Genomic DNA, 144,179 nt, shown 5'->3' on the forward strand with positions numbered 1-144,179 from the left:
TGAGGAGGATTACACTTTACCGTTTCAGGCTTGAGCTCCCCCCGTCTTATCCACCTACCTTGCTTGAGGTCCAGTTTCTGCCTCCTGTAACTTACAAGCAAGTAAGACATCATGGTAATGGTTGAGTAGAGTGTCCCTGTGCCGAAGAATGCACATATATTTTTAAATGCCAAAGTCAGGAGGTTTGCAAATGAGCTGATTTCCCAGTGCAGTAAGTTTCTCAACAGTTTATGATGTGTCTATCCAGTGCCTAGTATGGTGTTCAGTGATCATTCAGTGCTTAATGTGCTTGCAAGAGCTCTGCTTTATTCTGTGTCTGGTTCCAGCTTGCTGTGCATGACCACAAGAGCTTCATAGCACCTGGCCCAAACACTTTGTCTGGGAAGCTCATCCCTTAATGATGCTGTTTCTGGTACCATACTTAGTACAATTGGGCCCTGATCCTGACTGGGGCCTGGACACATTCCTGCAAATAGCATAATAAAACTGCAGGCATCCAACGAGTGGGTTTTAGCCCATGAAAGCTTATGCTCAAATAAAGGTGTTAGATGCCACAAGTATTCCTGTTCTTTTACAAATAACTCATTGAGGAGTTGTTGTACATGGAATTTGACCTCTACTTTGCATTACACTTGATCTTCCTGCAGAAATCTCACTGGGAATTTAGCAAACGAAGTGAGGGCGGCACGTGGCATTTAGCTTCCATGCATGTCAGATGAACTGACCTAATAGATCAGGAACCAATCTAGCCTGTTGAGTTAATTATTTCTCTGCTAAGAATGCTCACGACATGCAGCAGTTGCTCCCAAGGCATTTGGGCCCAGATTCTCAAGGATATTTAGGCACCTAACTGATTGATTTCAATGGGAGTTAGGCACCTAAATATGTTTGTACATCTGGGCCTTGGTAATTAAGAAATAATGGCAAAACTCTTATTGGAAGCCTTGCTGATCATCATGGCTGAAATTTATCCATAGCATGATGGCTCCTGCAGAAAAACCTCAGCACCATCTTTGCAGCGCACTAGGGCTGCAAGTGGACTGGCCACACACGAGGGCCTCTATATAGAGAGTTGATGGGGGAGCCGCGGCTGTCAATCCTCCACCGTGAGGCCAGGAGGTAAATCGAAATAAGATTCATCGGCTTCAGCTACGCTATTCCCGTAGCTGAAGTTGTGTATCTTACATCGACACCCGCTCCCCCAGTGTAGACCAGGCCTAGGTACCATTACAATGGTGGCTATGTGACCTTCCCACTACCATGCAGGAGATCCACGTGTGACTGCTGGCTCCTGGAACTTGCTTACCAGGAGCTGTTAAGAAGCACTCTGGGGAAGAAGGCATGGAGTGATTTAATCTGCAGTAACTTCCCCAGCTGTTTGAGGAGTGGCACAAGTGAAGTTCTGTCTAGTTCCCATTGGTGAAGAGAATCATGGCCACAAAGCAAGATTTTTAGATTGGAGGATGGCTGTGAAGCAAAAGAAAAGAAGGGATCCTCAAGGTCCTGACAAGGATAAAGAGGACTGGGGAATTTAAAATAATTCTAACATCTGGCAACCAAACTCAAGTTCAGCAGTTAAGATTCACATCCCTGACAAACCCTTCTATCTAAGAGGCTCAGCCCTTTTGTTAACAAAATATTTATTGTTCCAGAGCATTTTATTTCATTTTTTCATTTATTTCACGGGAGTTAAAAGATGTGTCTTTATTGTTTCTCTCCCCCCCACCTGGCATAGCTCTCCAATGTTGCCAGGTTTGAGATTTGGATGTTAGAAAACTGTATAAAAATAGTTCTTGTCCAGAAATCAAAAGTGAGTATCAACCCTTGGGTCAGAGGTAAATGAAAATGGGATGAAAAAAATAGGCAAGCATTTTAGAATCCCCTCCCCCAAAACACCATCAAAATATGGATTGTCAGATTTGCTTGTGAACAAAGGGTTTAAAAGGCCAACACAATTGCTAAGGGAAGTGATGAAAGACCAGTGCCTTGAGTCATTAACACTAGTCTAGATAAGGAATCAAGAACTACATTTAGGGTTTCTAATTTGGTGTTGGTTTTTTTCTCCTGATTTTTTTGTTATTTATGGCTAGTTTCTAATTATGTGCAAAGTAATGTTTCCCTTGTACTAAATCAGGGGTTCTCAAATTGGGGGTCAGGACCCCTCAGGGGGTTCTGAGGTTATTACATGGGGGGTTGAGAGCTGTCAGCCTCCAGCCCAAACCCCACTTTTCCTCCAGCATTTATAATGGTGTTAAATATATACAAATATGTTTTTAATTTATGAGGGGAGGTCACACTCAGAGGCTTGCTGTGTGAAAGGGGTCACCAATACAAAAGTTTGAGAACAACTGTACTAAATGTTTAATGTCTCAGTTCCCCTATGGATAAGCTTGCAGGGAGTATGAGAGGGTTTTGGGGGGGAGGGAGGGGAGTGTTTCTAGTGCCTTTTGTGAACAAATTTCAAGGCTGCCAAAAATGATGTGGGTGCTTTCAGTGTATACAGTATTTTTTTTTTAAGGACTGATTTTCACTATAACTCCCAATACACCAAAGGGAAGGACTAGCCCTGCACTTGCCCCTGGGGAGGGGAACCTATGATTTGACTTTCCAGCTGTTCCTCAGCTTTGAAATGAGAAGTGGGGGAGTGGGAAGGGAGGAGCCAGGATCCATGCCGCCCCTCCGGGCTTAGCAAAGTTTCGGGGGAAGTTAGAGAAACCCCTGCCCGTCCCCTGCGCTGAACCGGCTGCTCCTGCAAGCAGCATCTTTTGTTTGCGGCTGGATGCACACCCCCGTGACGTCAGCCAAGAGCCTGGACCAATCAGAGCAGCAAAGGGGTGTCCCGGTGGGGATCCTCCCCCCCCCCGTAGTTAGCCCTGCTGGGGGGTCCCCGGAGCAGGGGCCTATATAAACCCCCTGGAGCCAGCCATCTGCTGCTCCCTCGCAGGCTGCAGGCGGAGGAAGAGCCAGGCAGGAGCGCAACGGGATCAGCCCCACCGGGAGCAGCCAGGTCCTCGTCCCCGAGCGGCGCCCCATGAAAGTTCTTCGCCTTGGGCTTGCAGCGTGAGGAGCCACAAGCCCGCGCCTCTCCCTAGTGCCATTTTTTTCTCTCGCCAGCCTTTGACCATGCCCAGCAGCCTGGGGTGGCTGCAGCTGCTGCTGCTGGTTGCCTTGTGCCTGGGGACAGGGGTGCAAAGCTCGCAACCCAAGACGGGCAAAACCAAGAGGCAAAGTCAACAGATAGTCCAGCCGCAGGTTCCAGGCAGCCCGAACAAACGTGAGTATCTGGGGGCACAGATCCACCGCAAAGGTGGGGGGGCAGGGACACTGTCACAGACGTTGGGGAGGCTGGGAGCGGGTCCAGGAGTGGACTTCAGAAACCCAGCCAAAATCTCCCTCCGCAGGCTGCAGCCCTGGGTGTGTAGGTGCTTTTTGTGCATAGCGAATTCTGTGATAAATGGGGGTCCAAAGTGATCCCAGTTGTTCCAGCAGCTGGGTCAGATTTTAGCTCCACGCTGCAACAAACACCGCCTAGAGAAAGCGAGGGGCTTGCGGGCGATACACTGAGTGGTTTGGGGAAAGTTTTCTGTTTGCCTTTGAATGTTTGTGAGTTACACTATACACCACGGTTCCAGCCCAAGCGGGGTAAATTCTGCCACCCTTCCTTATGCAGTTGATTCTGAGTAGCCCCAGTGGTGCTACTCGAGTAAGAATAGCATAATCTGTCCCTGTGTTTTTTGTCATTAAGGCAGAAGTATAGTGTCATGGGATCTGGTTTAGTTGATGAAGTGTAGATGCCAAACTTTTATTTGAACTAAACAGCTGCTATTTTCATGTTTCAGTTCTGGGTAGGTGGTTTTCATTAGAGCCCTTAGTTAAGAAAACAATAATTTTATTATTACATGTAATTAAAAATAACCTTAAACACAAAAACACTCTTTCTGCAAACACAATTTGGGAGACGTTTGCTGGAACAATTGCAGTTGTCACCCTTGAAAGCGTCTGGGGAACATGAGGCTGCATCAGGGAAAAATTTCCTGGCACTGAGATCTATCAGGCTGTGAAATGATCTCTCAAGGGATGTGGTGGAAGCCCTGCTGCTTGGCACACTTAGAACTGACCTGGACAAAATACTTGTAAATGTAAACTTGGGAAACAATCCTACAGTGGCTGGAACCTATCCAAAGCCCACTGAAGTCAGTAGCAGTCTTTCCATTGAATTGAATGGAGCTTTGGATCAGGCCCTAGATGAGATTCTGAGTCTGTTAACTCTTTGTTTCAAAGTCTCTCTAAACTCCTGTGCATGTACTGCAGTATTTAATGTGGTGTAGACTGACATTCAGGTGCCTGATCTCACTTTCTCTGTGTGTCCCAAAATCCCATTGTGTCAGTGGGAGTTTTGCATGTGCAAAGAATGCAGGATCAGGACCTAATGGATAGTCCACATGATTTAACTCTCCTTTTTGACTTTTGTTGGGAGCTCTGTGGTTGAAGGAGGCTAATGTAACCCGAAACTTCTGTTTCTTTTTCAGAGGGCTGTTATGATAATGGGAGATATTATCAAATAAACCAACAATGGGAACGCATATATCTGGGGAACATGCTCATCTGTACCTGCTATGGGGGAAGCAGAGGCTTTAATTGTGAAAGCAAGCCTGAAGGTAAGTTGGTGGGAGTCATGATGAATGAAAAATGGGTTGTGAGGCCAATTAAAATAAGCATTAAAAAAATTGTAGACCACAGATCAGATTCTCAGTTCATGTTAATAGGCGTGAAAGTCAATAATGGATTTATGCTCATTTACACTGAGGATCTGGCCTGAGATTTTAAGAGGTAGTCTTCATTAGACATGGGCCTGCAATCGGAACCCTGGGCCAGATAACACTCAATCTGAACTTTGGATCTGGATCTGAATCTGAACTTTGCAGTCAGCCTCAACTCTATAATGATCTGACCTGGCCCTAGATTTGAAATCCCTAACGATTGCAGAGTACACAACAGATCTGGAGCCAGACTTTTCAGCTCTGACTTCTCTAAACTTTTTATTTGATTATATGGTCTGTAACTGTTAATATGCATTTCATAGCCTCATGTTGTTAAACCATTTTTAAAAACATTTTAAAAGTTGACTTTCATTTGCAACTTGTTTCATAGTCCTTCTAACTTGCATATGAACGTCCCATAGTTGGGTGTAAGGTTGGAGTAATTATTCTTATACCAATTTATGATTATTTTGATCTCAACTATCTAAGTGTCATAGGGAGACATGGAATAAATTTGGATAAAATTGAGGTTTTGGACAATGGGGATTTTTAAATGTAACAGATATTGAGGGATGTGACCCTGTTTGGGGTAACAGGGACATTTGGATAATCAAACTGCACTTTATTTACTGGGCTGTATTCACTGGCTTGCTCTGGCTGTGTTGGACTGCTCTGGTGATGCAAAGCAGCCATAAACCTATCTTAACTGATGAGATGGTTTATGGCTGTCTTTTGTTGCTGGTGCAGCACAAATCAGCTGATTTGCAGCTAGGTAGGGGGCCTTGTGTGAGCCCTCAGTGCTTACATGAATTCCACTCTGCCGACTTGCATGCTTCCACACTAATATGTGGCTATTCTCTTCAGAGAAAACTAAACACATCTGAATTTTTCTGCACAAGGAAAAACAGTGGTGAAGGAGGGAGGGGAATAGGAATGTATGTGGTTTGTGTTTTTGCAGTTTGAATTCTACAGCCTGCACCTTAATTCATCCTCACATGGACTTTATTTTCCCCTCAGCTGAAGAAACTTGCTTTGACAAATACACTGGATCTACCTATCGGGTAGGGGAGACTTATGAGCGCCCCAAAGACTCCATGATCTGGGATTGTACCTGCATCGGGGCTGGACGTGGGCGAATTAGCTGCACCATTGCAAGTATGTAACAAAGATATTGAGTGAGCCATTGCTCTTCAGTGTTGCGCATTTTCCAGAGAGGTTGACCTGACAACCCCAAGTGCAGTGCGGATTTGCTTATTACTTAGGAGTATGCGGTCTGATGCAAAGCCCACTGAAGTCAATTGAAGGCTTTCCATTGAAAAAGCTCATCCTCTTCCCATGAGTGGTCCCATGGAAGTCAATGGAATTATTTGTGTGAGCAAGGCTGGCAGGATTGGGCCTTTATGAGCAAATGTTCCGATCTAAGACATGTTAAAAATAGTGTAATAAGTGTGTTAGTGCTCTCTTAATAGGACCAGTATAAAATATTTCAACTGCTGCATGCTTGTTACAGCTATAAGAGATGCATTGGATCTTGATGGCAACTCTAGTGGAACGGTGTTTACTCACTGCAGAGAACGAAGGCCAAGTCCTCAACTGGTGAAAACCAGTGTAGCTTCAGTGACATCAATAGATTTGTGCTGATTTACACCAGCTGAGGATCTGTCCCTTAACGTGGCCTCTGTAGTGACACCCACTCTGAGGGTACATCCACACTACCCGCCAGATTGGGGATCAATTTATCGTGCCTCGTCTAGACACGATAAATCGATCCCTGAACGCGCTCCCCATCGACTCTGGAACTCCACCAGGGCAAGAGACGGAAGTGGAGTCCATGGGGGAGCTGTGGCCTTTGATCCCACGCCCTGAGGATGGGAGGTAAGTCGATCTAAGATACCTCAACTTCAGCTACGCTATTCTCGTAGCTGACGTTGTATATCTTAGATCGATTTCCCCGCTCCCCCCAGTGTAGACCAGGCCTTAGAGTCTATGTGCTGGAGATTTGGCGGGCCAGGTTGTGATCTCTCAGACCATTCCCAACATGCTTCTTATCCATTCTGCTTCTCCTATCTTGGCTTCCTCACCATCCCGTCCCCTCTGTTCTCTTCTCACCCTTTTCATTTTGTTGCCTCTATCAGGAGCGCCTTTCCTTTGCGTTGTTGGGTCACTCTTTAAGTCACCTGCTAACCACTTCTCTTTAGCTCCTGATTTAGACTCTGTCTACAAAACAGTTTCCGCTACTGCAGATGAAGAGCACTCGGTACATTTGGGCTTAGATTTCCCAGTCCCTATGCTGTCTTTGAGAAGCACAGCTTTATTGGATCTTTAACACAACAGCTGGTTTGGTTTGATTTGCAATTTATTTGCAACATGCAGCGCTACATATTTCCCACAGGACACCAGACATGAGCTCTCAGTATTCGATGGAAGGAAATCCTGCAAAGGCCGAGGGGCTAGTTCTGCCCTGCATTCAGTGGAGTTGCATTGGGCATGGCTGAGTTTGGCCCAGAATCAGAAATGGGAGATTTCTGGTTCAAGATGTTAAATTATTGTTAAGCTCTGGCTTCCCTTTCCTCATCATGGATTTGATCCAAAGCCCACTGAAGGCAGTGGAAAGAGTCCCCTGATTGCAGTTGGCTTTGAATCAGTTGTCATATCACTGCTACTGCTCAGATTGTTTGGTCATTTTAGGAATTAGACCAAGGTCATGCTCCTCAATCTTGATCAGTGCTATGATCCTTATCCATTCAGACTCAGCCCTTGCAATACTCCACTTGCTGTTCTTTCGGCAAATGGAACTGTGCTAACTGGTGGATCCAAAATGTATTTATTACAAATCCATCTGATCAAAACACTGCCATGCAGGTCTTTGAATCGGCCTATAGTATGTCAGCGCATTGAATTTTAGATTTAGTTGGATTAATATCATAATATCAACTATAAGGTCCGTCCTCTTCAGATCTCTTTGTTCTGTAAATTCTGGCTAGTGCTCTTGGGTCTCCTGGTTCTAGGCAATTCAACAGGCCTAAGTCGAGCTAGTTGAAAAACCAGTTTCTTTAAAAGTTGTGAACAACAATTTTATTTGAAAATTTTAAACTTTTGTGGGAATATCTAAATGAAATAAAAGTTTGTTTTGATTTGGCTCCAAAGTTTTCATTTCAATTAAACTCGAAGAGAAAGTTTTGGTTTGGTTTTTAAAAACTGAAATAGAACAAAAAATTGTAAACTTAAACAAAATGAAAAATGCAATTGAAATTGAAAAAAAATTGAATTTCTTTTCTGTAGCAGTTTCCCACCACAAAGCCTAATGAATTCATTAAAAAAAGATGTTTTTCTGAAGGGAAAAAAAAAAATCTGATGAAACACCAAAGTCTCACCTGAGTGCTGTGGGTGACTGAGGAACTTCAGAAAGTGTTAATAACTCTTCTGTTTGGAACTCTTTCTTTGACATTCAAGGAAGCGCCTCCCTTTGACAATAATTGTCAGCCAGCTGGAATGAGGGTGGTCTAGCTTAGTGGGTAGAGCAGAGATCGGACCCCAAGGACTGGGATTGGAGCTAGAGTCAGCAGCTAGAGCCAAGGGTCAAACTGGAGGGCGGGAACCAGATACCAGAGCTGAGTGTCAAGTGAGAGTCAGTAGTCAAGAGCCAAGGGCCAGGTCAAACCAGACAGCAGGAATTGGAGCAAGTAGGGTAGAAGGCAAGGAGGGGTTCAAGGCAGATAAGGCAGGTGTAGGGACAGTGGTGGGCATGCACATCAAACAGCCAGTAAATTGCTGCTGCTGGTTTAAGAGCTGGCCTGCTGGTGCCTGCAGCCAATCAGGAGGCATGGCCAATCAGGCAGCCTGCTGCAGGCCAGCTGTACTGATGAGGCTGCCTGGAGATTAGCTCTGCTGCAGGCCCTGATTTCCTGACAATAACTCTTTTCCTCTTAGCATTTATCTTTGCTAAAAGTTCATCTCACATTGACGTGGGATGCCTGAAGAGGATGCTGTTTAAACGACAAGGGATTGGATTGTTCGCTATTCTACAGTGAATATACACAGGCCTAATTCTCAACTAGGTGATGTCTAAACCATTTTCTGTTTGCCACAGATCGGTGCCATGAAGGGGGTCAGTCCTATAAGATTGGCGATACCTGGCGCAGACCACACGAGACGGGTGGCTACATGTTAGAATGTGTGTGTCTGGGCAACGGGAAGGGGGAATGGACCTGCAAGCCTCTAGGTATGTAGTGGTTTTGGCACATTTCTTTGAGAGATCGGGCCTCAGAACTATTTAACAGATGTCATTAAAGAATCCTATATTAAAACAAAGGATGCTAATTTGAACTGATTCAGGCCTTTAGCCTGCTCTAACTTAGCCTGGTGCAGTGGCAGTGTCTACAACTTTTTTTCCTGGCAGCCTCTTCCCATCTACCAATATGGGAAGGCAAAGGTGGTCATGACCCCCTGACACCTGTTTGTGACTCCCAGGGGGTTGCCATCCCCAGGATGAGAGCCCCTGACTTTTAGAAATATTTAAAACAAATGAGAACCTATCTTTCTCCATTCCCACAGCTGAGAGATGCTACGATAACACTGCCGGGACATCCTATGTTGTCGGCGAGACCTGGGAGAAGCCCTACCAAGGCTGGATGATGGTGGACTGCACTTGCTTAGGCGAAGGCAATGGACATATCACCTGTACCTCCAGGAGTACGTATCGATTTCTCTTGCCAACATACTAACGCTATGCAGAGTGTCAGGTGCACTTCATTCTGCTGAAGCTCAGGTTCTAAAATGATGCCTTTTCTTATCCTTTCTTTGGGCCCAGAATGCACAAGCTAAGGCACTTAAAGTAAGACAGAGAAAAAGGAAGACAACTTCAAGTGTGTGGTGTGCTTGATATTACATAGAGAAGTAGGTGGCGTATTAGATTTCATCAAAACAAATTGTATCTGGTGACCAGATCAAACTGTAACGTAAGAATGGGTCACAAGCAAAAATTTGCAAATGGCATTTGCCATATCCTGTTCTGGAATCCCATACCCCCTTGTGGATACATTGTGGAGTTAGCTTTCTGTGCAGGTGATAAGTTGTTATGATGTTGGGTCCATGCTGTGCTTTATACAGCCGTTTTTTAGGAAATATTCCTGTAGGCTAAATGGCTCTAGCGGGTCAAATTATGCACTCATTTACACTCCACATATCCTGCAGGAAATCCATGGAATTGTGCAGAGTTACAGACCTTACACAGTTTGGCCCAGAATTGCCCCCATGGAGAGAGAAGGTGCTTTTAAAGGGAAATTGTCCCCTGGTTTATCTTTCTTGACATTCTGGTATTATTAACAAACCCAGAAATTCCTGCAGAGCTCTAAAAATGCACTTTTCCATTCCAACTTTGTACCAGTGCAACTACGTTGTTGCAAAATATCCCAATGGATTGGTCTATAAAATGTAGATGGGGCCTTTACAAGTGACTTCTGCTTATTACCTTCTCTTCTAGTATGACTGTACTATAAAACAAGCTCCATTGTACAGCTATGACAATTTGTACTAGCTGTACATCTGCCCCAAGGTAATTTGACCTGGTCTCTTGTACCTTTGTTATGCGGGTTTTGAGATCTTTCTCTGTAGCCTTTAAATGGTCTCATGCCCAGTTGCCTTGAGATATAAAGCTAATAACTTTTTGCTAATATAAACAATAGAAATGTAAAGAACTAAAACTCAGAGGTTTGGGATTAAATTCGAAGTTCTGGAGAGAGGTAGTCAAGAAATAAGCTATGAAGCAAAACCAGCCGTGACCATTTGAACTCTGTTTGAAAACACGGGGAGGGGGAATAATTAACTGTCAAATGGGAAAGAACAAAGCAGAAAGAGAACATGTTATGTGCAAGCTTTAAAGTTACTATAGTCAATACAAACAATTAGGCAGTGTCTTTCATCTCACCGTTCTGGAGTCTACTGGTGGACCTTATAGGAAATTGCAGCCTATTCATTTTTTTTCCAATATTGGGTTTTGCTTCCAGAATGTAATCACATAGATAAATACATTGTCTAAGTATAAAATGATAGTTGTGGCCCACATAGTAGTGTAAGTACTGATGTGTGGATAAAATATAAGTATTATGGCCAAGATTTTCCAAAGTAACTAGTGATTTGGGTGCCTACATTCTTGGGTGCCCATCCTGAGACACCTGATCTTCTGAGGGCAAGTGTCCACATTTTCATATACATATAAGTACATTATCAGCCCTGTAGCCACTTACCACTTTCCTGGTATAGAACACAGCCCTGAGTCATTTTATCTACTGTGGTTTGTTAATGTGTTTGCCACATGTTAGTTTTTGATGCAAGGTACCCTAGCTCAATGGCAATCTGAAGTGATGCGTACCTTATTCCACAGTTGTTCATAGAGTAGATGAAAGCGTTTTTGACCCATGATTAAATGTGAGTCATTGTATCAAGTTGCTGTTGCATGTGAGGGTAAAATGCTGTAATGGAAGAAGAATGAGTTAATCCATGTGGCTCTGTGTGCAGATAGAAGTAGTTTATTATGCTATCATTTGAATTTATTTGCTCAGTTCATCATGGGTGGTAGATTATTTAAAGACAGTATTCCCAGACACACATGTGAAACTTCCATTAACTATAATGGCAGTTGCTTGCATATTTCTGAGTGAAGAATTTGACCCAAAGCTATTGCCTATCAAACAGGATTTAGTTCCTTCCGTGTGAAATAGGCCCATGAGGTCCAACTGGGTCCTGTCTACGGCATGCAATGACCATGCTAAGAAACTGTTTCGAATTAAACAACATTAAAACTGGTTTCAGCTTAGCAGGGTTTTCCGCGCAATATGGACAAGGAACAAGGTGCTTAAAATGGTTTTGAAAACTATTAGCAAGAGTGGGCAGTAATCCAGGAGTTGGTTTCACATTCTGCCTTGTCCACACTGGGAGCAAAAAGGTGCTATCTGAAAGAATGTTTAAAATCACTGGGTGAAATCCTTTACCGCTGAAATCAATGGGATTTTACCATTGACTTCCCTGGGACCAGGATTTCATCCAATGCTTTAGAATGGCTTCCCAGCATGTGCCTTTCTGCAATAGAGTCAGGGCTTGAAAGCGTGTGGATACCCTGGTAGGGGTGATGGAGCTTTATAGTGGAAGATGAACTGTACTGTAGAAGTTTAGTCATGGAATATCAACAAAGGACCCAGTATCTTTGCTTTTGTGATGGGCATGCTGCTAAATATAGGAAAAACTAAGCCTTGCTTCCTTTGTTATAAATGTTTCCTTTCCTCTGCAGATAGGTGCAATGATCAGGACACCAAGACTTCGTACAGAATTGGAGATACCTGGAGCAAGAAGGATAACCGAGGAAACCTGCTTCAGTGCATCTGCACTGGTAACGGCAGAGGCGAGTGGAAATGTGAAAGGCATTCAGCTGTGCAAACTCCTGGCATTGGTAAGTGGTAAATCTTATTGGTAAGTGGAGGCATACAAGTCATACACAAAAGATTTTGTGCTGAATCACACGACACTGATTTAGGGAAAAATCTTGTCAAAGTTAACAGGAGTTTTGTGAGAGGAAGATCTGCAATATTTAAGGTCAAAAATTGACGGGAGACTAAACATTGTCATCTTTTGTGCATGGGCAAATGACTGAATTAATTTACACACAGTTTGCATGCACAAAAGAGGTTTGCACATGTAGATTAGAACATGTGCATGTTCAAAGGTGCCAAAAATAGCATGCACAGATTTATGGACCTATATATATATATAGGTTATCTCTTGAAAATGTGGCACTTCGGGTTGATATTTTTTAAATAGAATATCAGGGTTGGAAGGAACCTCGGAAGGTCATCTAGTCTAACCCCCTGCTAAAGCAGGGCCAATCCCCAACTAAATCCCAAATGGCCCCCTCAAGGATTGAGCTCATAACCCTGGGTTTAGCAGGCCAATGTTCAAAGCACTGAGCTATAGACTTACTACAGGGTGACTTATTTTAAATGTCCTGAATTTAAACTTGAATGTCTTGTAGCTGTCAGAAGTTGAACTATTCTTCTGGCAAGATAAACACATCCACTTATGCTCAAGCTTTAATATGTAGAAATGTCAAAAAGGCACTTGTGTATTAAATAAATTGTTTTTTGTATATCAGATCCTTTGTGATTTTTGGTATGTGTTTATTTAGTTTCATGGTATTCAGTGTCCTCTGTCCTAGGTTTATAGCAAAATATTCAGCTTCTAAAGCCTTTCTTAATATAGGTTCTTTGTCCTTTTAATGACCTAGTTCTGTTTTTAATGTGTAAATCTAGCTTTTCCCCTGGGGTGGGTATACTAGGTTTTGTGTTAATAATTTCCTACTCTTGTTATCACCAGTTCCACTCCGTGGTGGGAATGATAGTATAGACAGACCCCAGGAAACCTCTAGCACTTAAAGAGCAGAGCTCTGAGCAGGTCTAAACCACACTGTGCTTTTAAAACTCCAGTGAATGTCAAAGCCTTGCCTATACTTTTGCTCCCATATTGGCTGTTGCAGGCAGAGCTAAACTGGTGGTAGGATAAGTGGGAAATTTTAGCCAAAGTTTCCAAGTGCAGAAGAGGCCTCTGAGTCTCTTCCCATCTTACTCTTAACTAAAGCTGGTTGAAAATTTTCCTTTGAGAATATTTTTTGTTGGAAAATGGCGTTTTCCCAAAATAGACGTTTCATGAAAAAACTGGTTCCTTTTGAGATTTTTCAGTTTTTTGATGGAAAAACTGGGGAAGAGAAACCAATCCACCCAGTTTTTCAGTTTGGGTTTTTTTCCTCCTTCTTTCCTTTCTTCATTGGTTTCAGTTTTTGATTTCAGTTTGTCATTCAGAACAGCAAAACATTTTCATAGGAAACTTTAATTTTTTTTTTTTTACAATTTTGTGGGTTTTTTCCTCCCAGAATTTCCTGTGGAAAAACAACTTGCATTTTTTGATCTGCTCTAGTCACAGTTGTTGGCTGTGCAGTTGCTCTTGTTGAGGAGGATCATTAGTGTGGCAAGAGATTTTTTTTTTAATGTTGAAATTTACTAATTGAAGTGCAAACAAATGTTATGAAAATGGAAAGTGATTAATAAAAATATCTGCAGATAATTATGCCTAAGAAAGTTAAATGTTAACATCATAGCACTTAACCTAGATTTTCTGTTCCTTATTTTTGGATTTAAAGCCTTCTGTTTATTCCCTCCTTTCTAACATTTTCTGCCTTAGGATCTGGATCCTCAGCCTTCACAGATGTACGAACTGCACTTTACCAGCCCCAACCTCAGCCTCAGCCGCAGCCATATGGTCACTGTGTTACTGACAGTGGGGTGGTGTACTCTCTTGGGATGCAGTGGCTCAAGACACAGGGCAGCCAACAGATGCTTTGTACTTGCCTGGGCAATGGTGTCAGCTGCCAGGAGACAAGTATGAGCTTTTCTTTTAATGCTCACACCTAGACAAATCAAGGCCCCAGTGCAGCAAAGTGCTGAGCCAGAGCGTAGCTTTAACTGTGTGAGTAGTCCCAGGAAGTCAGTGTTTCAGTGCTTTGCGGGATTGGGACCAACATGCAAAAGGATCTTAACTACATAATTGATCCTGATACAAAGCCCACTGAAGTAATTGGAAAGAGTCACATTGACTTCAAGTATCAGAGGGGTAGCCGTGTTAGTCTGGATCTGTAAAAGCAGCAAAGAATTCTGTGGCACCTTATAGACTAACAGACGTTTTGGAGCATGAGCTTTCGTGGGTGAATACCCACTTCGTCAGATGCAATCTGACGAAGAGGGTATTCACCCACGAAAGCTCATACTCCAAAACATCTGTTAGTCTATAAGGTGACACTGTCTTCAGTGCATCAGGCACTAAGAGAATTTCAGCTGCTGTTTTCACTTGTAGTGAAGCCCAGTTTCTAAAGATATAAGGATGCACTCTCCTAGGTCAACACTCATAATGAGTCTGAATGTTCATGGCTCCTATGGGCATTGAGGGGAGAGAACCCTGTGGGAGTTTTTGTCCCTCACTAGAAAGTAGGATCCTGGGGAATGTATAAGAAGGGTGCTCTGAAGAGCAGGCAAAATGAGGAACAGCACGGGGCTTGGAGAAGGCAAAGGAAAGAATCAGAATTTCTTCCTGGTTTTGGTTATTTGGGGCCTGGTTCTTTAGGGCAGAAGTAACACCCATTTTGTTACATACATACGGCAGTGGGAGAATAAAGCCATGGGATGCAGAATTAGCAACTTTATTCAAACTAAGTTGCAGCAGTGTGTTTTTGGGGAAGGATGTAGCTTGAATGAGGATGTTACAGGGCTAGATCCTCAGCTGGTATAAAATCGTGGCCTGGGACAATTGAAGTCAGCTGAGGATCTGGTCCAGAGAAGCTAGAGTTACTTTAGGGCACAAAGAACTGGAGTGGGGACATTGAGACATAATGTAATGTTGTGCTTTGCTTGGTTTAAAGCTGTGACCCAAACCTATGGTGGCAATTCTAATGGGGAACCTTGTGTTCTGCCATTCACCTATGGTGGGAGGACTTTCTATTCTTGCACCACAGAAGGTCGTTCGGATGGTCACTTCTGGTGCAGCACAACCTCCAACTTCGAACAGGACAACAGATACTCCTTTTGTACTGGACAAAATGGTAAGCTTGTCTAGAGAAATATATTGGGGAAAATTAGGTTGAATTTCCAGTATCTGGGTATGGTGAATATAAATACTGTCTGGGCCAGATTTAGCTGGTCTAAATGGGCACAGCTCCACTGAAGCTGCTGATTTGCACCATCTGAAGATAAGATGAAAATGACAGCTCCGCAGATTACAGTTAGAGCGTGAATAGTTGTTGTGAACATGTTCCCCATTTTCTCTGCATCTTACAAACATTAAACTCCCAACCCTGGGATGTGGAGAAGGTGTTAATTACCCTGGTGAAGTAAGAGTAGCCAGGGAAAAGGAAGAGATGATGGGAGGACATGTCTATCCTTTTGCCCTTGAGGGTTTTCTTTAACTAGCTAGCGAAGGCCTCCTCCTGTAGTGTTGTATGGGAAAGGGCCCAGATCAGCATTTTTATTTAAGAAACTCTGTGTTCTATTGCTCTCCCTACTTGACCTTAAAAATGAAGCTGTTAACCAGAGTATAGCTCACTATCTTTGATCCAAGGGACCTTTAGAACTCTCTTGGCTGGTTCAATTTCAACCAGTCAGACAAGAATCCTGGCCCGTATTAGGCCATGAGGGTAGGACACTGCTCAGAGTCTCATCTGTGCAATCCTCTGATGTCACTCCCTCAATCCTGACTCCCCAGTCAGATTGCCTTATATAGCAGCTATCCTAATCTGCCACTGGGAAGGGGTGCTGTGTATTGGTAGATTTAGTAAAGTGGTAAAATACTACTTCTCAGATCTGTCATTTTTGAGCAGCATTTCACTCACATGGGTTTGTTTGTGTTTTAAATATCTTCTGGTTCCTTCAAGATGAAACTCTAGATCCCTTTCTATCATGTCACATTTGTTCTATTTTAAGAGAATTCATGGAATTCAGCTGCTCTGAATTGCACTGGTGAGAGGTGTGTAAGAGATCCTTATTGCTCCACTATGGGCTGGGGAAATCTCAATACAGGAAGATGCAAGCAAAGACTTCATTCTTCCTGGCTATTTGTACATCATGGAGTTACAACTGTTTCCTAAGGGCTGAGGTTTTATTTAAAGTCCTTGGTCACAGCCCAGCTCTCAGTTAAATCCATCCAGCCCCATTTACTTCTGTGGGGTTGTACAGATATCATAGAACAGAGAGAATATTTGACTCACTGGACCAGCAACCTCATCCTACTCCTGTTTGTTCCTGACAACTCTGTTGGTTGCAAAGAAACTCTAAAGCAGACCTCAGATGATCCTCTCTGCCAGGGGAATCTGTGGGCATTCTGGAGCTGCTGTTACGATTCCAATGCTGATGCCTTCCCTGGTACTGTAGGCCTATGTCGGATTTCCATACTCCTCTATGTTTCCCATGGCCAGGGCCACTCTTTCCACATCTGTGCATGGGGGATGGTGGGTGCTTTCTGATTTTGCAAGTTCCTTGAATGTGGACCAACTTTTCACAAGGTTTACATTTACATGATTAAATTAGTCTCTGTCAGAAAAGAGGGTTAAGAGTACTCTGGTGAGGGGGCACATGTGAACTGAGGGTCCGTGCTACGTTCTGAAACACCTCCTGGATTCTCTGAGGAGAATGCAGGCTCAGATACATCTTTCTTTTATTCCTTCTGCTTTCTGTAGTTCTGGTCCAAACCCGGGGTGGCAACTCCAATGGTGCCTTGTGCCACTTCCCCTTCCTGTACAACAATCGCAATTACACTGATTGTACTTCTGAGGGACGGAAAGACAACATGAAGTGGTGCGGAACCACCCAGAACTACGATGCCGACCAGAAGTTTGGCTTCTGCCCTATGGCTGGTGAGTTATGGATGGTGGTGCTGGATGGGAAGATCTCTGGCTGGGCTCTGTTCAAGACCAGTCATTGAGGTTTCTGTTTAAGACCAGTGGGTCTCAGACTGTGGCCCATGAAATGCAATAGGGATGTGGAGCCCTTCCAGGTGTCCACTGAGCTGCGTCCGTCACTGTGGTGAACTTTCAGTCATTAGTGGCTTCCAGGTAGCTGTAGTCGAATTCAGGTTTCTCCTAGGGCTTCTAAGGGTGTTTTTTGACCAGTGACTTTAGTATTGCAAATAGAAAGTAATTTACTCCGCCCATTTGCCGCAGAGAATTTTGGGCCAGATCTTCAGCCAGTATAAATTGGCATAGCTTCATCAACGTCAGTGGCACTATAGAGGTTTACCGTTATGGATGACCCCATGCTCCTAACATCAGTCTGTTACCGTGGCAATTATGCAGGTCTCAGTTTATGCCAGTCTCAGTGATGTCAAAAGGAGTTGTGTGTGTTTAGATCTAAGGCAATGGAGAACACTAGCACTTCCTGCAAGATCAGACTACAAGGCAGCTATGATAACCCATTTTAAACAGCAAACCTTTTATAACTCAATAGCTCCCATGCTACGTTTGCCCATGTACCTAACAATTCAGTATTGAGCAAATAGAACTAGGAATACTTTACACTTAGAGCAGTACCTTTTATGTGAGAATCTCAATATCTTAACAAACATTAACTGAACACCACCGCACCCCTGTGACAGAGGTAGCAGATACAAGGATCCTTCCACTCGCCACTGAAATGCAGCCACTTCTGGGATGGAACCCAGCACTTGTTAAACAGCACAGGAATGGGATGTGACACTTTAAGACATGAAGTGGCAAAAAAGAATACCACATCTAATTGAAAATGTGAAGGCAGTTTTATTTCAGCAATTTTATGTCCAACCTGTATTGGAATTCAGCCAGGACATAAAATCCTTTAGAAAAGGTAATTTAGGTGAAAGTACAGGACTAGGTCCTCGGCTGATGGATGTTACTATACCTCCAAAGACTTCAGCAGAGCTACAGCAGCTGAGGGTCTGGCCCATAATTTTCCTTTGGACGGTGATGAACGTATATTTTGGTAGGAAGCTTGCAACAAAAGATATTTTCCTCCACTCCTGTCTACCAAAAAGTAAAGTGACAATTAAATGATAGTTTCCTCTTTCTTGTGGTCCTTTAAAGGCAACATGGCTGTGTCTTCACTCCCTTTGTGCCTTGTACAGATATTTACATCTATGTAAAATGAGTAGCCAGCAGTGGTGGGTTTTACACCCACTTTGCGCAGCCATCCATAACTACACAGTCTGCAAAGCAGTGGGTCATTACACCCAGTCTCTGTAGTTAGTCTAACAGGTTTGGAGATAGAAAGACCTGATTTAGAGTGAATAAACTAATGTCAAGGACTTGCATTTAGAGAACATCAACACCTAGTGAAGGTGGGATATGGAAACTTAGTGAGGTCATAAACCCCCCACATCAGTGTATGGAGCCCGGAGCACTGTGGGAATGTGTATAGCGGATTATATGAATGCTTGTGCTCATTGTAACTCTAACTAAAACCCCTCACACTTCTTGGACAGCCCATGAGGAAATCTGCACAACCAATGAAGGTGTCATGTACCGTGTTGGAGACCAGTGGGACAAACAGCACGACATGGGCCATATGATGAGATGCACTTGCGTCGGAAATGGCCGTGGTGAATGGACCTGCATTGCATACTCCCAGCTTAGAGGTATGTATCTTAATTTATGCAGCAAGGTCCTGATCCAACTCTCATTGAAGTCAAAGAGATCCTTTCCACGGACTTCATTGGGAATTAGAGCAGCCCCCCAAATCGATTCTACATCAACAAGTCTCACCTGTGGAGGCCAGGAGGGATATTTGTGCAAAGGTCCAGATGTTTATATTCAGGAATAGCACCAATTCAGCACTCACTAAACCTTGATTAGCTTGATCAACGCACAGCCCTGCGTTCTCTTGCTTACATTTAAGGGTCCGAACCATTGCAGCTACTCTGGTTGCTGAATTGAAGCTATTCTGTGCAAAGCCCCAGGCCAGTCTGGAGCTTGAAGGCAGGGTTAAAGGGCAGTGCAGTCTTGTTTTGCTATTTTGCAGTGAGGTTTTTAATTCCCCTGTGTAGGATGAATTACCTTTGCAGGCTAATCTGTATGAAAAGTTGGCAGGACAGTACTGAGATTTCTTCTAAGCAGCCCAAGTGGAGAAGTGCTTAGACAGCACCAAAAAAGAGGACTTCAAAGGAGAGAGCACAGACATTTGATCATCCTAAAGCTACTTACAGAGTTGGATTCATGTCTGGAAAAAGCAGAGTGGGTGCTGTCAGGGATATAATTTATACGGAAAGACTCTCTCAAGGGCTTTGAGGTTTTCCATGTGTCTTATGCAGAACGGTGAGAGATGCACAGCTGAAGGACCTGCTGTTCAGTAAAGCTGCCTTCTAACTCTGCCTAACTGGCCAGTGCTTGGCATTCTGATCTCTGAAGGATGGGTCTTGTGGGGAAATGGGAGGAGAGTGAAAGGAAACTGTCAGGTTAAAGCAACTTCTGCTGAAAAGAGCAAAGTAACCTAGTCAGGGAAATAATTTCCTTTTTTTTTTTTTTAAAAGGATGTGGGTTCTCTCAACCCCCTGACAGATCACAACTGTCAGGAAACCTCTGTGGGCCTTCTTGTACTATCTCAGCATTTACAAAGCACCAGGGGATTTAGTCTCATTACACACCCGTGAGGCAGGGAAATGCTAGTATCATTTTTCAGATGGGTAACAGGGGCAGCACAGATTAAATGACTTGCCCAAGGGCAGGAAGGCTGTGGCTGACCAGGAATTGAACACAGGTCTTTGGAGGCTGATTCCATGCCCTGTCCACTAGCAGTGCAGCTAAATCCTGCCACAGATAAAAAGCCATATTTATGATGGTTGATTGCTTCACAAAGCAACTCGCTTCTACAGGGGTTTCAGGTTTGCTTGTTTTCTTAAACTAACTGTTATTGACCAGATTGCTTTAAGGATAAAGGGTTAGGGCCAAGTCCTCAAATGATTTAGTTGGGGATTGGTCCTGCTTTGAGCAGGAGGTTGGACTAGATGACCTCCTGAGGTCACTTCCCACCCTGATATTCTATGAAATGGTATAAATTGCCATAGCTGTGTTGATTGGGGGATCTAGCCCTATATCGTGCTTCAGTGGGTACGGGGAATAACTATAATGCATCAGTTCTTCTCTTGGGGTTACAACAAAGTGTCATCAAGGTACCAAGCAAAATAAAGTGTGGCGAACATTTGGGGCTGGATTGTGATACCTTTGCTCGCACTGAGTAGTATTTTACTTTCACCGAAGTCAGTAAGGAGTAAAGTGCTGCTCAGCACATGTAAGAATATCACAATCCAGCCCTTTAAACGCAAACCCAGTGATTTTTTTTAATATGTCATTTTAATTGCTGTTTCACATGCTATGACAAACATACCATGGGAACCTGATTTAAATAAGGCTAAATACTTTGGGCTGGATCCTGCAAACCTCCTTCCTACAAGCATCCCTTATTCACACAAATAGTCCCATTGACATCAGTGCTGACAAGTGGACACAGGGGATCATAGTGTGTAATCCTCTCCTGGGAAGATCACACTGCAATCCTGTCTCTCTTTTCTATAGCTTTTCATGGCAATAACTCTCATTGCACTGATGGGGAGGGGGAAGAATATGATCAGCAGAAGAAGTATTCCGTACCTTTTTTTGTTTAAAGCAATCATTGAGGGACGTATCATGTTCTCTCTCAATCAGACCAGTGTATTGTTGATGGCATCACCTATGATGTTAACCAGACATTCCACAAGCGTCATGAAGAAGGACACATGTTGAACTGCACATGCTTTGGCCAGGGTCGTGGGAGATGGAAATGTGATCCTGTCGGTAGGTTAATTCCCAGCTGCTTCCGCTTGTTGTAGCAACGCAATAATGCAATAACAAGGAAATGTGTGACAGGGCGGATGGGTGAATTTGGGCCAGGTCTTTGGACAGAATCTGCCCTCGATCACATTAGGAGAAAACTGGTGTGACTGTGACTTCAGAGGAGTTGCAGCACAGTGAGTGAGAGCAGAGTTTGACTTAACTCAGGCTATCTGACATGTCATGGGAGAAGCTGATAATATCTGCAATAACCCTAGGTACTGGCAACTTTACTCCTTCCTGATTCCTCCCTTGGAGTATTTCTACACTGTAACACACTCTAGCTTCAGTAGCTGCCAATGTTACGGGCTAACTGGTCATTTTAGCTACTCATTGGACGGAACATTGACAAATAAGGCGTTCAGCAGGAACCTCAGATTTCATGCCATCAGCTGTTGTGTGGAGCAAGCCAGTAATGCTAGACTCTACCTTGTAAATTGTTCTTTTTCCTCCGCTTTGTGGAAATCTGGTCTCTTGACTGAACTGAAAAGCATGGAAGATTGCACCAGCAAATACTATCTTACCATGGACTAAACTTATTTTATTTGGCTGCTTATTATACTGGGCAGCCAAACAAAAAGAGAGCAGGCCAATGCAAAGAGTGCATGTGTAAATAGCATGCCAGAGTTTAGCTAAAGCCATTATAGTGCTGTGCTTTTCTGACCAAAAAAACGAACTCTGATCTGATGATAAGACTTAGTTATTTGATCTGTGATTACCAATCCCAAGAGAACTTTAATATGTTTTCTTTGGCAACAGTTCAGAAAGCACTAGTGGTTAAATTCTGCTTTATTTACCGTATGTCTGCCCAGATTTACTGGAGATCAGATCATAAAGTTCTTGAAAATTGCTCCTTTTGAAAGAAGGAAAGAAATTTGTTTTAAAATGAGTTGGAAAATATCATTAAAGGTGCTGTCTGTTGAATTTTGTCATTCATTTCTCCAAACCTAGTCCCTATTCTTTCAAAGGGAGTATACAGTTGATGCTCATTGCAGTCCATCAGTAAGACTTCTATGGAGCTGGTTTCAGATGTGAGTTACGCTCCTCTATGTCTGGAATCAGTGTGTGGAAGCGAATGGTGTTACTCCAGAGTTTACACCTGAGTTTTGCTGTTGACTTCATGGGAACAAGACTGAGCTTTAAATGAGAGAAGAACAGGTGCAGTAGCTGAAGCAGTACCAAGCTCCAAAATAGTATCTGTTGGCCAGCTCCTTGTGGATGAGAAACTCACATTGACTTTAGAGGGAGAAAGAACTGCAGGATCAGAAGCTGTCCTTGGACTGTTGTCATTGCCCAAAACATACCACAGCTGAATTAACACCCAAACATCTGACTTGCCATTGCAGTAGTAAATCTAGGGTCTGAATGAGTTTCCATGTACCCTAGTTTTGAAGTTAGATTTCTAGTGCCCCTTTGAGTAATGCTTGCAGTAACACTATTTGCAGTGTGTTTTCCCTCTTCATCATTCTCCTGTGTGTTGACCCAAGCTTTTGGTTTTGGTTTTTTGGTCGTTTAAGTCAACATTTGACACTTGTACTTGTTTCATGCCTTCAGACCAGTGCCAGGATTCGGAATCCCGGACCTTTTATCAAATTGGGGATTCGTGGGAGAAGTATGTTCATGGTGTTAGATACCAGTGCTATTGCTACGGCCGGGGTATTGGAGAGTGGCATTGTCAACCTCTGCAGACCTATCCAGGTAAGAATCCTAACGATTAAACACATTCTCCTGACTAGCTCTGGTTTAGTGTGATAGGATGGGGTTGGCTGCATGAGCGGAGCACACGGTGAACACCCAGTCTGCTTCCTCTGCTGATCTTAGCAATCTGCATGTCCTTTCATATCCTTGTCAACGTCAAATAAGGTTAGGTGGTTTTCCCTATATACAACGAGCAAGTAAGAGTTTGAATTCTCTCGATTCCTTTGCCTGTGAATGGTTAGCAATTGTTCAGCTCCCAGCATGGTAGGAAATTCCTGTTGGTTTTCTTTTAGAGCAGAACCGTTTCCACCTGAAGGTGGACACAAGAAAGTTTCAAACTTACAAGTAGAGGGCCAGAGACTGATCACAATGACAATCTGGAGTTAATTCATTTGGCTTCACCGGGGTTACCCTAGATTCACACTAGAATCTGACCCATTGTGGTTTTATTTCCACTTTGGTGTTTCACTGACATTATAGCTCTGCAATCTATCTACTATCTATATATTGCTTGAGGCTGTTATACCATGTATGGCCAGACCTTTCTTACCCAACCCACCTGCTGAAGCAAAATGCACCATGGCAGGAAATGCCTTCCATGGTCAGTGCCCTGAGCAAAACGTTTGAACTCTCTTTTGCCCAACCAATTCTAGGAAATATTCAGAGGCAGGTCAATGTCTTTGTTTGCTGGTTTGTTCTTTTGTAGTTCCATGAACATAACGTGATAAGAGCAGCAGTTGCACCAACTTTTCTGTTTAAAGGTTGCTTCTCTCACAGGGCCTTAGTTTAAATATTAAAACTTTGCAGTCAAACACTCTGACTAAAGGAATTATAGAAAACCAGTTCCACTCTCAATGTATTGTTTGGTTCACTGGCCCAGACCTTGCTTCCATGTTGGCTTAAATATCGAGTAGCTCCATTAAAAGTGACAGAGTAATTTTAGTGCATAACTTCTTCTACATCAACAAGATGCTTCCCATTTTGATTATTGGCAGAAAAATTGCTAATAAAGCAAGACTCATAAAAAGGTAAGTACTCGGTTAATAATTATTGGACCACTTTGGTATTTTACGGACCTGTGTACTTACTATCTTATCACGCAAACTTCTCTGAGGCAAAACAGCATGCTCTAATAACAAAAGTATCTTGCAGTGAAGATGTAACTGTGCAAGAGTGGTGTTTTTAGTTTATATAAATGGAAACCTTGTGAAAACACAGATAAAGCAAAACAATAGGTTTGTGATTTACATACATACATTGTCTTGAGGAGAATAAAATGATCTGTGAGTAGTTGGCGAGTTAGTACTCATAAGTAGAGCTGGTCAGGAGGTTGTTTTTTTTTTTTTCATGAAATGTTTTTCCAGCAGAAAATGCTGATTCATCCAAACTGAAATTTTTCAAGAGAACTGTTAGCTTCTGACAAATTTTTCACTTCAAAAATGTGGGGGGCGGGAAATAAACCACTTAAAATTGTTGGCATTTGATATTTTGGGAATGGAAAAAATCCAGGTTTCTAGTCTGAAATCAGGTTTTGGTTTGAAATGTAAACTAATTAGAGTAAACAAAACCAAGACATTTTTAGAATTATGTATAGAAATGATCAAAACACCATGATTTGACTGAAGAAACAGAAATATTTTGTAGCTCATGAACATATCTGAGATTTTTTAATTTTCATCCCAACTGAGAAGTTGCCCTGTGGGGGTGTAGGGAAGAGGTCATCACCTGCCTTTCTGCCCACTTATTCCAGCCCCCTGGTGAATCAGTGGTTCTGCATGGCCTGCTCATTCTCCACCCAGTTACATGAAAAGGGCGTGACAACCCAGCAGCAGCTTTGGCCCCACCCCTCTAGGCTCTGGCCATGCTGGTGGCCAAAGTGGGTTCTTTAGATCCGCTTGCATGTTGTTTGGCCCCCATTACCCTAGAACGTGAGCATCTCACAATCTTTAATGATTTATTCTCATGGCAGCCCTGTGAGGTAGGAAAGGATGTGAGGATCATCCTCAAGAGACTAAGAGAGTGTCTACAATACAACCTCCCAACCCCCACAGCAGTGAGTCTCAGAGCTTGAGTCAGCGAGCCCCACGAGCCCATCTAGGGGTCTGAGAAACGCACCCCATGCCTGGTTTCAGAACGCAGGCTCCACCTCAAACTTGAATGTCTACGTGTCTATTTTCAACCCCATAACGGGAGACCCTTCTGCCTGAATCAGTTGACCCAGGCTCCGAGACCCTGCGCTGCGTGATGGTGGTGGTCTTTTTTTTTTTGCAGAGTAGATTTACCTGAAGTGATTTGCCAGACAGGAAATCTGTGGCATAGCAGGGGACTGAACCAATGTCTCTCCCAAATCCCAAACTAGTGCCCTAATCTATGTGACCTTCTCCAAATTACATAGTCTCTTTGGGTCAGATCAACAAAGGTATTTAAGTTCCTAACGTCTGTTGATTTCAGTGGAAGATAGGAATCTAAATTCCTTTGTGGATCAGGGCCTTTGTACCTCAGGCCCTACCTATCCTTCCTCTCTCTCTCTGGACACAGAACCAAGCTCACAACTGAACTCTGAGAGACAAAACAGGAATTGGAGGGTAGAACTAAGGACTGCCAATGAAGGGAAGACTGGGACACAGCACTCTGGATTTCTTTGCTGAGTTTCTTACTGAGCCTTATTGACTTGTCAGACTTCTAAAACAAATATCTCGCTGAGTTATGTGAAATATGCACTCCGTTAGAATAGAAACCAAGGCTTTGGGCTTTCTTTAGACATGAGAGTGCCTGGAAATGTGCACATAAATCAGATATGAAGTTCCTGAGTGTAGATTTGGGATTAGACAAGCATTGAAATATTCTCTGTGTGAGTATGGATTTGTTTGGCTGGAAGTCTTTTTAAGTATATGCAGGTATGTATGTTACACTGTTATCCAAACAAACTATAAAAGGAAACCTTTAAATCCTCCCTCCACCCCCCCACTTTTTTTTAATGGCTAAAATAACAGATCATCCTGCAGAGTCAGACAGCTCAATGCTGGAGTTCCCTGGGAACTTACACCCACTAGTGTAGTACCAGATGAGGGTTCAATAGTCAGACTTTTTCCACATTTATTTGAAAGCTTTTCACAGTGTAGTTCAGGGGAAGAGTCGGAGAAAGGAGCATAAACAAGGCCAAAAGGTGCTGTGAATTATGAGCTTGATCCAATACCCAGTGGAATTGTGGGTGCCTTTCCAGTGGGCATGGAGCAAGCCATTAGCATCTTTGGTCCTGATTCAACTAAGTAAGGCAGTGGGACCTACGCATGTGTTTCAGCGCATTGCTGAATAGGGGTGCACTTAAAATGCATGCTTTAGTGCTTTTCTGAATCTGGGTTTACAAAAGAGCTTTGTTGCAAGCCTACAACTAAACCTCCAGGCTCTTGGTTGGCTTGTGGGCGTGTGTGTGCAAGTCATGCTTTTCCTCCACTCAGGTGCTTACGGCAGTCATTTCAAACCCAGGTTTTAAAATGAGTTGATTCAGAGAGGTTGTAAAATGCATAGTGTCTTTTAACTGATGATCTTCAATCATTAGCAGAAAAACTGCCTCTTCCTACAAGATGGAAGAATGTATAATTTGAATAAATTTAATGGAGATTGTTAGAGATCCCCCTCCCTTTTTTGTTTTTGTTTTTTTTTGTTTTTGAAGCCTAAGGCTGGGGTCCTTATCCACATGATAGTATGATGATATGGGGCTAGTCCCGCTGAGAGATGGAGGTACTGCTTCCTGAATGAGAGGTTTACAACCTATCCGTAAACATCTCCTCAAAAATGTGGCTCTTTTATATGGAAATTTTACTCTGCCCCTACTTCTGCTTTTGTTCCAGTACACGTAAGAGACTTCTGAACCTTTTGCTGGCAGTGGCCTTATTGTTGGCCTTCTCTCCAGATGGTCAGCATCTAAGATTCTCCAGCATTCTGTAGCACCCTGATTTTACTGTGTTGCCTTGTGCAGCTCTCAGGACATTGATCCTGACTTGGGATAGACTCTGATTAGCTGTGGAGCTCAGTTTTAATTCTGGGAAAGCATTCCATGGACCCAGTCTAGCAAGGTGCCGGACATACCCAACTCCTATTAGCTTAAGCGTTGAGGATCCTCAGCACCTTTCCAAAGGTTCTTACCATGACACAGGATGAGGCTTTAAGTTAGCAGAGTTTTTTTTGCTTTTAAAAATTAACCCAAATTGTAGTGAATAGTAACTGATAAAACTTCATTTATAATAAGCACATGTTGAAAAAGTTCTCTTGTTCCCCATGCTCTGCCAAACTGTCTGACTCTGTTTCGCAAGTCTCTTTCCATACCATTTATGACACAAGTCTTCCATCACAGACATAATTCTTCCATCGTAAGTTTATCCAGACAGCAAATGCTGATGCTTCTAGAGCAAGAAGAGAGAGATGTACCAGAGCATTTGCTATATAATGAGTGTTGGAGCTTGGGGGATAGAGTGAAAAACTATTTCTTTCAAACCTTCATAATAATATTCACAAGCAAATGCATTTTGGTTAATAAATCTTGGATGCACTGAATAGCAAACTAGAGGGGAAAACTCCTTAATTAAGTTAAAATGGGGAACTTCCCTTTCAGGTGCCACTGGTCCTGTGCAAGTGATTATCACTGAGAGTGCAAGTCATCCCAACTCCCATCCTATCCAGTGGAATGCACCCGAATCCTCTCACATTTCCAAGTATATTCTCCGATGGAAACCGGTAAGTGTGTCCTTCAGTCATTATATAAATCATCCGTGTTTGTAGCTCCTGACAACCATGCAAGGCTCTCAAAAGCCAAAAATCAAAACATTTTTGGTTTTGGAATTTTAATTTTTTCCCCAATGAAAACCTGAAAAATGCTAACGAAAACAGAAATTTCCTGATAAAAATTCACGTTCTGTTAAAATTTAAAAAAAAAAAAAGGAGGGAGGCTTTTTTTTTTTTTTTTTTTTGAGAGGGTGGGGGGATATGATGTTTTCATCCAGCTCTATTTGCTAATTCAGTGATCTTGCCCTACTGTAGAGGACATTTGCACTGAGGATTAAAAGTGACAGACATTATCTAAGCATATACAGTGATCATGGATATTTATGAATGAGCATTACTGATCAATGTGCTTATGAATTTATGATTTCATTTGGAGTTAGGTGCCTAAATATCTTTGAGGATCTGGGCCTACAGAGTTAGGAAATATTCTAGGAGATTGTGTGGGATGAATAGTGTAAATCCTTGTGAAAGTTTCCTTATTTGGAGGCAACATGGGCTTTGTACCATGGACATATTACTGGAACAGCTGGGATAGATTGTATCACCTTAACGAGGAGGTAAAAATGAGCAGGATACAAAGATGTAAACAGCCGGCAGCAGATTAAATAAACTTGTCATTGCCTTTCTTCTGTAAAGTCTGAGCCAAACCTGGTTAGCCACAGCTTGCTGGCTTATTCATATTTAAGAGTGATTCATTTTAACCAATACAAATAAGTCGTCTGACAGTGCCTCAGACAACACTCTTTACAGATGTCTACTCATCCATTAAGCATGTTGGTGCATACCCACCGCCTGGCATTACAGGAACAATCAGGGCCTGGTCCAAAGTCCCTTGAAGTCAGTTGGAATCTTTCCACTGATTTCTATGGACTTTGGATCAGGTCCTTAATGAAATGGGCTTTAAACACCAGAGGGCCTGACCTTAGAAAGGTAGGGATTCAGTTTAGCGTTTCCCATAGAAATCAAATGTGGGTCAGAGGGGGAGAATCTTGCTGAGCATTATTTTCAGAGGGTAGCTCAAGTGTGTTACTGGATGATCTCCAAATATTGCATCTGCTGTAGAATTTCTGGCTGACTTTTCTAGCTTGTTGAATGATCGCTGGATAGATATTGCTGCTTAAACCTTTTCAAAGGAGAACTATTAAAACCTCAGGGGCCACACCTAATTTTAACAGGATTGTTACCCAGTATTCTATTATAAATTAACTGCAGGGAAATGCCTCTTGAGGGCCACCCTGCCTGTCCCTCCTCCTTCCAAGGACTTTTGTTCATCTGGATATGAGTTCTGCCCCAGATATAGGCGTCCAGATGCCACAGTGATGGGCTGCCATATAAAAGCGTAATTCGAGATTTCTGCTCTTGGGCTTTGGGGGTCTCTTTCATAGTATTGGATGTCTTTGTTCTTTTAGAAAAACCAGAGAGTGCCATGGAAAGAAGCCACCATCCCAGGTCACTTGAACTCCCACACTATCTCCGGCCTGAAACCTGGGGTGTTGTATGAAGGGCAGCTCATCAGCGTGCAGCAATATGGACATAGAGAGGTCACCCGCTTTGATTTTACCACCACTAGTACTACACCTATTTCTAGTAAGTAACAGTATGAAACTGTATTTCCATACAGCCACCTTCCTACACTTTACTTCCTTGTAGGATCATTCCCTAAGTTATTTGTTTCCTGTTAAAAATTCAGCTGCATCCTCTGTGGATATTATATTAGACTGTTTTTTTTGTTGTTGTTGCTTATTTGCCACACTGTGTACTTACCTTTTTAGAAAGGTAATAGGTACGCCTAGATCCTAGCTGACGTAAATCAGCAGAGCTCCACTGAAGACAATGGAGCCATGTCAGTTAACACCAGCTGAGGATCTGTCCCTTCATTTCTTTTGTGTTGGCATTTATTAATTCAAATAAAACCTTCTGACCTCTCCCTATCTTTTTTTCCTCTGCAGGCAACACCCTTTCAGGAGAGACAACTCCCCTTTCTCCTGTGGTTGCTACCTCTGAATCGGTCACAGAAATTACAGCAAGTAGTTTTGTAGTCTCCTGGGTTTCCGCCTCTGACACTGTCTCGGGATTCCGTGTTGAGTACGAACTTAGCGAGGAGGGGGATGAGCCACAGTATCTTGGTAAGGCAGATGTTTGAACCTGTTTGGCCGGGGTAGATTCGTGTAGCTCTGTGACGGGGAGTTGGTTCTCCTACTTGTATATCTGGGTGTATTCTTAGAACCATCCTTTTTTTCAAGAGCTGACTAACTCTTTAATATTTTTTTCCATTTATCAGCATATTAGACTGGCTGGGAAGGATGGTTTGGTGGTTAACGCCTGGGGCTGGGATTCAGGAGATCTGGGTTTCATATCTCTCTCTACCGTAGAGACTCTGTGTGACTGTGGTCAGGTCAACTTTAGTCTCTCCATTTCTCAGTTCTCTCTCTGTAAAATGGGGGTGGTAATATTTCACAGGGGGCATTATGAGGATAATGCTTAAACACTCCCAGAAGTTGTGCTCTGGAAAAGAATAAGGGGAAGAACAACATTCTTTGATTTCCATTCAGCTGCTGCCCCCTCTGAATTATGCATGGACCACCCAGATAATTCTTCAAAACCTCCCTGACAGAACTAGAAAATCAGGGTGTGATTTGGTGAGAAATCAGTGCTGGCAGAGAGCAGTTGGTTGCTAGGCAAATCTGCCACTGCACCTTATGGCTGACCTGCTCTTCCCTGGCTAGTCCGTGCTCCGACCCTTTTCTAAGTAGCCTGCCAGTGGTAGAGAACTGTCTTAGGCTTTGTGGGGCTTTCTGATGAGACTAGAGAGCAGGCTCAGACCAAACAAATGTTATCTCAAGAAAATTGTGACTCGACAGAACCCGCCCAGAATTTTTGGTTGGTTTGTTTGGTGAGAAAAAAAGAACCGTCGCTAAGTCTTTTCTATTTTCTTTTTTGCAAAGATCTCCCGAGCACAGCCACCTCTGTTAACATCCCAGACTTGCTACCTGGACGCAAGTACATCGTCAACGTCTATCAGATCTCAGAAGAAGGAGAACAGAATCTGATCCTGTCTACTTCCCAGACAACAGGTACGTGTTGAGATTTGCTGCTTGGCTTTGGAAGTCTCTATTCTGTAGATTGTTCTCAGATGTTCTAACATGTCTTGGCCTCACTTGCTTTTCTTATCTGTTATTCCCTTCATCTCTTTTAAACAGCACCTGATGCACCTCCCAAACATAACGTGGATAAAGTTGATGACACTTCAATTGTCGTTAGCTGGAGCAGACCACGAGCTCCCATCACAGGTCTGCCTCATTTACATGCAACTATTTTAAACTGTTGAGGGAATGTTTGCAAAACCTGACATTCAGAAGAGAGGAACATACAAAGCATAACAGAGCAGATGAGCAATTCTGTCCACCCTGGACGCCACATGGAAAGTGTCTTTCAGACAAATGGGGAGTGCAAGATGGACCTTGCAGGCTGCAAGGTGCCTGTTTGATTCCTGGCGGGTTTTACAGTGGGTTGGGCGCAAACTGATTCTGCGGGTTCACTTGCAGATCCAGGTTTGACTAATCACAACCCCACTATCCTCTGTATCCACAGCCTCTGTCTGCCCCCACGTCATCCCCATAACAAATCTGGGAAGCATGTTCTTAAAAGTTATGGGGTGTTTTTTGGATCCGTGGGGGGAAATATGTTCATTTCTTATTTTTACAGTTCCTTGTGCTGGTGGTAGCAATTGCGTCTAGTGATCATGTCTTTTTTGTCACATTAGGTTACCGAATTGTCTATACTCCATCAGAGGAAGGTGGCAGCACAGAGCTCAACTTGCCTGACACAGCTACCTCTGTGACTCTCAGTGACTTAATGCCTGGGGTTCAGTATAACATCACCATCTATGCAGTGGAAGAAAATCAAGAGAGTGCTCCCGTCTTTATCCAGCAGGAAACCACAGGCATCCCAACCAAAGGTAACAGACAGCATGCTTCCTGGGACATTGTTCATTCCAAAGCAATTTGTCAGATGCAGCAGGGTCAAATGAAAAGAAAAATGCAGCCTCTAGAGTCCAGTTTTAGCTGTAAGTGGACCACCAGCAAAGGCTCTGAATGGACCTACAATCAAGAGCAGCCTTTACCGAAAAGCTCACCAGTGTTTAGCTCATATACAAGCTTTGTTGTAAGACCATGTCTAGGCAAAGGGAAAGTCTCAACAGATTTTTCTAAGTTATCATGAAGATTCTCTTGTGAGATTCTGTTACCAGCACTGAAAGGGTACCTGGTTGCCATGATACTTCAGATTTCAGGTGTCTAGGGTTTGGTACCCTGATCCATATTTAAACACCTGAATAATTAAGCAGATTTTTTTTTCAGGTACTGAGCCCCTGCTGAAGTCATTAGGAGTACTCAGTACTTATGGATTTGGGAGCTTAACTGTAGGCACCCAAGTTTTTTAAAAAGTGCCCTTAATTTTAAAAAAGGAATCAATTCGGCTGTATAACTGAACCAAAAAGAAATGTTCTGAAAGAATTAGGGACGGTGTGGTGGTAGTGGAATCAGATGTTCTTGCGATGAGAACAATGCCAGAAATGAACGAGGCTCAATGATTTTATGATTTGTCATCCATATAGTCTGAGAATTACCGATGTTTATATTGGTTAACCATAAGGCATCATGTGGAACTCATCTGCACAAGTAATCCGAAACCTCTGCTGAATATAAGACTCTGTAGTGGCTCTAATACTGCACCATTGAAGCCAATGGGAGTTTTGCCTCTGACTTCAGTGAGGCTGGGGTCACACCCTGTAGTTGTTTAATTATAAAGGGATTGGGTTTAAAATTAATGTATAGATTCTCCAGTTATTCTGCTGGTTTTAAAAGCCTTTTCTTCTTAATTAGCAAAATAGCTTCTTTTTCCAGTCATTGGATAATTTGGGGGGAGTTTCGTTTTGTTTTGTTTTTTCAAACTTGTGGCTCTGTACGAAGTTGACATTCTGCTGCTTCATGCATTTGATTTTTTTAATTTTTCTTTTGTGCCAACAAAATAATCCATATGCAAATCTTAGACTAATCTCAGCCACCCAGTGTAATTTCAGATGTACAGTAGACTCAGGTATTTTCTTAAAATCATTTGTTAAGATAGGGCTTTTTTGACATTTTTTGTTGTGTAAATGGTCTCAGTCAAACGTGTCATAGTTTAGTTAGAACTCACTTCTTCCTTGTTCCACACCTTATTCCTGGACTCACCATTACCATTCTGTAAGGAATCCCTCTGTCTTACTGGAGGTTTCTCTTCTGTCAGATGATGTTCCTTCACCCAAGGAGCTACAGTTTGTGGAAGTCACTGATGTCAAAATCACCATCATATGGACCCCCCCATCGAGCACGGTATCTGGCTATCGGGTGGAAGTCATCCCGGTTAACCGCCCTGGTGTACATGGACAGAAACTGCCTACTACCAGGAATTACTTTGCTGAGGTCACTGACCTTTTACCTGGAACGACCTATCTCTTCAAGGTCTTTGCAGTGCTCCAGGGCCGGGAGAGCAAGCCATTGACTGGAGAGCAAACGACTAGTAAGTGTCTTTCCTTGACGCTTTTTTCATGGACTTGAGTGACTCTTTTCCCCTCCTTTAGAGTAACATGTAAATACATCACTAAAGTGGAATAGTTCGTTCCAACCATGTGGCACCCAATAAGCAAAATGATGGGGCTGAGAATTCAGCTGATCATGCAATCATCTCCTTAGCAGAGGTATTCTCTTCCAGTGCTTTCCGATAGGTGTTTAACTCTCATGGTGTTTGGAAACAATTTAATGTGGCTGGAGTTCTCTCTCTCTCTTCTTTTTTAATTGATTGAGAAGGTGTGTGCCCTTCTGGCTCATTGCTAGCAAAGGTCTGAGGCAGTGACTTTGCAAAGGCACCTAAGGGTGAATTTCAATCGGATTTGGGAGCCTAACTTGCTTAGACTGCCTTTGTACATCCCAATCTAAATGCTGATTGCTGACATGCACGCTTGGCTTTCATTGACCGCCATAGGAGCTCTGTGTGTGCCTCTAAGAACAGGAATTGGTGCATAGTTAAAGTGACAATACATCCCAATGTTACCATGTCAGTCCTGGTTCGTCATATGATATCTTGCTATTCCTTTCAGGAGGAGTCAATTGCTGTCTCAATCAAAACATTGGGGATACAAAATGTTTGTTCAGGACCTCTGGCTACCCTGCTATAAGGTGTTTTTACAGCCCTGTTTCACTATTGTCACACATAGCTTTGTTCAAAGTCCACTGAAGTCTATGGAAGTTTTTTGCATTGAGACTTTGGATCAGGCTCGTAGGAAGTGCCTGTTTCCCACTAATCACTGTTCAAGGGCAAAACCTCTCACAGTTTTGTTAATGGTGACAGTACAGTATCAGTGGCCCAGTCAGTTCCTTGCAAAACCCCTCCTCTGGCTCCTTGGTGTGAGGAGAAAGGGATTTCCTGTCAGTCCCTCCGTCCCTTGCTTCCCACAACCATAGAGAGGCTGGAAGCAAGGGATGAGGGATGCAAAGGACAGAGGTGAAGCTCAGCATCTCTTTGATTTCCCCAGCTGTAAAATGGATATAATGACCTTTTGTAAAGTGCTTTGAGATCTACTGGTGACAAGCGCTGTGTAACAGCTGGGTATGGCTATGATTTGATCCGTCCTTGAAGTGTTTTCCCGACCCAAGAGAAGCAGATCAAATAAAGTCAGAATTTGGCTCTTGTGAGTGTTTCACAACCCTGAAAGAGTGGCCACAAAAGTGTCCCAGTTTTTTATTCTGAAGTTACACACAGGGCCAGGCTTTCAAAAGTGCCCAACTCTCATTGATCGCATATTCTGAACAATTGTTCTCACTGCTGAAAGTCTGGCCCAGAGTGTCTAAAAGAGAGAGAAGCAGAAGACATTTTGATCGTATTTCATTTCCTCAGAAGTTTAGGTACCTGGACATTTTCAAAAGTCCCATTGAAAACACTTTTTGAAAATCTCACCCTGAATTTCCTTCACTGTTTACAAAAAACAAATAAACAAAAAAAAACCCACCTCAATTGGCCGGATTATTCCCAAGAGCTCAGCTCCCATTGAGACCTAAAAGTTATGGTGTTTGTTCTCGTTGGGGTTTGCCAGGTGCAGAGCACTTCTGAAAATCTGTCCACTTCATTTAGGTGCCTAAACGGGAGTGGAGCTCTTTTGCAAAACTGGCCCTAAATGTTCATTTGGAATATGAAGCTGAGCATAGTCATAGAATATCAAGGTTGGAAGGGACCACAGGAGGTCATCTAGTCCAACCACCTGCTCAAAGCAAGACCTATCCCCAGACAGATTTTTGCCCCAGATCCCTAAGTGGCTCCCTCAAGGATGGAGCTCACAACCCTGGGTTTAGCAGACCAATGCTCAAACCACTGAGCTATCCCTCCCCCAATAACACATGTTTGGAATGGTTTTCCATAGGCTGTGATTGTCCACTTAACTGCTTTGTCTGAACCACATTGCTAAAAGTATTCTGATACATTGTGTCCTGTGATTGACAGTCCTGAGGAAAAGAAATCAGTCAGGTTTTCCAAGAAAAACTTTCCAGCAAAAGTCTTCTGATGGTGCAAACTTGCTTCTCTTTTTGTCCTTCCGTTAAACAGTGGCTTACAAATAAGCTATGATTACGTGTGCTTTTGTATCTGTTTTTCATGGATTGAGGAAGTGATAAAAAACTAATACTGCTAGCTGGTCAAATTCTGTACCAGTATAACAGAGAGCCAGACATAGGTCTACATATAAGAGAGAGATACAACGCTATCATTTTCTGTGTGGAACAAGCCCGAGTGTCAGTAGAGTTTCATATCCTATAAACCACTGGTTCTCAACATGGGGATCATTAAGAGGCTTGAGGAGGGTCTCCCTTTCTTTATGACCATCCTCCTTTTCTTTCTACATGGGGGCGGGGAAGGGAGTTCTTTTTCCCCTCCCCCCAAAATGTTGATAAAAATTAAAACACTGAGAACCCCAAAACTGACTCTTTTTCCATTAACAGTTTTTTTTTCATAAATTTCCATTTAGTCAAAAAACTATTTTCTATTTTAAAAAAATGTTTAGCTGAAACATTTTTTTTGACTGATGCTAGTTGCAACATGGGATTGTGGCATGGAAAAGTAGAAAACTACTGCACTAAGCAACATAGGGCCAGATTTTTAAGGTATTCAGATGCCTAGCTCCCATTGGGCGTTCTTTTTCCCAGGACCTTTTCTGGACTTTAATTCCTACAAGTAAGCATTTTGTCAGGGGGTAACATCTCTGCTGCATTTGTTTTGGTCTGGATCCAGCACACCACTTATGTGCTTAAAGTTACGTATATGCTTACTTAGGTGCTTTGCTGTGTCAGGGCTTTTAAGGATAAAAATGCCAGTATGGAGACATATGAAAGACCTTGTATAATTCATATAGGAGAGACAAGCATGCATAGGGTTATTTTACAGCATAGTCCTCCACTTGACTATTTTAGGTTAATGTGTTCCTCCCCAGAAATATGGTCATGTTTTTTAATTAAAATTGGTGCATATGTTTTGGTATTTTTTAAAAATGACTACCAAGATTTTTCAAAAGAAAGCCATGCTAAACCCATGGAAGGACTGTTAATACACACTTTGCTTGTCCTTCTAGAACTCGATGCTCCCACCAACCTAAGGTTTGATAATGTTACTGAGTCTGCAGTGTTAGTGGCCTGGACTCCACCGCGCGCTCCGATCACAGGATACCAACTGACTGCAGGTCCCACAAGAGGAGGCCAACAAAAGGAGTACAAGGTGGGGCCATCTGCCACCAAATACACCGTGAGGAATCTGCAACCTGGGTCCGAGTACACTGTCTACCTTGTGGCGGTGAAAGGCAACCAGCAAAGCAGCAGAGAAACTGCAGTCTTCACTACTTGTAAGCATGATGGGTGCTTATTCATTTACCAGTGACACTGTCATCTTCAAGAGCATAGGCTGCGTTTGAAACTGGCCATTCTAACTCGTCTTTCAAAATATTCCTTTAAAATAATATTTGAATGAAGCTACTCGGGAAATGGCTTTCCCACCATACTTCATAAGAAGTAGATAAAAAACAAAAATATTACAATTCCATTAGAAATTGCTGATGAAATGTGTCAGCTTTTTGTTGAAAAACAAATCTAAAACTGAAAATTTCCAAAAATGTCTGTTATTGACAACCCAAACACCAACACATTTCAGGCAAGCATATGTTTTCAGTTTCACCCAACGTATTTTGATTGTTAGGTGGGTTTTCCAATTTTGCAGCAAAAACCCAGGGCAGAAAAATGATTAAAAGTTGACATTTCCCATGGAAATGTGCATTGTGATGAAAAGACCATTTTCCCTCAAAAAAACATTTTCGGACAGTTCTACATTTGAGCCTTTCTGGTGTGCTAGCTAGTTTAAGAGAATGAGTAGTGGCTAAAAGGGCCATGTCTTCCCAAAGATTATAGTGTTATGATGAGTTCGTTAAGAACCACTGCATACTTGTAGAAAGAATAGATCGATTTTGCTATTCAAATAATGATGAAGCTGTGATGTAAACCAACAAAAGTCAAAACGTCTCATCAATAAGGCTGATAACAACATCCTTTGTTCAGTGGAATGTGTGGATTTTATATCAGTGTGAAGTTAAAACCAAGCATCCACATTTATCCCTGGTGTAATATTATTGGCTTCAGTAAAGTTACACCAGAGATGCACTTGGCCCACAGTGTCTGCCTTAGATGTGGTCATTTCTGGCGAGGACACTGCGTGGCTGAGATAAAGAAAGCTATTGCCTTTCACAACTACTTGATTTGGCCTGAGTCCATTCCAGGTTAGGAATAGGTTGTGTAATTGTATAACTTTTTAAGTGATAGTATTTTAAAGAATAAAATGCAAAATCTCAGCCAAGGCTTTTTCCATTTTAAATCTGCAAATATATCCCAGGATCAGCCAAATTATGAACCAAAAAAAAAAATGCTGTAAATGGTAACAAACATTGACACCTCTCCCTTCTTCCCTCCCCCACCCCTAAACAGATTTCTGTAACTCTCTGGGTAGCGCTGAGTCTGAACTCCGTTTATCTGTTCCTTTCACAGTGCAACCCATGGGCTCCATCCCTCCCTATAACACAGAAGTGACAGAAACTTCTATTGTTGTTACCTGGACACCTGCGCCAAGGATTGGTTTCAAGGTATTTTCCCACTGAAGCCTTTGGATCTGTTTTGCTCTCTATTGCTTAATTCCGTTAGCTGTCACCCAGCTAGGGCCAGTTAAGAACGAATGGCCATAGACGATGGTTTGGGGAAAGAAGAGTCACAAATATGGAAGCACTGAGTAGGGCGGGGCAGTGTCTTGTGTTCTTAAGCTGAAGTGACTATTCAGAGGTTAAAATATTTATGCAAAGGAGGTGATGTGCTCACACGCCTGATCCAAGGCCCACTGAAGTCAGTGGGAGTCTTTCGCCTGACTTCTGTAGACTTTGGATCAGGCCCATATTTGGGGCATCGAGTTGATAATTCGTCACACAGCACCATGAGGTTGCAGTGTCTCGTTCTGCCTCATGATGCTGTGTTCCCTGAGGTTTACCCAGCTGCAGGGCTATCCATGCCCTCGGTGCTCCAGCATAGGCTAACTTCCCCACAACAAGTCAGCTAATCACTTTAGAGGATGTGTCCAGTATGTTTATAGGCATCTAGATGGTTCATATGTAAGGCTGAAATGCAACCTTCCCCCTTTCTTCGGTGCAGCTGGGTGTGCGACCAAGTCAAGGTGGAGAAGCCCCACGGGAGGTGATTTCTGAATCTGGTAGCATTGTTATCTCTGGCCTGACTCCTGGAGTGGAGTATGTCTACAGCATTTCAGTCCTGATGGATGGTCAGGACAGAGACACACCGATCATCAAAAGAGTAACAACACGTACGACACATCTGAATATCCATTACTAATCTGTAATGCTCTGACTCTACTTTGCTAGGTCGTTGCGTGGCTGAGTGGGTAGGGTACTAGTGGAGGACTCAGGAGAGCTGGATTCTATTTGCAGCTCTGCCACTGCAGGATAGCCTTGGGCAAGTCTCTTTGCCTCAGTTCTTCCCTATATTTAATGAGAATAATGCTAATGATTTTCCTTTATAAAGCACCTTAAGATCTCAGCCTGAATTCAACTGAGCACTAAAAGAATTATTATTAGTCATAGTAGTATTGCTAAACCCCTAAAACAGTGCATTTGTGTGCCATTTTCTCTCTTCTCAGTCTCAAAGGAGTCTGCTCTCCCTTTGATTCTCAGATGATATTAACATTACTGCATGTGCATCAGAGTACTGCTCTGAAAGAAGCTATTTTAGTTGTTGGTTAATTTTAAGGGTCTGGGTTGTTTTGTTTTTCAAATGATTCTTGGGATTGTCAGCTGATCGTGCATTTGGTTTCTTGTAGCATTATCCCCACCAACTAACCTGCATCTGGAGCCTAACTCTGACACTGGAATCTTGACGGTCTCCTGGGATAGAAGCACAAGTCCAGGTATTTACATAGCATCAGAAACGGCTCCGCGTTACAAAAGTGTAGATCAAGAATAACTCCTGTGATTTACTCCAGAATTACACTAGTGCAACTGACGGCACAGCAAGTGTTGTTAACCGGGCACCGATTAAATGTTTAGCTTCCATGTCATCTTTTGGCATATGTTATTTTCAGTTATATTCACATAGCATCTGCTAGAATACAAATGTTCTGCATTCTTGTATGAAAACGGTCTGCAACAGGACCCTTAAAGCCGTACCTTCCATGTCAAACAGTGATATTCCAAAGGATGATCGAGATTGCCTTTCAAGTCAGATAGGATTGGGGGAGGGAGGAGACTGCTCCAGTACCCTCGACAGCTAACACAGAGTCTGAAATAAAGAAAGCAAGAATGACCAAGAGGGTTTCTGGCCGGAAGGGAAAATGTGGGGTTAGTTCAAGTGAGTGTAGCGTTTTCCAAAACACCCAACCTTGGCCTGACTCTTCTCCCACTGATGTGGATGGGAGCATTTCCCGTGACTTCAGTGGGAACTGGTAGGCCAAGGCCAATGCTGAGTGCTTTTGAAAACCCCCACCCTGAGCTGAGATGCAATGTTTCCTGTTTCCGGTCATTAGAATTTTGGCTTTGGACAACTCCTAAGAGTGCATTTTCAAAGCGCTGCAGAGACTAGCCATGTCTCCCATTAACGCTCATGGGAGCTGCGCGTCTAAGCCCCCACTGGGCACTTCTTTGGAAATGTATCTCAGTGTGTCTATGCGAAATGGACCGATCCTACGTCGAGCAAGCACTTGCATGCCCAGCTGAGGTTGATAGGGAGCATCTGTTTAATATCATCTGTGCTTTCTCTGAGCGATTGTATCCAAGCCTGGTTTAAATAAATCCACCACATTGATTCCTGTGATCTGTGTATTTCAGGCATCACTGGGTACAGAGTTACCACCGTTCCTACCAGTGGGCAGCAGGGTTACACCCTGGAGGAAGTGGTCAGTGCGGAGCAGAATTCCTGCATCTTTGAAAATCTGAGTCCTGGCCTAGAGTACAACGTCAGTGTTTATTCTGTCAAGGACAATAAGGAAAGCGTCCCCATCTCCAAAACCATCGCGCAAGGTAATGGAAAAATGAGCAGCCGCCTCAGTCATTGTAACAGACCAACCTTGTAAGCAGTTTGCACATGGACCTCCCACTGACTCTGATGATGGAGGATTTGCAGGCTTAGACCCTAGCAGCAAGGTAGTCACTTGCCCTATGTGCCAGTGCAGGGAGTAAGGGGGCCCTTACACCCCCTTACGCATTGGCAGCCCATCCACAGGGGAAGAGCTGTCTCTGTGAAACCGGTACACTGCCTCACTTGCACAGGTGGGCTGGGGAACGGGCAGCGCCTTGACTCCATCCCGTGGTGCCCCAGCCAGCAGATCTGAGCCGTCGAAGAAGGGGAAGCCAGGACGTAATGTAGTACTGGTAGGAGCTAGCAGCAGATTACTTTGTGGGTATTTCCCTATGTACTGGGATGTCTCCATGTAGTCCCAGGACCACAGCAGTATGATAAAACATCTGAATCCCTGAATGATTGGGTGTTAATTTTGCTTTGTGAAGGTTTTGTTTGGCTTTGTTTCCATTAAGCCATGAAACAATGCCAGCTCGTGTGTTTAGCAAATGCTTGCTGTTAACCCTGCTTTTAAAATGTCTGTGCTTCACTGAGTTGCTGTGCGCTCCTGTGGGTATCTAATGCAGCAGCAACAATGGCTTTAACCCTGTACCATGCTCTAATGGGGGGAAAAGCACTAAGATGGCATCCTTTGTGTCTTTTGATACTCTTGAAAGGTGATATGGTAAATGTATCCCATGAGGATCAATAGTTATTTTACAGAAAATGGCCTTTTTGCTACACTTATTCTGTAAAATACTTGTTTTTCGTGACGGAACAAGAAATATTTGCTCAGTTATTAAGCAAACCAGCCTATTGCGCCATTTCTATCTGATATTTCCCTTTTCCAGCTAATTCCTAATGATCCTATCACAAGTGTAATAAGCCATAGGCCCTTTCTTACTGAGGGGAGTGGCATCCCCAGCTCCCATTGACTTCAGGATTCGGTCCTTAAAGTTACAGGGCCAGATTCTGAGCTGGTGCAGTTCTGCTGGCTTCAAAGGAACTGTGTCAGTTTGTGCCAGCTGAAGAGTTGGTGCCTATAAGTTAAAGGCAAAGCAGAATCCCTGATTTCTGTTGGGTCTAACATTTGGGAAAGAACAGCTCTGCTAAAGTAGTGTCCATCGGAAAAATCCCATAACCTTGTTGACTATTCAGACATTTAGGATGCATGTAGAAGGTTATTCAAATAAATCCTAATTCAATGGCTTGGTTTGAAGATTGTAAAGTTTGGTTAAGAAACCAAGTCAGTTTCTCTCAGCCACACACTGCTCCTAGCATAACATTAAGAGCTGGGTGATGCTGTGAGTTTCATATGGAAAACCCATATCCTAGAATAGCTCATTTTTTAACGACTTAGTTTTTCTAAGCAAGCTTTATATTGCTCCCAAGTTTGGGGTTTTTGTTTTAGCACCTGTGCTGCAGCTTTAGCAGTAAGACTTGAAGAATACCGGGCCAGAACCTCAGCTGGTGAAAATCATCATCATTTCTTTTAGCTCAATAAAGATACACTGATTTGTACTAGTTGCCTTCATTGGCTTAAATAGAACTACAGCAGTTTTCACCATCTCAGGATTTGGCCCACTCCAGTTATTTCAGCATTCCCAATGTGTTGATAATTTTATGATTGGAACAGTTGAAGCTGGGCATAGTATTCTGACTATTTTTTTAAAAAAATCTCGAGGGTCACTTATCACTAATCCATTTTTTCCTTGCTTAAAGATTAACAAACAAAAGAATTTTAAAAAAATGCTAAAATTGGGTCTGTGTCTTTCAGAGAATCATTTAAAAAACCACCTCAGGGCCAACTGTCTCATCCTTGCAGTAAGCTCAATGGGAGTTAGGTGCCTAAACTACTTAGGCTGTTGTACATCCCACCAGGCAGAGTCCAGATCTTCAAAGGTATTTAGGCACCTAACTCCCACTGAAATCCAGTGTTCCTGCCTGCTTCTTTCCCTGTGTAAATATGGCCCTCCGTGTGTTGCAAGGTGCTATTTCATGTGAGGAAGAGTGGCACAATTGGGCCCTCAGTGGGAAAATGTTGCATATCACCGTCATCGCTTGACCATTTCCTTACTGTTAAGACGTGTAACCTGATACACACTGCCTTATTTTTCCCCCTCCTCTTTTCTTTTGCCTCTGTGTGTCTTTGCTGTTCCCCCTGGCACTCAGTAGAGGTGCCCCAGCTCACTGACCTAAGCTTTGTTGACATAACTGATACAAGCATCGGCCTGAGGTGGACCCCGCTAAATGCCTCCACCATTATTGGTTACCGCATCACGGTAGTTGCGGCAGGAGAAAGTGTCCCTATTTTTGAAGATTTTGTGGACTCCTCAGTAGGATACTACACAGTCACAGGCCTGGAGCCGGGCATTGATTACGACATCAGCGTAATCACACTCATTAATGGCGGAGAGAGCGCCCCTACCACTCTGACGCAGCAAACGGGTGAATTTTGAAAACTTCTGTGTTTGTGACCCGGATGGTGTTTCATGCTGTCACTAGCTGCTGGGGTAACGGGCTTTCTCTGAGAAGAATCGAGCCACTCACTATGATGGGTGAAAGGAGGGACAAGGACCGGCTTCTCTTTTAAATGTAGGATGGGAAGGGCTATGCCGTTTGCATTTTTTTAGCCCTGTGCATTAACTGCATTTTTATATTGCGGATAACTGCAAAGGCAGGATCTCACTCATGTTGGCTTTTAAGCTTTTCAGGTTTCATTGTTAAACTTGAGTTATGTGATCCCCAAAGTATAAGATCCTGAATCACAGTCCCCAAAGGGAGATGGGATCCCCCAAAGGGTGGATACAATTCTAGAGACACTCTTCGGTTTAGCCCCCAACGCTGTCATTGGTCAAGTCATTTGAGCGCTTCGTATTTTTTTGGTGGTGGCCCAGCTCTTCAAATCTTGCCTTAAAAGATGGACAAGAAACATCACTCCCTGAGCACACGCTAGTGACAAGCATGTCACACTGTCAAGGTTCTCTGTAGTGCATGGGTAGAAGATGAACTGAGAACTACTTTGTGCATGAAACCCTGCGTCGTGTGAATAAACTGCTGAGATTCTAAACCCTTAAACCCACAAGTAGACATAGAGGCGAAGGGACTTAATGGATCTACCCTCTCCTCCCCTATGTATGCATGTATCAGTTCTGAAGAAAGGAGCTTTTCATGTGTAAACTGCTGTATGGCAACTTAAGCCTCTCTTGGCCACATCCCTGTAACCCAAGATGCAGCAGCAGGGCCAATATTACAGAAACCTGCCATCTTGTTTTCAAATTATCTAAACAGAATACATTTAAGTATCAGCAATTGCCAAGAGGTTAAAGGAACCTGACAGTAGTGTGAGTGTTTTTAACTGTAGTGGAACCAAATGTATCTTAGGAGTATGTTTGCATGGATCTGACACCGTAGCCTCTTTTTGCATGAGATACACTGTAGATTCCCTGAACATCCACCTTGGTAAACTCTCACCTTCCAGAAAATGTTTAAAAAAAACCCTCAATATTCTTTGCATGTAGCTGTTCCTGCTCCAACTGATCTGCGCTTCACCAACGTGGGGCCAGATGCTATGCGTGTGACCTGGACTCCTCCAGTATCCATTGAACTGACCAGTTTCCTGGTGCGTTATTCACCTGTGAAGAAAGAGGAGGATGTTGCTGAGCTGACCATTTCACCCTCCGACAACATGGTGTTTTTAACAAGTAAGAGGTTACCTGCATAGGTCAGCGGAACGTAAGGGACTTCTCAAGCTGAAGTCCACTGATGGTTGGTGGGTCTGCAGAACACTTGCTGGTCTGTAGGTGGTCAGATGGTATTAGCTCCCTTCCCAGGGTTTACAACAGCTAAATTAAATTAAAATAGATACAAATACGTAAAGTACTTTCTTAATATTACTCTCCTATGTATTAATGGGTATAGCTGCCACATGGACATTGAGCAGTCATGAATTGGAGAGATATGGTTTTCCTAATTGTGAATTGGAGGTGAGTTGGTCATGAGATTATTTCCCAAAAGATGTGGTCCATCCTCTGAACACATTAAGAACCCCAGCTCTCCAGTGAATTTCTTGTTGGAGATCCAGCATAAGGGAAGGAAAAGCAAGAAATTGATTGGAATAAGTATAATGGATCAGATTCCCTGCTGGTGTAAATTGGCATAGCTTCATTGACTTCCATAGAGCTATGCTAATTTACACCAGCAAAGGACTTGGTTCATTGTTTTAACGAAGTTAAAGTTAAACCGTGTAAACCTTTTTCCGCTAAGACAAGGACGATGATTCATCATACTGGGGGGCAGTTGAACCTGGTTAGGTATTAAGAGTAGGTACACATTGCCTATCTTGTTTGACAAAAAGTCAATGACTTGCAGTGCAGCGGGCTAGATGAAGACACAAAGGATCAAAATCAGCAAAAGGTCCTCTTTTGAGTCTTTAGATTTTGGAAAGGAAAATAAATGCTCTGTCTGAAATTTCAGCAGTACAGTGCAACTGATCTCTTGCATTTCTCACAAGTATATAATTAATTTGCTCATCTTGATACAAAGGGTGTGTTCTGTTGGGAGGATTTTCCCTAGAAACTGGACGAGTTGGTTGAGTAAGAGACAGTACCTGCTTTAAATATAAAAGACCACGTTCTTAGCTGGCGTAAAATAGAATCACTTCACTGAAAGTCAGTGGTGCTACATCAGTTTACATCAGTTGAAGATCTGGCCCTGTTTATCAGTAAATGCTCTGAGCTGGGAGGCCTGTACGGAAAACTAATCCCTGCTGACAAACCCATCTAAATAATTTCCTTGCCAAATAGCAATAAAAAAAGAAACCACCAACACTTGTTGCAGGCTAAAACTTCCGTGAAACCAAAGGCCATTCCCATGCTTAAAACCAAGCTTCAGCTGGACTCAAATGTCTTGACTATCCATTAGGCTCAGGTTTTGCACAGGCTAAGCAAAAATCAGTCGCTCCACATCATGAGCTGTGTCAATTAGATTTACTGAGGTTTTTCAGTTGCTCCAAGAGCCTGAAAATTGTGAGGGTCTAAAGCGGTGTGGTTTAATCCTTCAGGTCTCCTGCCTGGCACTGAATATCTGGTGAGCGTCTACAGCGTCTATGAGCAGCATGAGAGCACCCCTCTGACTGGCGTGCAGAAAACAGGTATGTGGAAACTTGCTTGGCAAACTTCCGTTTGCCTCTATCTCTTCCGTTAACCGCTCATCGATAGGACAACTCTAATCACTGGGGGGACTTAGGACATAAAAGCCTTTAAGGTTTTGCTGTCCTTGACATGTATTGTGGAAGACTTGCACAAAAGATTTTAAGGGAGTGCTGCAGAGAGACAGCTTGGGAAGTGCTGAGCAAAATGGTCAAGGGGCCAGATCTTCAGTTGGTTTTAATTAAAAGGTGTATAATTGACTTCAATGGGGCGATGCTAACTTACATCCACTGAGGATTTGGCCCAATAAAAGACCAGTGTCCAGTCCCCCCAAGAGGCGTCCAGACACGTCAGGATCAGGTCCCTCCACTGTATCCCTATGTCATTGTACAGCCAAGTCTCAGAGATATTCTGATGTTTTTGTGCTTTGGCTTTTTCTGTTCTCTGAAACCAGGGCTGGGTGTTTTTGTTTGGGCAAACATTTAAAATTGTCAAATACCTCAAGTTCAGAGGACTCCAGATGTGGACTGAACTTGCGAGGAGATTCCATTTTTGAAAATAAGTTCCTCTGGTTTTTTAACACCACTGTATGATCTGGATCATTACATATTTATAGGTTCAGTGCTGAACAGGGTTTGGCAGGAGTGCAAGCAGGATTCTGAAATCCTATCCTGGGGTGGGGCTGGGGAAATCCCTCATCATTTCAAAATAAATGTATCTGTTGTTCAAATAAGCTGAATGTCTCTTTTCTTGGGTATCCTCCTGCCCTGACCAGGTCTTGATTCTCCAACTGGCATTGACTTTTCGGATATAACTGCCAACTCTTTCACTGTGCACTGGATTGCTCCTCGTGCCACTATCACTGGCTACAAAATTCGCCACCATCTGGAACACAGTGGCACCAGGCCCAGGGAAGACCGTGTCCCACCTTCTCGGAATTCCATCACCCTCACTAACCTGGCCCCAGGCTCAGAGTATGTGGTCAGCATTATTGCTGTCAACGGCAGAGAGGAGAGCTTGCCCTTGGTTGGCCAGCAAACTACAGGTTAGTTTGGAAACAAGCCAGAAAAAATGTACATTGAAAGTCTTCTGCCCCATCTTGACAAGTTGTTAAACTGAATCCTTCCGGTTGGCTGGCAAGTAACTGAACTACTGACAGCAGAGCAGAAAGTTGGCTAGAGGAGAAAGGGCCTGATTCAAAGGCCTCTGAGTTCAGTGGACAGACTCCCACTGATTCCCATGAGCTTAGGATCAGGCACAAAGCACATCTATCTGCTAAGGGACAAGGCATTTTATTATACAAAGGAGTTCTGAAGAGGCAAAGTGTTAATTCAGATAGCTCTGGCCAATGTCCATTGTGCACTTTCTTTTGTTTTAAATGACCTTGTGGTGAGCCTGCCTCAGGGCACTGTGCTACCAAAGGAAAGGAAAAACCCAGGGAGCGCAGGTTGGCTCCTGGGCTGGTAGATCCATAGGATTGAGGCCTTTCTTCTTGCCCTCCAATGGGAGGCATCAAAGCCCTCCCACCGAGGGGAGTAGCCTTCAGAAACGAATTCTCTGGGCAATTTCCTGCTCCCTTAGGTTTTTCTGCAGGAGGGACACATTTAGGGCTCAATCTAGTGGCCACAGAAATCAATAGCAATCTTTCCATAGCCGCTGGATTCAGGCTCCTAGCCAGATGTGTCACCTAGAGACCTGACGGCAAACTGTGGGCTACTGGAAAGATTTGTTAGTAGCAACAGCCTCTAGTGTAAGTAGAGTAACAGGAGCCTGGGGAGTGTCAAATGTTTTTTAATTTTCTTTTTAAACCCTAACTTCTTTTCTAGTTTCTGACGTTCCAAGGGACCTGGAAGTTACTGCCACTAGCCCCACCAGCCTGGTGATTTCCTGGGATGCTCCTGCAGTTACAGTTAGATACTATAGGATAACCTATGGTGAAACAGGTCAGTGTGATCTAATATTACCACTTCTACAGGAGCTCCCCGTTGACACCAAGTGTGAAGCTTTAAGCTTGGGCCATTTAAACACTGCAGCAAATAGTGAGGGCAAATCTGATCGATGATTGTAGCATTCAGCATGCTCTGAGAACTCAGACGGAGGCAGTGTGCTGATGGATATGCACTGAGAGAAGCAAATATCATGACTGAACTTTAAAGGTGGGGCAAATCATCTTTGCTACCACATCCATAATATCCATTAATTGCACTGGAAGGTCCATGGGCCTCTCATTTGCCTCTTGGTTTGGGGTGAAAAAGGTCTTTCCAACTTATTATGGGTTGACCCAAATCTCATTAAAATCAATGAGAGTCTTCAGCTCATCCCTTGCTTTTTGTTTAAAACGTGAGTAATGATCAGCATTTTCTTTCTTACCTGCCGTCCCAGGTGGCAGTAGCCCTGTCCAGGAGTTTACCGTGCCTGGCACCATGTCCACTGCCACCATCAACGACCTTAAGCCCGCAGCAGATTATACCATCACGGTGTACGCAGTGACGGGCCGTGGAGACAGCCCCGCCAGCAGCAAGCCAGTCACGGTCACGTACAAAACAGGTGAGACACATGGACAACACTACTAGCTTCTGGTTTATCTCATAATTGTCCTCCGTTTCAGCTGGGAGTGATGGGCCTGTTGGCTTTGGTGGAGTTACACTCCAGATGGATTTGGCCCATCATGTTCATAATGTTACAAAATGGGATGGTGGCTTTTGGAGAGGGGAGTTTAGACGAAGACTAAACAAACTTACCGGAGTTGTGGACTTGTTGTTTGCGGGGAACCACTTAACATCCATCTTGGTTGGAGTGAGCGTACCAAGCGAAGGCTGGCTCTCGCACATGGGGTGTCAAACCACTTGGCTGTTTGATGTAGGATGACTATTCTGTCTGCATTTTACCTCTGGCATTTTTAATGCACTGTAGCACATGGGGACTCTCTGACCCAAATAGGAACTACCCTTAATGAGCTCTCTGGGGATGAGATGGTCTTTTGATAGCTGTTGGCATAAGGTTTGATCCAACTCCCATTGAAACTGATAGATAATCTCTTTAATGGGCCTTTTAAAAGACTTCCACTGCTCTTAATGGGTATTGGATGTAGTGAGCGAAGTACTGTGGGCCTGATACGTGATTATTGATTGGGACCCCTAGTCAGATTGTAAAGTGCTTGGAACAGGGATTGTCGACTGCTCTGTCTGTACGATGGGGTTCCATTCACAGGCACCACTGTAATAAACGTGATCAATAATAATACGTGCTATTATGGTACAAATAAGAAGTCAGAGCAGTATGAGTTTCCCATTAAAAAACCAGTAACAGTCTAAAAGAAGAAAAACAGAAGAAGTTGTTGCAGGTGGGAGGTCACAGTTGGCCCTACGGACATGGGATACCGTGAGGAAAGGAGACTTCCTGCATTGCAGTTGCTCACAGGGCTTATTTTTTGATGTGCAGAGATTGACACGCCATCCCAGATGCAAGTGACCGATGTTCAGGATAGCAGCATCAGTGTCAGATGGCTGCCTTCAACTTCTCCGGTCACGGGTTACAGAGTGACAAGCGTCCCCAAGGATGGCCATGGGCCCATGAAAACGAAAACTGTCCCTGCAGGTGAGTATGTCTTTGCATCCCTAGGGATCTCGCTCCAATTGCCTGGAGTCCATCGGCACCACTTCTTAAACCCCCGAGGGGAGTCACTTGAGAGTGCCTGGGGAAGATTTCCTTCTCTGGGCCTGAACATGTTGGCTTAAGGGCTCTTCTGGCGACTTTGCATTTTGCCCTCGGGGACATTTCAGTGTGTTTTACCAGCTGTGCTGAGATTAGCTCTCAAGGCTGTTTGCTGCTCTGGCCAGGTTAATGTTCAATCCCATTCCAAAAAGTGGTGAAGATCTGGCTGCATTTGTTTTGTTTCTCTAATGGAGAGACTGATCACAGGGCTCCAGCAGCCTCAAGGGGCCTTCGAGTGGATATGAATGACAGTAACACTCACCTGAAGGGCTCTGGAGCAGGCTGAAGGAGCCTTGGTATACATGAGTCAGGCCAGGTTTGGCCAATCTAGTCTCACTCTGCTGACGTTTGGCATCGCAGCGGGTCTTAGGCCACAATTCAGTACCTTTGCTCAGTACCGCAGCAAGGCAAATTCACCGAAGTTTGGTCCAGCTTTAAAAATAAGGCCCACGACTCGAAGCATGCAGTCAGAATTCCCCATGGGAATGAATGTGTAACTGCTTGGCTGTGTTACCCCCCTGCTTCCTCCCACAGCTCTGCTGTGAGCTGTGCCCATTCCATGGAAGGGACTAGGCCAGGAAGCTGGGAAAAGCTGAAAAGGTTGGTGAGCCATAGAAAACCCTGTCCCAGCTCTGCGGGTTCTCAGCAGCCACCCAGCAAAGGCAATAGGTCTGCCATGTGACCACTGATGACTGAATCTCTCTGCCTTCTCCAGTAGAATTCCCAGACAGAACCACGCTGACCAGTCCCTGGTTTTTACGTAGCGAGTAGCGTGAGGCATGTGAGTCCTTCAGTGAAATTGCTTTGGTTCCTTTTCCTGGCCCCTCTGCTTTCCCCAAGCAACCCACACAGACTTTCTGCGGGGATGGGCAGGAGACAATCTGCATAGCCACTTTTACTTCCACCAGCCACCACGCACAGCTTTGACTATGACTTTGCTCCCCTCTCTGCCACGTGGCACCAAGGGGACTGATTTCAATGGGAGTTTGGCACCTAAATACCTTTGAAGATCTAGGCTTAAGACACAAAATCATCTCTCTATTCCAAATTATCCTGGTGTTGTCTTTTCCTTGCAGATCAAACCCAAACTACCATTGAGGGCCTGCAGCCCACAGTCGAATATGTGGTTAGTGTCTATGCTCAGAGTCAAAATGGAGAGAGCCTCCCTCTGGTTGAGACCGCCGTTACCAGTATGTATTTAATCTCACAGAAGAAACAAAACCACCACCAAACCCACCTCTAGTATCTTCTGCTGTGTGCACCTTTTACTGTGGGAATTCTGGGGACATCTAGATTTCAGAAAAGGACGAGCGCCCCTCTCATTAAGAAATAGCTAGCTGGATCAGCTGCCAAAATACGCAGTTCCCCAAAATGCTGCCAAAATATGCAATCCCCCACAATGCCATGCTTTCGTTTTCTTTCACTAAAAATGGCCTAAGCAAAATCATTTTTTTTCTTTGTTTGTTTGTTTACCTTTAGCAAATCTTTGAAAAATGTTTTGCATAGACCTCATTTCTAGAGCTGGAGGGCAAAGGTGGTTTTAGAGGGCTAGATTTTAACTTAGAGCATTTGCCTGAGTGAGGGAGTAAGAACCCACTTTACACCCTTTTGTAGGCCACTAGACCTTGGGACCAGGTATGCAAAAGTAAGCATGGCTTACACAGCCAATTGCTCACTCCTGAGAGCAGCTGGGTAGGCAATGGGCGGAGTCTTGGTCCATCCTTGTGTGTGCTGGCCTACTGGTATAGGACAGTGACAGAGTCCTATTTGGGGAGCAAGGAGAAAGCAGGAAAGAACCTGTCACTTAGAGGGGTATTTCTAATGCACAGTGTCTCCCAGGGCTACTTCTGGTGCATCATGGTTTAGGAACCTGTCCTTGGTCAGGCCCGCCTGTAAAGCCACAATCTAACCCAAATAACTATAAAACTATGGTAAGCAGAACAGGAATTTTCTTGAAGTGTTGCATAGGCGTATTGCACAAGCTGCATCAGTCTTAAGCGAAAAGTTTCCTATAAAATCACCTTTGCTAACCTTCAAGCATAGGAAATGCAGGTCTACAGGGCTAACATCACATTGCAAAACAGTGACTCTGTGAATTGTTATGCAGATTAATTCATATCTGATGATTACGGGCCCAGTCCTCAGCAGGCGTAAATGTGGATAGCTCCACAAAAGTCCTCACCGGAGCTGTGCGTATTTACCCTGGCTTACGATTTTACGCTCCAGTGTAATCTAATGAGATGACAATAATGAGTGGCTCTAATTTGTGGGTATATCTGTGAGATAATTGTGGGTATATGGGCATCCCATGCACGCTTGTTACAAGCCACAGGTTTTTATTGATTTATAATATAATCTACATAGTCATTTGCTATCATTACAAATGATTTAATTGGATGTTAATTTATGAAAGAAAATTGTGGGACTGATGCTCCTCAGCCTCGTACAGTTACTTACGCTAGTGAAGAGTGAGTGCAATGGGGGTGTGAAAGGCTACGAAATCAGAATGGTGGGACCTGATTTCAATGCACACCAAGGCTCCTTACCTCACTGGGCCAGTGTAAAGGAGACTCATGGTGTGTATAAATTACATTTCTGACGCTTTAAGGCCTTTCTATCTGAGCCGAGTGGCTTAAAGGGGCCTTAGTGTAAACGAGAATCAGACACATGGTGGGGTGAAATCTTGGCCTCATTCAAGTCAACAGCAAAACTCCTGTGGACCTCAGTGGGGCTGGGATTTCACCCATTGCGTATTAAACTCACTAAGCAGAGGTGTAAAGACCTGTGCAAGGCAGGGGGGAATTGGGCACCTGCAAACCTGAAGACTGCTTTGCATGTAATCAGAATGCTTCTTTTCCCCCTTCCCACAACCTGCTTTTATCACATAACCTCTTACCGTTAATTTGCCTAACAGACATTGACCGCCCTAAAGGACTGACATTCACTGAGGTGGATGTCGATTCCATCAAAATTGCTTGGGAAAGCCCCCAGGGGCAAGTCACCAGCTATAGGGTGACCTACTCAAGCCCTGAGGATGGAATCCATGAGCTAGTGCCCGCCCCTGATGGTGAAGACGACACTGCCGAGCTGCATGGCCTCAGGCCCGGTTCTGAGTACACTGTCAGCATCGTTGCCTTGCACAATGACCTGGAGAGCCAGCCCCTGATCGGGACCCAGTCCACAGGTACACCTCTGTCTACACCGCCCAGCGGGCCATAGCAGCCATGGCTTAAGGTCCCATGTCCTTCTGTGTTCAGTCGGTGCCCGGCTGCGGGAGAACCTCCATAGGAGCCTGGGGGATATTTGCTATTGAGAGAGGCTTAGTTTGGTTGGAAAGGTGGATGATGCTTAAAGATTACTAAGTATTTATTAAGTAAACCTCTGGAAGGCGAGTTACAATAATGGTTGGCTGCTGAGGATAGCAGGGTTAGGGCCACATCACAGATACCTCAGAGCAGGCGTCTTCCATCACCTTTTAGCCCCTGTCCCTACCGATCCTAGTTTAATTCAGGAGGTGATCTGGTCCCCAGCACGTTAGAGCAGCCTGGCCTGAGCAGACAGTAACAGTCCTCAAGGAGCCATCCTAGGAGCATATCACACACTAGCCACACGCCCTCCTCTCTTTGGATGCCCACGGTGGCAGTGGCAGGACCAGGTATAGATGATCTCAAGGGAAAAGGGTGGTTTCCTGTCCCTTTTGTGCTGCCAGGGCAGCGCAGAAGGAATGGATCGGAGGCCAGGACCCATATATATTTAAACCTATATATTCTTTCAGGACAGTCCCTGCTACACATATAGGCCACTTAGCCCTTTTGTACCCCAAGTGCTTCCCAATCCCTCTGTTGGCATTGCTCTGAATGACAGAGCTCAGCCCTCTGTATGCTCACAGCCTGCTGCCAGCTGGTCATTTACACCTTTCCCACAACAGGGTAAAGGTAGGCTCCCTTCAGAAGAGTGCCTCCAGTACGTAACCATCAGGTCCTCATTTCAAGGGTACAACAGGAGAGATACGATTGTTCAAGCATCCGATGCCTGGCATAGAGTCCATGAAAAGTTCCATGGCGAGAGGCCTAGATACGTTCTGGCTCTGGATATTGCAAGTTATCTTGTTTGCTGTCTCACAGCTACAACTGTGCTTCATGGCCAACACGCATGTTGGTGTGATACGCTCTTTCACAGGAGCATGGCCATCCTGCTAGAGACCACATCAGAGCCAGATCCTGCTAGTTCCATTGATTAAACTTTTTATTGACCAATCTCCTCTATGAAATAAGAGAAACACGTGCGCACACAGAAAATAATTACCGTTTTTCCTCCTATATTGATTTAGAATTTTCCTCTTGTGAAATAATTCCCAATTCACACCAGTGGTTGTATAAATTTCAACTGGGTCTTTGCTCAAGAACTGGGGACCAGAACTATTATGGGAGCTCTGTCTGCTGCTAGCAATCTGAAATCTACTGCAGCGTTTCCCGCGTTACCAGCCAAGTCCTGATAGCACTTTACAAGCGACACCTCCATTAATTTGCAGATGAAAAGCTGACATTAAAATTCCAAGAGTGCAGAGAAGATTATGGATCTTAATTTACAGATTAATATAAAAAATAAATTTAAACTATCCTAAGTGCTAGAATAATTAAAACTGGACAGGCTGTTTAAACCTCTCATAAATGCAAACAATGGTTCTTAAACCACTGTCTGAGTTTCCCCTTAGGGACCCTTTTAGAAAGCTGTTGGAGTTCTGTTGATTTTCATGGGCTTTGAATGAGGTCCCATTTCAGTAAGCAAGGGAGAATTGCATTGTATCTCCATGCTGTAAAATCAAAGTGCTTTGCTGCACGCTGGTAATCGTGGGCATGATGGTGGTAAGCTGTATATTTGTTCTGTTATAGACCAAGAATGACAACTAATAAGACAATCAATATGTCCCATGGTGCTTCTGTTTCTTTAGTTTATAGGAACCAAGTGATTTCTTCTAAAAAGTTCTTTATTCAAGCATTGAATATATTAGCTCGGGAAGATATCATATGTAAACAGTATTATGGCTTTCACAGCCCTGGTTCTCCACTGCCTTATGTAGTCATCTACACCTGTGTAGGTGGCTGTTAAATGCTCCCATTTGGGCTTGGCAGTATTTTTACATCCCGTCTGTACTCACTGGGCCTTCTTCTCCACTCTCGTGCCCTTGTACATCCGGAGTAACTCTGTAGAGGTCAGTGGAGTTAGACAAGCTGCAAGGCTGTGGTGAAACTGATCTAAAATATTTGGAGGGCATGAAGAGCAGAGAAAGGTAGAAGAAGAACGGACATAGAGACTCACATACTGAATGTAAGCATCACCAAAGGCAGCTTTTCTGGAGAGAAGTAGCATCACAGATTTGGGCATCCAAGTCTGATCCTTGAACACCCTAGCTCCTACGTATTACGGTGACAGGATCCAATAGCTACCCAAGATAGATGATTACCCTAGGCCTTCGCTTGTGTATTTCACACCTAGGACTATTTCATGCTCACGATTGATATCGTGAGCTATCTTGACTGGTGGCATGTTCTTCCAAACTAACGGTTGTCTAATTACAATTTTCACAGCGATTCCTCCTCCAACAAACCTGCAGTTTGTTCAGGTAACTCCAACCAGCCTGAAAGTCAACTGGAACGCGCCCAGTGTTCGTCTCACTGGCTACAGAGTGCGAGTGAATCCCAAGGAAAAGACGGGGCCGATGAAAGAAATCAACCTCTCCCCAGACAGCACATTTGCTGTTGTGTCGGGATTAATGGTGACTTTTTGATCTTTCATTTTAATGGGTGTGGCGTGGGAATGGGGGATGTTGGATTTCTTAAGTAATTTAAAAATGCTTTGGGCCAGAACTGCAGTGGGGGTAAATCAGCGTAGCTCCTGCCAGTCTGGCCTTTGTTTTAAGTCTGGTTAGCTGTGGAGCACAGATCCCTTGGATCCCAATAATTAAAAGACAGTGGATCTGTCTGCGTAAACTGCAGTCTCCCTGTCCCCTCTTCACTCCGCCCCTACCAGTACAGCCTGAGGACTTCTCAGGCAAATATGCGTCTGTCATACACAAGCTACTGGGCTTGTTACCAGAGGAATGGTGAAATTCTCTGGCTGGTGTTATACAGGAGATCAGACTAGAGGATCTAATGGTCCCTTCAGGCCTTAGACTCAGTGAATCTATCGATCATTTTTTTGGAAGCTTCTGAATAATTTGCAAAAATTAAAATTTTTCATTAAATTCATTTTCAAACCTGAATTGGGCCAGCTCCAGCTGCTCTAAACTGAATTAGTTCCAGTGGAATCAAGAGCTGCTGATCTGACCCCAATTAAACGACGACCTGGAACTTCCATTGAAATTTTTCTCAAAGCAGAGCACCCTTTGGTAGTACAATGTTTCTGTTAGCGTTAGGTAGCTCAGTGCATATATTACCTTCTTCTCAGGAATCCTAAGCTTCTGCCCGCAAAACCTCAAAGCCATCCAGGTTTCCACTGTAATTTCTTCTGCTTCCCTGTGTGTAGGGGAGGGATAGCTCAGTGGTTTGAGCCTGCTAAACTCAGGGTTGCGAGTTCAGTCTTGAGGAGAGATTTAGTTAGGAACTGGTCCTGCTTGAGGTCCCCTATGATTCTACTACTGTTATATATTCAGAAATGCTGCAAGCAGATAATCACACAAATATTATGGTTGTACTCCAATATATACTTAGCACTGCCGGCCAACATTCATGAAGGATCTTGGGTTCCTAGTACTGGCTGCCCTTGCTCTGCCAGGCTACCCACTTCAATTTTTGTCATGTATTTATTTCAAATACGTTTTCAAAGTTAAGTTTTCAAGCAGTTGCTAATAACAGTTTCAGCCTAAATGTAGTTTGCTTGAGGGTGTGTGTGGGGGGAAACAGGGGCCTGATTCAGTTTTGACTTGTTTGTTTTATACCAGAGTAACACCACTGACTTGAACTGAGTTATGCCAGTTTAACTGAGATGAAAATCAGATCTCACTTTTATTTTTGCATTTAACTGGAAGTAAATCTAACCCTCCTGGTGATCTTGAGCTCACTTGATTTCTGTTTTTTTAAGAGTTTCATGCTTAAATAAGACATTCATGGTGACTAACCAATGTGAATCTACTAACTTCTGGATTAGCTCATGCTTGTTTCCTTGTGTCCCAGCTTTACCTGCTTTTCTGAAGATCAGACATTCCATGTAGCTCCCTGATCATTGTATAACTTTATTATTTCTAGGTGGCAACCAAGTATGAAGTCAGTGTGTATGCTTTGAAGGACTCTCTGACTAGCCGGCCAGCCCATGGTGTGGTCACCACCCTCGAGAGTAAGCAATCCTACTTTACATATAGCAGCAGGTGCTATGCATCGAGTCAATGGGCTAAGTTCTGTGTAAGGACCTACCAGAAGCAACTGAGTGAAGACATCAGCATGTTGCCCTTTAAAAGTAGTTGATGAATTTCAAAGATTCTGTTAGGGGATTTTTTCTTGAAGACCTCCCCTACCCCCTGCCAAATCATTGCTTCTGCCCGTTATACTGATCTCAGATCCTTCTGTGCAGATATCAGCCCTCCCCGCAGGGCCCGTGTGACAGATGTTACTGAGACAACCGTCACAATCACCTGGCGCACCAAGACAGAAACTATCACCGGTTTCCAGGTTGAAGCCATCCCAGCAGATAGCCAGAGCCCCATTCAACGGACCATTAGCCCTGATGTTAGATCATACACCATCACCGGTAAATGAGATTCTTCATCAGACCATCTCTTCTGCATTGTAATATCTTTCAGTGACCAAGCTCATTGGAGTTACATCTGGTTGCTAATCTGTACTGGGGATACCTTGGTGGGAGCTCAGGTGGAATTTAGGTGCCCCTTCATGCTGAGCTTCTAACACACATACACATTAACCTTGAGAAACCTTATTAAAGCCTTTGATCCTACCAAGCCCTCTGAGAGCAGATTGAAAATAACGTTCTTTGCATGGAGGGGTTTTAGAATCTGGCCCTGATTTGATGGGAGTGCAGGAAAATAGTCATGTGTGTGTTCACATTTTGTCTGAGGATGGAAGTGTTTTCCAGAGCAGCTGCTAAGGAAGTGCACTTTTTCAGACCACTAATACTCTTGAGTACTGGATTTCTCACTTGCAGTTTGCAGACCTTGTTTCACATCATGATCAGAGCCTTGTTAGTCAGTCCAGAGGTCCAGCTGCCTGATTTCATGCAGGACTAATATTTTTAGACCATTTTCATTAGGAACCTTCTAAGATCTGAATAGATCTCCAGTGACTATCATTCCATGACCCTCTTGGTTCCATTCCCTAGATCATCTTTGCATTCACGTTTTCTGCTGGTTCCTCTGGTACATTGTTTTGCTTTTCCATTCATTATTCCTACCTTGATCATTGAGAACTAATGAGAGCAATGTCCCCGTCTCCTTGTAGCAACCCTTTATGCACTGATTGGTCATAGTTTTGTGCCCTGTATCTGAAGCTAAGTGAGAGCAGTGATGGTAGGAGGCTGAATACCCTGTTAGAAGATGTGTATTTCTTGGATAAATGTAATCACCATCTCGGATTTATGAATGGGATTTTCAAAAGCACTCGGCATGGACCTAACTCTGCTCCCATTGACTTCAGCAGGAGCAAAGCTAAGCCAACGGGATGCTTTTGAAAAACCTCACCCCTAATTCCTTTCAGGTTTGCAGCCAACACACCCAGTCTGGGCATTAAGAGCTAGTTAGATTCTATCTGTAGCAGTGATTGCAGCAGCTTTCTGGATCACTTTTTAACCAGGCAACGCTGAAACTGTAATATTTCTACTCTAATTCCAGGCTTGCAACCAGGCACAGACTATAAGATCTACCTTTACACAGTGAACGAGAATGCCCGCAGTTCCCCTGTAGTGATTGATGCTTCCACCGGTAATGGCTCTTCTTGTTTCTTTTACATCTGAACAGAAATTATACTTGTGCTTTCCTTGACTTTGCTCATATATGTTGTTTACTGCATTTTACAGCCTTATGTTTCCCTCTTTGAGCATGAAGTGGATTATCGTCAGAGTGTGACTGCAGCCTATGGAAACCCGTTATTTGTCTTCAGCCCTCAGGGCAGGGGAGATGAAGTCATGTTTGCCTTTACCACATTCATTAACTGATTTTGTTTGCTCTTAGCCATCGATGCTCCTTCCAATCTGCGCTTCCTCACAACCACAAGCAACTCCCTGCTGATTGCTTGGCAGCCACCCCGGGCCCGGATCACAAGCTACATCCTCAAATATGAGAGACCCGGCGCACAGCCCAAGGAGCTGATCCCTCGCCCCCATGCCGGCACCACGGAGGCCACTCTTACTGGTATGTCTGATGGTGGCATTCCCCATGTGATTCAGCAGGAGGTCCAGGAGGTGTACACTTGCCAGCACCACGGGTCTTGGCCCAGGTGGGTATCAGACACTGTGGAGCTGTGCATGTGGGCAGAGCCTGGGATCCACTCCATCCCCCCCACGTGCCAGCCAGTGCCACTGAGCAGGCACAGAAGGACAAATAATCTGTACAAGGTAAAGGGCTGGTGCAGATTACACCCTGCTAGAGCAAGGAGAAGCCAAAGACGACGATGTGGTCTCAAGTTGCAGTTGGGGAGGTTTAGGTTGGATATTAGGAAAAACTTTTTCACTAGGAGGCTGGTGAAGCACTGGAATGGGTTACCTAGGGAAGTGGTGGAATCTCCTTCCTTAGAGGTTTTTAAGGTCAGGCTTGACAAAGCCCTGGCTGAGATGATTTAGTTGGGGATTGGTCCTGCTTTGAGCAGGGGGTTGGACTAGGTGACCTCCTGAGGTCTCTTCCAACCCAATTCCAATTCCAATCCAATTCTATGATTCTCTGATAATGCAAGGAAACCTAAATGGATTATTTTGCTTAGTACAACTCTGATTGGAAAGTGCATTGTATTTGTGCAGAAAGCTCTAGTATTAGAAACCATGGAAGGGAGCGAAACCTTGAGGAGTCTCTGTTTAGCTATCCCGGACTCATTTTGTAATTAGGGATTTCCTCAAGCATGAGGTCATTCTGTTCCTCCCCAGGTCTGGAGCCAGGAATCGAATACACCATCTACATCATTGCTGTGAAAAACAATCAGAGGAGCGAGCCATTGGTTGGCAGGAAAAAGACAGGTAAAATAATGTTCCGGTCCACCCCGAGGGGAGAAGTTGACCTCTCCTCATTGGGGAGCCCCAGTGCTGGGGGTAATGTCTTCTCCAGAGGGCTAATTTTATAACATTGCTTAAAATATCCTTTTCACTGGTATATGCTGTTAATCAAATACAAGGTTTCCCTAAGTGACAGGCTGCTTGTAGAAAGTAGCATTTTTCCTTCATTTTCTTTCTTCCCTTAAAAAGAGGGATACATTTTTTGTAAGCAGGGGTTCTGCAACGGACGAGGTGATCTGCTGAACAGTGCAAAGCACAGTTCAGTGGGCTCAGACACTGAGGACCTGAGATTGCATTCAGTTTGTTTCTTCATTTCATTATGTTGAAAGGAAGAAACAAAATGAATGCAATCTCAGGTCCTCAGTGTCTAACACTCACTCTCCTTCTAGCCTGTGATGGGCTCAGTGGGAGAAGCCCACATGGACTGAAGCTTTTGATATATTTGAATTTGTCTGACTTTGTGTCCCGTCTGTGAGGTGCTGCAAGGAGAACCTAGCCAGTAAAATCTCTGTCATCTATCTGGAGACCTCAGTAGCATAAGAGGAAATTCCTTAGCACATGCCCAAGGTTTTCTTTAATTGATGGACTGCGAGTGTCTATTGCAATCGCCTCTTCTTTTCTTAATTTGCGCATTGGTGGCTTCTCTGGGTGCAGTAACCATAGCTTTGCCTCAGTAGTATGAAAATTAATAACAGACTTTTTCTCTCACCCTCCCCACACTTCAAAAAATAGCCTCTGTAGAGTAATCCCAGAGAGGTTTAAAAAAAGTGTGCTGTATTCGTGGGAGAGTTGCTAGCATTTAATTGCTTTGAGCGCTTTACAGCATTCACTGTAGTTGCCTAGTTGATCATAACTAATGCTGGGGCTTAAGGTGCTTTGCTTTATGGCTTCTAACCTTTCTTTGGCTAGACAAGCTCCCGCAGCTGGTAACCCTGCCGCACCCCAACCAAGACGGACCGGAGATTCTGGACGTACCTTCCACGGTGGAGAGGATTCCTGACACAAACAGGTTTGACAATGGAAATGGTATCCAACTTCCAGGCACCAGTGGCCAGCAAACACTAGTGAACCAGGGACAGCAAGTCTTCTTCGAGGAACATGGTTTTAGAAGGACCACCGCTCCCACCACAGCAACTCCCATTAGGCACCGGCCAAGACTGCAGGCACCAAATGTGGATGAAGAAATCAACCATGGTAACAGGTACCCAGGCCCAAGAGTGGACTTTCCACATAATGACACCACGGGCCAGGAAGCTCTTTCTCAGACAACCATCTCTTGGAGGCCCCTGCTGGAGAGCTCTGAATATGTCATCTCATGCCAACCAGTCGGCACCGACGAACAGCCTTTACAGGTAATTGATTGTTGTTTCTCAGCTGCACTGTGAATGCTGCCACCCTATTGGACTTGACTATGGCAGTCCTCAGACATTTAAGGAGACAGGACCTTGGGATTCTAGCTTCCTGTGGTTGCATTGTAGAGTTGATATAAGCAAGTTCTGGCTCTAAGATTCCATCTGCATCCATCCTAGGTAACTTCTCCTTGCCACTTCACTGTGTAGTATTAGCAGCCCTGTCAGGTTAATGCTATTTTAGCCTCTGGCTGAGGGCAGGGCCCTGAGGGTGGCGCTATGCCTGGGGAAGAACAAAGGGTATATTGGCTAAAACAGAAAGACCCTGGGGCTCTGTTTGCACTTCTCTGTAAGAAAGTGCTAATACAGCGAAGGAGATGCTTGGGGATTTCATCCTATAAACGTGCTTAAGAAGAGACCTATATAAGGTTGTGGAATCTCTCTCACCCAAGAGCTTTAAGAACAGGTTAGACAAACAGCTGTCAGGGATGGGCTAGATAATACATAAACCTGCCTCAGTGTAGGGGGCTGAACTAACTTACTGAGGTCCCTTCCAGTCCTACACTTCTATGATACTATGAAATTCAGTAGTGGAATGAGGCAGCCAAGTTAATATTGCTGATCGAAAGATGGTCTTGTGGTTAAAGTAAAACACTGGGAATTCTGGGAATTTGGGTTCTGTTCCTGTTCTACTAAAGACTTCCTGGGTGATATGGGGCAAGTCACTTCCCCTTTGTCTAAAACTGAGATTGTAGTAGATCCCTACTTCACCATGGGACACGGAGGCTGAAGTAACTGATATTTGTTAGGCACTCTGGGATCCACAGGACTGGGCCCCATTTTGCTAGACATGGTACAATCATGTATGAAGACACCAGCCTTACCCTCAGCAGCCTAAGAAGCATACTCTTGCTAAAGCCAATCTTGTCGTGATGTACTTGCAGTTCAGAGTTCCTGGAACTTCCTCTTCTGCTACCCTGACCGGCCTTACTAGAGGTGCCACCTACAACATCATCGTGGAGGCACTGAAAGATCGTAGGAGACACAAAGTTATGGAAGAGGTTGTCACAGTGGGCAATGCTGGTAGGTTAAAGCTAAACAGTCTGGGCAAAACTCTGCCTTGCACCTCTTACCCACAGGCCGGATCTCACCAGGCACTCGCTAGGCTGCAGTGCAATAGGTTAGGAGCACCCTGTTTCCTCGTTTCATATCTCATTTACAACACACACTAAAGAAACAGTTCTTTCTGGTTCTGTGGTACAGATGACTATGCAGTATAGACTGACTCGATGGTAAGAGTTGAGGCTAGTCTACTGCCTGAATGTGCATTGAGAGTGAGGTGGGTGCCAACTAACTTTTGTTGGTTCTGTTCTTTTATTGGACCAACTTCTGGTGATGAGAGAGACTGTCCTATCGGAAGTTAGAGATGCTAGGCCTGTGATAATGCCAGTGTCATGGCCAACATTCCCCACCCAACATCGAATTACTGGAACCAAAATAATGTACCTACCATGACAAAGGGGTTACTTTGAGTCCTCCTCCTCCTCCCTGTCTCTCCAGTGACCAACGGATGGCAATTGGCCAGATGAATTGCTGTGTCATCTCCCTGGTTAATAGATTTCAGAGTAGCAGCCGTGTTAGTCTGTATCTGCAAAAAGAACAGGAGTACTTGTGGCACCTTAGAGACTAACAAATTTTATTTCAGCATAAGCTTTTGTGGGCTACAGTTCACTTCTTCGGATGCATCTGAAGAAGTGAACGGTAGCCCACGAAAGCTTATTCTGGTTAATAGAGTTGCCTGCTGGGAGGCTGTCTTTGGGCCATAGGGTCCAGCTCTCCCTGCCTGACAGCTGTGGTGTAACCAACACCTCTGCTGGCTATAAATCGCCTGGCAAGTTCACTGTATTCGGGCAAACTGACTGGGTGGAGTCCAACTCCACGCATGGGCAGACTGTGGGACCGCACAGGAGCAAGATGCCTCCCTGAGGTATTCCTTCTCCTCTGTCACTTGAGGTTTCGTTCTGTGCCAGAGTTCAGCTCGGGCCCCAGTAGACCCAGCACGCCTGAAATGTATCACTCCCCCATTGTGCATCACAGAATCCAAACGCCTGTTGCTCCGTGCGAGTCCAGCACGTTTCTCTGTAAAGGTGGGTTAGTTAGATCACTGCTTTCCAGTAGCGAATGCAAAATGTGTGCGCGCTTGAAACCTGGCAGGTTAAAATGAAAATAACTTTCACCTATGAGATTTTTATCATCACTCTACTGCTCTGCCAAACACACCTGTAAAATAAATTCTAGGGAGGCTGTTATGCTGACAGCGCAGCCAAGCGAATGCACCATCACTTCTGGGAATGTGCTTTCGGTTATGACCATTCTTCTCTTTCTAGGTTTGTATCCCTGTGTATAACGCCTCTTTGTTCTCTTCTTTCCAGTGTCTGAAGGAGTGAATCAGCCAACCGACGACACGTGTTACGATACTTCCACTGGCTCCTTCTACTCCATTGGAGAGGAATGGGAGCGATTGTCTGAAACGGGCTTTAAACTCTGGTGCCAGTGCTTGGGCTTTGGCAGTGGTCATTTCCGATGCGATTCATCTAGTGAGTAGCTTGCTTTTGTCCATCCCCGCAGACCACTAAACTCCATACCTAATTAGCACAAACGGCATGTTTGGCAGATGCAACCTGACCCAAACATGAAGCAAATAAATGCACACTCTAGTACGTGTTGCATCATCAAATGATGGAAAACTAGTTAGCTGTGGTTGAACTTTGCAGCTTATCCAATACTGCTGTTCACTGCATAAGCAATGAGTATATTTGTATTTATCGGTAAAGCTTCTGTGAGGAAATTAACATTTTCCCTTTCATTGCTAGGGGATTCCAGTTAATGTTTGAAAATGAGAGACTGCGTGTCTAAAGTAGATCATAACAGTCATTTAAGAAAACAACCCTGCATAATTAAATATATTGGATTTCTAAGTCCTAACTTTATCCATCAGCACAATGGATTTGATACAACTCTCATTAAGTTGAATTGGGAGCAAAGTTTGGTGTGGTTTGAACGTACCGCCCTAACACCTTGAGGCTGGCAGTGAGGGTTGCCAAACGAACAGCGCCATTGCAGTCGCATCCAGTTTGAGTCTTCGCAGGACTTGGGCTTAAGTAGACAATATTCAGCTGAAGGGTCGGGGATGAAACAAAGTAAACGTGATTAAGTAGTTCTATAGGGCGTGTGTCTTACTGATTTAAATTGTGCTTTATATTACAAAGTAAGCAAAGCAAAAAGGGAATTTCTATGTCATATGTAGCTTTGAGAGGAATTGCTACAAGGCAGACCTTTTTTCACAGGTCTAATCATTCTGTTACATCATTTGGTACACAAGGTTTCACTGTTTTCCCGTTATCGGTGTGAAATGATTATACTGTCTATTTACTTCTTTAAAAAACAAGTACATTTCCTCCCCTGCCCCTCTCCAGTTCCTGTTTAATTAAGCTTCCTTTTTATGTAGTTTCAGGGATTTCCTATGAATGACATTTTTAAATTCTTTCCCACCTCTTCCTTCCTGGAGAGGCTCCTCCACCTTTACCCAATCTAAAATGGCCCTTCTCCCGCTTAAAGTCCTAATCTCAGATCAACAGCTGGGAAAAGGAAAGACAACTCTGCTAACATCCAGAGAGTTGTGCCCATTTACACCAGCCTTGGATTTCTCCTTGGACCTTGGATTTCTCCCTCCTCCCCTTTGGTTGGCCCATGAGGCTTCACAGATCAATTCTGTGCCCCTTAAGCAACAGGCCTGTGTAGAGTAACCACCTGACAGTTGTTCCTCTGGTTCATTCAGAATGGTGCCATGACAATGGGGTGAACTACAAGATCGGGGAGAAGTGGGACCGCCAGGGTGAGGGCGGCCAGATGATGAGCTGCACGTGTCTCGGCAACGGAAAGGGAGAATTCAAGTGTGACCCGCGTACGTCCCTTCATATTGACGTTAACTCTGTTTCAGGCTTTCATCTTATCTGTGCTCTTAGAATTTTGCCATTGTGGCACAGAGTGGGTGGAACCTAAGTACGGTTAAAATGGGCCTGTTTTACTCTGTGTAACACGGCACTCCATGATGGGTGAACGGTACAGAGGACTGAAGCTAGGATCTCTGGATTTTAGAGCATGAACTAAAAGACCCTTCTCTGTTAGACAAGGCTGTAGCAGGCTTATCAGCCTCCAGGCCTGCTGACAGAGGTAGGCAAAGGGGACAATTTCCCAGGGGCTTGGGGGATTTAAAAGGGCCCAGGGGCCCCTGGCCACTGCTGCAGTAGCAGCAACGGCAGCCAGGAGCCCCGGGCCCTTTTAAATCGCCTGGGTGGGCCGCAGGGCTCCTACGGATGTGCATGACACTCTGGGCCCTGTACTTTGGGTGGCCCCACTGACAGGTGCAGTCGGTCCCGGAAGTGACGGCATATAATCACTTCCACTCCAGGCCCTGCCTCCACGCCCCAGGGACACCCTGGCCCTGGGGCCCGGAATTGCTCTTGGCTGGCCAGGACAGAGCACTGCATTGCCTTACAGATGATGAGTAAACTGAGTGTTTTAAATCAATTGACCCCCCCAAAGCCAATCAGTGAGTCATTGGCAGAACTGGAGACGGGAGCTTTGCCTTCTGGGTTCTTGCTCTAGCCACCCCATCGCCCTACCCCCAAAGTCTTAATCCTTAAAAGCAAATATAGACCATGTGACGGAATCTTGCTTCTTCCTATGATTCTCCACAGACGAGGCAACATGCTATGACGATGGTAAGATGTACCACGTAGGAGAACAGTGGCAGAAAGAGTACCTTGGTGCCATCTGCTCCTGCACTTGTTACGGAGGACAGCAGGTAGGCAGAACTAGTCTGGCATGTTAATCCTGATGTGATAATGCATATTACTGGGCAACCAGTGGGGGAAATGTGATGTTTTAGTAATAGCTTGCTAAAACCTTTGAAGTTTAGGTTTGAGTCAGCAATTACATGACCAGGGAATGCTGTCACCTCTCAAACACTTGGAAAGGCCCTTCCCCTGCAAAATCAGAGATGAATGTCAAGAAAGGTCAAAGCTGGTTCCCTTTGTGCCTCTCCCAGCTTTGCAAACACGTCCGGTACACCAACCAGAGATTCTCAAACTCTGGCCACAAGCACTTAGTGGTCTCTGAAGATAGGGGCTCGCTCATCCTCCTTTCCAGCTGCTGAATTATACATACTTTCCTAACACTTTTCCAGCTAAGCAGTTGCTCCGTGGACAGTTACATGCTCACACAGGGGTTGGGGAGAGGGGAGTGGGACATGTAAGTGGGGGAGGTATTCATGAAACAGTCTCATTGTTGAAATGCAGCCCACTCTGGAAAAGTCTGAGAGCCCCACTGCAGACTTACTTAAACCAATCCCCTACGCTACTCTCACCTGTCAATCACAGAGTGTCCACGTTAGTGTCACACACAGCCAGAAGAGAGGCCAGTAGCAAGAAAAGGAACGAATGGGAATGCATAAGGAGGAAGGTGAAGTTGAGACCAGTCCCTACTTTAACTTCACACCATCTTCTGCTTCCTTGCGGTGTGAAAATCATCACTGTTACACTGGTGTCAAACCGGAGTAGCTTCATCAATGTCAGTGCAGTTTCCCCAGGGATGAAATCTGATTTGTGTATAAAGTATTAACTTCATCTGTCATGAGGATCCTTAGAAACAGTATCTGATTGAGGTGTGTTTCTCAAGGGCTGGCGCTGTGACAACTGTCGCAGACCTGGTGCTGAGACGGCCCCCGAAGGCGCTGCTGGCCACTCCTACACGCAGTTTACACAGAGATACCATCAGAGCACAAATACTGTACGTATAGAGACCCCATGTCCATTCGTTATGAGTCTTGCCTGGCGGGGAGTGTGTATTACCCACAACTCTTGTTAATAATGATCATGGATTAGAACCACTTGCAGATTTCCATTTGTTCTGCGGTTGACACAAAATCTTTAAAGCCTTGTTCAGCAAAGAACTTAAGCACGTGCTTAAATTTTAAGCATGCGCTTAAGGTTGTTGATTATAATGGGACTTAATCACGGGTTTAAGTCTTACTACATGCTTTAGTACTTTGCTGGTTTGAGGCCCTAAATAATAGGAGTTCTTCTCCATTCCAAACCTTCACATACTAAGGCAGATCAATAGAATGGTTTGTAGTGAGAAATCTAAACAGCTGCAAATGCAAGGAGATTGGCTGCAGTTCTCAGCCGAGATTACCACGTTACAGCACTTGTCTTTTTCAGTATTGAGCACTAACTGGTTTCCTTTCCTCCCGACAGAATGTCAATTGCCCAATTGAGTGCTTCATGCCCTTAGATGTACAGGCAGACACACAACATCGACCAGGAAAGTAACATCAAGCAAGTCTTAGACCACCACCAACAAAAATCTGTCCACCAAGATGATCAGCCAAACAATGATGCTAGCAAAACCAGATCTTTAAGAATGGCCTTCTGCTCCGGAGTCACTTTCACAGCTTAAGCTCAACTCACAGCTTCTCCAAGAATCATTCTTGGCGCGTTTCAGACTTTTCTCATGATTGATAGCAGTGTGTATTGTTTTGTTTTTCTCAGTGTTTCATACCGTTCAGTATTTTCAAATGAAAAAACGATACTAAATTGTGAATTGGTTGGGGATCAAAATAATACCGGGGCTGGGGGTGTAAATGAGATGGAAGGCTCCCTTGCCATGCAAACAAAAACGACACTACTAATGTTTAGAGGAAGGAAAGTCCACCAAACTCTTCTGCTTTCACCTAAGCGTGCAGCCAGCAATAACCTAAGTGACTGCATACCCCATCACTGTGATATTTAAAATATGCACAGTCCTAATTCTTTCTAAATGATCCTATTATTTTTCTAGCTGTATCTTTGTATCTCATACTGTTATTTATCAGTTTTGTTCCCTGTCCCTCAAGTGTTTTTATATGGGAAAAAATGTATTGAAGAAACTTAGTATGCAGTTGATAAAGAAGAATTTGGTGTAATTATGATCGGTGATTATTTTTTATACTGTAAGTGCCAAAGCTTTACTACTGTGGAAAGACAACTCTTTTAATAAAAAGATTTACAAACCAAATGTGTGGCTAGTGATTTTTTATTTTTGTTGTTGCAAGGGGGTTCAGGGAAAGAAGGGGTACACTGAACTGAAATAGCTTTGCCTTTAGAAAGATGACAGGACAGCCGTCTTTCTGCAATATGAAGTTGAAAATAGGAGAATATTTGTTGATCATTTGCTTAAAGAAAGTAGCATAGAAAATATTACTTGAATTACAGTAGCCTCTAAAGCAGGGGTCGGCAACCTTTCAGAAGTGCTGTGCCAAGTCTTCATTTATTCACTCTAATTTAATTTAAGGTTTTGCGTGCCAGTAATACATTTTAATGTATTTAGAAGATCTCTTTCTATAAATCTATCATATGTAACTAAACTATTGTTGTATGTAAAGTAAATAAGGTTTTTAAAATGTTTAAGAAGCTTCATTTAAAATTAAAATGCAGAGCCCCCCGAACCGGTGGCCAGGACCTGGGCAGTGTGAGTGCCACTGAAAATCAGCTCGCATGCCGCCTTCGGCACCGTAGATTGCCTACCCCTGCCCTAGAGACACCGGTGGAGATCAAAGCACCACTGAGTTAGTACAAAGCCCATAGAGCTAGCACACAGTAAGAAAGTGATTGACAGACCTTCAGGGCAGGGACTAATTAGATGAGCCAGACAAAGAAGGGGAAAAAGGCAGTATTATCTCCATTTTAAAGATGGGAAGCTGCAGGACAGCACATAAGGCCTCATCCAACAAGGTACTTAAGCATGTGACTAACTTTAAGCACAATTGTTGTCTCATCAGTTTGAATGGAATTACTGATATGCTTAAAGTTAGCCCTATGCTTAAATATTTACTGAACTGGGGTCCAAGTGACTCGCCCAGCATCCCAAAGGAAGTGGCAAAGCCAGGAATTAAACCTACGTCTCTTGAGATCAGGCCTATGCCATAGCTACACGATCACCCAGACAAAGTAAGCCCTAGGGAAAAAAAGATTATAAATGATCATCTCTCCTTGTAACTGTTGATGGAGGATAATTTAATCTCTCATTTCTAAGCAAGGGATGGAAATGTATAAAAGATATTGGTCTCAATTTTACAAGAATTTACAGATTCATACTACTTCACTTGTCTTCTGAAAATAAGCTGCTACATCTACGTTCCTGACATGGCAAATTAAAAAATCAAACTGCAGAATACAGGTTGTTCAGACATTCTTGCTAGTAAAAGTGATCTCAGATGTAACCTCTTGGTGCTACTGTAATACACATAAGAGAAGGAATTAATTTTATGGCACCTCAGCAGAAATTCTGTACAGTAAGGGAAGACAGATATATTACAGATATAGATAATATGGGAACAGGGCAAAGAAACAGACAACTATGGAATATTTGGAAGAATGTTTTGCTGTGATCTTGTTAAGGGAATGAAAATGTTACAGTCTGATCACAGTTATTCACAGACTTCCTAGTTTATGATTTCTGTTTACTGCTGAAAAGATGCATCCCTACTACACCCTATTGAGAGACTTTCTGGTGTTTACTGAAAGAGCAGTTTTACATTCAGATATTCAATTTTACATTCATCCAGCAGACTACCACAACTCTTAAAATATTATCCCTGTAGAACTTTTTCTGTTTTTTCCTTTTTTAAAGCAAAGTCCGTTGGATTGCAATGAATTAAACTAGGAATAAGATCCTTTGGTTTGTACTGTCTGCATTGCAAAAACCTCAAGCTCAACACTTACGAGGAAATACCAAATGTGAAAGCTTCCCTCATGATTCCTGGAGCCAAATTCTGCTCTTAGTTATACAGGAGCTGCATTATTCAAGTCAACAGAATTACTCTGGATTTACTTAAATATAGAATGAGAATGGAATTTGGCTTCTTGACATGAGAAGTATGGCAATAGACATCAATTGTTTTAACAGATTGCTATCAGGCAGCTGAATTGTTTGCAACCAGTAAAATTGTTGCAGTAAGAATGAGCAGTATCTCAATGTTGCTCCAATAGATGAGCTAAATAAGTACCTAAAAAATACCAGGGTTAGATCTACGGAGAGAAAATTAATTTTCTTGTAAACTAGGTTTCCATTACTGTATCTTTCCCAAGCTGTGTTATTTATGGCCATCCAGACCCCACTAGAGGAATCTATGCCTTTATGACCTCAGCTGCAGATAACTAGCTCACTCTAGATAACTTAGACCCTATAAATCCTGCATCTTGGCAGGCGGTTAGACTAGATGAGCCTTGCAGTCTCTTCTAATCCCACGACATAGGAATTGCAAAGACTGGGGTCAGTCTTTGCCAGTGGCCAGTACCAGATGCACCTGAAGAATCAGCAAGAAACCCCTATAGGAGCTGTTTGTCGGATAAGCTGCCCCTAGAGAACATTTCCACCTCACTGAGCCCAGTTAGTCAGATGTTGGCTTATAACCTGGAACATGAAAGTTTATATCCCTTCTAAAGCTCCCACTTATTCTTTTAATATTCTAACTCTGGATATTCTTGTCATGGGGCTAAATGATGTATTTGGGGGTGCCCTTGATGACCATTAGCTAAGGGCAGAATAGAGGTCGTAGAAAGAACTCTGAAATGCAAGCAATAGTCTCTTGTCAAATTTTTTTTCAAAAGGGGAGGATGTTTGTGTGATGATTCCATCCAGCTCAATTGCAGAATGGGACAACAAAACCGCTGGAGGACTTTGAAGAGAAGGATTGGCAAGTAGAGCTGGCCAGAAAATGATTTCCCCAGATGATCAGAATTTTTGAGATTTCAAAAGATTTTTCCCATCTGTAGTGGGGTGGTCACCCCGCTCCAGCCCTGAAGGGGTTAAAAGCAGGGTGGAGAGGGCTGCAGCAGGGAATGCCAGTGAGGACAGCTGTGAGAAGCTGAGTGCATCGCTGACCACAGCTGTAGCCAGCTTAATCAGGGCCCAGCTGGCCCTGATAAGAGGGCTGGGGCCAGAAGCTAAAGACACTCTCTCTATAGCTTTGAGAGGGAAGGACTTGGCTGCAGGGATGTGATTGTGATGTGATTGTGATGTGATGTAGGGCTGGGGGAAGGCCAAGTGAGCTGGGGAGCTCCGGCCTGGAAACCCCCAGGCTGCAGCCTAGTGGAAGGCCAATTGGGTACCGGGATTGCAGGGGGCAGCCCACGGGTAGGCAGAGGCAGCAGATCCAAAACCCCCTCACCTATGATGAGTGGCTTTCACACTGCAGTTCTCCCCAGGGAGCAGCGGTTAGATGGTGATTGGCAGTAGCCCATGACTGAGGCAAGGTGTGGATAGAGGGTTGGGGGTTCCCCAGGGAAGGGAGACCCAGATCTGTAAGGTATTGCCAAGGGACAGCACCCCAAACACAAGGAGGGACATGGGGCCCAGTGACAGTGGGACACTGGCCTGCAGAGGGCACTCCGGAGGCTGGAAGAGCTAATTCCTGAGATGACCAGCAGGAGGCACCGCAGGGGTGAGTCCTGCCCCGTTACACCATCCCAAATTGGGACAAAGTGTCAAAAATCTCTACAATTTTCACAAACTGGCCATTTTCGTTGCTTTTCATTTGGGTCAATTGAAATGTTTTGTTTGGATATCTTAAACATGTTATATTCCAAATTTGAGCTGTTTAAAAAAAAATTTATTCTAAATCCAGTTAAATTGCTCAACAAAAAGTCATTTTGAAATGAAAACCAAAACTTTTAACTGGAAAAAATATCAAAATGGGACATTTAGACAATTTCAAAATTATTCCTCCTCTCCCCCGCCCCCCGAAATAAAAAACATTCAAGCTGGGAAATTCTTTGAAGCCAGCCTGGTCCTGCAAATAGTTTATGTTTTGACAAATGCAGGGCCGCCCAGAGGCGGGGGCGAGTGGGGCAATTTGCCCCAGGCCCTGGGCCCCGCAGGGGCCCCACAAGAATGGCTGAGACTCCCTCCCTGGCTCCAGCCTGACCCAACCCTGCCTCCGCCCCTCTCCCGGAGCCTCAGCGCATCCAGGAGCATCCCAGAACAGTGCTGCAGCATGGCTCCAGCGGGGCCCCTGAGCCCAGCCCCGCTCAGAGCTGCGTGGCAAGGGGCGGGGCTGCGAGCTCCAGGCTGAGCTCAGCTCCCTCCGCTCGCAGCCCCGCCCCCTTATCATGTGGCTCTGAGCAGGGTGGGGCTCAGGGGCCCCGCCAGAGCCACGCTGCCACTGTCGAGGGAAGCTCCTGGATGCGCTGAGGCTCCGGGTGAAGGCGGGGAGCTGGGGGGGGTGGATAAGGGACAGGAAGTCCCAGGGACAGTCGGGGCACAGGGAGGGGGCAGAGGTTGGGGGAGCAGTCATGGAACAGAGGGGGGTTGGAGTGTGGGCATTTCAGGGGTCTGTCAGGACTCAGCAGGGGGAGGGTGGATAGAGGTTGGGGCAGTCAGGGGACAGGGAGCAAGGGTGGGGTCTCGGGGTGGTGGTCATGAGTCTCTGGGGGATGTTGAGGGGACAAGGAGCAGGATGGGTTGTGGATTCTAAGGGTAGGTGGGGAGTCAGGAAGTGGGTGGGGGTCAGATGGGGGCAGAGCCAGGCTGTTTGAGAGGCACAGCTTTCCCTACCCTAAAGCTTATTCAGCAGTTTGAGGCTTGCAGAAGAGCCAAGCTGTTAGCTTTTCCATTAGGGCTACCATCCCTTTCACTTCTCAAATGCCAAATTATAGTCTATATTTAATTTCAGTGCCATAGGGAGATTCATGTCAGGGGAGGGTAGTTTCATTTAAAATTAGCCACTGGGGGAGGGATCACATGAGAAGAGCAATATCCTTCCCAACCCTACCAAGGGAGACCCCCCCCTGCATTCCATAAGGCTCCAGAGGGGTTAATTCAGTGGTTCTCAAACTTTTGTAGCAAACCTCTGAGTGCGACACCCCCCCCTTATAAATTAAAAACACTTTTTTATATATTTAACACTATTATAAATGCTGGAGGCAAAGCGGGGTTTGAGGTGGAGGCTGACAGCTCATGACCCCCAGGGGTTCCAACTCCCAGTGTGAGAACCTCTAATTTAATTTAATTTTAGCAGCCTGTGTCCATTCACATGCATGTGCTATCTTGAGCATTTCAGTTTTCACAACATAGGCTCATCTCAGATTCTGAAACAAGCTCAAATGCTCAGTTCATGGAGTACGTACATAGTCTATACTAAAGACAAACCCACAATAACCATCTCCAGTTTGTGAAGGACCCCATGGAGTCAGTCTCTAAGAAACAGATAAATGCATGGTGGTTAAGTCCATTAATGGCTATTAGCCAGGATGGGTAAGGAAAGGTGTCCTTAGCCTCTGTTTGTCAGAGGATGGAGATGGATGGCAGGAGAGAGATCACTTGATCATTACCTGTTAGGGTTAGTCCCTCTGGGGCACTTGGCATTGGCCATTATCAGTAGACAGGATACTGGGCTGGATGGACCTTTGGTTTGACCCAGTATGGCTGTTCTTATGTTCTAACCTAAATGAACCCAAAGTTATAGAGACAAGTATGAGTCAAGGAAGCTAGCAGAGTATGAGAAACCTGGAAAAATCTCTTACTGGATGGGCTCAGGCATTTGGTCACAAGCTAAGGTGGTTCAAAAGGTTTGGATTTCTTTTAAACATTTTTTTTATTGTTTCTTTAAACAATCAAACACAGCAAGCAGCAAATATTTGGCCACACACTGCTGAAACCCCAAACCATATTCAGGTTTTGGCAGATTAATTTCAGCTTTTCAATTAAAAAAACCACATCAGATTTTGAAGGAAAGCAGACACGGTCTGTGATTTTTTTTTCTGCTTTTTAAAAAACCCTAGTTTTCTATCCAGAAAAAGTTTTGAAGGAAAATATTTGTCCAGCCCTTTTAATGAGCTTTAGTGCCTTTTAGCACTAGCTGATGCTGAGAACCAGTGATACCTTGTAAAGAAGTTTTCTCAAAACTGGGTTTGTGCCATGATGCAGAAGGTTTATTTTTCCCAGGGCCGCCTGTGTGTGTGTGGGGGGGAAGCAAGTGGGGCAATTTGCGTCAGGCCCCACAGGGGCCCCAACGAGAATATAGTATTGTCTAGTATTGCAATTTTTTTATGGAAGAGGCCCCCAAAATTGCTTTGCCCCAGGTCCCCTGAATCCTCTGGGCGGCCCTGGACAAATGGACATATTTTGGCACAAAATGTTTGGTCAAAATATTCCCAATCCGCTCTTGTGGCAACATACAATTCAAAGTCAACAAACCTTAGCAACTCCAAACTACATTCAATGACAGTGTGAAGGATGCATCTGGACACATGAACTTGCAATCCGATGCTTATGCAGTGGTCGGCCCTGCGTTTCAGCCTAATGCAGTATCTGCACTCTTGTGTGTAGGGACGGGCTAGTCCTAGTGAGTAGGGAGGAGGAGAAGCACTGCTCTGCACTCCATTTCACACCAGCTCATAGGAGGGACAGTATGCTCCTCCCTCCCTCCCATGCACTTCCCCATATGCTCAGCAGCTCCCAGAGGCAGTGTGCTGTCAAGTGTCCCCACTGGTGCACTGCAGTTCTGTGCCAAGCTCAATGCATCTACAGGCAGTGTTATCCCTTAGCTTGCAACATTCTTTTCCTACCGTTTGGGAGGCAAGCGCACCTTACCAGCATACCATGCCACTGAGGGAGCATCAGGCATATCGGCGCTCAAGTGCCTTAGCTAACAGTGCTCAACAAGAGCGAAAAGCCTGCACTCGCTAAGCACAAATCCCTCGGTGACTGAAAGAATAAATCCCCCATCACTTAAGCTACAGAGCCACAGCAGCAGTCCCCCTACGTGAAACACGCTGACGTCTGAGCATGAGCCTACACTGTCTACTGTTCCACTCCAAAATGGCTACACTGCAGATATCAAATGGAACCGCCTGTATTCATTCACCTCATAGTGAAACAGTGGGATGCATATTATAGAAACAATACATACATTGTCCTTGCCAGGCTCAGTGGGGAGGGGCACGAAGGACACAAGTGTGGTTCTGCGCCATCTCAGCCCGGCATAGTTCAGAGCAGACTCAGGGCTGTGCTAATCTATGCTGGTTGGCAATGTTGTCTCCAAGAGGGGACTATGAGACCCTTGTGCACCATGGCCACGTTCCCCTGCCTCCCAATAGCTCTTATGCCTGCCCCAGGCTGGGGGTCTGCAGTGGGGAGGGGTGAGTGGTTTATGGCCCCCCTGTGCTGGAATCAGGCCCCTAATGAATTCAGCTGAACAGGCCTCTACACAAGTCCCCCAAGCAGGTGGTAGCCCTCTAATGTGGCTTTGCAGCAGATGTACTGACTATCCTGTCCACCACTATAGGCACCTTCATACTGACAAACTGGAGAGTTGTCAGAGCAGAGTAACAGCACTTGGGATGCCGGGGTTCATGCTACTGCTGTCTGACCATAAAACGTGGGCACATGGTAACTCGGAGAACATGACACCCTGGTCCAAGGAACTGATGGATGTGAGCTGTGAGCAGGGTGATAGGGTGACCAGATAGCAAGTGTGAAAAACCACGACAGGGGGTAGGGGATAATAGGAGCCTATATAGGAAAAAACCTCAAATATCGGGACTGTCCCTATAAAATCAGGACATCTGGTCAATCTACAGGGTGATGTAAGGGGCTACATAACTAGGTGCATGCTGGTATGTAATGCAGTGAAGGAAAGCACAGACTGATTAGGGTTTCTTATTAGACTCAACTAGTTTCTCCGCAGGAAGTGGTTGAAGCCTCATTGCTTCGCTCATTTCAAACTTGCCTGGATAAAGCACTCACGAATACAGGGCAAAGAACGATCCCTCCTGCCCTGGTAGGGAGATGGACAGGGCAAATAGGCCAGGATTTATCTTTCATCTGTAACAACCATCACCCTGCAAACTGCTGCCAAGATACAGGACAAGCGCACCCCGCCTGGAACCTCCCATCCACTGGGGGTGCTGCAATCAGCCCATCTCACACCCACAGTGGGATGATGCTGGCCAGGAAGGGCAGTTAGGACAACATGGGGGATGCACTGATCTAGCATCACCCCTGAGCAGCCTTTGCTGCCCAGCCTTTGAGGTTGTGCCAACTCAAGCTGAAAGCCAGAAAGGCAGCAAGCAACAGTACTGGAGTCCAGCCGTAACTCCCATTTGTCACACTATTCCTCGCCTCGTGTGGAGCATCACAGCATGGCACTATGATTTCACTGAAGCCAGGTCACAGGCTGGGACCAGACACTCCCTCTCCGGGTCCAGGCCGTGGAGTTTAAGTTCCACAGTACAATGCAGACTTAAAACCACATCTGTGAGCAACTCAGACTCGGATCTGTGGGGATAACAAACCCTGCAGGCCCAAGAGCAGCTGCTATTTATCCACTTTACTGCTCTGCATAGAGTCTGTCGCCACCGAATTCAACCTATTGAGGCCAGGACCACTTTGGAATTTATAAGCTCTGTAGGGGAGGAAAGAGGAATTGGCTGAACGGGTCTGAGGTTTCCCCTTGCATGTATAACACACAATATAGAGACAGCTATTGCAAAACTCTGAACTGTACCAGTGACAAAAACAAACAGGTTTTATAAGTGCAATAAAAAGATATCCCTTGGCATGTGCTGGCAGTAGCAAATAACCAATATGTTACTTTGTTCACACTCCTTAACTCCAGATTTGCACTAGTTTTTCTAATCGGAGTTCCCAGCACGACATAAAGTGAACTGTACACATCTGAGAACAGAAATAGCTCTAGGCAAGACGCCTATGTATGAACTCTGAATTGAATTCACTTGGTACGAGAACCAAGCATGTAAGATTTACAGGAACTGGTATTTCCCCTTTCACCTCTAAGAAAGCAATTCAAGCCCATCCTTTGGCAAAACCACTCCCCAGGGGCGGCTCCAGGCACCAGCGCTCCAAGCGTATGCCTGGGGCAGCAAGCCATGGGGGGCACTCTGCCGGTCACCATGAGGGTAGCAGGCAGGTTGCCTTCGGCGGCATGCCTGTGGAGCGTCCGCTGGTCCCACGGCTTCAGCAGATCTCCTGCAGGCGTGCCGCCGAATCCGCGGGACCAGGGACCTCCCGTAGGCAAGCCGCCGAAGGCAGCCTGCCTGCTGTGCTTGGGCTGGTGTAGCAGGGTGCTGCTGCAAAGGCACCTAATTAGCCCTTGCTGCGCCAGCCTCAATCAGGGGAAATAGATTGGGGCTGGGGAGAAGTCTGGTGCCTGGCCTCTAGAACTGGCTGCACCTGTGGGCCTGAAGGTTCAAGGGCTATAAAGGCTGGCTGGCAGCCAGAAGAAGGAGGGAATGGCCAGGGGAAGGTCAGTCTCCAGGCTGAGGGCAGACTCCCTGTAGGAGAGGAGACTGCAAGGCCTGTAAGCTCTGTAAATAGTATCACTGGCGGTGGGAACTTGTGTAAATAAAGCCAGGGGTGCTGCATCAAGAGAAGCCTCTCTGTGCTTTATTGGGGCAGTAGAGGGCCTCAGGAAGGGGGTTGAGCGAAGGACCTGGTTACACATGGGGGCTTGTCCGGGAACCTAGTGCCAAAGACACAGTTTGGCAACCTGGTGATGGAGAGCACCCTGCAGTGGCTCACTGAGCAACAGACTGAAATGCAGAAAGCACTACAGTCCTTCCAGAAGTCCCACCAGGTGGAGAGGCAGGCTCTCCTCGCTTGGCAGGCAGAGCAGCAGAAGGCCCTACAGGGCTTCATCAAGGAGCAGTCAACTGTGCAGCAGCAGCTCCTGCAAAAGCTGGTGAGTCCTGCGGTGGGGGATGGCACCCAGGCTCCAGGCCTCAGCCTTTGTAAAATGGCCCCAGCCGATGACCCCGATGCCTTTTTGGGTACCTTTGAGTGGGTGGCCCTGGGCGCAGGATGGGACTGGACAACCTGGGCCATGCGGCTGGGCCCCTATCTCGCCAGGAAGGCGCAGGCCGCATATATGGCCCTGATGGATGCCCAAGCCAGGGACTATGATACGGTGAAGGCGGTGATTTTGGACCGCCTCGGGCTTTTGGCCGAGAAATATCGCCAGAAGTTTCAGGCAGCCCGGTGGGCAGAGCACATGTGACCCCGGGCCTTTGCTCAAAAATTAACGAACTGGGCAACATGCTGGTTGAGGCCCGATGCCCACACCGTGGGACAATGGATCAGGTGATTCTGGAACAGTTTATACAGGGCCTCCGACAGTGTGCGGGTTTGGGTGCAGCAACATCAGCTGGCCACCCTAGAAGCTACCGTGCAAAGAATGGAGGAGTATATGGAGGCCGACTTCCCATCAAGGGAGCATCGAGCCCTGCGGGACACAGAGGGGGGCAGGAAATCCCGTGAGCATGACGGGACGAAGCCGGTAGACAGGCGACAGGAGGAGCCCAAGGGGGCCCCTAGCTGCCCGGGGCAGCTTGTGCGCTGGTGGTGTGGACATAAAAGTCGGGACTGCCTGGTGATGGAGCGTGGGGCAGCTGACTTTTGTGGATAGACTAGGAGTGGGCCCCGGGAAACAAAGCGTGGGTTGGCCACCATCCTGGTGCGGGTTGGGAAAAGGCCCCAGAGGGGTCTAGCAGACACGGCCTCCGCCCGCTCCTTTGTACAGCGGCGTTTAGTGAAGCCGCTTTGGCTTATCCCTGGGGAACGGATGTGGGTGGAATGCATCCACGGGGATAGGAATATTGTCCCGTGGCCCAGGTACCTCTCGAAGTACAAGGGCAGTCTACCTGGAAGCGAGCGGGGGTAATCAAAGGGTTAGCTTACCCTGTGGTCCTAGGGCGGGACTGGTGCCCTCCCCTGAACGTGAGGGATATCATGGGGAAGCGACCATCAAAGAATAGGGGAAAGAGAACCCTGGAAAGGGAGCGCAAGACCCTGGTGGAGGTGGACCCGAAGCAAGGGAAGGCCCCACAACCTCCAGGGGGGCAATTTGAGCAGCCTAGACAACTAAGCCAAAACAGCGAACATGAGGGAGTGATTGAGAAGCCAAGGGAGCTTCCAGGGCAGGACCACCTGGGGGAAGGAACCCTGGGGAAGGTAGAACAAGCCCAACAGGGGGAGGCCCCACAGCAAAGCGACAGAGGGCCTGGACCGGAGACAGGGAGCCGACTCAGGGCAGTGGGCTCTGAGCCATCACCCCCACTAAAACAGGAAGAGGAGCCTCTGGAGCGGCCGGCCCAGCCGTGTGGCTGGTGTGAGGACCTCTGGGTGAGCGTGGACAGGTGGGGTGCCCCACCCCCTACCCAATGATCCTTTTGTGGATGGGGTGTGCCAAAGCCCTAGGGGGTTGTTCCTGAGAATCCCTCCGCTGGGCAGGGGGCCCAACCTCAGAGTAAAGTCCCTGGCTGAGGAAAGTGAGGCTGAGGAAGACCAGGCCTGGCACCAGCTTAAGGAGGAAGGTGTGTAGCAGGGTGCTGCTGCAAAGGCACCTAATTAGCCCCTGCTGTGCCAGCCCCAATCAGGGGAAATAGATTGGGGCTGGGGAGAAGTCTGGTGCCTGGCCTCTAGAACTGGCTGCACCTCTGGGCCTGAAGGTTCAAGGGCTATAAAGGCTGGCTGGCAGCCAGAAGGGGGGAATGGCTAAGGGAAGGTCAGTCTCCAGGCTGAGGGCAGACTCCCTGTAGGAGAGGAGACTGCAAGGCCTGTAAGTTCTGTAAATAGTATCACTGGTGGTGGGAACTTGTGTAAATAAAGCCACAGGTGCTGCATCAAGAGAAGCCTCTCTGTGCTTTATTGGGGCAGCAGGGGGCCTCAGGAAGAGGGGTGAGCGAAGGACCCGGTTACAGGCAGCAAAATACCTAGAGCCACCCATCACTCCCAGAGTAGGATTTGGTGTATTGAACCTGAAACTATCTCAGAGACAGGGCCAATTACATACTCTCAGCAGAAATGAGGATAATGGATGGGACACGTTGGGAGAAAGCTGCTAACTCAAGAGCAATCTGTGTAGTTTCAGTTTATAACAGATTTTTATCAATCCATTACAAATGTGGCTGCAAGGCAGGACTTTCAGAGTGTTCCATCAGCTTTTTAATTAATTGGTAAAATCTGGGCTATAAAATGTAACTCATAAAATGAAGCCTCTTTTCCTTAACACGCAAAGAATGTGGAAGATATAAGACTGCACACTCAACACAGCCAGGAACCGCGTATTTATTTTCAAAAGAAATTAATTCCTTTGCAAGTAACAAGCTTCTTTTTCCTTTAATTTGCAGCCAGCAGCAGGGGCTTTGTTTACTGACTACACAAGGACACTACCGCATGTGCAGACTGGGTTTCCAGATGTAACGGGTGAAGTTACGGTCACTGCGTACGCCGAGCCCAGGTCTGAGCGAGTGACAGCAACTGGCTGCGACAGCCCATGGTGGAATCAGTGATGGAACAGCCGAAGATTGGTGTGAATGAGAGTTATTCCCAGCTCATTGCACGCTTCGATCACAACCTGGTCGGCAGCTGAGCCAGACGGGGCAGCAATAAACTGTACTCCGCTCTGAACAAAGATTTGGAGAAGCTCAAGGTTAGTGATGAAAAGCAAAAACAACTGGACGAATTGTGCAGTGAAACGGGGAAATACGATACAACCAGCACAGACTTGTGCTCTTCTCCAGCCCGGATTGTCAGCCCCCAGCTCACTGTATTCCTGCAGCGCGATTAAAAAGCCGTGGCTGGCCCATGCCAGCTGACTTGGGCTTAGGAGGCATGGGCTGCGGGGCTGTTCAACTGCAGTGGAGACTCCCGGGCTTGAGTTCTGGGACCCTCCCACCCTGCAGGGTCCTAGAACCTGGGCTCCTGCCCGAGCCTGGAAGTCTACTCTGGAATTTAACAGCCTCTTAACCGGAGTCAGGGCCCTGGCCAGCTGTAGACATACCCTGGGAGTCCTAGACATGACTGCACGAGGTGCTGTACAGCTACACAACAAAAAGATGGTCCCTGCCCCAAAGGGCTTACAAGCCTGTGAATAACTTACTCACAGGACTAGTCCTAGACTACTCCTCACGTAAGTAACTGCTTCTCAGTGTGAGTGAAAGGTTCACAATCTGCTCCTCTGAACTTAACAGCATTATCTGGATATTTTTTGGCTACATTTGTCATACTTTTACACTCCAATTCTAATTAATTCTAGAGCCAACAGCCATGGTGGTTATCGAACGTCTCTTCATGGAGAACCACTGTGCTCCAGAAAAACCTTTCCTAGAATGCAGCAGTGCTAGTTGGCACATTTCAAGCACCACGTGTATAAAATGCAGACACGTTCCACAGTGCACAAAATGAATGATGAAATAAAGCAAAAAACCACCCGGGTGTTTCCTTTACGTCACCCTGACATCCAGGCCTCACAGTGACCTTACCCGTTTAGCTCTGTCCACGTTATCCCTAAAAGGGAAGAATGCGTCTGAGCTGAGGGAGACTGCATCCAACTGGCCAATCCATTCCTTCTTCTTGGCCTCAGAGAGCTGCGCTGGGACCTCCTCAAACAGCGCGGTCCATTTAACCAGATCGTCCCCCTGCAGGAACAGAGTCAGCTTAGCCTGATGGCATTCGCTCCTTTTACTGCTCCCTGGCTATCACCATCCCAGCAGTGGGCTTTGGGCCTCCCTCCCAACCACCTATTCATACAAGCGATGTCACATCCCTTTTACATCCAAGTGCACATCTATTCTACAGTCCTGATCTAATGTGGTGCTCTGCTGCTGTGCACTTCACACCAGGAATTTACTAGATCCGAAGTGACTGTGGAAAGAGATCACCAACCACCGCTCCTGCTACATTCCCTGCTTCTCGCTCGTTTCTGGCCCATATGCTTTCTTTGGGCTGTTCGTGCTTTGCCGCTCGGTGTAAACACAGGACACACACACACAAACAGGATTTGGTATAAGGAGCTTCACATATGTCTGATGAACAGGAGTTTGCCTTATGAATTGCCTTCTTAAACTGCACTAATCCACCTCCCATGCCATTCCATTAAACAAGCAATTGCTAATGTATGAATGATTCACAAGGTTCCCATTCCAGCTGTTGAGTTTATACTTTAAAAGGGCATATATGCTTTACTGAGACAGTTTCTCACTGCCTGTAACAGCCTGGCCCAGTTTGATTCTGCGACTCTAAGCAGCCATAGAAATGAGCTGCAAAAAGCAGAATGAAAATACAGTAGGAAAAGTTTAAGTGCTGGCAATACTTTGAACCTTTTATTCTTTTGTTTTCTAAGATTCAGAATTAATTTAGTGCCTGTTGGAGACTGGCAGATAAAACATCCCTGGAGACGGACATCCTCTGAACAGGTGGAAAGTCAATGCTCCCTTCCACTGCAGCACACAGCGGATGGGGAAAACCAGGAGACATGTCTCTCTAGCCACCCCTTTTGTCTATTTATTGTGGAAGCTCTTCGGGCAAAGCCTATCTCTGTGTACGTGTCCAGCGCCTGGCACAAAGAGGCCCCATGCTAGGCTGGGTCCTGGAAGTGCTGCTGCCCAGTAGTAACAGCCCTCCAGCTACCTCTGGCTGCAAAAGACTATTACAGCTTCGCTGCCCACTTGTGTACCTAGGACTGCAGGGATTATGATTGTGGGGGCAGCGCCTGAGGTGTGGACAATGTGTCTCCCCTAGGAACTGGGCAGAGATTATTTTCACACAGGCCAAACAGTTCTCGAACGACCTCTGGCCATTAACAATCTGGATCTCATTTGACCTGTCCCCAAAAGTGAATGACTGAATCCCGTTACCCATCCAGCCCTCCAATACACTCAACTTTCCATACAAATTGACTGCAGGAGACAGACGGGTGGCTTTGCTAACCAAAAGACCCAAATCTGGCCCTAGTTATTACCTCTGGTTTTTGAGGGGCAAAGAGCGCAACCCAGGAAGCATGCCCAGTGTGGCAGGAACAAGGAAAGGCTCCTCTCTCTCAACAACAATTAAAGAGTGTGATCTGAAAGGATACAGCCCTCTCGGGATGGTGATGCAAGACTCGGATTAGATGGAACGGGGAAGAAAGGGACAAAGGAAGAGACCACTCACAAGATTCAAGAATCCCTGCCCTGGTCCATTCATCAACACTGATCCCACAAGAAAATTCGCAGAACCTCCTGGACAGTCTTTAGGGAAAATCCTGGCGCATTACCTCGCCAATGGTCCCAGTGACATACTGATCGATGGCGTTGGAGATCTCCGCCCTCTTCACTCCAGCTTTGAACTTCATGGCGAGCACTTGGGGGTGATGTCTCAGCCACCAATGGTTTGCCTTGTCGCCGGCAAGACGTGTGCAGTGGATTCGGGACTGCTGGCCTGCCCCTATACCGATAACCTGCAGCACATGCAGAATTCTAATGAACAGCAAACGCACGTCCCTGCGCACTGTGATCTTTATTAGAGTAGCCCCAACCCCAGAGCCATTATTCACAAATATGAAGGCAGAGAAAAACCTTCCAGTCCCTCCCCTCACGGTGATGAGTGCGCTAGAGATACCTAAACCCTTCAGCCTGCAACTTGCATCTGGGACAGATCCCAGCACTTGTGACTTCACTGGGGCTCCATAACTGGGTTCTGTGTGGACACTGGGCTCTACCTGTGTTCAACAAGAAGCAGGATTGGGACCCAAGTAACCAGGACTGGCACTGTGTTGAGAACAGGCTCCATCCATATTGTCTTCACGTGGCTCCCAGGTTCAACTACTTCAATTCCCCACCCCACGCTTACTAGTATCTCTCTCAATTTTCTTAAATCAACATTTTCTAGCCTAGGCACAAAATTTACTCGACCCCACCCTTACCACAAGGATGTTTGTTTCTCTCACCCATTCAGTACGTGCCCTGTCACTAATAATTATTATATGTGCTACCAGAGCACCCTAGTGAGGGATCAGGTCTCTACTGTGAAAACAGCTGGAGAAACGGACTAGCTAAATTTTGCTTCCTGAATTTGACAAGTACCGGCGTGCACCTTCTGCCAAGGGAGTTAAACTGTCACACCCAAAAAAGGTTTCATGCAGTTCTGGCTTTCAGTTAAAAAGTGCTCTGTCTGCTCTAGGAATGACATGGGCTGGTGAGAGATTCTAGCCATCCTACCTGTTCCTGGAAAAAGGTATTGGAAAGAGAATTCAGGTCTGTGCCCAGACCACCCCTGTGGGTGTAATCTCTCCAGGCGCCATGGTATAAAACCACTATATGGGTTAGATGCAACTTCTGGCATATTACAAATAAGCCCCAGTCACGCCTGATAAGGAGGAAAAGCAAGTATTCAAACTGGACAACTGGCCTGTCAAATCAGGGCATAACTTGAAACATCAAAGCTTTGCAGCTGCCAATACATTTCCTATTCTGCTATCTGCCGGAAAGAGGAAGATTTTAAAATAGCTGCACACTAAACCGAGCCCTTACTTAGTGGGTTTGGAGTTTAATATAAAACCGGGCCCTGGCCGGGGGGGGAGCAACGTTTGAAATGGGACCTTTTCAAGCCACCTAGAATGAAAGAGGTAGTGTATCTGCTTTGCCTCCTCAAGCCCTGCTCTTGTCAGACAGATTCTTCACTAAGCATATAGCTTTTCCTTCTCTCCCTTCAACTGGGGCACACCCTGGAGTTCCTATTTTTGGAGAATCTTCTGCTCTCCTGAACGGTAAGCCCTGACAGCAGTTTGCACTGTTTAACTAAGTGCGCCATTAACCGCACACCTACGCATGCCAGTCTATATGGCCAACTGCAAACCACAACCATTAAAGGAGAGGGGACAATATTAAAATAAAATCATCATTTATTTTAAAAAATTAAATAAATTAATCATGTTTAAAAAATAAATAAATACCACCCACACCACCCCAGACTACACTGCTGAATTCCCCCCCAACCTAGAGGGCCAGTCGCACTTTTGTGACACGTCTTTTGTCACAAGTCCTGCCGTCTCCAGCCCCGCTGGCTCCTTCTGCTTATAAAGCCCTGGCATGCTTTGGGCTGGGTCATTCGCACACCTTGGAGCTGCCCCCCACCCCGAGGATGAGGTACACTCTTCATTCTACAGTATTGCGTGGTTCATGGTGTCGAAACATCGGTGTGATGTTTTTACACCTCAGTGAATTTAAAACAGGTGTCCCTGGGGTTTGTGTTACGCATCCCGTTGCCTCCCTCTGCAGCAGAGAGCATGCTAGGAAGCCACGCAGAGCAAAAGCCAGTGAGCCACATCTGGACATGGTACAAAATGACAAGCTAGGTTTTAATGTATACGTGCGCTGACTGAACCGCGTAGCCTTGTTCTTTGAAGGCATTTGCACGCAGGGCCAGACTCAGCACACAATTAGTACTGGGCGTAGTGCTTACTACTGCTAGTCCCACAGCCTTCAGTATCACGTCTACAGTCATGTGCCTGTCTGTATGAGGTATTAATGTGGCCTCCATCACTGCAGTATCTGAGCATCTCACAATCTCCAATGAAAGATCCTCACCACACTCCTGGCACTGATATTAGTCCCATTTTATAGATGGGCATTGAGGTACAGAAGCTACAGGTCTTGAGGTGCCTAATGTCCACTGATTTTAAGTGCCTTATGGATGGTCTGCCTACCCACACCGGAGGGGAACAGGTTAATGTAGGCCTGAGAGGCCCATTAACCTACCTGGAGAGCAAGCCAGGCCTACTGAAAGATGAAGCCCAGCTGGGAAGAAGCTGGGTGAGGGGAAAAGAGAGGCCGTCTGGAGCAGAAAGAGGCTGCAGGGCGGTAGTGTATAACTCTGCAGTCACTCTTGGTAGCTGAGAGCCCTGAGGAGAACAGGAAGGAGACTGGAGGACCAGGATGAAGCCCAGTGCAGGTTGAGATCGTGGGAAGACACAGGATTGGAGCAAGCTGTCGGGGAGGGGAAAAAGCCTGAAGAAAGGCTACTGGTGGGAAGGAGTCCAGGGAAGCAGCAACAAGGTATCTGACAGAGCAGAACATGGCTACTCAGCCTAGGGTCCCCAAAGTGGAACCCAGTGTAGCAGATGGGTCTGGGTTCCCCTTCAGCAGCTGGGAAGGTGGCATGAAGCCCCCTGACAAAAGGGGATGAGGACAATTTAAAGCCCTGAGTGAAGGGGTGCAGGGACCTTGGGTCCAGAGCTGGGGACCGAAAACCAGATGTAAGGATTAGGGTGACTGACTGTTGGACATTGTTGTGGGGCTAAATGTGACCTGGCTGGAGGGCCAAGCCATGAGAAGTGAGACCACCACAGGACTGGAGTGATTGACGGCCATGGATGCTAGAGAGCAAAAGAGCTGCTGTGCCCACGCCCAGCCATGAGGGGGCGAACCAGTGGTGAGTCCACTCTTCTACGTGCCTAAATACCTTGGATCTGAGCCTAGGTGACTTGTCCAAGGTCAAACAAAGTCTGTGGCCAAGCAGGGAGCCGAACTGGGGTCTTGAGTCTCACCAGGCCAGCCCCCTAATGGCTGGAAGCTGAAGCCAGACAAGTTCAGACTGGAAATAAGGGGTACATTGTTAGCAGTGAGTAATTAACCACTGGAACAACTTCCCAAGGGTCATGTTTTTCCTAAGAGAAACACTAATTCAGCCAGGAATTATTTCAGGGACATTGTAGGACCGTGTTACGCAGGAGGTTGGCTAGATGATCAGAGGGGCCTCAGAATCTATGATCATCCTGCTCCTCTAGTTCTGTCTCTTCAATGGGACTGACTGCCCCAGACTGGGCACACAGCATAATGCGCACGCGTGCGCACAGCCCGCCCCCACAACCCTTTGAAAAGTTCATTAACCTCCCTCCCCCGACACACACCCTTTGAAAAGTCTCATTAGCCCCCTGGCTCAGTGTGAATACGTTTTGTTTTGATGTACCGGTAAAGAACTAATCCGTCCTCTCATTTTCACTGCTATAGCAGGGGAGTGGAATGGATTGTGCTTGGGCTGGTTGCTTTTCAGGGCAGTTCTGCAAGGCTGGGCTGGGCTTACATCCCCAGCTATTTCAAAACCAAAACTCGCAGGAAAGTAGAAACCCCCTTTCATAGTTTCTTACTGTGTCCATTAAGCCGAGACTGAAGAGTTAACCAGACAGGCTAGCGTGGAGATGCTGTGATGAGGCCAGCAGCCCTGGCCAATGCCTCAGACTTTCCGATGCAGCTAGATTGCAACAGATGTTAAAGCTATAAGTCAAAGGCTGAGTAGCAAGAAATGAATCATTTGCCTTTTCATTCATCAAGATGTAATGAGTTCACCTTTTACCACACCTCCCCCAAAGAGTAAATGAAGGACTCAGGCTGTGGTCCATCTTGGGCTGACACTTTCTATCATTTGCTCATAATTAATTTATTGCTACTGTGTTTAATAAATCCATGGAGTCGAATATGAGCAATGTTATTAATGTCATGGTATGAAATAACAAAAATAGTGCCCAGCTTTTTTTAATGGTGCTTTTCATCAGTATATCTCAAAAGCACTTTATAAAGTATGATCATTTTACAGATGGGGAAACTGAGTGACTGGCTGTGATGGGCAGCTGCCTCTCACTGGCAGAAAGGGGGTTAAAAGCAGCCCTAGGGAACCTGTACTGGAGGCAGCCAATTAGAAAGGGGCTGAGAGGAGTAGCCAATCATGGCCTAGCAGGCCCATATAAGAATGGCAGCAGGCAGAGCACAGTTCAGAAGCTGACTGGAACTTGAGGGGAGGGGACTGGCCTCCTAGTAGAGTGAAGAAGCCCCAGCACCTAGGACAATTCAGTGCTGCAAGCAGGAACTGCAGGAGACAGAGAGCGCTCCTGGCTGGCTGCTAGGGTCTGCAGGCTGAGGCCCTGAGGTAAGAGCAGAAGAGGGTGCTGGAGCCACATGGGAAACGGCCTCAGGACAATGGAACGCAGTTGCCACTGAAGGAAGTGGTTGGGTGAAGATTGCAGGTCCCCCAGAAGAAGCCCTGTACCTACACAGAACCCCGATGAAGTCAGTGGGATTCTACCTGGCCATAGAAAACTACCTCCATTGATGCACTTTCAGCATCAAAGCTTTATCTTTTTTATTTCCCTGGCAACCTATGTAGTCTGGCTAAATTAAGAGATCTACTTTTACGCCTTGGATTCATTCTGAGTAATGAGCGAAGTCTAATGCCCTCTTAAAGTTTAGATTATAAAGAATGTTGCAGTATATATTCCCGAGTGGACAAAATGCAGCATGATTGCTGAAAAATGTCTACAATATTTAAAATAAAAGATAAATGGGCCTGTTTTATCTTTAAGACACTCTGAATGGGGGGGAGCGGCTCAATTGCGATTTTTAATTAAGTAATACTGATAATACCCAACTCTCATATCATGCTTTTCATCAGTAGATCTCTGAGTGCTTTACAATCTTAATGTCTTAATCCTCACAGTGATCCTGTGAGGTAGTGGTATTAACCCCCACTGTACAGATGGGGGAGCTGAGGCTAAATGACTTGCCCAGGGTCACACAGAAAGTCTGTGGCGGAGCAGGGAAATGAACCCTGGTCTCCCAGTGCTCTAACCACTGAGTCGTCCTCTCTTTCCTGTGTCATTAAGGAGTGCGAACCAACATGTTGCCCAGCATTATAATGGTTGGTTTTGCCATTGTAGGAAAGCAGACCAAAGTAAGGGAGAAGGGCCTTCCTGCAATTCTTGGTGACTGTTGGTTTATTGCAAATTAAGTGACAGTTCCACAAATGCTGCTTCTCACCCCAATCCTCCTCAAACCTAATTAGCAACCTGTCCTGCTTGCAGCATCTGTTCCACGTACAATTCCGAAGAAACCGATCTGGTTGAAAGAAATCATGGATCACTGAGATACAAAAGCTCCTCTGAAAGAGGTGGGTTGCAGGGAAGGCAACCCCATGGGAATCAAAGGAATGGAAGTTGGGAGCACTCAGCACTGTGTAGGACTGAGCCAGTAGTCCAGAGACTGCACACATCAGATGCCTGGACTATATCTTAAGACAGTTTGTCATGAATTATCCATCAATTTTCCCTCTCAGCTTCTCCTTGGGGAGGTGAACACTGAATATTCCAGAGAAGAAAGCTGATCTTAAAGCCATGGTGAATGATCAGCAAGTCAGTTATCTCCAGACAGCACTTCATACAGGGAATTGCTTGAGCTAAGTAACTTCTTAATTGGAATGCCATATGCAGGGACATAAGCTCTCCTTTATGTGTACCTCAACAATAAGGGAGGGTGATGTCAACTCCTAGGGTACATCTACACTACGTGCCGGATTGGTGGGTAACGATCGATCTATCCCGTGTAGTGTAGACATGATAAATCGATCCCCGATCGCTCTCCTGTGCTGAGCTCCAGCTCGGCGAGAGGCAGAAGCAAAGTCAATGGGGGAGCCGCAGGGTGCCGCGAGGACACGAAGTAAATAATTTTAATTCGAGCTAAGATGCGTCGACTTCAGCTATGCTATTCTCGTAGCTGAAGTTGCATATCTTAGATCGATTCCCCCTTCCCCGCAATATAGACCAGGCCTTAGAATCTCAGAGGGCATTTCCTAGACCTCCTGAGTAACACGGGCACAGAACTTTACCAGGTGATTCCTGCATCAAGCCCATGAAGTAGCGTATTTCAGAAAGACATTCAATTTTGATTTAAAGACCGCAAGTGTTAGAGATCCCATTGGTTACCCTCACTGGTAAAAAGAATTGTACCTTATTTCTAGTCTGAAATTGTGTAGCTTCTGCTTCCAACCATCAGATCTTGGTCATTCCATTAAAATAAAGGCAGAATGTACAATAAAAATCAAGAAGAGAAACATGTATGCTTGGCTTAGAGATTTCCCCATGAATGTGCATAAGCAAATTATCAAGCAAACCTAGGACAATGACCCAGCTGGAATTCTGTTTATACAGACATGATTCTAGTCCACTTCTAATCCATCACAAGGGCCTTTTCACATACACATGGGACATGCATTAATTACTCCAACCACTGCAGAAACATCTGCAGTAGCACATTAAGCTCATCACTGAAAAGGCAACAGGGGTTGATGGGGCTGCTGCTGTACTGAGTGAGCAGAAGAGGAACTCAGGCTAATCAGACCTTTGTCCTGGGGCAACCAGAATGAATGCTTTCAGAGACAGAGACCTATTTAAAAAGCCTCAGAGAGAGAAAATGCCAACTTTCCAGCCAAATGCCTTGTCAGAGCTATGTAGCACATGACATCAGAAAATACAGTGAAGTAACACAGGGGTGCATTTTAACTCTAGATGATGACAATCTGGTGCATTCAGATGAGTAACACTGAGGATGGATTAAACAAGGTATCTTTAAAGGTGACATGCAAAGGAAATAAATTGGGATTGTGCCTGATTTTGCTTCTACACTTCTACCCAGATAGAGTGCTGTCCTCGGGAGCCAAAAAATCTTACCGCGTTATAGGTGAAACCACGTTATATCGAACTTGCTTTGATCCGCCAGAGTGCACAACAACCCCCCCCCCCCCCCCGTGTGCTGCTTTGCCACATTATATCAGGTCGTGTTATTTATATCGGGGTAGAGGTGTATATGTTGGGGGGGAGAATGTGAGAAATTCTGGTTCTGTCTCACAGGGTTAGTGGAATGATGACATCACAACAGCAAGCAATTGAGAGGGGAAATGAATTTCAGTCAGCCTGTTTAAAAGTCTTTGGTGACATTTAAATACAATGCCTAAAGAACACGTGGGAGCAATAGAACGAGGAGTACTTATGGCATCTTAGAGACTAAAATTTATTTGGGCATAAGCTTTCGTGCCCTAAAATCCACTTTGAAAGCTTATTCTCAGATAAATTTGTTAGTCTCTAAGGTGCCACAAGGACTCCTCATTGTTTTTGCTAATACAGACTAACATGGCTACCACTCTGAAACCTGGGAGCAAATGTTTTTGTTAAGCATTCACACCCCATCTGTTCATTTATGGTGTAACTTTTGACAACACACATGAAAGCCCACCCCCCAAGGTAAGTCTTCCATCAAAATCAAGGAAGACTTGACATTCCTGACACTCTAAAGTTCAAAGACAAACAGAACAAAAACCTCATCTACTTGCAAAAAGCCCTTCTTTATACATCATAAAGCAGCAAAATAAAGCAATTAAAATATATCCTTTGCAGGTTGCCTTTAAATTAAACACTGTCAGACACCAGGTGTGAAACCGATTCTAACATGCTAATGCTTTAAAAGGCCTTTATCAAATGAATGCCCACCAACAAAAAGACCCCTGATAAAAACCTGGACAGAAGATTTAAAAAAGATTCAGGCCCTGATCCTGCAAACATTTAACAACATGAACAAAATTATTCGAGTGTTTAATTCTTTGCAAGCTTGATCTCTTAGTCCCTAAGCCACCATCCATTCCTTGGTTGTGAAAAGATCCCATGATTTTGCTTTCACAGGCAGCCACTTGAGAGCTACAGAACTTGTACTATTCCATGTAACAGTGTCTAAGGGCAGGTCTTCAATACCTGCCGGATCGGCGGGTAGTGATCGATCTATCGGGGGTTGATTTATTGCGTCTAGTGTAGACACGATAAAATCGATCCCTGATCGTGCTCCCCGTCGATTCCGGAACTCCAGCTTGCGAGAGGCGAAAGCAGAGTCGACGGGGGAGTGGCAGCAGTCGACTCGCCGCCATCCTCACGGCCAGGTAAGTCGACCTAAGATACGCTGACTTCAGCTATGCTCTTCATGTAGCTGAAGTTGCATATCTTAGGTCGACCCCTCCCCCACTTCTGCTAGTGTAGACCTGGGCTAAGCCAGCTTGCTTATACTTGTTTAATAGCTTCCAGTACACCAAGTGATTTTAAAGCTGGTGCCTGACAAAACGTACTATAGGCCAGTTTGGCTGATACTAGTATACTCCCCCATAAGCAGCCCTGTTTGGTTACCTGCCCATTCTTAGCATAGCAAACTGAATTGGACTGGGTGTACTTGACAGCGATGGTGGCCACAGTCAAATTCTGGATAGCAGACTCGGGCAGCTGAAACAACAGAAAGCGATAATGAATGTATCACTTCAGTAACTGAGACTTAAAACGTTCTGCAATGGGCTATAAATCTGCAAACCAAAAACCACTGCATGTTCTACATAATACCAGAGCAAAATGACTAAAAATTACCAACAATCTGATTATCTACTAATGTCATCAGTTCTTGTAGCCCAAACCAACCCTAAACTCAGGTCTCAAAAGCTAAGTGACTGATAGTCAAAGACTGACCCTAATTCTGCAAACATTCATGCACTTGCTTAACTTTACACTGGTGAACAGTTCTGTTGAATTCATTACTCACATGTACAAAGCTAAACTTGTGCTAACATATTTGACAGATCAAGGCAATAGTTTGAAATTAGGCTGACCAGATGTCCTGATTTTATAGCGACAGTCCCAATTTTTGGGTCTTTCCCCCGTCCCAATTTTTCACTTGCTGTCTGGTCACCCTATTTGAAATGCTGTTGACAATTTTATTTTACACTCATTCTGCTACTAATTCGTTAAACTGTTTCCCCATTTATGACGTTTCTCAGCTCCCCGGGACATACTTGACTATTTCTACATTGATATAGGTCTGCTACTTCACAGTGAAAAATTAGGACAAATGTAAGACAAATGTAAAACACATGTAACTAACTGCCCACTGGTGATGTGTAAACCATCTGTGCATGGAACAGAGAGATCTAGGAGTTTATACAACACAATGCAAGCCAATGAGACTATTAAACAGTGACTCCGAATGAGACTACAATGGTTTCTTACCATATTGGTGTGTAACTGTGGAAATTAAATGAGGAACTTCCTATTTATAATCTTGATAATCAGCGATAAAGAGCTAGATCCTGCTCATCTTACTCAGGTAAGCAGCTAAAATGAAGGCAATGGCTCTGCTTGCATGAGCAGATTTGGCCCAGTGCATCATTTTGCTGAAAACACAAGTCTGCCTGAACGTTTTAGGGTCTCTTATGATAGAATTTCACTTCCTTTCCCGATTGGAGCCCACCAGTTCACTCAAACGGACCTCTCATTTCTCACCAATTCACTTACACTTACATTTTTGTTTTTGCTAACAATGTTCTTGAACAGGGACCGGTCAATAACACCGTTGTTCCTCTTCTGCGTGAGATGCAACCCAAAAAGGGTTCGAATCTCATTTTCATCTGGCTCATAATCAAGCTCCATCTAAAAGCAGACAAATAGAAAGTAGTGCTTCACGCTCTTTGAACCCTTCCGATCCAACGTCCAGCCATGACCCTTTCAAATCTGACTTCCAGGAACAGTTTACCTTAAACCACAATGTAAATCTTTTACATAATCCAAAAGAGATGAGTGGAATGGGGATGGGATGTCAAAACAGAGGTAGTACCAGCAAACTGGAGCACCAGCTTCTCAGCACCAAAACAAAAGTGTCACGTTAAGGGAGAACATAGGTGATAGGCGTGTGCACACTGGATGTTTAGACACATAGGGCCAGACTGTGACCCACAAAGATCAACACGCAGAAAGGACCTTCCCTGCACAGAACTGCCCCCTCCCATGTGGCAGTGGAAGAGGGCAACCATCTTTGCAGACTTCCTCCACCTTTACAGGGGGCATAGATGGTGGAGCAGAAGCAGGACTTGGGGAATGTGTGCTGTCTCTTCACTCTAACATTAAGCCAAACACCAAGCATAAGGTCCCTTTATAGGGAATCTGGTGACAAGCAGTGATAGAGTCTCTCAAGCATTAAAGATTTACTAGTTACTACTAAATCCTTGCAAAATGGATATAACTTGGGAGGAATCAGCCTTCAAGACTGCCTGTAATTTCTTTCTTGCTTGCCTGAAGCACCTGAGCCACCTTCTAGAGCTCCTCTGATAGTAATGCTTGAATCCGTCTCTCATCTAAAGTTGGAATTTTTTATGTGCTGCTACTTAAGTTCTTAGCTTTCCTGTGTGCGTCAGCCTCTCAGAGAGGGACTGGGATAGGAGCTACACGGATTCTTTGGCTATAGTATAAAATCTCCTACGGAATCTACAATGAAACTGACAGAATTTAAAGTCCCATGCACGCTCCTCAGCACTTGTGAGCAGGGGGCATGAGGATGAGAATTTGAATGATCTGGCAGCATCTTGTTAAATATTTGACAAGTACTGCTATCAACATAATATGGAATCACACATTACCACGGCATCTAAACCGTGCCTGCAATGTGATTATTCTTCATCACATGGGATTCAAATATGGTGGGTTTTTTTTTTTAAAAGGGCTTGCTGTTGTCTTTGGTTGTACCCACAGATTGATCCTGAGATCATACAGAATCTGTTTTGTTGTTTTAAAAGGCTGGGCGCACGGATGTAACAAATTGCTCCAAATAGGTGTCTCAATTATAAGATTAATGACAAAGCTGGAGAATTTTATAGATGGCAGGGAAGGTATCTATAAATGTCAGGAACAGATAGGGAGGTTGGTGTGAAGCAGAGAGCAGTCCAGAAATTGTATTTCTGTAAAGTTCTGTTGCTAATGTGTGTATCATTACAACAACAACAAAAATCAATGAAGACATTATGAAAAATGTCCTGTTTAATATAAGTCTTTACTGTATCTTCATGGACATGCCACTCTGTGAAATTCTAGATCGTTTAGAAATCTAATCCCAAACTGAATCAAAACTCAATTAGCTCAATGGGAACGTTCACATGCTCTGCAATGGGCTTTGGATCAGGCATTATCTGTGTGTAGTTCAACCGCTGTAAGCTCTGACTGGTAGAAACAATATTTCCAAGTAGTATGGAGAGATGGCCACAGAAAAGCAACTTATAATGAAGATGGAGCTTTGGGCGGGCTGAGAAGTCTACACTTAGACCACAAATAACATGAAACGTAGCACACCCACCTGGAGGATACAGTAACTCCCATTTTTCTTTCTGGAGAGGATTTTGAGAGCTTCCTCCTCATAGCCTGGGGCCACTATACCATCAGACACCTGCAACACACACATACACATAGCATTAGCCCCTGAGGGGAAAGAGTAATCACTAATATGCCATTTTAGATTCTGTCATTAGAAACATATTAGAGGCCTGGTCTGAAGCCAACAAGAGACTATGGACTTCAATAGACTTTGGATGAGGGCTCAACCCTGCAACTGCTCATAAGTGCAAGTAGCATTACAAATGAGCATAATCCATTTAAGGACAACAGGATACTCACATGCTATGTGTCTGCAGGTTTCAACCATATGGATGGGTGCCACAATGCCTACAGGAGCATGTGTTTTTCCGCAGTGAAGTCAATGGAAACACACCTCCCACACATTTCCTATGGGTGAATTCATTCCTGTATCTATTCGAGACAGATTTCTTGTAGTGGCATACTGAAAATACTTTACCTACTATACAGAAGGCACGTTTGTATTACGTTCTCTTTACTTTGAGCATCTCTGAAATTCAGGGTGATCAATAAAAGTCCTGGTACCTTTGTGAACATATTTGTCTAATTGGGTTCAGAAGAGATGCTTTTTTGATGATGGCAGGTTTTCTTTTCTAAAAACAACTAACACTTGCCTACACAACAGAAGTGGTATGCATATATGGAGAAGCACCTTTTGGACCCAAGCTCTGACTGGTCAGAGACAGACAAAGAAACTCCTCTTTCAAACCCATTCATTATTTCAAACTCTTGGATACTTTGAGGACACAAATAGTGACAGAATGGAACCGCGTTGGCCCAAACAGAATTAAAAACTGACAGAAGTGGTTTATCTTAGGGCCATAAAGTGATACATTTCCTTATCATTCATACGCCGCTTTCTTCCCTTCTTAAATAACGCTCAGCGATACGAAGCTCAGCCTACAACAAACATGAACACTGTTTGGTTAAGTATTAACGTTGTCTGATTTAATTTTGCATTCAGGATTGTCATCTATTCTAGTGACTTATGCGATATGCTCAGTTACACGGGCAAAGAGGAACCCAGCAGAATTAGGAGTACTGTAGGTTCGTAGGCTCAGTCTACTGGGTAGGCAGCAATCTACAAATGCACTCCTTTTTCCCCCAGGAAGAAGTAGGCAGGCACTTGTAGGGACTACTAGGAATTCCCTACTGTTCCACCAGAGCTGATGAATCACCTATTACTACAATACAATCAGGGGTTTAGAGACGTGCTTAAGTGGACAGTGAAGGTTATGATCCATCTTGGAAGTAAGTGGTTTGATTGTTCAGTTTTCACATTTGCTGCCACTTATGAGCCACAGCTTGAAAAAAATAATCAAGACTGGTTTAAATTCTGCACCCTGGATATTAAATGATTGGAATGGACCAATAAATACAAATGAATAAAATGGACAGAAACAAAAATGGACCAATTAAAAAAAAAAGTATGACTGGAATTGCCATTACAACCAATGAGCTCACCAAGAGCTCTTCACCTTTGCAGAATAACTTGCCATTCTTTTACTAACCTCTCTGGAAATGATTTTAGCAGTCGGGACATCACAGATATCAGAGAGCGCGATGAAGTCGCCAAAGGAAGACATCCGATCAGCACCTGCAAAATAATGTTTAAAAAGTGATTCAACTGCAGCACACAAGCAAACCCACACCCCACCAAACCATTCATGACTCAGTTTCTTTCCTCAGAGTTTGCTAATTTCATCACAAAGCAGAAGAAAGGGACACTTAAGAATCACAAGAAAGGAAAAAAAAAAAAATCTAAGGCAGCCTCCCTGCCACAAATTCATCCTAAAATATTTCTGTAGGTTCCTATTTTCCTCCTCCACATTCTCACTTACAAAGCTTCTGTAATGAATGTCTTATATAACACTGACTTTTCTAAGCAAAACCAGAGTCTGAAATGTACATCATAGCCATTTTGTATTTTATATTTAATGAATTGGTGCTCATTTAAAACCAGAGACAAATTGCACCAGATGACACTGTGGAGGTTTCCCATTTAGTCAGGTCAATGGTCTTTAATGTCACCCTGCAACAACCTAGCCATTCGAATTGTGACAGTGAATGCCAATCGTGTAGTAGTGCTCTTACATGAACAATGACCATCAGAGGTGACCTAAAAATTGGGGGAGCAAAACTGGGTGTGTGTCAATTATTCCCTTTTGAAACTGAGATTTTATCTACCTGCTTTTCCTGGAACATGATAGACAACGGGAGAATGAGCAGAATGACACCAAAATATCAAGAGTAAAATCTGAGCCCCTGAGAAGGGGCAAACATTTTTTATAGCCTTCCTTTTTTTGTTTCTGTCAATACTTTAAACTCAAATATAAACGAATAGTTGGGAGAAAAGATTTCTTTGTGAATGATTCAACAGTACCCCACCCACAGTTGAGGGCTGAGAGCTTCCAATCCAGTTCTCTGATTGTCCAGATTCTGCCAGCAAAAGCAGGAAAGAGATTTCTGAAGTGAAAACAATCAGGAATTGGTTGAACTAGCTAAACTCACTTTGACTGAGAGCCAATCCTGATTTGAATCTAGGTCCCTCAAGAGGAGAATGGATTGCGCATTAATCAACAGAGTTATTTAGACACTTCTGGAGAAAAACCAAAAACACAAGAGCTACTCGGATCTTCTAAATATCACCATAAACTTGCAAAGAGAAGAACCTGTGAACCACACAGCACGTTGCTCAGGAACAAGTACTATTGGTCTTCTCAGTTCTTTGCACAGATTAGTTTTTCACTTGCCATCCCACCTCTTGCTCGTGCATATGCAGTTGCCAAAGGCGTCAGGGTCGCGTGTAAATCATGCACCATGCAGGCCTGAGCTTCTTCCACTGTGAGTGGCAGTCCAACAGCAGCACCTGGTGGATAAAATGAGCAAAAACCGTGGAAGAAGAAAACGAGAACTATATTCTGCTCCAACTCCTTCATATCAGCAAAGCTGCTGGGGCATTTTAAGAGGCGAGAGGATGGACACTGCAGTGGCATTCAAAGAACAGAGTGCCTGTATTTCTTCCATAAGATGAATATCAATAAGAACCCCCATTTACCTGCAGGACTGACGTGTTTGAACGAGGCTGCTGCAGGAATATCTAAAGCCTGCTTGAGTTCTTTCACCAGCTGCCAGGCATTCAGAGCGTCGCACAGGTTGATGAACCCAGGGGATCCATTGAGAACTGCACACAGATCATAAATGCACATTAAAGGGCGAAGGTCCCTCTCTCCAAGGAGCCTGAACACGAGTATAAGTTATTTTAAATGTAAACTGCTACTGCTTAGAACCGAAAATTATACAAGCTGTTTTCTTTTAAACACACCGAGCACATAGGGAAAGAATGAGCTGTTTTCTGCCCAGCTGCTTTGGACATATAGCATAGAGTTCACAAAGCGGAGCTGAAACACAAGGCCAAGATTCTACAGGACACCCACAGAGGAAGGACAGTCCTGCAGTTTACTCACTGCACTGTGACTTGGGAAAACCAAGTGCAGTTTCTATCTGTGCCACAGGCTGCCTGTGTGACTTTGGACAAGCCAGTTAGGCCCTGATCCTCAAAGGCACTTTGGCATCCAACTCCCACTGATTTCAAACTCCCATTCCAATGGGAGTTTGGAGCCAGAGCGTCAGGTATTCAGGCACTGAGTAGCCCCGTGCCTCAGTTTTCCCACCTGTAAAATAGGAAAAATAGCACTTTCTTCTCCCACTCATTAGTCTCCCATGTCTACTTTGGGCACAAACTGTCTCTTCCTGTCTATATACAGTCTAGCAGTGTGGAGTCCTAATCTCTAAAGAGGACACTGTAATAGAAGTAGTTAAAGAACATGGGAATACTTTATTCAAATATGTACATTTTTGGTCTCTCTCTGGTGAGAAACCCAAGATTTTTTTTTTTTTAACTAAGTGGATATGTCCCTGATTCAGCAATATACTTAACCACGTGCCTAACTTTAAACACATGCGCTGTCCAATTGACTTCAGCGGGACTACACACAGGGATAAAGTTAAGCAAATGCTTTTAAGCAAAGTACTTAATCTGGACCTTTAATCAGACATGCTAAACCAGAAGAAGAGCACAATCTCTCCCAGTGCCCCAAATGTGAAATAATCTCTACGTATTTTAACACTACCATGGCATCTGCACACTCAAAACTATAAACACAGAGAACCACCTGTATTTGTGTTTCTGAACCGGAGTGGGGGGAGGAGGGGGATTGGAAGGATGATGGGGAAAAAAATTCTTCTTGTGTTCCTGAAGGAGACTAGGACACTTGAAACTAATACCATTCTGCTGACATGCAACGTAGACTTGCTAGCAAATCAGCTTTCAACTCCTGTCTGAGTCTCTTATGAGGTTCTTTAATTAAAACTACAAGGCAATGTGAATCATTAAGACCATTTCTTACTAGCATACTGCCTACACGTGAGGCATGAAAGCCAGAACGTCCGAACAGTGACACAGCAAACACTATTATGAGACCAAAAAAAGGAGCTATCCCCACCATATTTGAGGGTCATTCTGATATCACTGGGATAAGGAAAGGGAAAACAGCAGAAAACTATCTAGAGAAGCATGAAACAGAAGCCCTGTCTATATTAAAGGATCAGCCAAAAAAACAAGTGAAAGTAACCGATTGGTGAAATTTTACAGCCACAGATGTCCGAAAGGATGCTAAATAAGGAGAAGAGGAAGGAGAACGTTTTAAGAAACAGTAAAAGATTTTTCTTCCTGGATTTTAGTAATAAGTTAGGACAAAATAAGCTGTTGCAACTCAGTCCTTACACACTGGCTTAAATGGAACTGCATAGATTTATACCAGTTAAGGATCTATCCTTTAATATGAAATTACTGTAAAACTCACAGAAACTATAGATACCAAATTTCCTCATGACAGCTACTGTCTCTCGCGCTGTTCATTCGTTTAATTTCAAAGTGCTTCCTACTCAACAACCAACTCTTTACTAGAGACTTTTGCTGTGTGGCATTCAAACTAAGCAACTGCAAGACACTTCAATCCCAGGCAAACATCATGCCACAAAACAAGCCTGCTACTGTAATGGAAACAAATCTTTCTAGAACCGAGGTGCCAGTCTGGAAAGTACTTTGTCATCCTCATAGGATACCAGCACATCATCCTGCTTCTTTTAAAATTAACAGAACAGAAATATTTATCAAACACTTTTGCCTTTGTTGCAGCATTAACCATTTTACCATCTCCACCTAGTAACGAGCCTACCAATCCATTGCTAGGATTTATTTTGTTCCTAATGGTGTTATGTATGTTCCACTGTCATGGGGATAGGGAAAGGAAACTGCTGCAGGAAACTAGCTGGAAAAGCATAAAATAGAAGCCCTTAGTTAGAAGTTACAAAAAAAAAAAAAAAGAGAAACAAAAAATCCTAGAGAACAAGTTAGGCACTTGACTGGTTCTGCTTAACCCTAGGGAAATAAATACATATATTGCCTAGGATCAGGCAAGACTAATCAAGCATCAAACTTACTTTCCCTGGGCTTCCCACAGCCTTGCAGGGGAGAAAACAGCCAGAACTGCATTTGGCCTACTCCCCCGCAATACAGCAGGCAGCCACTGGGGGAGCTACTGACCAAGGGATAACAGCTGCACAGACATTCCAGCCTCATACCTTTGCACAACTTGTTCTGGGCCTGCAGAGGGCGTGCTGGGAGGCGGCGCCCCCTCTTGGTAGAAGAAGAGCTGATCCAAACCCTTCCCTTTTAAAGTCACAGAGCACAACTCAGGGAGGCATTCCCAATTCAGAATCAAATACACACTTTCCCAGCAGTCACCCTGGAGGGCCACAGGGTGGACTCTGCTGCTGTAGCTCAGGCAATCCTTCTGTCTTACCAGTCAGAGGAAGCTTAGGCCTCAGCGTATAGAGCTGTGCGGGGGTCTGGTGGGGGTTCATGCCATAACGCAGCGGAAGCTGGGCAACCCCCTTGCTGTACTCCTTCCTGAAGTAATCGGAGATTGCGCCATCATACTGAGCAGTGTGAGTGAAAGCCTGAGGACAAAACAGGCAAGACCGTTTGGTTTCTAGGACACGCTCTCCAAAGGGAGCACAATTTTTTTCTAAAGAAGAGGACGGACCTTCAGGGCCAGCTGACGTCTGGTTTCCAAGGAAGTGTCTTGACTACTCGATGCCTTCATCTCTTCAGCCACAGAGGTATAATCTGCAGGGTCACACACGATTGTCACACGAGCATGGTTCTTCGCAGCAGCACGTAGCAGCGCTACTCCTCCTTCAAAAACAGAAACCCAGAAGTGTGTAACATTTCTCTTCCATATCCAAAATACTTGGAAACTCACATCTTAGTGTAAGGTTGATGCCCTCTGACCTAGAGCTAAGGTATCACAGTTCCCTTCTTTACTAACATTCCATGGTGCCTGACATCTGAGGATCTCAAAGCCCTTTGCAAATATTAATGGTCCTGTATGTAAGCTCTGAGATCACCTTTCCCTCTTAAACCCAATCACACACTGCTATTAAAATATCTTTGATCGCATAAGATGCCTGGTCCTTGCAAGAGACCTGGTGAGCAGACACCAGAGATAGGACATCATTCAGCTTTCTCTTCATGAGACGCCGAACAGGGATGCTGTCCTGTTAGGTTAGTAACTAACATGAGGAGCAAAGCTACGTATCAGAGAGAAATCCACAATTGCAAGCCTTCCCTAGATGGCACCAAATCAAGGGTCCTACCCAATTTCACAGTGGAGTAAATGGCGCACAAAGATAAGCCCCCGTATTTGTAACTGCTCCTTACAATGGTGATCCTCCTGATGCTTTTAATTGCTTAGCTTTTCTTCCCCAAAGCATCTCATAGACTCATAGACTTTAAGGTCAGAAGGGACCATTATGATCATCTAGTCTGACCTCCTGCACAATGCAGGCCACAGAATCTCACCCACCCACTCCTGTAAAAAACCTCTAACCTATGTCTGAGTTATTGAAGTCCTCAAATTGTGGTTTGAAGACCTCAAGCTGCAGATAATCCACCAGCAAGTGACCCATGCCCCATGCTGCAGAGGAAGGCGAAAAATCTCCAGGGCCTCTGCTAATCTGCCCTGGAGGAAAATTCCTTCCCAACCCCAAATATGGCAATCAGTTAAACCCTGAGCATGTGGCAAGACTCACCAGCCAGCACCCAGGAAAGAATTCTCTGTAGTAACTCAGATCCCACCGCATCTAACATCCCATCACAGACCACTGGGCATACTTACCTGCTGATAATTAAAGATCAGTTGCCAAATTAATTGCCAAAATTAATCCCATCATACCATCCCCTCCATGAACTTATCAAGCTTAGTCATAAAGCCAGATATGTCTTTTGCCCCCATTACTCCCCTTGGAAGGCTGTTCCAGAACTTCACTCCTCTAATGGTTAGAAACCTTCGTCTAATTTCAAGTCTAAACTTCCTAGTGTCCAGTTTATATCCATTTGTTCTTGTGTCCACATTGGTACTTAGCTTAAATAATTCCTCTCCCTCTCTAATATTTATCCCTCTGATATATTTATAAATGAGCAACCATATCCCCCCTCAACCTTCTTTTGGTTACGCTAAACAAGCCAAGCTCTTTGAGTCTCCTTTCATGAGATAGGTTTTCCATTCCATGAATCATCCTAGTAGCCCTTCTCACATCCTAGCAGCCCTTCTCACATCCTAGTAGCCCATCTATTTCTCATTGCATTGCCATGTGCTGCAGGAAGACACTTAACCTGCTCTCCACACTGCAAGAGTCTGCCCAACTTGCCTCTTCTAAACAAAGCCCCTGCATGTACACACGGTGCTTCTGTAAGACAGACTGCGCTATTCCACCAGCTGAGCAGTGCGGCTCAGCAGTCAGTTAGAATGAATCCGTGTTACTGTAACTTTCATTATTCTATTCCTGAAGGGCATCCCCATTTCACCCTGCTACCCAAGCTTGGTCAACACTCGCCCTTCCTCGACTGGCAATTCCCATAATATTTTGCCAAGTGGTCACGGCCACCTGAGCGAACGGTATTAACACGGTACCACAGATCAACCAAAAAAGGGCTCAGAGTGACAATATCATTATCACCCCTGCAGACCTTTATGGATGCATGAAATCTCCCAGGAAGAGGGACAGAGGTCACTAACGGACCAGAGATCAATGCCTTTCATCAGCTATCACTTTTCCCATAGCTATCACGTCAGCCCTCAGTGAAAGGTTTGTTCTCTCAGTTTCCCATGGACTTACCAATATCTATGTTTTCAACCGCCTCCTGTACAGTGACGTTTGGGGAAGACACAGTCTTCACAAAGGGGTACAGGTTACAAACCACAATTCTGGAAAGTGATGGGGAGAAGCCTGGGTTACTCATCAAGAAGTAGGGTAGTCAAGTCAGACTAAGCTGTTCCCACAGTACAGTCACTGTTCTTTCCTCATGTCCTTGTTTCTGACATGAGACAAGCACAAAATCCTAAACTCAGATCTGTGCCTCTCCTAAGGAAGTGGAGATTGCTAAAACTCATTGATTCATACATTCTATGGCCAGAAGGGACCACTGTGATAATCTAGTCTGACCTCTCGCATAACCCAGCCAATAGGACTTCCCTGTATTAATTCCCGGTTCAAGATCTGCTTGAACTACAGAGTCTTTTTTAGGACAACATCCATTCTGGATTTTAAAATTTCCAGTGAGGGAGAATCCACTTGCTAAATTGTTCCGATGATTAACTACCCTGGGCTAACCATTTTCGATATGACCTTCACAAGTCTTTCATCTTCCAGACAGTCCTATTTTGCTACGTCCCATTCATTTGGGCCTCACCATATTTCTAATCACCTTTACTACCCATCACTGCGTCTTTTCACAGTCTTCGTGAAGAGCCGCACCCTCACCCAGTGACTTTGTGGCTGCTAACACCTGTATCTATGCAAATCAAAACGGTAAGCCATTGCATTCACCATCCTGACTTCAATGGAGCCATGCAAATCACACTAGCTGAGGATGAAGTCCCATATCTTTTAAGTCAGTTAATCAAAATCAGATGCAGTGAAGGTAAATCATTGCTTACTAGAATACAGAGCAATGAGGACATTTATTCCCTTCTGAATTTAGCCAGGCCTTTTCTAACATCCTATGTGCCTTGGGCTGGCATCCTCACTGAACTATCTATGTTGATTCCCTCTTTCTTACACCCTAGGCCGGGGTAGTCAATAGATGGACCGCAAGCCAAGTCTGGGCCACCAGACACGTTTGAACAGCCTGCGAGATCTTTTTATTTACTTATTATCATTATTGTCGTGGGAAAATGTTTCTCTGGATTTTGAGCCTTGACTATAGCTTGACAGAAAAAAATAATTGACTACCCCTGCCCTAGGCTTTCAAATCCAGCCCAAGACCGATCTGTGCAGACTATTTATCACAGCTCAATTCCACCTCCTTTCATGCGAATCAATCCCTCAATAATTTAATTCAGCCACTCGTTTTTAAACTGAATGCGCTGCAAGAGCAGTAGTGGTTACTTATGTCTGCCAGTGAAAGTTGATCATTACTCTGAGGTGACCAATCCCCCAGGCGAATATACTGATAAAGAAACTAACGCAGATATAGAGCAAGGTGAACAGAAGGGATCTATGTTGTTTAGTGTTTTGACCTCTTGGGATCCCATCTGCTCTTTCATGTTGACTCTGAAAAAGAGCTATTTGCTGTCTATAATCTAGCCCAACAACCTTTGTAGAGGCCCATCCCAATTCTTATGTTTAATCCATCTATCTATGTGTTAAAATCCGAACAGCTCTGTGCAAATCTCAAAGCATATGTTTATTAAGCAAACATTTCAAAATCAAAAATAAAACGATCAGATCAACCCTCTTGAGCCCTATCTGCTATAGTTCTAGCTAGAAACACAGATCTGCAACAAACTAACCAATAAAATCCACCTCTCCAGTGATTCCAACAGGGAAAAGGAACAAGAACACGGATGTGCCTTTTCCTCTTTGGGGATGGTGCTGTGATCCCTTCCACTCCCACTCACTGGCATTCCCTGATTGGTCTCTATAAACTTTTTCTCATGATTACTGGTTAGCTGTGCCGCGTATTCAGACATTTACCTTACAAGGCTGAACCCCTGTTTGTCCATATCAGCTCCATCTTCTGGAATATTACGAGCCAAGATTCCTGATTACAAAAACAGCAGGTTTTAACAAAGGATAATTAAAACTTTCTCAGCCTCTTTCTTCAGAGTACATGCTCTCTCTGAGATTTTATTCCATAAACTCATTCTGATTATGTTTAAGTTACAACAGCAGCAGCAAAAATCCCATTGTATTGGTTTTCTGGCTGCTCAACTTTCACTCTAATAGATTTTTAATAGATTTTCCAGCACTAAATCCCAGGGGAACTCCAAGTGCTGAACACAAAGCCCCAAAACAACTGCACTTAATGAGCAGCCAGCTGCTTATCATAAAACATGGGAATGGTCACCGAAGGCTTTGATGCATAGGTAAGGAGGAAAAAGCCACCCGTGACCTGCCACCCAACAATACATAAACCCCATGAAACAAATGAGGAGGTAATAAAGTGGAGCCTTGAGCAGAATGAGAGACCTGACAGGCTGGCGTACAGTAAGTGGGAGAGGAATCCAGAGCTGAATGTCCCCTGAAGAGACCTTCCTTTTCCAGTCCTCTCAAGAGTGTGAAATGAGATGGCTAACAGGTCCAACCCTACGGATCTCAAGTGCTGCAACAGGAGATGAAGCACGAGATGGCTCATTGGGTAGACTGGCCAAATAACTGCAGTTCTTCCAAAAGAAAGAACTTGAGTCACCTCAATGAACGGGGAGCCAGTGAAGCTTACAAAGTGCAGGAATCACCCACCAAAGCCGAAGCTGCGATGGGGCCCCATTCTGCAGGCCAAATTCATCTACAGGTCAAGTTCAGTGGAGCTGCACCTGCTGGAACAGGTTTAAATTTCAGTCTGCCAGGAGTTTGCAAGGGAAGCCCAAGGCAGGCCACACTGCATTGCAGTAAGATCGCTGCATGTCACAACTCTCGAGTACTGTCAGAGCTGAGCAGCTCTGCTCGCAGCTGAAACCAGGCTGAAGTATACTTCCTGTAGATACGTGCTATGCCCAGGACAACGAGCCGTTCACTGTGGTCAAACATCATCAACAGAGAGGGTGGCCACTACACATGCAAGAGCCTCCTGGCATGTCTCCTACTGAGTGAACAATGCCTCCTACCTTGTTGCTAGAGTGATGAGAGGTGACTCCTCAGTCTCCAGCATTCTGGAGGGAAGACACTAGTCTGACGAAAGGGTGCTGGTCAGTGTGCCACACATTCTAACAGCCAGAGAACGATGCAGCTCCCGTTCATTGCGTGTGGGTTACAACTGTGTGACCTGTAGCTTCATTGATCCTCATTCCCCAATTCTTTCACCCAAACCCCTGAAGGGCCATCCAGCAAGCCCCCTTGATTTCCATTTCAAAATGGAAGGACATTGGCAATAACTTACCAGCATGGACTGCGGGGTGCAGGGTTTTCACACGTCCCCCTAACATTTCAGGAAATCCGGTAAGATCGGACACATCTCTGCTCAAGGGGGAAACAAAACATTGAAATGACTGCTCAGCACTTGACAGACTGAGTGGTTCTGCAGGCTCCATATTCTCATTCATAGCCCAATTTGGTGCTATTTAAGTCAATGGGAATTTTAACACTGGCTGTAATGGGAAGAGATTCAGATCCTAAAAACCTCCAAACTTTCAAGGGATGCCCAAGATTAGGAAGGCCAAAAATAAGACTTTGCAGCTTTGCGTTGATGAAAATCACGACTTCTCTGTCTCCAATCACTACTGAAGAGAGAGCACGATTCTCGGAAGTGGCAGGGCCCTGTACGTTCACAAGACTGGAGCAGATGGAAGGTATGATAAATAAGTTGTCAGTGTATCACACAACTCAGTTTCTTCCAGTATTGCATCCTTCTTGTGAAGAGCTGGTAGACGTTTCAGGAAAGGGAGTCACGGAAACTATTCTCCGTTAAGGCTAGTATGGTTTATGGTTCCATTACATCTGGCATCTCTCTGACACTAGCTAACAAAATGGTCCTGCAAGTAACCGTTGTTAGCAGAAACACACTAGGAATGCTCGTTTAACTCTCTTTCACAATTTAACTGATTTCCTACACTTAACAAGGCATAGAGCTGTATTTTATGTAAAACCTACATCCAACACAGCATAAAAGAGGAAGGTCACTGGTTTCCATATCTGCCCTGAACAGCACAGCAGGAGTTCCCAAAATAAATAAATATATCTAATGGGCATCAGCTGCATTTCCCATGAATGGAAACAAAGCATGTATTTTTTAATCAAATTAAGCTGACCTGCAGTTATTTTGTGAAAGGGCTTTTATACTGAAATAACCAGCCAAGTCAATGTGACCTACAAAAAAACAACATTATCTCTGTCTTAAACTATTTTATCCTGGAAGATATGGGCTAGATAACTGAATAAGAACTTGTACAAATGAGCAGTGAGATCAATCTTAGAAGAAACATTACATGAGGAAGCTGACACAATCATTTTAAAGATCCAGCATTTTAGATACAGTATAATTATTCTGCTCTCAGACACACGTTCAAGATATCAGCACCATTCCTCCTGGAAAATGTGGCTTTAATCCCACTGCTGTTATATTGTTCACTGTTCTTCACAGTTAGCCATAGCTAATGCATTATGAAATTATGGATTTACTTTTCATTTTCTTTGCCTCGTGACTGTTTATAATTAGAAGGATCTGTAAATTAGGGAGGGAATGAGACTAACGTGACCATTCCTAAGTGCTGTCACCTCTAGAGAGAGGGACCAGAAACACAACCTTAGCAGAATTTTGGAGGAAACATAAATTAATGGAGATGTCACCAAAGCTTCTCTTGCCACGTTCACCGTCTCCGCAAATGACCAACAGCCAGTCAAGCCGAGCGCTTTAACGGATTTGCCATCAATTCACTGGAAACTATTTATATTTGACTGAAACTGCTTTTGAATGGTGGAGTGCGGAGACCCAGAATCAAAACATTTCCTCAAATCACAAGCTGAACTGGCTAGAGATTCTGCGCGTTTCCCTTTTCAGCGGAGGAGTGCTCACTCTTTCTTGCCTGTCACACACTGAGGACACCCCAAATCATTTGCCATTTTTGAAAAGCCAGGCCATCTTTTCAGACAGACAATTTGTGGTTTTGAACAGAAATAATCTCCAAATCCCCATAAAACCCTGTAACATTTCCTACTCTCCAAGAAGGAGCAAAGACCAGTTTTCAGCTGCTAGCAGAGACTAGCATTAAGGCCTGATTTTTTAAGACAACACATTGCCTCACAGGAGAGGAACTGGGTCAGGGCAAACATGAGAACACCTGGATTGCAGGAACCCTCACTTCCCCATCATCACCACACACACTCCTTCATCTCAACAGTCTTTGGACTCAATCTATTTCCAGCCAAGGAGCCAGACTTTGAGTTCTGTTCCATTTAAATGATATAGTTCCCTCCCCATGTTCGCCTCAAATCACAGCAAACTAATCAAATGATTTAACATTTTCAGATGGTTTGATATATTTTTTGTTGGGAATAACGTTGACAGAAAGGGAGAGAGCTCTTACCTGACGTTCAGGCCAGCATCCCTAAGACAGTTTGCCGTTCCTCCAGAGGCAACCAAACCCAACCCAAGAGAGTTGAGGCATTTCGCAAATTCTACCAGACCAGTCTTGTCTGAGACACTGAATAAAGCTAGGAGAAGAAGAGAAGAGAGGGAACATTTTGGTAACACACAGGTGGATTTCCCCTCCCTTTACCACATTGCATAAAGTAACAGATTTGAGGCCAAATATGCAACTAACCTCACTAAACAATTTTTAAATCAAAACTAGAAATTACTCCTGTAGACAACCTGCATGTTCAAATGCCAACAGGATCTGCTGCCTTGCTGAGTAACTGCACAATCTAACAGTATCATTAAACATTTGCCCATACTCCTGGAAGGCTGTGCAGCCTAGTAGAAAGGGAACTCAACTGGCATTAGGTTCTACACTTCTAGCTCTGCCACTGGCCTGCTGGATGACCTCGGGCAAGTCATTTTGCCGATCTGTGCCTCAGTTTCCCCATCTGTAAAACAGGAATAATGACACTGACCTCCTTCATAAAGCACTTTGAGATCTATGGATGAAAAGATAGGAGCTGGGTATCGTTTATTATAATAGTGTTTAAGTGAGGTTTTGGGGGAGAGATTTGAATTCATTTTAAAACTAATTATAATGGGGGGGGGAAGCAAATTATGTTGACGGCTTTGAAGAGCTCAGTCAGAATATTTTTTCTAAAACACATGCTTAGCTCTAGTCATAAGGTGTTCGCTTACACAGGAAGAAAGAATAATTCCCGGCTGAAGTTTTCTGGCCTGTGTAATGCAGGAGGTCAGCTGAAATAACCACAATGGTTGCCTTCTGGCATTTCAAATTAGTATAATTCCACCTGCAAGACCAACATACAACTGCAATTTTTTTTTTGTGCTCAAACTGAATGTCCACAACTCTGAAAAATAAGGCCCTGGATATTTGCAAAAATAGCAACTTGCTTATTTCACTTGGCTTGGGAGTAGCTAATGGAAACTTTACAAGGGAAAAACAACAGTGTCTAGGAATGGATTTATCAAAAGGTGACACAAGGTGACTGTGAATTCCTATCTATTATCTTAGCAGTGCAGATTAATGGCACCAACAGCCCACAGTTCACAGATCCAGCACATTGATATCATTAAGCCCTGAACTTGCAACATTTACCTCTGAGTAACTTCATGCATAAAAAAGTTACTCAGAGGTGTTTACAGGTCAGAGACTTTCTGGACCAAGCAGGAATAGATGCAGTTGCTATTGTCCTGAGCAATACTGCTCCGAGTGAACAAGATTTTATATTTCAAAGTGCTTTACAAGCATTAAACACGCACACTCGTCGGTATATCTTCATTTTACAATGGGTAAACCGAGGAAAAGAAAGGTTAAGTTACTTGCCTAAACAAGTGCCACAGCAAATTGGTGTAAGGAATAGAAAACGCAGGCCAGGACAAGATCTTAACCAAGGCCCTGACCAGGAGTTTGGATCAGCACATGCAGACCACCAGAGCACCAAAGAACTGATTGCAAAGCTGGGGCTCTTAACATTTCTAAGTGAGGACACCAGGTCCCAGAAGATCAATGTGCAAGTAATGAGCAGGGAGGCAGTTTTTTATTCACTATTTTGAAGGAGCTTCTGTGTATTCATAGCTGCATCTGCTTATACTTCCAGCAGCTCCAGAGCAAGCTGGGTTCTACTCAGCTCCAGACATAACCCCAACTAATAACTAAGGCCATGTCCATACTTACAAGCTCACAGCAGCCCTGCTGTGAGAACACTTGTGTAGCCATGTTACACTGACTTTATGTTGCTCAGGGGTGTGAAAAAACCCACACCCCTGAGCAACAAAAGTTTTGCCGACACAAATGCTAGTGTGGACACGGCCTAAATGCCATGTTAACAGTCATGCATGGGGCCAATTCATGGTTATGCCTTACACTTTGTGCAGTTATTTATGTCTGTGCATCTTACTAGATGACCTCCTGAGGGCTCTTCCAACCTAATCTTCTATGATGCTATGAAATGGCACGCTCCCAAATCTAAAATGCTATTTAGAAACATTTTGCACATGCTTTATGGTCATGTGACACTGATGTAAATGATTGTGATTTGGAAACCCTGGACAATTGCAAAGGGAACCCAACCAACCCCAACCCCCTGTGCTGGTTGTTTCTTACATTTCAAACGGGATTTCACTGCACCCTTGCTGGGCGAGGGGGATTTTGAGGTGGGAGAATCCAACTAATATTTTTAACGCCCGACATAAAAAATGCTCACAGGCCCCATTTCAACCTGCCCAGGGATGTACAGAGATCCTGTTTCAAACACCTGCTCAGAAGCATCATGGGCTCTTCTCCTCCTCCCTCCTTTTTCCATGGCCTGGGGCACCAGCACCTCAAAGCCCTTTTGGCTGGATCGAGCGTCAGCTCCGGATCCAAGCAATGCAACGTCAGGCCCATGCAATACAGCCCCGGATTTAAACCCCCTCGAGCCCAGTCACGCTGCGTCCCACGCAGATTACTAAAGGTTAAAGTCCCTCCCGCTAGGCCGCAGGCTGCTGCAGGAAAGGCTCAGACACTGCAGCCGCAATCGGAGGTGGCGCTGCAAGACCCCGGGGCGCGCGGCGGGGGCATTACCCAGCTGCTGCCCCGTAGCCATGCTCGGCGGCGGACCCGATCCTGGCGGCGGCGGCGGCTGCGCTGGGGGGCCAGAGAGAGAAATGCACGTGGGGCGGCCCTAGGAAGCGCCGCGCAGGAAGTGGGGTTGCAGCTGCATGCTGGGAGCGGCCGAGCCGTCTGCAGAGACCCAGCTACGCCCCCAAGGGGGGGGACCAGCTGAATACAACAGTCGGTGCAGTAAATGCAGAGCCACGCGCCGCCCTATGGCTGCTGCAAACCCCGTCGTGCTTGTGCATCACACAGGCAAGGCGGCCCGCCCGCCCGCGCCTGGGAAAGCTGCTGCGGGCCCCCGGCTGCGTTTGGAGCCAATTTCAGAGCCAAAATGTTGGCCGGCCCGGCACTGCCTGCATGCAAAGCAAACTCCGGATCCTAATTCCTAGTCTCAGCTAGGAAGGTTTTACCAGCGTAGCTGTACCAGCAAATTATAGATGCAGTTTTACTAGCAAAAAAAACCCCAAACCAACCCACCACCACAACAAAACCTTTTTGCAGGTCTAACTTCTTATACCACTCGCTAAGGCTTTGGCAGGCAACGCTATGTTGTGTGGCAAAATCCCACCCGACAACTATGCTGGCAAAACTTTCTAGCATAGACCTGCCCTAACACAAATCCTAGGTCTTTCTCAAAAGGTCCAAAGCTGGTAGAAATTTTCCAAATTTCCATTAAAAATGTCAACAATATTTTGAATTTCAATTAAAGGACCTGGTATAAAATAACATTTGTGCAAAACCTGGTTCTTGAGTAAAAGGATCTTTGCAGTTTAGTCTCAAAACAAGCATCCCTTTCCCACCCCTGCAATGTACCAATGAGCCATGAGCAGATGTGGTTCTGAACCAGGGGTGCAAGTACTCCTAGGGATACACAGAGGTCTTTAAGGGGGTACATCAACTTGTGCAGATATTTGCCTAGTTTAACAGCATGCTACATAGAAAGCACTACCGAAGTAAGTACAAATTAAAATTTCATACAGGCAATGACTTACACAGCTCCGCATACTGTACACTGAAATGTAAGTACAGTACTTATATTCCAATTTATTTTATAATTATATGGTAAAAATGAGAAAGTCAGCAATTTTTCAGTAATAGTGTGCTGGGACACTTTTATTTATGTTTGATTTTGTAAGCAAGTAGTTTTTAAGTGAGGTGAAACTTGGGGGTACGCAGGACAAATCAGATTCCTGAAAGGGGTACAGTAGTCGAAAGGTTGAGAGCAACTGAAAAATTAAACCTGTACGAAAGATGATGCATTTCCTCATCTTGTCCTATAGAGGACGCCAGAGAGCTTCGGTTCCTTGCAGACCACCTCAGTCTGAAGCTTAACATCAGAATATAAAATTCTGGGCATGCTGACCGAAAATGGATTAAAAAAAAAATAGCCAGTTTAAAAAAAGTAAGTTGATAGCTTAAATATAGCTAAAGTGTAACAGCAGAGCTACAGTGAAAAATATTGTGTGGTGATGCTGGCCTATATAATAATACTGATCTCTTATATTGCACTTCTCATCAGTGGATCTCAAAGTAATTTTCAAACAGGAAGTCAGTATCATTATCCCCATTTTACAGATGGGGGAAAAATATAAAGGGGTTTGCAGTTAAATTATAATGTGGAATTTCTTGGTAACTATCAACACAGCAACTCAACACCCACAGATGGCCTTATCAGAAATTCCGGGAGGTGCCCTCCCGCTTCTAAAGGCCCCTCTTCCAGCCTTGCGGGAGGAATCACTGGACCGAGGACCCAATTGAATTTGGGGGACAACTAAGGAACAGCCAGGCAGGGAGTGGCAGTCACAGGTGCAGAACTAGGGATCCAGTGGGGAACACCAAGCGGAGAACGCCGGACAGCACCCACTGCTCCTCATAGCTGTCTAGGGAGCCAGTGGACGCCACCCAGAGGAACTCTGCCCTGGAGGCATGAGACCAGGGAGGAGCGAGACCAGGGAGGAGCAGAAATAGGCCCCACAGTCGCAGAGCACCCCCTCGTCCAGCATCCTCCTCCTGGTATTGTAGGTGGCCACTTTGGCTAGGGCCAGAAGGAGGTTGACGAGGACTTGCGATTTTGTGGGGCCATGGACAGGATGTGAATATATGAAGAGGTGTGGGGAAAAGTGCAACCAGAACCTCATCAGGAGGAGGCGGAATAGGGGCTGAAACCTGGCGCATTCTAGATAAGTGTGCATCAAGGTCTCCATCATGCTGCAAAAGGGGCAGACGCCCATGCTCATGGCTCCATGAAGGCGGCGCCAATCAATCTCCCCAGCAGGCCACAGGACCAGGGTGGAATAGAGGCTGGCCCACCGGGGTTCCTCACCCTCTGCAGGTGGTAGAAAGTCCCACAACTTGGCATCAGGGCAGCACACTAGGGTGAGGAAGTGAAATGTGTGGAGCACGAGCATGTAAAGTTGTTCCCTTGGTGCAGTTCAGAAGCAAACCGATTGCATGGCACGCAGCTGGCTCGGATTACGGCGGGGAGGGGTCCGGGGGGCTTTCGGGACAGGGGCCTGATTTAAAGGTCTAGAGGGCCTGGGATGAGAGGATAGCACCCTCTCACAGGACCCTCTCAAAGAAAATCTGAGAGGTGAGTGACAAGGCTTCCCCCACATCCTGGAGTACGTGCAGGGAGGTCTGAAGGGACCCTGTGAGGTGGGAGTAGGGTGATTGGCTGCACAAGTTAGAAGGCAAGAAACAGACAGGCCCAACATTTATGGTGGAGAAAAACCTGTTTTCAGCTTTCCTGTGCAATTACAAATACAGAATTTTCAGATCAGTGGTGAACAGTGCTGTGTACACAAATTCTTTTCTGAAATTAAAGAAACTGTTTGACAGTGTGCAGAACGCACATACAATATACTGAAAAGTAACATTTGCACTTTATGAAGGCAGTTTGAGGAGAGGTCACATAAAAAACCCACAAGTTCATAGAGTCCAAGGTCAGAATGGACCATTGCAATCATCCAGTCTGACCTTCTGTATAACATAGCCCATAGGACTGTCCCAAAAATAATTGCTAGAGACAATATTTTAGAAAAGTATCCAAATCTTTACATTAAAATGATCAGTGATGATGGAGAATCTACCACGATCCTTGGCAAATTGTTCCAGTGGTCAACTCCCCTCACTGTTAAAAATGTGTGCCTTATTTCCTGTCTCAATTTGTCTAGCTTCAACTTCTAGCCGCTGGATCGTGTTATGCCTTTCTAGATTAAAGAGCCCATTATTAAATATTTGTTCCCCATGTAGATATTTAGACACAATATTGCTAACCCATGATTTTATCACAAGTCTTACAACAGTTGGAATATATTTTAAAACTCGACCTGCTAGAATCAAGAGACTGCATGAAAATTTCAGCTTGTCATTTAAAAAAAAAAGGTTTCTAGGGATCATGGTTACCTAGAAAAGCTGGAGAACATGAGGTGAGTACAACCTAAAGGCTCAGACACTGGAAAGCAAATAAAAACAACCCCAAATTTAGGGGAGGCTTCTCTCTTGATATTTGAACTCTTAGGTTACTACTGTGAGAGATAAACTGGAAATAGTAGATAGACAAAACTTTGTACGTGTATTCAGGAGCGGCGCCAGGGTTTCTGATGCCCTAGGCGGACGGCCATTTTGCCGCCCCTGCGGATCCGGTGGACCTACCGCAGTCATGCCGGCGGATGGTCCGCTGCTGGAAAGGCTCCGGTGGAGCTGCCGCAGTGATGCCGGCGGGCGGTCCACTGGTCTAAAGGCTCCGGTGGACCTGCTGCAGGCATGACTGCGGTAGGTCCACCAGAGCCTTTAGACCAGCGCACCGTCCGCCGAAATGACTGCGGCAGCTCCACCGGAGCCTTTCCAGCAGTGGACCGTCCGCTGTCATGACTGCGGTAGGTCCACAGGACCCATGTGCCGCCCCCCCGGCAAAATAGCTTCTCCCAAAAATTCTGGCACCCCAGGCCATTGCCTAGGTCGCCTAAATGGTAGTGCTGGCCCTGCGTGTATTACTCTTAGAAGCAGCTTGTGACATACAGTAATAAATCTGTTCCAAAGGGTATCTGTGGCCAAATGAAAAATACTGTTAAATAGTGCCATCATTATTATAGTTTACACCTCAGAGAGAATAAACCTTCCATAAAGAGTACAAATTTAGAAAGTTGTGCTGGGCCTTTGGGACAATTAATGTATGAAAAATGAAAAACTGTGAGGTGTTATGCACGGCTTATGATAGATATGAGAATTTCCTGCAATAATCCTGGACAAACCTTATTGAATTAAGTCAAACCAGACTGAATTAAATTTAAGTATCTTAGGAATTCATTGTATTAAAATGCAAATACTTATCTGTTATTGTGAGGTTGTATGTAACTTCTTTAAGGAGGCGACATGGCTAATATAGACCCTAGAAAGCTTCATGAGCTCCAACAAACTCTTTGAAACAATATGCTAGACACACAAATTAAATGACATTCGTGGGGAAGAAGGGAAGGCAATGTCTTCTTTCTGGACCCATACTTTTGAAGCTGCGTCCTGAGGAGAACCCCACTGTCACCTGATACGTGAGCACAAGAGCAGAGGCTCCAAAAGGGGTTTGAAGGTTGACCTGGCAGATCCCTGGTTGGAATTGGGGTGATTTTTGATAAGTTTATTAGCATGTGTGTAGATTCTTCGATTGTTTTCAGTGTTTTCTCTGTAATGCTTTTAGCCTTAGAATAAATATGCTTGCAGAGAAAGAGCAGTATGGTAAATTAACTATGGGTAATTACACTATTGGTAGCCTCTCTGGGGAAAAGCAAAGCAGGCCTACTTAGGCAGTTGGATTTGCTCGTGAATTCACAGTATAGGCAGGGAACTGTTTAGCTTGGAAATCCCCTGGTCTGGAAGGAGAGAGATGCATGTCTCTGCCCAAGAGAACTGATGGCTGGGAGCCAAACGCCTACGGGTCAGGGCCCTTAGTTGGAGTATAAGAGGAAAATACAGTTGCAGTTGCCCTGAACTGTGACACAGTTATCCAAGGATGTGAAATAAATTGTAGAATATTGTAGTGCATTATCTGAGAAACAATAAAGAGCAAGACTGTGTATGTTGTTTGAGAAATAGGGTATATTGTACTATTACAGAACAAGTATTTGATCATGTAGCCATTCCTGTGCCATAATGCTTACACACACAAAAGCGCAGAGGAGACACAGCATCCAAAAAAATAGTTCAAGGGACACTGTCAAAGTAAATGATGGAATTTGCTTTCCCAGCTGATCCAACAGTTTGTTGTCTTTCAGGGCACGTTGCAAGGGCTCTGTCATTTCAGGGTTTGCTTGGTGGGGTAGCTGGAAGCAGGGCTGAGTTTTTTCTCTGGCACAGGATGCTTCTTGTGAATTGACATTTTAGTTGATTTTATTGAGCTGACAGTTTAGCTGTGCTTTAGTCACCCATGTGGGTTTATATGTGACATGCATATTCCGCAATTCACAACAGACATTTAAAAAATAGAAAACAAAGAAATAAGAGCAATGCCTTCCTGGGTTTTAGTTTGCTTTTTAAAATTATTAAGTACTAATGTGCTTTTTAAAATGAATACACCTCTACCCTGATATAACTCGGCCCGATATAACACGAATTCAGATATAACATGGTAAAGCAGTGCTCTGGAAGTGCGGAGCTGTGCACTCTGGTGAATCAAAGCAAGTTTGAGATAATGCGGTTTCACCGATAACGCAGTAAGATTTTTTGGCTCCTGAGGACAGCGTTATATCGAGGTAGAGGTGTAATTATTACTAATTGCTGCTAATACATTTTTTGGTGATGATCACAAGCTTAGGGAAAGCTGACATACCCCACACTCCCACCCCTTCAGCAGGAAGAAAGGAGCTCACTACAGGTTTGCCTTGTGCTTTGAGCCACCACTAGGGGCTCGTTTGATCCAAGAATGCGAGAGAATCGTACTGAAAATTATAAGGAGAGACTAGGGTAAGACAAACAGTAACAATAGGATCACAGACATCATATAAATGTGTTACTTTGTTCGTACCAAGCTCTACATCCGTGCACAGACAATCAGACTTAATTAGCTGTGCATTCTGCCGCTTTAATGAAGAAAAGTGAAAAGCAGGTCAACACTGAATGGGGATATACAAAGAACACAGTTCCAGTGTTTGCAGTTGTCAAGGCGATACCCCAGATTCCCCTCTCTGGAGAGGGTAGAAACTAATGGCAATGCTCTTTATCTTCCTTGGCTTCAAATCACTATTGTAATGCTCAGTTTTTGTATGCAGCACACTAACAGGATTATAGGAAAAAAAGGGGATGATTTAATCACTTATTAATTTTGGTATGTTAAAAGGACCTCTGGGTGGCCTAAATATTTTTTTTAGGTCCTTCTCAATAACTAATTGTTTTGCTAATTGTTCATGCAAATCAAAAGCAATTCAGAGACTATACCATTTGAGTCAATCATGTTCAAAAAATCTTTTGTCTTCCTTTATTCTCTTTATGTGACTCCACTAAAAACATCACGGTTCTAATAGCATCCAGACACAGATATTTTGTATAATTTAAGGAGAGCCAATATGCAACATCTGTTCCATATGAACTGTTTTTCATACTAATGGTCATTTAATACAACAGAAAATGAGAATCCAACTTACAATTCAGGAAGAGAACTACATTTTAAAAGGTGATTGCTATTATTTGCATTACAGTAGCACCTAATGTCCTCATTCTGATATAAGGACCCCATTGTACTAACCACACACAAAAAATGGTCACTGCCCCAAACATCTTACAAGGTAAGACACCAATTCTGCAAACACTTATGCATGTGCTTAACGTTACTATCTACTATCTACCAAGAAGATAGTAGGGTTATAAGGAGAAGAGCCAACAAACATTTGTCAAGAACAAATCATGTCAAACCAACCTAATTCCCTTCTTGGACAGGGTTTTTGGCCTTGTGGGTGTGGGTGAAGCTGTAGAAGTGATGTATCTTGAATTTAGGAAGGCTTTTGGAAGGGTCCCACATGACATTCTCATGTGCTAATTAGGGAAATATGGTCTAGATTAAAGTACTATAAAGTGTGTGCAAAATTGATTGAAAGACCTCAATCAAAGAGTAGATCTCAATGGTTCGCTGTCCAACTGGTAGGCTGTGTCTAGTGGGGTCCCATAAGGGTCTGGTACTAATCAATGTTTTCATTAATGACTTGGATCATGGAGTGGAGAGTATACTGATAAAGCTGAGGATGACTCTAAACTGGGAGGGGTCGCTAATATTTGGCGGAGAGGATTAGAATTCAGAATGGCCTTGATAAATTGGCAAACTGGTCTGAAAACAACATGATGAAATGCAATCAAGAAAAATGCAAAGTGCTGCACTTTGGAAGGAAACATCAAATGCACAACTACAAAGTGAAGAACAACTGGCTGGGCAGTAGTGCTGCTCCGAAGGATCTAGGGGTTAGAGTGGGTAAAAAACAGAGTATGAGCCAACAATGCGATGCAGTTGCAAAAAAGGCGAATATCATTCTGGGATGTATTAACAGGAGTGCTGTTTGTAAGATCTGGGAGGGAATTGTCCCACTGATGAGGTCTCAGCTGGAACAGAGTGTCCTTTTTTGAGCATCGCACTTTAGGAAAGATGTGGATAAGCTGGAGAGAGTCCAGAGGAGAGCAGCAAAAGTGATGATAGGTTTAGAAAACCTGAACTATGAGGAAAGATTAAAAAAGCTGGGTGTGTTTAGTCTTGAGAAAAGAAGACTGAGTGAGGACCTGATAGCTGTGATCAAATATGTTAAGGGCAGTTATAAAGATGACTGTTCAGTTGTTCTCCAGGTCCATTGAAGGTAGGACAAATACTAATGGGCTTAATCTGCTCCAAGGGAGATTTAAGTTAGATATTAGGAAAAGCTTTCTAATTGTAAGGAGAGTTAAACTCTGGAATGAGCTTGCAAGGGAGGCTGCGGAATCTCCATTGTTGGAGGTTTTTAAGGACAGGTTGGACAAACACCTGTCAGGGATTGTCTAGGAGGTGTAGTTGGTCCTGCTTCAGTGCAGGGGCTGTACGTGATGACCTATCGGGGTCCCTTCCAGCCCTGCGTTTCTATGATTAGGGGATGGCTTACAAAAGTGAAGCTAAGCATATGCTTATGTGTTTATAGGGGTAGGGCTTAAATAGACAAGTTAGAGGCACCGAGAAATGATGCGATTTACCCTGCATCACACAGAAGTTCAGAAGATTAGAACCCAGCTTTCCTGAGTCTCAATCCAGCATCCTACCCATAGGATCAACTGCCTCTCAGATTTATGGTGACTTCAGAAAGGATCATTACTACTGCAGGATGAAGCATCACCTATTGGGTTATAACATGGAGTGCTAGAGTTAAGCTAAACATTGCTCTATTGTATGTTGTTCAAAAGCTGCTCCACAGTAAACAGGCCACCAGCTTTCGGTAGCTAATTAACAGAGGTTTATTTAGCAGCTTTGCTGATGAAAAGATTAGCTAAGCATAGTCCATAGTAACCAGAGAGACCGAGAGCTGTAATTATTTTATAGTTCCCCTATCCATTGTCTATCCCTGCACAAGCAATTCTTGTGATTCTACATTCAGTTTATCCTTAGCAGGTGTTACTGACTCAACTCCTTTTCATACAACAGCACAGGCTGACGGTTCTGCTGGCTGTCCTTGGCATGTCTGGCAGCAGGATCACAAATACAACTATAGTGACTTGCTTGTCAACAGCTGAGTGATGCTCTTCAAAGCAATTTAGGGTAGAATTTTCAAAAGCGCTCAGAACCCACAACTGGGACCAGATTTCCCCAAGTTCAGCTTCTGTTTATGCACCAAAATAAGCACAGAGGAGCTGAGCATCCAAAGTGTGGAGTTGTTTGGAAAATATGGCACATACTTTTGTAGAAAACAGTACAGACTAGGCAACATCTACACTCGCTGTTGGAGGAACTGCTACTCACAAGACAGGCAAAGCATGTAAAGCAGGGGTTCTCAAACTGGGGGTCAGGAACCCTCGGGGTTGCGAGCTGTCAACCTCTACCCCAAATCCCACTTTGCCTCCAGCATTTATAATGGTGCTAAATATATAAAAAAGTGTTTTTAATTTATAAGGGGGGGTCGCACTCAGAGGCTTGCTATGTGAAAGGGGTCCCCAGTAAAAAAGTTTGAGAGCCACTGATGTAAAGGACAAGAGCATGTGCTAAGCAACAGTGACAGCTGTGGGCATATGGTTATCTGATATTTTTTATGACACGTTCATCTTTGTTGCAGTTTGATTTCTGGGTCTGCTTCCGAGAAGAAAGCCACTTCTATTTTCAATTGTGCTAGTGCACTCTTATGTTCAGCAGTGCATTCCTTACCGCATAGTCCTATAACATCCAATCCCCTGAAGAGGTGGTGGTGCGGAGAATGGGACAAGGCAGGATGTACTAAACCAAGCTTGTGGTCTTTTTTTTCCCCCACCCAAAAATGGGCTAAAAAATTGTATTAGAAAAACAATTCAGTCATCGGAAGCACCAGCAGGTTAAAATTATAAAAACCAGCCACATTAGAAAAGAGTAGGTGGTTTAAATGACCAGATTGAAAAAGGCACAGTTGAAAGTAATTTGGTTCCACCACCTTTAGTTTTGCAACAAAGAAAAAACACCTTCCCCGGAATTCTTTTTTGGGAGTTCAAAAACAGACAAAAAGGCAGTTTTGTGATTATATTTGTCCACTAAGTGCGGGGACCTCAAACACCTCCCCCCCTTAAACAGAGCTCAGGCAGGTGCTAATTATTTCCAAGCTGCAGAGTTTTGATTCTTATGGTTCTCGTCAGCACCTGAGCTGTGTCGTAACTTGTTTTTTGCATCCCACAGATTAGCAAAGTAGAAGAATTGTACCTCAAATCCCTCCAGGGTGATTTGTTAGCTTGGTTTTCGCGTTACCTTCCTACACACTCCTTTATTTTATTTTAAATTCCATGAGCAGGAATCATGGCTGTACACCAGTTTGCGTGCAGTGGTTGGGACGGTTCTTGTTCTGAAGTCATTTGATGCTAATGATAAAGCTGGCTATAATTTGGAGGGGTATTTTTTTTCTTTTAAAGATAAATAATTACAAACATCAGAGGGGTAGCCGTGTTAGTCTGGATCTGTAAAAGCAGCAAAGAATCCTGTGGCATCTTATAGACTAACAGACATTTTGGAGCATGAGCTTTCGTGGGTGAATACCCACTTCGTCAGATGCATGTAGTGGAAATTTCCAGGGGCAGGTATGTATATGCAGGCAAGCTAGAGATAATGAGGTAGTTCAATCAGGGAGGATGAGGCCCTGTTCTAGCAGTTGAGGTGTGAAGACCAAGGGAGGAGAAACTGGTTTTGTAATTGGCAAGCCATTTACACTCTTTGTTTAATCCTGAGCTGATGGTGTCAAATTTGCAGATGAACTGAAGCTCAGCAGTTTCTCTTTGAAGTCTGGTCCTGAAGTTTTTTTTGCTGCAGGATGGCCACCTTAAGGTCTGCTATAGTGTTGCCAGGGAGGTTGAAGTGTTCTCCTACAGGTTTTTGTATATTGCCATTCCTAATATCTGATTTGTGTCCGTTTATCCTTTTCCGTAGCAACTGTCCAGTTTGGCCGATGTACATAGCAGAGGGGCATTGCTGGCATATGATGGCGTATATTACATTGGTGGACGTGCAGGTGAATGAACCGGTGATGGTGTGGCTGATCTGGTTAGGTCCTGTGATGGTGTCGCTGGTGTAGATATGTGGGCAGAGTTGGCATCGAGGTTTGTTGCATGGATTGGTTCCGGAGCTAGAGTTACTATGGTGCAGTGTGCAGTTACCGGTGAGAATATGTTTCAGGTTGGCAGGTTGCCTGTGGGCGAGGACTGGCCTGCCACCCAAGGCCTGTGAAAGTGTGGGATCATTGTCCAGGATGGGTTGTAGGTCCCTGATGATGCGTTGGAGAGGTTTTAGCTGGGGGCTGTATGTGATGGCCAGTGGAGTCCTGTTGATTTCTTTCTTGGGTTTGTCTTGCAGTAGGAGGCTTCTGGATACACATCTGGCTCTGTTGATCTGTTTCCTTATTTCCTCGTGCGGGTATTATAATTTTGAGAATGCTTGGTGGAGATTTTGTAGGTGTTGGTCTCTGTCTGAGAGGTTAGAGCAGATGCGGTTGTACCTCAGTACCTCAATACCAAATTCTACAGGCCACTTCCCTCAGATCCCACTGAGGAATACACTAAGAAACTACAGCATCTACTCAGGACACTCCCTACACTAACACCAGAAGAAATCAACAACCCCTAGAGCCTCGACCAGGGATATTCTATCTACTACCCAAGATCCACAAACCCGGAAATCCTGGACGCCCCATCATCGCGGGCATTGGCACTCTCACTGAAGGACTGTCTGGATATATGGACTCTCTACTCAGACCCTTTGCCATCAGCACTCCCAGCTATCTCCGTGACACCACTGATTTCCTGAGGAAACTACAATGCATTGGTCACCTCCCAGAAAACACCATCCTAGCCACCATGGATGTAGAGGCTCTCTACACAAACATCCCACACACAGATTGAATACAAGCTGTCAGGAACACTATCCCTGACGATGCCACAGCACAACTGGCTGCTGAGCTCTGTGCCTTTATACTTACACACAACTATTTCAAATTTGATGACAATATATATCTCCAGATCAGTGGCACTGCTATGGGCATCCGCATGGCCCCACAATATGCCAATATCTTTATGGCCGACCTGGAACAACGCTTCCTCAGCTCTCATCCACTCACGCCCCTTCTCTACCTACGCTACATTGATGACATCTTCATCGTCTGGACCCATTGGGAAGGAGACTCTGGAAAAATTCCACCACGATTGTAACAGCTTCCACCCCACCATCAACCTCAGCCTGGACCAATCTACATGGAAGGTCCACTTTCTAGACACCACGGTGCAAATAAGTGATGGTCACATTAACACCACCCTATATCGAAAACCTACCGACCGCTATGCCTACCTTCATGCCTCCAGTTTCCATCCCGGACACGTCACACGATCCATTGTCTACAGCCAAGCACTGAGGTACAACTGCATCTGCTCTAACCCCTCAGACAGAGACCAACACCTACAAAATCTCCATCAAGCATTCTCAAAACTACAATACCCACATGAGGAAATAAGGAAACAGATCAACAGGGCCAGACGTGTACCCAGAAGCCTCCTACTGCAAGACAAACCCAAGAAAGAAACCAACAGGACTCCACTGGCCATCACATACAGCCCCCAGCTAAAACCCCTCCAACGCATCATCAAGGATCTACAACCCATCCTGGACAATGATCCCACACTTTCACAGGCCTTGGGTGACAGGCCAGTCCTCGCCCACAGACAGCCTGCCAACCTGAAACACATTCTCACCAGTAACTGCACACCGCATCATAATAACTCTAGCTCAGGAACCAATCCATGCAACAAACCTCGATGCCAACTCTGCCCACATATCTACACCAGCGACACTATCACAGGACCTAAACAGATCAGCCACACTATCACCGGTTCATTCATCTGCACATCCACCAATGTAATATACGCCATCATATGCCAGCAATGCCCCTCTGCTATGTACATCGGCCAAACTAAACAGTCTCTACGGAAAAGGATAATGGACACAAATCAGACATTAGGAATGGCAATATACAAAAACCTGTAGGAGAGCACTTCAACCTCCCTGGCCACACTATAGCAGACCTTAAGGTGGCCATCCTGCAGCAAAAAAACTTCAGGACCAGACTTCAAAGAGAAACTGCTGAGCTTCAGTTCATCTGCAAATTTGACACCATCAGCTCAGGATTGAACAAAGACTGTGAATGTCTTGCCAGCTACAGAACCAGTTTCTCCTCTCTTGGTTTTCACACCTCAACTGCTAGAACAGGGCCTCATCCTCCCTGATTGAACTGACCTCGTTATCTCTAGCTTGCTTGCTAGCATATATATACCTGCCCCTGGAAATTTCCACTACATGCATCTGAGGAAGTGGGTATTCACCCACGAAAGCTCATGCTCCAAAACGTCTATTAGTCTATAAGGTGCCACAGGATTCTTTAGTGCCTGGCTGTAGATAATGGATCGTGTGATGTGCTCGGGATGGAAGCTGGAGGCATGAAGGTAGGCATAGCGGTTGGTAGGTTTTCGGTATAGGGTGGTGTTAATGTGACCATCACTTATTTGCACCGTGGTGTCTAGGAAGTGGACCTCCCATGTAGATTGGTCCAGGCTGAGGTTGATGGTGGGGTGGAAGCTGTTGAAATCGTGGTGGAATTTTTCCAGAGAAGGAGACTCCTTCTCTGGAAAAATTCCGCCATGATTTCAACAGCTGGACCAATCTACACGGGAGGTCCACTTCCTAGACACCACGGTGCAAATAAGTGATAGTCACATTAACACCACCCTATACCGAAAACCTACCAACCACTATGCCTACCTTCATGCCTCCAGCTTCCATCCCGAGCACATCACACGATCCATTGTCTACAGCCAGGCACCGAGGTACAACCGCATCTGCTCTAACCCCTCAGACAGAGACCAACACCTACAAAATCTCCACCAAGCATTCTCAAAACTACAATACCCCCACGAGGAAATAAGGAAACAGATCAACAGAGCCAAACGTGTACCCAGAAGCCTCCTACTGCAAGACAAACCCAAGAAAGAAACCAACAGGACTCCACTGGCCATCACATACAGTCCCCAGCTAAAACCTCTCCAACGCATCATCAGGGATCTACAACCCATCCTGGACAATGATCCCACACTTTCACAGGCCTTGGGTGACAGGCCAGTCCTCGCCCACAGGCAACCTGCCAACCTGAAACATATTCTCACCAGTAACTGCACACTGCACCATAGTAACTCTAGCTCAGGAACCAATCCATGCAACAAACCTCGATGCCAACTCTGCCCACATATCTACACCAGCGACACCATCACAGGACCTAACCAGATCAGCCACACCATCACCGGTTCATTCACCTGCACGTCCACCAATGTAATATATGCCATCATATGCCAGCAATGCCCCTCTGCTATGTACATCGGCCAAACTGGACGGTCACTACGGAAAAGGATAAACGGACACAAATCAGATATTAGGAATGGCAATATACAAAAACCTGTAGGAGAACGCTTCAACCTCCCTGGCAACACTATAGCAGACCTTAAGGTGGCCATCCTGCAGCAAAAAAAACTTCAGGACCAGACTTCAAAGAGAAACTGCTGAGCTTCAATTCATCTGTAAATTTGACACCATCAGCTCAGGATTAAACAAAGAGTGTAAATGGCTTGCCAATTACAAAACCAGTTTCTCCTCCCTTGGTTTTCACACCTCAACTGCTAGAACAGGGCCTCATCCTCCCTGATTGAACTACCTCATTATCTCTAGCTTGCCTGCATATATATACCTGCCCCTGGAAATTTCCACTACATGCATCTGACGAAGTGGGTATTCACGCACATAAGCTCATGCTCCAAAATGTCTGTTAGTCTATAAGGTGCCACAGGATTCTTTGCTGTAATTACAAACAATTACATTACAAATTATTTGTTAGGATTCAACCTTTACTGTTCTAATGCCCTCTCTCCATAGGGGCCTTCGCCCAGTGCAAATAATCGCTGATGTCATTTTGAATGCAAATTGTAAGCACAAAAAGGAAAGCACTAAGTGGAGTTAAAAAGTAAGAGCCACTATCTCTTGTTTGCCTTCAAAATGGAGCAAATGGCCATGGTTGAATAACCAGGCCACAAGTATCTTCCCGCAACCTGCATCACAGGTCAGCTATGGAGCTACTCGGCAGAAGCTGGAGGAGTCTCCATGAGCAATGATGTGCCCCACCTGTGGGCAAAGAGCATGGAAGGACTGTCTCCTCGGTGCAGTGACTGATGTTTCCTAGGGCCAGAGAGCCATAAGCAGCGGTAGGGAACAGGAAATAAAGTGAGGCCAAACTACAGGGTCTGATGAGCTATGGTTGTTTTCCAGAAGGAAATGAATACATTCAAGGGGTAAAATTCTGGCTCCTTTGAAGTTAATGGCAAACCTTCCATTGAGTTCACTGGGGCCAGGAATCACCCATAGAGGTTCAGACCAGAAGAGATCATTGGAATGATCTAGCACGGGGGTTGGCAACCTTTCAGAAGTGCTGTGCCAAGTCTTCATTTATTCACTCTGATTTACGGTTTCACGTGCCAGTAATACATTTTAACATTTTTAGAAGGTCTCTTTCTATAAGTCTATAATATATAACTAAACTATTGTTGTATGTAGAGTAAATAAGGTTTTTAAAATGTTTAAGAAGCTTCATTTAAAATTAAATTAATATGCAGAGGCCCCCGGACCAGGTGCCAGGACCCGGGCAGTGTGAGTGCCACTGAAAATCAGCTCGTGTGCTGTCTTTGGCACGCGTGCCATAGGTTGCCTACCCCTGATCTAGTCTGACCTCCTGTATACCACAGGCCATAGAATTTCACCCAGACTATTCAGTGTATTGTAGTATTGATTATTTTCTTCTCAGTTTTTGTTGTACTGGAGAAATGAAGGAAGATGTTGGATATTAGCCACCAAATTGTGCCCTTGGATAAATGTCCAATGACTTGCTAGAGCAGAGTGGACTTATCAAAGAGCAGAATGTGGCTATATTCCATTGACGAGTTTAATGGAGTTTAAATTTAACATTCTAAGGACAGAATCCTGTACATTTTTATTGATGGTATGTAGCCTTTAGCTAGGGAGTTTGATAGCCAAAGGATTTTTTCACCCAATGCTTAAAAGCAAAGTAAACTTTGGCAGAATCTGAAAAATGATGGTTTGGTTCCGGCCATAGTTAGCTGTCGCAGGCTGAGCACCCTGGTACAGAAAAATACAATTAAAGAAGAAACTGGAAAAAATAGGCCTTAACCTAGCTAAGAGCAGATTAATCACAATAAGTCCGATAAGCATCTTTTAAAGGTAACCTGGGGAGTTTCTCTATTCCAAGTCTATTCCTAAAGTGCTAAAATCCTGCAGCCAAGCACCAGCACCAACTATTGGACGCACAGGATTAGGTGACTACTTGTTGCCTATAGTCTTAAATTTAGATTGTAAACCCTTCATGATGGGGACCACCTTTTTTATAGTATTGTACGGTGCCCAGCACAACTGGGATTGGGCGTTAGGTGCCACCTGTATACAGTAACAATGATAATAGCCACGGCTGGAAGTTAGGAGTCCTGGGTTCTGTTTCCAGATTAGGCACAGACCTCCTGTGTGAATCCTGGGCTAAATTCTACCCTGGTGCAAGTTCACAGAAATTGCTGGTGTTCCAGCAGGGATAAGCTTAACCGTCTGCATTTCTTGTTGTAGTCATACTTTGATTTTCTCCTCATTTTTCCAGAGCGTCACCCAAAACCTTCCCTCTTTTATCCATGTTTTTCTAAACAGGACTCAGTCTCATTACAAAAAAAAACCCATACCAATTGCCCATCTTTTTACAGACAGGTAAGTGATTCTGTTCTCTGCAGAGATTTGCATAGGCTTTCCAGGGAAGCCTCTCCTTTCCTTCCTAAAACACTCACATGCATAGTTCCTGTGTGCTGGGTTTTCAAACAGAACCTCGGCTACAACTTATTGAAACCTATTTACTTCAGTGGGGTTGGGATCAGCTCATAGAGCGCCTCCATCAACCCCATATCTGGATGATGGGGAATCACGTTTAGCCAGACAGTCCCTAAGGGCATGATAATATAGGCAGACCATGGAAGCAAGCAACACTGGTCATGCTTTGCCTCTAGTTCCCAGAGCAAAGGGGAATCCCTGAGGGAAGCTACCAGACAAGAAGTGGCAACAGCAACTTACAAAACCAGTAGCAGCAATGGGAGGTGATAAGGAAAATATAACCTGCATTAAAAGGGGAAGAACCTGCTCCACCTGCTGTCACTCAGCAGCACGTGCATGCACCCTGCTCTTGCTGGAGTTTTCCCTATCACGAGTAGTTGTCTAAGCAACTGCCTATGACATTACTAGATGCTGAAAGGGATGTCAATGGCTTCAACAGTTTCCAAACTCTGCTAGACCAGTTTTCTTACCCGCTGGCATTTAGAGTGAATCACAACTCTGAAATTCACATTGTTACAAGGCTGAAAGGAGACTGAACTAAACAGGATTCTAGTGACTCAACAAAATGCCTGATGTCATCTGATACAGCAGCTACAGGATAGAGGAGAAATTATCATCTCTCTGCCCACTCTCTCCAATCCTCTCCTTGCCTTTCCAACTAACAGCATGATTAATTTTCTTATCTCCACTGCCAGAAATCTAGCTGTCATTTTTGATCAGCAACTCTTTTTTTTTAAATCCACTCTCAGTGTTGCCAAATCTTGTGATTCTACGGCAAGTCTCGTGATAATTGGTGTGTTTTTCTCTTAAAGTCTCAGCTTTTAGAGTCATGAATACACTAGAATTTTAGGTTCCCTTTTTAGAAGAGTATATTTCTAGCCCTTATGGCTGCAAAAAGAAGTTTGAAAACATAACCTCAAAAGGTTCAAAAACCAGTAGACAAATACAAAGAATGTAACATTATTTGAAAATCCATCTTGTGATTTTCAAGGCCCGACTCTTGATTTCTGAAGCATGCCAATAACACTCCTCCCATGCACATATCTCACGAATGTTGAATAAATCCGCAAGCTTCTTATTCTTGACAGTGCTAAAAGGTTTAGTATTCCGCCCTCAGCTTTTGCAGAGCTATCCGTGCTAGTCAATTCCATGCGCCAGTTTGCTCTGAATTATGCAGCACACCTAACTTTGTGATCTGCCTTCCTACTCACTGACTTACCGCTCTGTGTTGTTGCTTTCAGGTTTGTACCTTTATTTTCACTTGGTCCTACTTCTCATACTGACTCATACTGTACTTCCCTCAGCACTCCTCACCCTCTTCCTTCCTTCAGCTTTTCAGAACCTGATCAGAGTTCAGACACAGAGGGCTGTCCCTAAACCTCTTGCTCCCACTGTGCTTATTGTTTGTCTCATTTTCATTTGAAATCCCCTCTTAACCCCTCACTCCTTCGCATTTGATAGTCTACGTTTTATTTCTGTCACTTCCACCTAACGATACAGACTTTCCACCTATTCCCATTTCCATAGGCTGGGATGGAATTTGGATGGGATGCTACCAGTTCATTGGTTTTGACTGTTCTTTCAATTGCATTATTCATTGTGTACGTCATTGTTTCCTCTGCAATCCCTGCCCAGTGAGGTGGTAGTAAAGGCATTACACAGATAAATATAAGGTAAGGGAATGCAGTGCTGACTATTAGAAATGGACGAAACCAAGACAGCTTTGCAAAAGTTTTGTCAGTCAGGTTTTGGTTTGGTTTCAGGCCTCATTATTATTTGTTTATGGTAGCACCCACTATATGCTAGGAGCTTTCTAAGTGTTCAGTTCTCCTACTCCAAGACTGCGCCCTGGGCTACAGTATCTTGTGTACCAGGGCTTGTCAACACTTACAACACTGCAGTAGTTCTTAGTGAAGATAGTATCTATGCCGAAGGGAGAGCTTCTCCCATCAGTGTAGGTACTCCATCTCCCCAAAAGGCAGTAGCTATGTCCATGGGAGAAGCTCTCCTGTCAACATCGCGCTAGGAGTTCAGTCGGTATACCGGGATTGTTGATATTCACACCCCGAGCAACATAGTTATACTGACATAAGTTTGTAGTGTAGATCAGGAATTAGTCATTCTTATCCTGGACTTCTTCCCTTTGGCAGTCTTAAATCAATGGTGAATTGAGTGACCAAACAGCCTTCTTAAAACCAGAGTATTGTTTATATTAATAGTAGAAACAAAGCTTTAAAGGGGTTTTGTTAAAGCACAGTGTACATGCATATCTATTTTACCTAGTTTTTCTTACCATCCCTTCATGGTAACCTCATCCAGCCTAATTTCTTCAGACACCTCCAACAGATGTCATCTGTCTCAATCTGGTTCTTTCAACAACTCCCCTCCCGTCCACTGCTTGAGACAGAGTCCTTTCAAAGGCCATTATAGTTATTTTGATCTGCTGTGTTCCTGTCTGGACTTTGGTTCTTAACAACTCTCAAATGGTTGCTCCTTTCCTGCTCGTGTTTCCTGATCGCCTCCATTAAACTAAATCAATATGTTCAAACAGTAACCATCCCAGGAACTAATCAACCTATTGTATTCATAAATTATTACAGAGCAGCTCCAGACCCATCATAGGTGGTCCCTGCCCTGAGTGGCTCACAATTTAAGGCAGACAGACAACAGACAGGTAGGCTGAGGTTATGGGGAAGAGAACAGGGAATGATGGATGTAATTTGCCTAAGTCAAAAAAATTGTTTAAGAATGCAGGAAATGCAACTATTTCTATAGCTGGTTAAGCAAAATAATGAAAAAATTAAAAATATTTGAGGCAGCTCTTGAAGGCAAGAGGATTCCCTGCAGACAGCATGGAGAAAGTGAGCTTGTCAGAGGGCTCTACCTGCAGAGAGGGCAGAGGTTTTTGGGATGAGCTCACAGAAGTCTTACCATGCACATGGGACTGTGTTTAAGAAGGCAGAGAGGTGATGGTGGAAGAAGCTGGCATATAGGCAGAGAAGGCTGGGGAGCAACGCAATGCAACAATGGCAAGTAAGCAATAAGGTGACGTATATGATGGATGGACAGTACTGTGTAGTAACGACTTACAAGGAATTTATATATGGAAGCCTCACATGTAATGTCACTACTCCAAATCTCTGTTTTACTCCTCATGTCCGTAGCACCGTGGAATGCACTGTAAGAAGGCCTATCCCAGTTTATCAAAATAAATCTATCATCCAAAGTGAGCTCCACTATCAGGATGAAGTTGAAACTTACCTACCAGGTTTTAACATGCATATTAATCCACCCACTTTAAATCTAAAAACAGTACTAGGCAGAAAAGACACAGACATTATTCACATTAGCAATGACATGCACAAGGTAAAACAAGACGAGAGTAACCTTATCCATGATGAAATTTGAAATACTGATTTCCCACACTTGGATAGAAATTGCACTTAAGGCTTTGCTTGTGTTCCAAGATGTATTCGTTTTGGCTGCGTTAATTACGTATTGCCACTTAAAACTCTTTAAATCACATATAAAGGCTCTCACCACTGCTCCATATGTTAATTTGGCAAAGGTGTCTCCTTGACTATTACAATCATCAGGGCGACAAGCAGGGTCCTGTTGACCAATATCTTCTGGAAAGCATATATATAATTATATTAATAATGTGTAATATCTGCACCATATATGTATTAGTTTGCATTAAGAACAAATAGCATTAAGCACAAATATTATAGCAGTTATATAGCCTAAATTGGCCTATTCATGTCCTATAATCCTATGCACTTATGCTATGTATCCTATAACACCTTGCATTAGCTGAAGTAAGTTTTGGCTTAGGTAGATAGGAACGTCAGGACCAGGATATATGAGTATTTTACTGTGGCAGCAGGTAGGGAGTTATTCTCACAGGCCTGTCCTGGAATGTCCCAAAAGAAGAGGACAAGACGTATGCATGTCTTTGCCAAGATGATCAGGGATGCAACCCTATGCTCTGGGTGTTCCTAAACCTCTGACTGCTAGAGGCTAGGACGGAATGGATTATTTGATAAATTGGGGGACTGGGGATGGATTACTTGATAAATTGCCCTCTTCTGTTCACTTCCTCTGAAGCATCTAGCACTGTCCGCTGTTGGAAGACAGGATACTTGGGTAGATGGCCATTGGTCTGACCCAGTATGTCCCTTCTTATTTCTTATAAACCCTGATTTTACCCTAGTACAAACCTAGGAGGTGCCTTTACGCCCACTGGTACCTAGAATGGATGTGTTCAGAAAAACAAGTTAGAAAGTTGATTGGTGAAATCTAGTTTCTGATGATGTACACAATACCTTTTACTTCTAAACAGGTAGGTTATAAAAAGATGACTTAAGAAGTGTAACTTTGAGAATGCACTGTGTAAGGTGAACGTAGCAACACTGCACATGACGGCATCCCGGAGACTAGTATCATATAGAACCATTTTCCTGTACTATGTTATTATTATTACTGTCTAACTGAGGTTGGTTATTTGGTCTCTTTGGTATATTTCATAATGAACCAAAACGTGATCAGGCAATTGACTATACAATTTATCAACAAGTTTGATAGAGCTTTGGAGCTGGTGAAAATATGCTTTAAGCCAACGTGATAGTGCATGACAGATTGAAAGAGGGGAGTTACCTGGTCAAACTGATGCACAATCCACATACACAAAGTGCAGGGTGGTTATTGTTGTTGCTGTTGTTTTTATTAAGGAACTGGGTTTTGTCCATCTTTATTATTTAAAGTAGGGCCTGATGTTGTTCCACTTAGAGTCAATGACAAAACACCCACTGACTCACGGAGCCCTGGTCTACATGGAGGGGAGGCTTCGATCTAAGTTATGCAACGTCAGCTATGTGAATAACGTAGCTGAAGTCGACGTAGTTAAATCGACTTACCGTGATGTCTTCACCACAATGAGTTGACTGCTGCCGCTCCTCCGTCGACTCTGCCTGCACCTCTTGTGGCGCTGGAGTACAGTAGTCGACGGGAGAGTGCTCGAGGGTCGACTTATCACGTCTAGATTGATTGCTGCCTACCAATCTGGTGGGTAGTGTAGACATACCCTGAGGTGGGATCCAGTCCTTGAAGTTCTCAGCAATCAAGGAAAATTTGATACCACTATCAAGTGCATTGATTTCCCCACTTAGGCAATTAACCACATGAAATGCTGTGTTGCTAATTTCTTTCTTAAAATTAATTTTACAAATGATTGTTGACACAAATTAAAGGACAAGTACTGCTCAAAAGAAAAAGGCTTTATTTGGTAAAAATTCTTCAAAATTCGAGAATATATTCTTGCAGTCTGCAGATACTGGTTGGTTTAATTCCAGAGCAAATAATTTAATTCTGTTTCTCTACCTATTTTTCACATCATCCCAGAATAATACATTCTGCATGGAGAAGATATTAAGGGGGATTATGACAATTTGGGATGTTTCCCAGTAACTTTTATAATTCTTAATAACTATTAAGAGTAGCTCCATCAGATTCATATCCCAGCCATCAAGAGCCTGCATCTGTGGATGGAACTCTTGTGTCTTTGCATATGATTAACTGTACAACAAAAGCTAAAGTCAAACACATCCTTCTCATAGATGCTTGGTTTCTCAACCATTTATACACTCACTTTCTAGTGTTTTCATCTAGACCACGTTTCACTAGTTTGCTGATGAGAATGTCATGTGGGACTGTGTCTAAAACCTTACTAAAATTAAGATATATCACGTCTAATGTTTGTCCCAATTCACTAGGCCAATAACCCAGTCAGAGAAGGAAATTAGGTTGGTTTGGCATAATTTGTTCTTGACAAGACCATGCTGGCCATTGATTATTACCCTACCTTCCTCTAGGTGTTTACACATTTATTGTTTATTTATTTGTTCTAGTAGTTTACCAGGTATTGAAATTAAGCTGACTGGTTTATAATCCTCTAAATTTTCTTTGTTCCACTTTTTAAAGATAGGTCCTGTGTTTGCCCTTCTCTAGTTAACAGGAACCTCACCCCTTCTCCATGAGTTCTCAAAGAAAATCGCTAGCTCTTCTGACAGTGCTTCAGCTAGTTCCTTAAATGCCCTAGGAGGAATTTCGTTAGGCCCTGCTGACTTGAATACATCTAACTTATTGAAAAATTCTTTAAATTGTTCGTTCTGTATTCTGGATTGTATTCCTTTCCCCTGGTTGATAACTGTGTTAAGTGTCTGGTCTGCATGCTGTCTCACAGTACCATGGACCAACAACTGGTCTCCCCTCACTTCCTCTGTTTCCTTAATATTCTTCCATGCTGCAAAATGTACTGTGACTTAGGTCACCTTCCACTCTGAAGGATCCCAGAATGCTTTACACGCTTGGTTCTGATCTGGCAGCGGGCCTCTGCCCAGCCAGTTCTCGCTGAAGGAGAGTGGCCTAACACAAAGCATCCCTGAAAAGTATCTGCCCTTTGGTTGGCAAGCTACAGCTGAGTGGAAAAGCAGCAAGCACCATAGTGAAGAACGGTGATGAGAGGATGACTTTGGTCACAGTCACCAGCATAAAATCTGAGCTGGTTAAAAACATAACCTGGTACAAAGAGGCTGTGAAGAAAGTGGCCTTTCTAAAAGAGCAGGTATGGACTCACATTGTGCATTGACGCTTGTAGAGGGTTGGGTGAGTCAGACATAAATAATTTCTTGGTTCTTTATGCCTATTTTTTGATCATGAATAGACCATTATAAGTAGGCTTCAAAGGACTAGATTTTTATTGGTAAATGTCAGTAAGCGTCGGCTTCACCCCACATACACAAGCTGAAAACAAATATTTCCATCAACAACTGAAATGTACAAATAGGTAAAGTAAGAAAAATGCTGCTTCAGAACTTCTTAGCGTTTGTTTTAAGGATATTTACTTTGTATAATTTGATGTGATGTTGGCAATTTGTGTAGGGGTTTTACTTTTTGAATCTCAACATCTAATGCCATTAAATAATTGTCTGCCCCCCCACCATTTCCCACAACGATGAAAATGTAAATAGATAAAAATAGAAAAAAATGCTTAAAATAAACATTGGTATTAGCCATCAAAATTATAGAAATAAAAATCAAATTCTGCTAAGCCTAATGATAAGACCATGATTTTTGCAAATTGACTTTATTCAAAATTATTGGTTAAATTATTCCAACAAGTAATTCTGGGTCTGCAACTTCTTTGAGAGCAGTTCATTATAAGTGTCTGATAATCAGCATTGTGCACGTAGGTCACATGATATGTTTCTGCTCCCTGTTGTGTAAGGGTTAGAATCAAGTTTCTGTTGCAGGTGCTGGTGATCATGAGTTCAGAATTTCCAGCTCTGAACATTCAAAGAGCTGGCCACCAAAACCATGAGATTGGTCTAAATATCATGAGATTTTAAAAATATTTTATTTTCATTTGCTTTCTGGTATCTGAGACTTTAAGGTTCACATTTTCAAACTTTTCTCTGCAACCATTAGGGCTAGAACAGGGATGGGAAAACTTTTTGGCCTGAGGGCCACATCTGGGTGGGGAAATTGCATGCAGGGCCATGAATGTAGGGCTGGGTCTCCTCTTGGGTTGGGGTGTGGGAGGGAATATGGGGTGTGGAAGGAGGTGAGGTGTGCAGGAAGGGACTCAGGGCAGGGGGGTGGGGTACAGGAGGGGTGCAGCAGGGGTCTGGGGGTTGGGGTGCAGCAGGGGACTCAGGGCAAGGGGTAGGGGTGCAGGGGGCTCAAGGCAGGGGGTTGGGGTGCAGGCAGGGTGCTGCAGAGCTCAGGGCAGGAAGTTGGGGTGTGGGTAGCAGGAAGGGTTGGGGTGCAGGCTCCGGCCTGGTGCCCCTTAACTGGAGCGGCTCCGGAGTGGCAGCAGCATGCACCGGGTCCAGGGCAGGCTCCCTGCCTGCCCTGGCCCCATGCTACTCCCAGAAGCAGCTTGCACCATGTCCCTGTGGCCCTTGAGGGAGGGTGGGGGTGGGGGCAGAGGGCTCCACATGCTGCCCTCACCTCTGGGTACCTCTCCCAAAGCCCCCATTGACAACAGTTCCCCATTCCTAGCCAATGCGAGCAGCGGGGGAGATACTCACAGGCAAAGGCAGCTCATGGAGCCCTCTGCCCCACCTCCCAGGGGCCGCAGGGACTTGGTGCTGGCTGCTTCCTGGAGCTGCGCAGGGCCCACGATGCCATGGGGATGGCAGTCCCGCAGGCCAGATCCAAAGCCCTGACGAGCTAGATCCAGCCCGTGGGCCATAGTTTGCCCACCCCTATGCTAGAAATTTGCTTTTTCTTTTAATGAAAGCTGAGGTTCTCACTTAATTAAATGACTCCAGGAGTTGGGGCTTTAAGAAGAACATCAAATATTGTGAGAGTGGGCAACAGTGCAATTTCAGAATTTGTTTTATCAGAATATTTTGCAATAGGCACTTGATGTTCCCCTGTTCAGTGAGCTTTTCTGCCAGTACACTCATTGGAAGCGTGTTTGCTGACAGGGAACACTTCAAGAAGTGCAAAGTAAACTTGGTTAGAAATTCAGATGCATACTTGGAGCTGTTTTGTTTTCAATATTCACCCTTCTTTAGCTGCTAGAATATTCCGGATGCTCTCCACAAATCTGGCAACTCACAGCTTCCTTACTAAGAGTTATTTTTCTTAAAAGGAACAGTACTGCACTTACAGAGCTTTAAAACTAGATACTCTGTGATGAAGTGGGACTGTTCTTAATGTTTCTTCTGAATACTGTGTGGGTGCCTCAGTTTCCCCTATGCATTTCTTAAGTCTCTAGGTGGTGGGATAAAGACCAGTGTGCATAAATCACGGACACTCTTGTCTCCTGGCAACAAATAGATGGGGCCTTTTTCCCCTGCAAGGGGATGACTAAAGGTGAACAAAGAGATCAGGTGACCTCCCGGTCCGGGAAACAGACCAGGGCCAGAAAAGAGGGGCTGGAGAGTGTTTCAGTTTGGAGCTGGCTGGGGATGGGAAGTGAGTGCAGATGGGGTTGTCTGGCTCACTGGGCCTCAGAATGGACCTGGCTGAGGGGTCCTGTTCTCTCTACCTACAAGCTCTGTTTTAGATCATGTTCCTGTCATCTAATAAACTTCTGTTTTACTGGCTGGTTAAGAGTCATGTCTGACTGCAAAGTGGGTGTGTGTGCAGGACCCTGTGGCTGTAGAACTGATAAATGAAATTGTTTTCAATTGTTCACCTTATTAATGTAACTTCTGTTCACCATTCACTACACTTGCCTATACTGTAACTTCTGTTCCATATTGTAATTCAAACCCCATTTTAAAACACTCACTCCATTTTGTAAAAGCTTCCTCCAACCTTCATTTTTGCAAACCCTGCTGTAATCTTATTAGTTTAGTTTAGATGTGTGAACGAGGTATGTATGAATGATGGAATCAACCTCCAGCCCCAGCCTGTCCTGATGAGATAAAGTTCAAATTCCAACGGCTGAAGACCTAGACAACAGCCCTAAACAAAGTAAGAAGCATCCACCCTAAAAAGAAAAGGACAACAGAACAACAGAAGGGAAAGCCAGGTCCAAGGCTGAAAGTCACGCCTGCAATTGATGGGTGATCAATCTAAACCCAGAGGCAGCGTAACACAGCAAGACCTATAGACTTTGAATCCAAACTAAAAGCCTATAAAAAAGAAGGGTGAGATGAGAGACTCTGGGTAACATTCTGCTGCCAACATGGAAGAACATCGGTGCCTGCCCAACAGAGATCCAGCTTGTCCTTGTGCCCAGCTTTCCTGGCCAGTTAGCTGCCACAAACTACGAACCCAAGCTGCAAAATCAAGCCATGAACTTAAGCTATCTTCAGGACTGGTAACTATGCAGCAGCTGCAGAACACCTGATGAAAGTGGGTGTGTGTGTGTGAATGTGTGTGTGTGTGTGTGTGTGTGTATAGGTATTAGGTATAATGTGAATGTGTGTGTGTGTGTGTGTGTGTATAGGTATTAGGTATAATGTGTGTGTATAAGAATTAAGATATTAGTTATTAGTCATAAATTGTTATCATAATAAATGTGGCATCTTTGCCATGTCCCCTTTAATAAGATCCTGCTGGTTTTTACTGGTCTAGTATAATTGGTACAACATGGCTTCCCCAGGACTCCACCTGGATGGACTCACTGTGGGAAGCGCACGGAGGGGCAGAGGATTCTGAATGCTCCAAGGTCAAACCCAGGGAGGTGGAAGCTGTGTGAGCTTCTTGCCCTGAGGACAGTCTGCTCCAAGGGAGAGGAGGCTTCCCAAAGTCCTGACTGGCTTTGTGGGGAGCAGTTCCAGAGCATCGCCCGGGGACTTCATGACATACGCAAAATCACTTTTTCCACTCCCTCTCAGAACATCCCAGGTGCTCCTGGTTTTGCGGGTATTCTGTCTGATGGAATAATTTCTACCATCATAGAACAGTCCCATAGACAGACCTGATATTCTTCTTTGGCTTTTTCCATAATCTCTTCCACAGGCACCTGCACTGAGCAGCTGGAACGAGATGTCACCAGCACTATTTTCTTTGTAATCCATATTGATTTTGATGATTGACAATAGAGTCCAGGACAATGGAAATAGGATGAATAGGATGCTGCTTTTACAAGACTTGCCCTAGTCCCACTCTCCTATATCGGATCTCTCTATCTATCAAAGAGTAGCAGCCTCAGCTGATGGCAAGATATCTGCAGCTTCCTCCCAGTAATAATTGACTTGGGTGGCGTGTGAAGGTACTCAAGAAACAACTTGAATCTGCAAAGGAAAAGCTTAGAGATAAGATTGCATTTTTTTTATTTTTTTTAAGCAGATGCTGAATGCAATACTTTTAACTGAATCTCTACTACATTCACAGTGGGCATTGAAATGTAGGTACTTTATGTCCACATACTACTCATTAGCCATGCCTGGTTTGGAATAACAGCTGGCATCAAAAGAGAACACAAAAAGAAATCTGTCACTTCAGCAATAAAACACAGGGTGTGCCATGCCGAAGATCACTAGGCCAGGTAGATCATTTAGGTACAAAGCTGTAGGCTGATTTATGCAATCATTTTAAGGTGGTGATGTCCTGTGACACACTCCCTGCCATAGATAATTGCCTTTGAAGATATTTTTGAACAGCAAACATATGATTACATACAAAAATAAAATTCCATAACCCAGGATAAATTAAATTAATTTATGCACATAGTAAGAATTAAGCCTTTTAAAACTAAGTTTTCTTGTGCTACACAGAAGCTGGCCTTAGAACTGATTTTCTTTTTCATTTGTTGTTTATTTATTTGATATCTGTTGGTTTTCCAGTCTGGAATAGAAATGAGCAACACACACAAAGGAGTAAAGACAAGAATACAAGCTGGCCCAAGCAGCCCAGTGCACATCATGTGGCCAGGTGACCTCTGGCTTTCAAGGTCTTGTATGAGATTCTTTTACTCTGGACTGTAATGTATGGGGCCAGAGAGAGTTTTGAATATGATCGGTGTTTTAAAAGTAAAGGAAGCTAGATTCTGTGGTTTTACAAGGAACCTTCCCTAACTGGAACTACAGCTTTTAAAGATGTTTTATGCTGCGCCAACCTTTTTACATCATGTATAGGGGCTGCAGCATGGACAAGGCTTTGTTCATCACTGTGTTACTCCAGTTTTACCCTGCCCTTACACTGGTCTCCAAATAACTAGCTATTGCTAGGGGGCTTGAATCCACAGGGTGATTTGAAACTATTCGAGCAGAAGAGAGCCACTGGGAATAACCCAACCTCAGAGCACTTTTTTCACTATGTCCAGATCCATCATGATTTAACTGAACTTAGGGCAAGATTAAGACAAACTGATCGTTACTGCTCTAGAAAAGATACGCTGGATAGGACAGTCCTTATGCAAGCCCATTTCTAAAATTTGCCCATTACATCTTAATATCAGAGGTTCTTAAATTTGGAAGAACTAAACCTTAATTATAGGGGAGATGTGATTGATTTGTTGCATTCAAACAGGTTTCATCTATTTCATGTTATTTATAACACTTATGTACATCTAGATTTCTTCATATTGTATATCTCATGCCAGTGCAATGGCCTTCTTTCGTAAGAAGTAACTTTACTTGGTGTCAGATGACTGTAGAGAAGAAATATCTCCATAGCGTATGCTCTGGTTATGCAATAACTTCTGGGAAGAAGCCATTTCCCGGATCTGGGGCATAAAAAAATTGGGATCCCCATATCCCCTGAAATATTTTCACTTTAAGTATCTCGTCAGTCTCAGGGCAGCACAAATTGAAGTTGCTGCTTTTACGGTCTATTTGGTAATATGCTTGCTTGCACTTAGCACATGGGCACATGGTGAAAGGACAGGCATCAGGGCCCCATCCTGAAACCGGTTAAACATATGAGTAACTTCATTCCCACAGATTGTTCCATTGACTTCCATGGCACTAGTCACATGAGTCACATTACTCATGTGCTTAAGTGTTTTCAGCACCAGGCCCCACAACTGGAATTCAGCCACAGACAGTGCCATTTAAAGGATAGATTATTCTTAGGCACAACTCTGAGCAAGAAGTGGTACATAAACTGCACCTCCCCAGAAGCAGCTCCTGGAGGGATGCTACAAAAGTTTTCAATTAAAAAAAATCATTTTCATGTACTTTTTCCACTGAAATTTCAATTTTCAGTGGAAATTTGAAAACCAGAATATTTTGGTTTGGATATGCTACACTAGCGCCTCATGGGAGTTGCAGTGTGGATACCATTCTCCTCCACAGGCTGGAGCCAGGGTTCCTTGGTTGGACAACATCTCCCATGATGCACTATCGTCTCCCCCCTCTTAGAGAGCAGAGACAATGCATCATGGGAGTCACTGGCCATGGTGCACAATGGGAGAGGTAGTCCAGCTAGGGAGCCCAGCTCATAGGGAGAATGGAGATATCAGGCAATTGAACTACAGTTCCCATGAAGCACTGTGGCAGCATTTCCAAATAGAAATATTTTGGTTTGGGGGCATTCCATTTTTGACCAAAAAAAAAAGTCAACATTTTCCAGAGAAAGCAGATGATTTCACAGAAAATTTTACTGTGTCAAAACCCCAATTTTCTATTGAAAAAGGTTCTATCCAGAAGTCATTTTTCCTCAGAGTCATTATTCCTCCCAACTTCCCGTTTGTACTGGGAAGGGGGACTGGGTAATTTGCTGTTGGCCATTTCCAGGAGCAAAACACCCACCATACATGACTCAGTCACCCTGGCTGGTTCACTGGGGAGGCGAGGGGATTGAAGTCAAGGGTCCTACCACTCCCTGGCTACCTGCCCTTGGAGTGTGGAGGAAACAGTGAGTGCCCTGTGCTCACCCCTGCATGCTCTGATGCAAAGTCCAGGTGTCTCACAGATGTGCTTAACTGGGATTCTTACTCCCCTGCACAAGTGCATACTCCTAGTCACAATCTAGGCCTTAATCCAAGGAGTAATCTTGCCAGGGCTCAAGAAGATTACACAGATGTTAGCTTTAGAAAATTAGACCTCAGCTAACTCCTGCCAAGGGATCCAATATCCTGAATGAATTCTCCTCTTGCATCGATTCCGACACCAGAAGTTGCCTCCAATTGCTTGTGGATCATGACACAGACTTTGAATGTTTGGCTTAATATAAAATTTAAAAAGTGGCATTAGCAAGGGCTGCATGTGGCAAAAAAGTGGGACATTGGTCTCATGCTGGGCCCTCTGCTGAGGCGTGAATTTTATCCATGCTCATAATCAGTGATTTTCTCCGGTCATACAGCTGGTCAGAGACAGGGCTAGAACAGAATGTGGGTCACCTGCTGACTCCAAGGGCATGTCTACCCTGCAGCTGCAGCACATGTAGACAGACGGATCTAGCTAGCTCAAGTAACCATAGCAGTGTAGCCATGGCAGCATGGGGAACAGCCAGGGCTAGCCACTAGAGTCGATCCCCAGGATCCCGCTAGGACTGCATTCAGGAGGCTAGCCACGCTGCTATTGTGACTCATATGTATCTACATATGCTGCAGCCACACCTCCTGAGTGCAGTGTAGGCATACTGCCTTCTCTCAACACACTGCGTTCCCAACCCTTTCAGGGGGGAACATGCTTCTCTCTGGGAAGGATCGGGTTAGTCCCTGGAGAAGTATCTTATCTGATTTCACCAGACTAGGCGCTCTTTCCTGCGCCAGTAAACTGACCCCCAAATTTACCTTGTAACTCCCACTTTGAAACCTTCCCTTCACATCACACCACAGACCTCTGTGACCTGGGTCAGAAGATGGATTCCAGTGTCTTGTTGGAGTGGTAGCAGGCAGCTCTCCTTTGTAGAAGAATGAAAGAGGGGAGATGCATATCACTTAATGAATAGTGGATGACATTAGCATTGCTTATCTATAGCTTAGAGACCTGCTTGAAACACCCTCTGAATGGGAGCAAACCTTCCAACACAAGCATTTATATTCATGCTCCCCATTCACCTACAGGGCCTAAAGGCCTTTGTGAAATGATCTGCATACACACATCCTCTTGCAGTGGGTGAGTTCAAGCTCCAGAAAGTTGTCATGCAGCTTAAACTTGTGCAATTTGCACTTACTCATCACTACACTCCATTGCAACTTGCAAATAAGGGTGTGTTTTTAGATAACTAATTTTGTAATAGCACCCAGCTACCATGGTGATAGACACTGTCAAGGTATTATTCCCACTTTGAACTTTAGCGTCCAGAAAGCGGGGACCTGCATGTACCCTTCTAAGCTTAATTCCTAGCTTAGATCTGATAGCGCTGCCACCAACCAGAAATTCCAGTGTCTGGTACACTTCCTGTCTCTCCAAAATCTTCCCTGGGGGACCCAAGACCCAAACCCCTTGGGTCTTAAAACAAAGGGAAATAAACCATTTCCCCTCCTTTCCCCCCTCCCAGACTTCCCCTTCCTGGGTTACCCTGAGAGATACACTGATCCAAACTCCTTGGATCCTAAAACAGAGAGGAATTAACCTTCCCCCCACCTCCTTTTCCCCCACCAATCCCCTGGTGAGTTCAGACCCAATCCCCTTGAGTCTTAAACAAGGGGAAAAAATCAATCTTAAAAAAGAAAACTTTAAATTAAAGAAAGAAAAAATAAAAATTATCTCTGTAAAATCAAGATGGAAAATGTTTACAGGTCTTAGCTTATACATAGACTAGAGGGACTCCATCCCCCCTAGCCTAAGTTACAAGTTACAGCAAACAGAGGTAAAATATCCTTCCAGCAAAATACACATTTGCAAATAAAGAAAACAACCATAAAGACTAATCCACCTTCTATCTAGTACTTACTATTTTGAACATGAGAGACTGTTTTAGAAAGATTGGAGAAAGATCTGGTTGCACGTCTGGCCCCTCTTAGCTCCAAGAGAGAACAAAGAACAAAACAAACAGCACAAACAAAGACTTCCCTCCACCAAGATTTGAAAGTATCTTGCCCCCCGATTGGTCCTTTGGTCAGGTGTCAGCCAGGTTACCTGAGCTTGTTAACCCTTTACAGGTAAAAGAGACATTAACCCTAAACTATCTGTTTATGACAGACACCTAAGAAATCATTCTAATAACAACTTATAAACGCCACATATCTGCATGCAGTGTTGTTGCAGCTGTGTGGGTTATTACAACAATCTGCAACCTACTAACAGCCCTCTCAAGCTGCTTCTCCTCCAACCCTCTTCCTCCCTATAACTGGAGGGGTGTTAACGGGCCACTTCACCATGAACGGTCCCTTGAAATGTGTTAACTACTTATGCTAAACAATCCATTCCACCTTGTATTTAGCAGTGACGCTCCTGACTTAGGGTGACCAGATAGCAAATGTGAAAAATCGGGACAGGGGGTGAGGGTAATAGGAGCTTATATAAGAAAAAGCCCTGAATATTGTGACTGTCCCTATAAAATCGGGACATCTGGTCACCCTATCCTGACTTAGTTTCCCAGACCTGCAGAAGAGCTCCATGTAAGCTGGAAAGCTCGTCTCTACCACCACCAGAGGTTGGTCCAATAAAAGATATTACCTCACCCACCTTGTTTCTCTACATATTTGCACCACATTTTGACAGATCACTTTTTTGAAATACAGTTTGATCTGTAACAGAGTCAAATGGCTTCATGAACAATATCACGTTCACTAGTTCTTATGGTAAATATTTTCATATCTGGGAGTTTTTTCCACAGATCCCAGTCCTTCACTCTAGGAAAATAGCCTCTAGAAAGTTCCACCTCCAAGCAAACTAGAAGATAAAAAGAGGTTTTATTATCCAGTAAAAAGGGAAATGTGTCCATATATATATAAAATGTATTCACTTTGATCTACACAAACCCATATTTTGTTTGGCTTCATTACAAACCACACTCTTAACCTAATCAGATGGTTTCTCTATTAGCTCCATAGCATCTCATTTTACCATCCATTCAATTCTGCTTTTACTTGTGCGAGACCCTTGGACCAAGAAATGAGCTTTGTGGTGATTTTTCTATTCTAGCAGCTTGGAAATAATGTAACAATCTTCTGATCACTTTTCCTCTCTGCTTCTGTGCTTGATTAAGCCACATG

General features: G+C 44.5%; 2 protein-coding genes across 5 annotated transcripts; one reads left to right on the plus strand and one right to left on the minus strand.

Annotated features, from left to right (window-relative positions):
- The first annotated feature begins 2,915 nt into the window (after window positions 1-2,915).
- Window positions 2,916-67,869, plus strand: FN1 (fibronectin 1). Of its 4 annotated transcripts, XM_050916069.1 has the most exons (46): window positions 2,916-3,274; window positions 4,530-4,658; window positions 5,778-5,915; window positions 8,851-8,982; window positions 9,315-9,452; window positions 12,046-12,204; window positions 13,986-14,183; window positions 15,217-15,396; window positions 17,026-17,202; window positions 18,801-18,953; window positions 21,016-21,144; window positions 22,735-22,878; window positions 27,491-27,612; window positions 29,070-29,247; window positions 29,610-29,786; window positions 30,606-30,734; window positions 30,861-30,950; window positions 31,424-31,618; window positions 32,947-33,219; window positions 36,314-36,580; window positions 37,770-37,864; window positions 38,421-38,589; window positions 39,103-39,189; window positions 40,106-40,297; window positions 42,510-42,782; window positions 43,856-44,038; window positions 45,397-45,486; window positions 46,260-46,529; window positions 47,311-47,427; window positions 47,867-48,031; window positions 48,926-49,081; window positions 50,275-50,388; window positions 52,113-52,382; window positions 54,787-54,974; window positions 56,443-56,530; window positions 56,765-56,941; window positions 58,035-58,124; window positions 58,374-58,553; window positions 59,279-59,368; window positions 60,314-60,756; window positions 61,698-61,836; window positions 63,186-63,350; window positions 64,592-64,717; window positions 65,514-65,620; window positions 66,493-66,603; window positions 67,071-67,869. In XM_050916069.1, the coding sequence occupies exons 1-46, from the start codon at window positions 3,124-3,126 to the stop codon at window positions 67,143-67,145; spliced, it is 7,419 nt and encodes a 2,472-aa protein (XP_050772026.1). In that variant the 5' UTR covers window positions 2,916-3,123; the 3' UTR covers window positions 67,146-67,869. The 4 variants fall into 4 exon arrangements, with proteins under 4 accessions (XP_050772026.1, XP_050772027.1, XP_050772028.1 ...); XM_050916070.1 differs by lacking the exon at window positions 52,113-52,382; XM_050916071.1 differs by lacking the exon at window positions 42,510-42,782 and having other exon boundaries at window positions 2,917-3,274.
- Window positions 67,870-79,922: 12,053 nt separating this feature from the next.
- Window positions 79,923-111,134, minus strand: ATIC (5-aminoimidazole-4-carboxamide ribonucleotide formyltransferase/IMP cyclohydrolase). Its single transcript, XM_050916166.1, has 16 exons — window positions 110,947-111,134; window positions 108,307-108,433; window positions 106,164-106,240; window positions 104,762-104,828; window positions 102,902-102,990; window positions 100,768-100,919; window positions 100,525-100,681; window positions 97,716-97,841; window positions 97,419-97,526; window positions 96,169-96,254; window positions 94,602-94,691; window positions 92,780-92,908; window positions 91,622-91,714; window positions 82,907-83,089; window positions 81,135-81,290; window positions 79,923-80,275 (listed from the first exon to the last, which is right to left on the minus strand). Exons 1-16 carry the CDS (start codon window positions 110,966-110,968, stop codon window positions 80,156-80,158), a joined length of 1,782 nt encoding a protein of 593 aa, XP_050772123.1. The 5' UTR covers window positions 110,969-111,134; the 3' UTR covers window positions 79,923-80,155.
- Window positions 111,135-144,179: the final 33,045 nt, after the last annotated feature.

The sequence above is a fragment of the Gopherus flavomarginatus genome, chromosome 10, assembly GCF_025201925.1.
Source record: "Gopherus flavomarginatus isolate rGopFla2 chromosome 10, rGopFla2.mat.asm, whole genome shotgun sequence".
Lineage (NCBI taxonomy): Eukaryota > Metazoa > Chordata > Testudines > Testudinidae > Gopherus > Gopherus flavomarginatus.

What these genes read in the sequence shown, in the direction of transcription:
- ATIC (XM_050916166.1), bottom strand. Translation starts at nt 110,968, where the DNA reads ATGGCTACGGGGCAGCAGCTGG. An exon ending in TTGTTAGCAAAAACAAAAAT is followed by an intron (nt 91,715 to 92,779) that starts GTAAGTGTAAGT and finishes CTGTTGTTTCAG; the next exon opens with CTGCCCGAGTCTGCTATCCA. An exon ending in GCTATGCTAAGAATGGGCAG is followed by an intron (nt 83,090 to 91,621) that starts GTAACCAAACAG and finishes CATGTGCTGCAG; the next exon opens with GTTATCGGTATAGGGGCAGG.
- FN1 (XM_050916069.1), top strand. Translation starts at nt 3,124, where the DNA reads ATGCCCAGCAGCCTGGGGTGGCTGCAGCTGCTGCTGCTGGTTGCCTTG. An exon ending in ATGGAAATGTGATCCTGTCG is followed by an intron (nt 21,145 to 22,734) that starts GTAGGTTAATTC and finishes TCATGCCTTCAG; the next exon opens with ACCAGTGCCAGGATTCGGAA. An exon ending in GATAACCTATGGTGAAACAG is followed by an intron (nt 47,428 to 47,866) that starts GTCAGTGTGATC and finishes CTGCCGTCCCAG; the next exon opens with GTGGCAGTAGCCCTGTCCAG.